The 144,179-nt window shown below is 35.9% G+C and overlaps 9 protein-coding genes across 11 annotated transcripts; 5 read left to right on the forward strand and 4 right to left on the reverse strand.

Annotated features, from left to right (window-relative positions):
• Positions 1-735: 735 nt before the first annotated feature.
• On the forward strand, positions 736-5,060 carry LOC132553389 (tRNA (guanine(26)-N(2))-dimethyltransferase-like). Of its 2 annotated transcripts, none has more exons than XM_060217633.1 (4): positions 736-2,046; positions 2,823-2,913; positions 3,554-3,841; positions 4,402-5,060. In XM_060217633.1, exons 1-4 carry the CDS (start codon positions 782-784, stop codon positions 4,456-4,458), a joined length of 1,701 nt encoding a protein of 566 aa, XP_060073616.1. In that variant the 5' UTR covers positions 736-781; the 3' UTR covers positions 4,459-5,060. The 2 variants fall into 2 exon arrangements, with proteins under 2 accessions (XP_060073616.1, XP_060073617.1); XM_060217634.1 differs by having other exon boundaries at positions 3,554-3,860; positions 4,402-4,465.
• A 9,033-nt stretch (positions 5,061-14,093) lies between these two features.
• Positions 14,094-17,422, forward strand: LOC132553402 (tRNA (guanine(26)-N(2))-dimethyltransferase-like). Its single transcript, XM_060217649.1, has 3 exons — positions 14,094-15,418; positions 16,460-16,550; positions 16,991-17,422. Exons 1-3 carry the CDS (start codon positions 14,094-14,096, stop codon positions 17,243-17,245), a joined length of 1,671 nt encoding a protein of 556 aa, XP_060073632.1. The 3' UTR covers positions 17,246-17,422.
• A 3,228-nt stretch (positions 17,423-20,650) lies between these two features.
• Positions 20,651-53,636, reverse strand: LOC132553406 (IQ domain-containing protein H-like). The gene is made up of 24 exons (XM_060217652.1): positions 53,586-53,636; positions 43,266-43,376; positions 42,144-42,313; positions 40,777-40,864; positions 40,200-40,319; positions 36,931-37,008; positions 36,045-36,213; positions 35,579-35,808; positions 34,059-34,142; positions 31,165-31,298; positions 28,866-28,943; positions 28,312-28,420; positions 26,759-26,986; positions 26,008-26,158; positions 25,251-25,426; positions 24,667-24,939; positions 24,238-24,426; positions 23,900-24,020; positions 23,297-23,571; positions 22,185-22,367; positions 21,889-22,014; positions 21,270-21,331; positions 21,003-21,111; positions 20,651-20,737 (listed from the first exon to the last, which is right to left on the reverse strand). The coding sequence occupies exons 1-24, from the start codon at positions 53,634-53,636 to the stop codon at positions 20,651-20,653; spliced, it is 3,402 nt and encodes a 1,133-aa protein (XP_060073635.1).
• A 200-nt stretch (positions 53,637-53,836) lies between these two features.
• Positions 53,837-64,448, forward strand: LOC132553372 (alpha- and gamma-adaptin-binding protein p34-like). Its single transcript, XM_060217610.1, has 9 exons — positions 53,837-53,900; positions 54,716-54,906; positions 55,513-55,612; positions 56,603-56,692; positions 57,038-57,118; positions 57,811-58,059; positions 59,792-59,899; positions 60,033-60,082; positions 60,527-64,448. The coding sequence occupies exons 1-9, from the start codon at positions 53,837-53,839 to the stop codon at positions 60,593-60,595; spliced, it is 1,002 nt and encodes a 333-aa protein (XP_060073593.1). The 3' UTR covers positions 60,596-64,448.
• A 2,179-nt stretch (positions 64,449-66,627) lies between these two features.
• On the reverse strand, positions 66,628-88,184 carry LOC132553391 (TIMELESS-interacting protein-like). 2 transcript variants are annotated; one of them, XM_060217637.1, is made up of 9 exons: positions 87,730-88,184; positions 79,016-79,171; positions 78,134-78,227; positions 72,713-72,788; positions 71,619-71,741; positions 70,619-70,738; positions 69,624-69,836; positions 68,724-68,817; positions 66,628-68,412 (listed from the first exon to the last, which is right to left on the reverse strand). In XM_060217637.1, the coding sequence occupies exons 2-9, from the start codon at positions 79,152-79,154 to the stop codon at positions 68,015-68,017; spliced, it is 1,257 nt and encodes a 418-aa protein (XP_060073620.1). In that variant the 5' UTR covers positions 79,155-79,171; positions 87,730-88,184; the 3' UTR covers positions 66,628-68,014. The 2 variants fall into 2 exon arrangements, with proteins under 2 accessions (XP_060073620.1, XP_060073621.1); XM_060217638.1 differs by lacking the exons at positions 79,016-79,171; positions 87,730-88,184 and adding an exon at positions 78,629-78,670.
• A 4,494-nt stretch (positions 88,185-92,678) lies between these two features.
• LOC132553381 (ubiquitin-like protein 7) lies at positions 92,679-101,213 on the forward strand. Its single transcript, XM_060217624.1, has 10 exons — positions 92,679-92,868; positions 94,296-94,415; positions 94,872-94,951; positions 95,297-95,381; positions 95,771-95,828; positions 96,045-96,145; positions 97,829-97,893; positions 98,687-98,776; positions 99,628-99,735; positions 100,736-101,213. The coding sequence occupies exons 1-10, from the start codon at positions 92,679-92,681 to the stop codon at positions 100,859-100,861; spliced, it is 1,023 nt and encodes a 340-aa protein (XP_060073607.1). The 3' UTR covers positions 100,862-101,213.
• Positions 101,214-108,705: 7,492 nt separating this feature from the next.
• On the forward strand, positions 108,706-121,305 carry LOC132553418 (mesenchyme-specific cell surface glycoprotein-like). Its single transcript, XM_060217666.1, has 10 exons — positions 108,706-108,901; positions 112,391-112,630; positions 113,685-113,874; positions 115,349-115,487; positions 116,465-116,579; positions 117,006-117,185; positions 117,894-117,965; positions 119,052-119,302; positions 120,699-120,925; positions 121,182-121,305. Exons 1-10 carry the CDS (start codon positions 108,712-108,714, stop codon positions 121,303-121,305), a joined length of 1,728 nt encoding a protein of 575 aa, XP_060073649.1. The 5' UTR covers positions 108,706-108,711.
• A 202-nt stretch (positions 121,306-121,507) lies between these two features.
• On the reverse strand, positions 121,508-124,024 carry LOC132553403 (uncharacterized). Its single transcript, XM_060217650.1, has 4 exons — positions 123,887-124,024; positions 123,140-123,239; positions 122,082-122,264; positions 121,508-121,812 (listed from the first exon to the last, which is right to left on the reverse strand). The coding sequence occupies exons 1-4, from the start codon at positions 124,022-124,024 to the stop codon at positions 121,508-121,510; spliced, it is 726 nt and encodes a 241-aa protein (XP_060073633.1).
• Positions 124,025-126,973: 2,949 nt separating this feature from the next.
• Positions 126,974-139,129, reverse strand: LOC132553405 (uncharacterized). The gene is made up of 9 exons (XM_060217651.1): positions 139,074-139,129; positions 133,780-133,907; positions 131,931-132,066; positions 131,093-131,198; positions 130,159-130,347; positions 129,695-129,804; positions 128,251-128,359; positions 127,728-127,935; positions 126,974-127,125 (listed from the first exon to the last, which is right to left on the reverse strand). Exons 1-9 carry the CDS (start codon positions 139,127-139,129, stop codon positions 126,974-126,976), a joined length of 1,194 nt encoding a protein of 397 aa, XP_060073634.1.
• Positions 139,130-144,179: the final 5,050 nt, after the last annotated feature.

The following is a 144,179-nucleotide window of genomic DNA, read 5'->3' on the forward strand; positions in this document are numbered from 1 at the left end:
AAGCCACAAATTTGTGTATAATATGCAAACTAGCCTATTATATATACGTCCATTGGGATATGGTTTTGTTACTAAAAATAGTCAATATCACTTAAAATTTTGCTTTTTCAATGATTGCCCATGTAACATTTATAAAGTCATGAAACGTCATACAAGTGCTAGAATAAAAGCTGGAAAGTACCAGAAATAGATGCAATACTCGCATCCTATATTGCCTTTGTAACGATGGTATAGCTACAATCACAGCGACCGTTACATCTAGTTTCTAAGTAGCCAGCACTTTCAGTAAGCATCTCTTTGTAAAAAAATTACCTATCTTGTCATAAGTTAATATGAGTGTGAATTATATATTACAAAAGTTACTGTTAAATGATTTTGGTGATTTATAGTAACACATCCATACCTCAGTTGGCATACAGTGTAATGGGCCAGGTTGCTTAGTATATGCAAATTTGTGATTTTCCCTGACCTGTTTATCTTAGAATAATTATTCCCAATGGAATATTCACATACCGGTATATATGTACACTGACCAAAATATTATGAGCTATATGTTGTTCCTAGAAAACAAAATATAATGTTTACGATGTAGTTTGTTAATTGTAGAGTTTTTAATGAGAATGAGCTACCAAAGAATCCCAGTGAATGAATGTATTTTAAGAATGTTCTTGTCTGTATTATCTTTCAGATTGATGTGAAACTGGATGTGCTGAAGTAAGGCTTGTTTTGCTTAAACGGGAGGAAGCTTGTTTCTCCAAATTCAAGCAAGTTAAATACCAAAATGAGTACCAAGCTGGAAGATGAAGAAACCCAGTATAATGTAGTGAGGGAAGGGAAGGCTGACATACTCCAGCCTAAATCTGTGTTCTACAATCCTGTACAGGAGTTCAACAGAGATCTCACTGTAGCCGTTATATCAAACTTTGCTCAATTACTTCGAGAAGAAATAAAAAATGATACTTCAAAAAACAAAAGGCATTTAAAACCCAAAAATGATAAGAAATGGCCAGATACGAGTGGGGAAGTTGTACAAAAAACTGATGTGAAGGAATCAGAAGAGCAGACCTGTGATGGTGATGTAGAAGCTGGCAAGAAGTATGCTGATGGTATATCAATCTTGGAAGGCCTAGCAGCATCTGGGCTGCGGTCCATCAGGTTTGGGTTGGAAATTCCAGGTGTTCAAAGGATTGTCACCAATGATTTTGATAAAACTGCTGTAGAAGTTATACAAAAAAATATAGAGAGAAATAAACTTGAACACCTTGTCACTTCTAGCTTAGGAGATGCTTCTATGGTAATGTACATGAGTAAAGGAACAGATGCTGCATTTGATGTGATTGACCTTGACCCTTATGGAGGTGCATCCCAGTTTCTTGATGCTGCAGTGCAGTCTGTTGGTGAAGGAGGTTTACTGTGTGTCACATGTACAGACATGGCACTTCTTTGTGGAAACACACCAGAAAGTTGTCGGGCAAGATATGGAACTATGTCATACAGATCGGCTTACTGTAAGGAAATGGCACTCCGCATCCTTCTGCAGTCTTTGGAGACGACTGCTAATAGATATTCAAGGTATATTGTGCCAATGATATCTATCAGTGCTGACTTCTACATTCGAGTTTTTGTGAGAGTTTTCACAAGTGCAGCAAAAGTTAAACTCTCATCACTTAAGTTGGCTAACATTTATCACTGCTCAGGTTGTGGGGCTTTTACCATTCAGAAGCTGGCTAGAAAAATACCAACAAAAGGTGACAATTTCAAAATGGCTGCAGCACATGGGCCTCCTGTCACAGAGATATGTGAACATTGTGAACACAAACACTATGTTGTAGGTCCAGTATGGGCGGACAGACTTCATGACACAGATTTTGTGAAAAAGGTCATCAGTTATGTACAAAAGAAGTCATCTGACTTTCAGACCCACAAGAGAATAGTCGGCATGCTTAGTCTGGTCAGTGAGGAGCTCAAAGATTGTCCCATGTACTATGTCATTGATGATGTGTGTCAACAGGTTCACCTTTCCTCCTTCAACCAGGAAATATTCATGTAAGGATGATATGATCTTCTGTTTATATTCTTATACAAGGGAGGTTATTTCACACTAATAATTTTCAGTTTCACAACTGCATAGAATGGGATGTGGTTGCAATTTAAATAGAGAATTTTTCTGTCATGTTTACCTAAACCATAAAAAATGGATTTATCCTAATCACCTTGAAGATACAGGGTTGACTGTTGTATGAAAGCTGTAAAAAAAGTTCTTTAATCACATGAAAAAAATCTTAAATGTTCACAAATTTTTCATTGGTAGTAAGCAATTTTCAAAGTACAGACAGAAACATCGTCAGAGTTCATTTCTGATATCTTGTTAACTTGGTAGGCCATGCCACAACGACAGTTTTTTTTTCTGAGCAGCAATTTGATTCAACATTTTTTAAAAGAGATATTTCATGTTGTTTTTTCAGAACTTGTATAGAATCTCCTCCATCGGTTTTTAATCAATTTGTTTAAACTTGGTAGGGTTTATGCATTATAATTAAAGTTTTATGAATAGCATTTTCAATGATAATTGGAAGAGTGATTGCCCTTTGCATTTTCAGCATTTTAATCTTTAATCATGTCCATTTTCTCTGTTTTCAACCTGTGTCTTTAAAACTTGTTATAATTAATCACAAAGAAATGCAGCATTGTTGTTCTTCCCATTGTTATATTCATTTTAATGCAATGTATTTCTCTGTGACATGGAGCAGGTGTATATTGTTCCGACCCGTGGTATTTCTGTCTAAATCATACTATAAATTTGATAATATTTTAATTTCTAGGTCTGCTTTGTTGAATGCTGGTTTTGAAGTTTCTATGTCTCATGCTGAACAGAATTCCATCAAGACAAATGCATCAAACAGGGATATTTGGGTAAGATAACATACGTGCAGTTCGGTCATGCAATGAAAAAATAGAACGTCAGAACATTTTGAACTAGGAGTGGTTGTACATAAACTTGAACTCTGAAGTTGGAATTGTTCTTCTTTCAAAGTTGTGAGATAGTGGCCAGCTTATTGTCACCATCTAACAAATTTGAGGCGTGTCTGAAAGTGTGTATACTATCAAAAAGGAACAACTACATAATGATTTTAAAAGTTTCATCAAGTAGAAGCTTCATATGATGGGTACAACATATAAATAAATCTTTATTTTCATATCAAATTATGGAATAGGTAATGTGTACATTCATTCCATTTTTTAATGTGTTATAAACTCATTAAAACTCGTTAAAATACCTAATCTGCAATATGACATGTTAAGTGTTATCAAAAATTCTGTATAATGCTGCTGTATGTTTGTCAGAGGTAATGTAGTCAGGGCTCTTGATCTGCCAGATTTGGGGCCGATATTTGGCCCAATTCCCAATGCAAAATAGTATCTTTTTTTCCCAATTTAGACCCCAAGTGTTGAAAGACACAAGTGTTTACGAGTTTACAAAAGTTAGACCCTGATGACAGGGTCCTATCTGTTCACCATCATCATCTTTATCACTGTCTTTTTAACTTTATAGGATATTGTCAGGTCATGGGAGAAAACACATCCTGTAACTGAAAAGCGACGTGTACCAGGATCAGTAACAGCCAATATCCTGTCCAAGGAGCCAATCCTGAAAGTGTCATTTGATCTCCACCCTGGAGCAAAGCAAGAGTCCAAGAAACGAGGACTGTCACGATATCCACAGAATCCAGAGAAATTCTGGGGACCTAAACCAAGGGCTAAAAAGTCAGAGGTTGACTCTACAGAATCCATGGTAGACAAAAGGATAAAACTGCAGGGAAAAAGGAAGAAAAATCAGGAAGTCAGTAATAGTCACTCAAGTATGATCTTATTAATTCTAAATATGCTTGTAGTAAGCATGAGAACTCGTATCTCAGCTTTTATCCAAAACTTTGTTTTGTTGTGAGACTTAGTGTTGAATTATAAATGCAGCACAGGTGCTATAGATTGAAGGATTTTTGTTTGTTACAACATTTTGTCTGTAACTCGACAGCAAGTTCACATTTTCACAATGTTTGTAATTCTCATTGATATAAATGTTTCGTAATTGAATGTTCAATATTATCTTAAATTCCCTGCATAGAAAAACCATGTAAGTTTTCAATTCTTTTCACAATTCTAATAAAGATCATTGCAACAGTGATGTTATAACTAAAATTGATAAGTAATGAGTTTATCACTGAAATGATTACTTAATTTACTGCTGAAGTCATCAAAGTCAGTTTACGGCTGACTTCCTTTATCAGTTTACCACCAAAGTCATTAAAATTCATTAAAATTAGTTGAATGCTGACTTCCTTAATTAGTTTACTGCTTAAAACATTAATCAGTTTTACCACTGAAGTAATACCTTTTTTGCAGACTGATGAGACTGCTGCTGGAAATGCCAAGAGGAAACTAGATTCATTGCCTTCCTAGAGAGACCACACCAGTGAATGGTGTGGCATTGCTGGGGATTATACAACAACTCTTTCAGAACTTGCACAGTGCGGTTGGTGAAGGACTTGTTTAAAAGAAGGCTCCCTGGAGAGACAAATGTGAATTGTGAATGGTGAGGAGCTTGTTACAATAAAGGTTTCCCATGGAGATAAATGTGAAGTGTGACTGATGAGGGCCTTGTAACAAAAATGTTCCTTAGAGAGAGATATGTGAACTGTGGCTTGTTTCGCTGAAGGTGGCTTACAGAGATAGATATGAAGTGTGGCTGTTGAGGGACTTGTAACAAAGAAAGCTTCCTAGACAGGTCATTGTAAATGTTACTGTTGAGGGTCTTGTAACAAAGAAAGCTTACAATACAGGTCATTGTAAATGTGACTGATGAGGGACTTGTAAGACTGAATGTTCCTTAGAGAGAGATATGTGAACTGTGGTTTGTTTCAGTGAAGGTGGCTTACAGAGATAAACATGAAGTGTGACTAATGAAAGTCTTGTAACAATAAATGGTCCTTAGAGAGAGATATGTGATCTGTGGGCTTGTTTCAATGAAGGTGCCTTACAGAGATAAATATGAAATGTGACTGGTGAGGGTCTTTTAACACAGAAAGCTTACAATGCAGGTCATTGTATATGTGGTTGATGAGGGTCTTGCATCAATCCAGATGCCCTTGACAGTTCATTGCAAATGTGGCTGGTGAGGGTCTAACAATGAAAGCTCCCTAGACAGGTCATTGTAAATGTCATTGTTGTGAGGCTTGTTTAAATGACAATTACCGAAAGAAGTCACTAAGAAGTTTGACTGGTGAGGAGCTTGTAAAGGGCCCCTAGATATGTAGCTTTTTTTATCACTGGTGAGGTACTTGTACCAAAGGAGGCAAAATGTAATTGGTAAGGGGCTTATAGCAGTCATCTTAGGAGAGAGTTGCTACTTGTCTTCCTAGAAAGGACACGGTCATGATTACAAAAAAATCATGTTAACAATTTTCAAAGCTGTCAAAAGTGAAAAGGATGCGTGTTTCAGTTTGATATTTTAAGAGAGCCCCCTAGCAGCAAGCTATGAACTTGGCTTATGCTCAAATTTCATCAAAATAATTCTTTTTTAAAACTTAAGCCTTATGAGCACATTGAAGTGGAAGAGGCCATTTTTGTAATGTGAAAATATGAAAACTAGTTATAGTCATGGCTTACTTTTAGCAGTATTCATGTCTTTTTGAAGCAACATCACAGTAAAATGATATTTTTGCTCTTTTGCCAATATTCTGCTTTGACAGAAAAAAACTTTTAAGAATTACATACTGGTATGTACATGGAAAGAATTCTAGCTCCATGTTGATCTGAATTATGGAAAAAAAACATTAAAATGGCACTCTTCATGGCATGCTATAACAAATCTTTAACAAGGTGTGGAGTGTGCTATTTTTCTACTTTTTATACATTTCATTTCAATTATCTTAACCATCTGACACATCTTTCCAGAGTATGATTTAGATGTGTGAAAACTACAAATAGCCTTGTATCTGTGCCATTTCATTTAAACAGAATTGATTCCACCAAAACTGCCACATAGTTATAATATTCACATGTCTAGCATAATTACCATACACAAACATTTATTTCATCCTATTCATTCCTAATTTCATTGAAGTGTACTCGATCATTGAAAAAATGAAAAAAGTTGGATTATAAAATCCTGAAAATTACCCAACTTTGAGGAACATGACTATTTGTGCGAGTTGACTTAAATAATTAATCGGTTTTACTTGCAGACACTAACGCACAAGTTCAGACATGAAATAGCAGCAGAGATTAGTAACCTTCATTATGCTGTTATATGTAAAACTCTTTAATACCTAAGGAGGCCTTATGATGTCCCAAATATTTCCTCATTATAACACCCTGTTAAGCCCTGGGAGAAAAACCATGGAAATTTCAGTTGAACAGTTTGGACCTACACCAAATTAAACTATCTAGGTTTCTGGAATAAGACTTAAATTTGAACTTTAATCAACGTCTAGTTCAATATGTCATGCGCTTACCCAAATGAATTTATATTCTGCATCCACCACTGCCACTAATACTATCGAATGGAATCCCTTATGATTATAATACAAGGACCTACCATTATTCGGACACCTCATGGCAATGTGTTTTCCATCCGGAGCTCCAACATCATGATGAAGATTCCAGCGGCTTTCGAACTGATCAGCTATCTCTCGCCATCCATCTGGTGTAGAAGGAATGGCTATAACTTCATCCGAGTATTCTGCCAGAAAAGCTTCGCACACTTCACGGGTCACCATGGATATGGTGTTGTGGGCAACACGGAAACTGTACATCAGGCTTTTGTAACTGTCCCTGGTTGCAAAATGTCAGAGAGTGATGGTCAGTTTACATCCAGGTTCAATTGCCTTTCAAAACCAGGTGACAGTTTTGGTTATTCTTGGAGTCAGTCTAAACGGAAGTTCATTAAACATTGCTGGTTCCAGTCTTAGGAAGTTCCTGAAAGCAGATTTATCTGAGGGCAAAACATCTGCAATATGAATCCAGAATAAAGATAGAAGGGATAGGATTTTAAGCAAAGTCGAAATGCTAGAGTCAATGCCGAGCAAAGAGTTTTTCTCGACCTTCACGACAAACATTGCTCATTTCTGTAGAGAAATTTGAGTCGCTGGTTTACTTTTTTAACAATTGAATCTACTATTTCTTCACCTGATAGCAAGTCATTAATGCTATACAAAGATATTTTATACACTTCATAACTTTAATGTCATGATTATTGCACAATATTTTAAAATTCATATTTGTAGGTTTATCCAATTTTCTTTTAGAGCCAAAAATAATATTTTCTGTTTTACATAAATGAGAGAAAGCTTGTTATCCACTAACCATTCATGACAGAACTCTAACACCAAAGACATTTTTTGCGATATTACTGCTGGGTTTAGATGGGGAAAAAAGTGTAGCAGAATCGTCTGCATACAACATAACATGCAGTTAGAATCAATGCTGACTTGCATATCATTGACATTTATCAAGAACAGAAGAGGACCTAACAAATTCCCCTGAGGTACCCCACATTTTATGTTACATGACTCGGATGTTACTTCATTGATATTTACGATTTGTTTCCGTCCCGAGATAGGATCTAAACCATTTTAGTGATTCCACTCCAAGAACAGAGAGCTTCTCACATAAAATATTGTGGTCAGCTATATCAAATGCTTTTTGCAAGTCGAGCAATACCATACCTGTAAACAAGCCTTTGGAAGACTGAGATTTGATATTTAATAGGATTTAATAGGATAATAGTGAACGCAGGCATTTCTGCCTCTGTATTCACATCAATACAATGTATTATTAATATAAACATAATATTAGACTAGATACAAGATGCTGTATGATCGTACTTCAGTTCAAGATCTTTCCAGAAATCGTCTAGGTGTTTTTCAAAATCATGAACGTTAAGTGATGATATTGCCCATTGAGGGAGGCTATTCCAAGTATCAATTATTCTTTGAGTAAAATAATGTTTTCTGACATTCAAATGACAATGTTTTTTAAATAATTTTTTACTATGTCCACGAGTTTTTCCTGCAGGGTCGAACATTCCCTCCACCAGCTTTGGATCAAATATCCCATTCATGAACTTAAACACGTTTATCATATCTCCACGTAGACGACTGTATATCAAGGTTGGGAGATTCAAACGGCGTAGCCTCTCATTGTAGCTTAAAGTTTTTACTACCGATGAAGGGAAGGTGTGAACGACACACTTACTATAGTATTAAACACACCTTCCCTTCATCGGTAGTAAACCGAAATATTTTGAGCCAACCCTCCCCCCCCCTTTCAAAAAAATAAATAAATAAATAAAACTAGTACAGAAGGACTATATGACTATATTCACTGTTAAGATGTTATGAATTCTCCGGTCCCAGTGATCTAACCTGTTGATATATATTTTGTACGTAAATTAGTTTAGTACTGAGTAACTTTCGTTTTCTCGTTGTACCATCGATGGAAAAGCAAGGTATCATTGGGTGTAGAACGAAACAAATGGGACAACCCAATTAGGTCTGATCTGAAGCCACCTGTGACTTGGACTCTTCCAATTAACCTCTCGCGACAGTCGAGTGTTTGTAAAATGCCGATGTCTGCACAGTATTTTTTCACCTGGCTCCACCCACAATCGATCTAGACTTGGCTCTGCCAATCAGAGAGCTTGTTGCATAAATTTAAGGAATTCGATTGGTGAAGTACTTCAGTACAATACTATCAATACTTTGTTCAGTAATACAGTACTTGAAACGTTCACACCTTCCCTTCATCGGTAGTAAATCCCGGTAGTAGTTTTGTCGATCTCCTCTGGACATTTTCTATCCGTTCGATGTCCTTAATTCTGTGTGGGGACCAAAAACTTGCCGCGTACTCTAGGTGCGGTCGTACTAGAGCTTTAAACAAATTCCTGAACATATTTTCGTCCAAATAAACAAATGATCTTGTTACCATTCTATTAGCTTTATTTATTGCTTGTTGGATATGTGTTGTAAAACTTAAATCTTGATCTACCACAACTCCCAGGTCTTTTTCCAATGCAATGGTTTCCAATGTTATGATTTTACCTTCATTGTTTGTTATATGATATTGCGATTCTCTTTTTTTATGTTTTGTTGACACAGTCATAACTTTACATTTATTTGGATGGAATCGTAATAGCCACTTATCCGACCACTTCATCAAATTACAGAGATCTTCTTGGAGTAAGTGCTCATAGTTACCATCCGATATTGTTCTATAAAATTTAGTGTCATCCGCAAACATGTAGGTTGGTGAAGATGTGCATTCCGGTAGATCGTTAATATGTATGACGAAAAGTATCGGACCTAGTACGCTCCCTTGGGGTATTCAGCTAATAACTTTGTGCTGTGCTGATGGTGTACCGTTAACAATAACTCTTTGTTTCCGATCTGTTAAAAAACTTTCAATCTATTCAACTAACTGAGTGCTAAAACCATAACCTCGGAGTTTGTTTAGAAGGCGTTTATGTGGAACTTTATCAAACGCCTTCATAAAGTCCATATACACTATATCCAATTCTCCGCCATTATCTAAAGTTGTAGTTCATCCATCCATGACTTTCAGTAGTTGTAGCACTGTTGACCTCCCAGACAAAAATCCAAATTGTTTATCACTTAATAATTTGTTTTCCTCCATATGTATAGTCTAACATATGTATTAAACATGTGTCAGTAGAATATTTGCTTCTGAAATCGGACTGAAGTTCATAAAGTAAGTTATTTCTTATCAAAAAAGTTTCTAACTGGCTATACGTAGTGCATTCAAGAATTTTTGATTCTACACTTAGAATACTAACAGGTCTGTAGTTTTCGGCGTTAGGTCTATCTTTTTTCTTTAAAAGTGGTTTGACTTTGGCTAATTTTAATTCATCTGGAACAATACCATCTGAAATTGACATATTTATAAGAAAAGTGAGGTGAATTTTAATAACTGGGGCAGCGTCTCTGTGAAATCTAGCTAGCAAACAATCAAGTACCACAGATTTAGATGTATTCAATTTACACAGCTCTTTATAAACAAAGTTTTCGCCCACGTGTTTTAAATTAAATTCGTTTCAACTTTTCGATCTATAGAAGTTTATTTACTGTATCTGACGAAGCAACATATTTTCCCTTTCCTTGGGGAAACTCCTTAACTAAATTGGCAGCTACATTATTGGTTTCTTTTGCTGATCATGGCAAATTAGCTAAGGTATAAACAACCAAGCTGAGCTATATATGTATAGTGTCATTTTAATCTGTAATCATCCAGTTTTTTTATCATCAGATACAGCTTCAGTTTGAAGTAGCTGATCAATTTCACTAGTGTTTTTCCTCTCAGACTGTTGATGAGATAATGAAAGATGTCTCCTTGTTTTAGAAGAATGAATCCAAGTGTAGACTGCTTCTTTCAGCTCGAAAAGTAGACAAAGTGTCTGGCATCAATTTGATCCTCATGAAATTGTGCAGGGTAACCTGATTCATCCGAGATCTATATGTAGTTTTGAGCTTATTCATGGCACTAAAGGCTCTTTCACAGAGTGCTGTGCAAGCGGAGAGTGTCATCATAATTTTCACAAGGACTAGAATGGACTTCAAATTGTCTGGATTTAGTGTCAACAAGTTAGCACAAGCAATTTGAGGACATGTTGTTCGCTGTCTGCTCACTTAAACATGAAGCAAAGTGCACCAATATATCAGAAACTTGTTCATTGCCAAATGATCTCAAATCAGTCTCAGAGACTTACCATAAAGCCAACACCAACTTCCTAACAACATCTGTCACAAATAAGTCATCACTCTGGTAGCTTTCACCGAGATTTTTCAAAACTGAGGTTACATCAAGCATGAAATGTAAAAAATTCACAAACTGTTTTCAATTCTGTTAACAGACCTAGATTTTGCTGCATCTTCTCTAGATCTTTGACGAACATGTTCTAAGTGGTAGACAGCAGCAGCATAGTGCTTCTCAAGAGCAATCAAAGACCTGTGTCTACTGACTAACGGATTTGCAGTACTCCACTGAAATATGCCTGATTCTTTGAGTTCCCGCCGGGTTTTTTTTTTTTTTGTAATTTTAGAATAAAAGTAATATTTTAAGATACTTTTAACAGTATTTTGAAATTGCTGCAAATATGGAGCTGTCTTTACAGCATCCACAACTCCTAGTTCCCTGTTATGTGCAACACAGTGGATTGCTAACTGATGAGGAACTTTCTCTGTTAACTTTGTAGCAACACCTGATTGTTTGCCCATCATTACGGCAGCACCGTCAAAATTGCAGCCAACTAGTTTGTTTTCAATATCAGCCTGAGATAACCCAACAGCCTGCAAACCCTTCTCAATGCCTAATAATACCCCCTCAGCAGTAGCATTTTCAAGTGTAACTACGTCACATAAATGTGTTTTGGGATAGCCTGAATGAGATCTAACCGACACTGCCTCTTGTTCTACTATTCCAGCATATGCACTATCATCAGAGAAAATTCAAATAACCAAGTTTCCTTCAACTCATCCACAACAGATTTGACTTTAGTTTCAGCTATTGATTTTATGAAGGTCGTACATACCTTATCATTTTTATATTTTGGACCAAGATCTACCACATTTTCCCCCTGTAAATTACAAAGACCTTGAAATGAATTAAATGACTTATACTGCTTTGCAACATAAAATGCAGTGTCGAACAGAAAGCGAATTTGGTTTTGTATGTTATCACTTAGAGTAAGGGATATTTTTTAAAGGCCCAACATAATCTGGTCGACTACCAAGTTTCTTTTCACACTTTAAATGTTGTTTGGACTTGTGATGAGTAAGAGTGTCTTTCCTAAATTTTCCTGCACCCCCGGTTCCCTTAAAAAGCCACTATAATTGTCTGTTATGCTAGGAAATTAACGACAAGCGGTACAATACATTTGATCTTTTTCCTCGTCATATTTAACGCATGAAAATTCCTTCGTCTACTAAGATTTGAAATTCCGTTTTTTCTCCTTTATGGTTTCTGATTGTGTCGCTTTAGAGTCCCCCTTACTCTCACTGCTAGTACCAACTTTAGTAAAGAAGGCATCGATAGTTCGTTTTGCCAATTTGTCGGTAGGCTTGAACACAACTTATTGCTGACATTAACTACGAGAAAAAAAAAGATAGATGATAAAATACGAAACGGTAGCCGCTATGCACATGCGATCCGGAATTCAATCAGCCAGATGAACACGTGTTGTCGATCTGATATATAATGACAGTTATCATTTGAATTTGTTTTCTTTATTTGAATTGTTTTCACTTACGTCTGTAATAAAATCATTCTAAATATGGATGCATAATTCTTTTAATTCCGGAACATGGTGCTATGTCCGGAGATATGTTACCCTATTATATCAATCTACCTCAATGAAATGCTTGTATGAATTGATTCAGGTGCGTACTCACCATGCTGTACTCCGTTATTTGCGTGGTTCGCATACGTTGTACCGCGTTTTAATACGGAGAGTAAACAATGGAAATTAAGACTGGTTGATCTTTTTACGTGACTTTAATTAATTTAGTGTCTATATTTATGGGGAAATACATTTTATAAAACTAATTGCACTCGTCCCAAGTGACGAGCCCAGTTGAAGAACCGCTCGACCTGGACCGTTTTTCACCCGTCCAGGACGGATGGACGAGTGCATTTTTCGCACTCTGACTCCATTGTTCTCCACATATATGATATGACAACATCATATGATTAGAGGTCATGTTCTGGTGACACTTGCAACCCTCTGTACTTAACTCGGGGAGAATGGTCAAATTCACTATCTCGTCTGATACAAGTCATTTTGTTACAACATTGTAAGACCAATGTGATTGAAACTCGGATCCTAAGATGCTCTCCACAAAAGAGTGAAAAAAGACCCAGCATTTTAAAAGGACATAATGTAACGAAATGCATTAATGCACGTAAAATTGCCACAAATAGGACCATGCAAGATATTTCACCCACCTTCATTTACTTTCAAGATTCAGTAGACTGAAAATTATTGAGCTGATTAAATGCATGTCAGATTCTTTGTGGAAAATAACAGTGAGAACTAGGATTTGCATTTTAATTAGATTGTGTTGTCTTTCCACAAATACTACTTGAATGCTGACCCTGGCAGGGGTCACTGATTTACCTAAGTTATGGTAAGGCTGGCATTCTAATGTTCATTGTGAACTTATTTTCAAGTTCAAGCAATGGGATTAACCGGTGCAGCTGACATTTTGCATGGAATGGTTCTAATAGCCACAACCAGTGTTATATGGCTACCAACTTGAAGACCTCATTTTAAACTTCTTCTCTACTTGCTTTGATGCCATTGAGCAGAAACTGGTTAGGATATTCAGGAAAGGGTGCTGATAATATCTTTTTCTGTATGGCTGCCACAGCAACCATTTTTGTAATATGATTGCACAGTTGTGGCCTTCCTGCACAAAATTAATTGTGAACTTCTCTGAGATTTAGCAGGAACTTTGAAAGATTCTTTGATGGTCCCTATCACGTTTAGCTGTCCTCAGCTGTAGGTGGCCACTATGGCTGCTGTTTTAATGAAAAAAATAATATCTACCCCAGGTCCAAATGATGCCATTGTTTTGAAAATTTATGGGGATGTTAAGGAAATATGCCAATTTAGAATATAGAGAACTGATAGATAATAAATGATTATTAATGTTGATTGTAGAGTAGAAGTGTTCTACCAGACTTTAAATAAGCATTTATGACATGATGTATTTGTGTTAGCCAATAAGCATTACTAAACAATTTCAGCATGAGAAAATAAGGGAAGGACAAAGAAGTATGAGAGGAAAAAAGACTGTAAATTTTGCTAAAATGAAAGTTACTTTAGTTGAAATATTTTCATGGGTACAACTTCTGTATAAAAATCAACCTTCAGTATACATACCACTATATATCTGGTGCATTCCTTAAAATGATATAACATGGGAATATGATTTTCCTAATTCATGACAGAAATTTTAATTTTGATTCAGAGAATATGTTTGTTTTTATTAGCACACAGCAGATTCTACCAGATGTGAACAATGCTGTATCGGGTGATGTTCAGATGGATGTGTAAGTCGTTACCCAAGAGGAGAGTGCAATGTCTTTGTTTTCACACCAGTTCTAGTGTGAACATAAAAGAATTCAGTGAGGATTCTCGGTACAGTAAAGTCAACGAGGGAAAGGCAGAAATACTCCACCCAGCTAATGTGTTCTACAATCGAGTTCAGGAGTTTAACAGGGACCTCACTGTGGCTGTAATTTCAAACTTTGTTCAAATACGTCAACAGGAGATTAGGCGTAGTAAAGCGCGGAGAAGTGATTGTGTAACTGAGAAACATGTCATAGCAGACGATGATATTGAGGTACCAACTGGAAGTACATATGATCATGAGGTTATGGAAGCTGGGAGGAAGTATGCTGATGGTATATCAATTTTGGAAGGCCTAGCAGCATCTGGGCTGCGGTCAATCAGGTTTGGGTTAGAGATTCCAGGTGTGAAGCGAATTGTCACCAATGATTATGATAAAACTGCTGTAGAAGTTATACAAAAAAACATAGAGAGAAATAAACTTGAACACCTCGTCACTTCCAGCTTAGGAGATGCTTCTATGGTAATGTACATGAGTAAAGGAACAGATGCTGCATTTGACGTGATTGACCTTGACCCTTATGGAGGTGCAACCCCGTTTCTTGATGCTGCAGTGCAGTCTGTTGGAGAAGGAGGTTTACTGTGTGTCACATGTACAGACATGGCACTTCTTTGTGGAAACACACCAGAAAGTTGTCGGGCAAGATATGGAACTATGTCATACAGATCGGTTTACTGTAAGGAAATGGCACTCCGCATCCTTCTGCAGTCTCTGGAGACGACTGCTAACAGATATTCAAGGTATATTGTGCCAATGATATCTATCAGTGCTGACTTCTACATTCGAGTTTTTGTGAGAGTTTTCACAAGTGCAGCAAAAGTTAAACTCTCATCACTTAAGTTGGCTAACATTTATCACTGCTCAGGTTGTGGGGCTTTTACCATTCAGAAGCTGGCTAGAAAATTACAAACAAAAGGTGACAATTTGCAAATGGCTGCAGCACATGGGCCTCCTGTCACAGAGATATGTGAACATTGTGAACACAAACACTATGTTGTAGGTCCAGTATGGGCGGACAGACTTCATGACACAGATTTTGTGAAAAAGGTCATCAGTTATGTACAAAAGAAGTCATCTGACTTTCAGACCCACAAGAGAATAGTCGGCATGCTTAGCCTGGTCAGTGAGGAGCTCAAAGATTGTCCCATGTATTATGTCATTGATGATTTGTGCAAGAAAATTCACGTCAGAGAAATGAAGCAGGAATTATTTATGTAAGTATTACTAAAAACACCTATAATTTGATGATATTGACTCTTGATGTGTTTTTGATGTGGAATTTGTTATTAATTAACCTCTGCTCCAAAAAAGGTAACATTTATACTTTTAATGTACCTGTATGGAAGTTAAGTACATTGCCAATAGTACATTCACAAACAAAATTTGATAAGTTGTGTTGTTCTTTATTTTTTTTTCAAAATTGAACAAAATGCCCATTTCTGTAACTTTTAACTTGAAATACAAAGATGCAGTTGCATAACAACGTATTATATTCATTAGCGCATATGCACCACTTTTCAGAAATACAAAGTTTAGGTCAGGTGGTGATAAAATCTACATCCCATGTGTCTGAGCAGGTCTTAATCCATGATTCTTAACAATAAAAATCAGTTCTTTTCATATATTTCTTGTTCAATCAGCTATGGATTCTGTATAAAAATCACTGTTAAATAAATTTTTCCATTAAATCCATCTCAAGCTTAACATTCATAAAACTTAATAATTTTAGTTAAAATGACTTTATAATATGGAATAATGTTAGTCCAGAATGGGATTGCCTCTGACCTGGGAACAGTTGTGCTAAAGTTTTCAATGGTATTATACTTTGGATGCCTTAATTAACTCAGAAATGTTTTTTGAAAATTTTGTTTCAATGGAAATAATCATAAAAAGCTGATAATGTGTCATTATTTCAAGGGAGACAATTAAGATGTCATGATGACATGACTTGTGAAAAAAAATGTAAAGATTATTGTTATTAATAATATTTCTGTAAAACCAAGCTTTAATTTGTTGCGATATCAATTCTGTTACATGCAGTTGATTTGTGTTGCATCCTATAAGTAGGTCATAGGATATATGTTTGGGATAATTTTTAAAACTTAGAAGTGTTTTTTTATAGAAAAGGTTCAGTCCAGTTGTTTCTGTATGGCTCTGATTATCTAACAGTTATGTCAGTATTTAATTGTAAGAAACTCTATCTGGTGTCAAGTTTCTTTTGTTATGTATGCTCACAGAACCTTCCTTATTTCTAGGTCTGCTTTGTTGAATGCTGGTTTTGAAGTTTCCTTGTCTCATGCTGAACAGAATTCCATCAAGACAAATGCATCAAACAGGGATATTTGGGTAAGATAACATTGTAGATGTAAATCTATGGAGGGCCACTGAGGCTCACTAGATGTATCTATAGTACTATCATTACTTTGACTGGATTTCTGATCAGATCCAAAAGTCAAGTCTGGAAATTTGGGTTTAAGTCAGAGCCAGCAGAGATATTTAGGACTGTATTGTTGCATAACAATGGTAACCACAAATATAGAGAGGACATAACTTGAAGTTTGAGGTGGAAATGTCCATTTTCTACTGCATCTACCGGGGTACTTACAAAATTGATCATGTGATAAAAAGAATATTAAACTTGTCTCCATTTGATATATGATTTATGGAGCATCATGCATTTTTTATGTACCTCACCAATGACTTACTAAAATGGAAAATTCATGAGAATTACTTAGCAACAGATACATGACCGTTGGGTTACTTGTTAATTTTGTTCTTATCTTCAGGACATTATTAGATCATGGGAGAAGATACATCCAGTGCACGAGAAGAGGCTTGTAACAGGTTCAGTCACAGTCAATATTCTATCTAAAGAGCCAGTCCTCAAGGTGTCCTTTAAGCACCACTCAGGAGCCTCACAGGATTCTAAGAAAAAGGGACTGGCAGGATACCATAATAATCAGGAAAAAAATTGGGGACCAAAGCCAAAGACTAAACGATCAAAGGTTGGTTGTTTAGGATCTGTGAGAAACAAGTGGTAGTTTGCAGGGATAGAGTCTGGAAGTCTGTAATAATCACACATTTATCACAAGTAGGACATTACCTATGCCCTCAAAAGCTTGGAGTTTGGTGGCTACAAGGTAGGTTCCATGGACAGTCTGTCTCAGACTGGTTCAGTGTAGGGACAATGGAGGCTTTCGCCATGGACTGCCACAAAGTTAGAGATGAGGGGTAGTGAATATGACTACAATGAAAGTTGTCTGGAAAGTGTTTCACAATGACTTTTTCAGTGTAGGGACAAAGGAAGCTCCCTCAATAGACTGCCACAAAGTCTGACTAGTGGAGTGGTGGATATAATGAAGATTTCCTCAAAAGGCTATCTTGGAATGACTGGTTGTGTCATAGGTTGACACTTGTATCAAAACACTTCACAAGGTGTAGGAGGCATTTGAAGCTTCATTATAGAATGGAGTAATTTGAAAGCTCGAATCACTTGTTTTGCTAAAGTATCCCATCTTTCTGTCCCAGCTGGCCAATGATTTATACAGCACTGAATCCATTTAACATCAAGATGATCTACTGGTATATGAAATTTAGTTAAAATTCCTCCATCTGTACAGGAGAAAACTTGACCACAGTTTTCACTCTTTGATCCGATTTCTTTATTTTTAGGGGGCTATATCTTTCTGTTTAACATTCGCTGACTAATGCATCAGACCTGCTTTAGAAGTCACCTGCAGCTATTCTAGACTTTTAGAGTTCGAAATGGACAGACAGGTAATGGACAGACAGGTAATGGACAGTTAATGGACAGACAGTTAATGGACAGTTAATGGACAGACAGGTAATGGACAGAAAGGTACCAGTACAATACTCTTAGTTTAAAATTTTACAAGGAATAAATTAAATAAAAAAGATAACATAGAAACCATGTAACATTTCATAATGATAAATTTATTTCAATGATATAATTAAGCGTACTTTTCATATAATAATAACATTCACAGAACATGAAAATCCTTCACTATATAGTTATCACTGAATGAACAATATACATGTATAAAAAATCACAACCCAAAGTAATAAATGTACTATAGTAGCACCAGCAATGCTGATGTGACTGACTAAAACACTTAAAACATGTTGTTTAGATAATACAAATCTTTACAATACCCAGTCTTTGTTTTCGCTGAAGGAACACAGCCCTTTTTGTCAACTTTTATTTAATGGTTGTTATTTCGTCAATGAGATGACTTGTTTCACATACATGGTATCATCTTTGGAATGAGATTCATGAGTTTAGTATAGATTTAGTATAGAGTCTAGGTCACAATGCAATATTGGACGGGCAGGTTTGTAGGTCACATACAATATTGGACAGTCAGGTCTGTAGGTCACATACAATATTGGACAGTCAGGTCTGTAGGTCACATACAATATTGGACAGTCAGGTCTGTAGGTCACATACAATATTGGACAGTCAGGTCTGTAGGTCACATACAATATTGGACGGTCAGGTTTGTACGTCACATTTTGCTGGAAACAACAATAGATATAGAAATGGATTTAAAGACATGACTGTAATCAAGTAAAACTTTACATAACATTTTACTTTTGGATCTTGTGGAAGGTATCAGTGTTGGACGGAAGGGACTAACTTGGCATACATATCGTCAGCAATTTGACTTTGATAGATAGAATTGGAGAATCAGTATTTGTTCTGTGTGTCCATTCATATTTATTTGTTTTCAAAAACGATGTGGAAGGAAAAAAATAGAAATCCTAATTCTTCATTGATTTTGAACATCTCTTACTTTCAACTGTTCTACTGAAATATCACAGTAAATTAATTCAGCATCTGGAATCAAACTCTCCCAGACTATGACCTCTGATGTATGTCAGGAATCAAACTCTCCCAGACAATCAGCTCTGATGTATGTCAGGAATCAAACTCTCCCAGACAATCAGCTTTTGATTAGAAAAGTCTACTTTCATAAAGTACACTAATTTTGAAGTTGTCTTAATGTTCAAGGAATGGAAATAACACCTATTTTCTGACACTACATGTACAATATATCCTAGCCACAGACGATGACTTAACCACTTGTACTAATTCAAAAACAGGAAAATTTGAAAGGAACATGAAAATATTTTATCTGATGCAAGATATATTTTGACACTTCAAAACAAAAATATTAGAATAAATATGTCTTATGCATTGGCTTAATAAAAGATAAGAAAAAATGTTAAATCAGTTTTCTTTGATGTTGTGATTTTTTTTCTTTCCAGCAGTAAGAAAGATACTAGAACCTAGGACATCTTTGTCATATATTCTTTTGAATTAATGTGGTAAACCCATTTAGAACTGTAAAAGCAGATTTTTTTCTGACTGATGACCGATTTTGTGAACAGAGAAGATCCATTTTCTATATGAAAGTGAAAATAATCTAACACATCATGCTTCACTCCATTCAGTGTCTAATACCAAAGCTAGTGATGGTTGTTTGAGAGCATTTAGTACTAACATTGGAAGCAGATATAACCAATAATCACCTTCATTTAGTATGACATACATACATATTCATAAACCATATTTATAACAAATTTCTCCTGTGCATGCAGTATAACACAAAATTTAACCCTTTTGAAATTTTCTGCCTTTAAGTTTTTATTTCCCATGTGTAGAAAAATTGAGCTTTTGGATAGCATTGTGATATCTGAGTTTATTATCTCTGCATTGTCAGAATTACGGCAAGATTTGGTATTTCTAAGTAAAAATTAAATCTTAACTTATGTAGTCTGTAGCCAAATCATATGTATGGACATGGTACATTAATCTTGTATACCTCACAATTCCAAATACCTAGTAAATTGTAGTTGCTTTTCAGCTAATGCTGATCCAAAAGGATAGTAAACAGATAATTTTAATTGTACATGTATTTATCACAGTACATTGTAAGTAAAACAATAAATATACAATACCCCCACAAAAGTGAAGACAACAGAAAAACAGTTAACAATATCACAGTCATGTACATATATATACTTTATCTTTTCTTGGAGAAACTTGTGTTATAAGTTTATCATATCAAGTGATTTGGCCCCACATGTTTAATGCTGAACACAACAGCACCAGTAGATATTGGTTTTGTTGAAACTTTTTATTTTGTGAATGGTATCTAAAACAGAAACCATTCATTGTCATATAACCTGACATTTAGAATGGCGGTATATTCACTATTGAGAATATTTTGAAATGCCTTTTCTGGGTAAAAATTCCCAGATTTTTCATATATCGTCAATTTCACATTTTTCTTTATACAAAAAGTTTCCTGACAATGCCAAGCATATTTAACAAATGAAAAATAAATGAGACACTAAACTTATGTCAAATTCAAGAAATCACATGTGAATTTTTGCTAATTATCTCCCTTGTATGGGAATTTTCATGACTGGTCATTTGTTTCTTCATCTGGCTCATCTGCATTCTCAATTGTTGTACCCAGAATTCCCTCTACATCTTCTATTGCACTCTGTAATAGATATACATGGTTGTATCATTTACAAACAAACAGTTAAAGCTTTAGTTTGTTGTTAATTCTCCAAACCGTAATATAATTTGTATTGTTTGTTAGTGAGGTATATTTCATCTTGTGTGGATCATGGTTCTCATGTGACCTAAAGAAAGTTTACAGAACTTTAGTAATTTGATGAAAAAATCTTACTAATAGTCAATACTTTTTGGGAAAAGAACTGGATTTTTTTCCCGTGGAGAGTACAATATTATTAAATAATTACCTTAAAGTTGGTCTCGCCCTGCATGTTAGGTGCAGAGATTTCCTGGTGGATGACTGACATGTTCCTAGCAAAGGTAGCCAAGGCTCCTTGTAGATTGTCTCCAATAGTCCTGTCAATGTGATGTAAACAGAATCATCAACAGACAGATCTACTACTATAAGACATAGTTGTTTCTGGTCTTGAAAAAATCAGATCATATTGATGTTGGCAATGAATAATCTAGTTATAGACACTACACAAGACTGATCAATGATAAAATATACTTACAACATTCCCAACCGTTCTCTGTTAAAACTGTCTATCAGTGTAAATACTGTTCCTTGTTTCTCCTGAAAATAGAAAATAATGCCTTGATTAATAGTAATCTCTCAGCAAATATTGATTAAATCATAAATCAGATGTAAACGAGAGAGAAACTGCAATCAAATCCTGACGCAATGATAAATCTAGGGTTTACTGTTAGCGATTCAGATATCGACAGTTCATTTTAAGAGTTGACAATTTAACTTGTCAAATCTGAAGTTTGCATCACTCAAAGCACACAACGTGTCAATAGAAGTGATAACTGTTAAATTTCACTACAAGAAAATGTACTTATGGAAATCAAGGAACCACAAAATTTTATTTGAAAAGTTTTGTAATGTTCAATGTACAAAAAAAACCCCAACTAAAACTGATCATGTGTACAATACAGCTGGTACATGTACACAAATATATGACATAGTGGTACATACTGGTAATCAAAACAAATCAGATGGAAACTGAGAGACCAGTTGTTCATTTTATATTGCTAGATGAAGACTTATCATTCAAATATGATTAAAACTGAGTAAGTCCAGCTACACTATCAACTGAAGTTATTATAATATGATACTACTGTGTGTACCTTGATATCATAACCAATGCCATGGGCCCTACACATCTGGAAGAACACGCTGTAGTGGACGACAGCCAGGTTCGTGTGCAGGAGACGGGTACTCATCACTCCAAAGCGACCTGTGTTTGGCTCCTGCTGTAAAACACAGATAGTGTTAGATAAAGCTGTATATACCAGACGAAAGTGAAATACTAGTATCATTATTATTGGTACATTATCATCTTTTATCACTGGGTAATTGGATCAGAAAGTAACAGAAAAGCACCGCACAGGAAGTACATTTTTGTACATTAATCAACAGTTACCTCTTCTTCCTGACCCGCAAGTCTTCGTCTCCTCTGACGTTTCTCTTGCTTGTTCATTGGAACATTGAAGACATGCTTGACTGGGTCGAGAGCACCGTTACTAACATAAGACATAAGCTGGAACATGGCCAGACTGTCACTATAATGTAGACTCAGATCTAGTGCCCAGAGTCGCTGCTCCATCTGTGGGACAAAAAAGACACATTACAGAGCTGGCATCACAATTACTATCAATCTGAGGGATGCAGAAGGACATTACAGAGCTGGCATCACATTTACTATCAATCTGAGGGATACAGAAGGACAACATTACAAAATGGCATCACAATTACTATCAATCTGAGGGATACAGAAGGACAACATTACAAAATGGCATCACAATTACTATCAATCTGAGGGATACAGAAGGACAACATTACAGAGCTGGCATCACAATTACTATCAATCTGAGGGATACAGAAGGACAACATTACAGAGCTGGCATCACAATTACTATCAATCTGAGGGATACAGAAGGACAACATTACAGAGCTGGCATCACAATTACTATCAATCTGAGGGATACAGAAGGACAACATTACAGAGCTGGCATCACAATTACTATCAATCTGAGGGATACAGAAGGACAACATTACAAAATGGCATCACAATTACTATCAATCTGAGGGATACAGAAGGACAACATTACAAAATGGCATCACAATTACTATCAATCTGAGGGATACAGAAGGACAACATTACAAAATGGCATCACAATTACTATCAATCTGAGGGATGTAGAAGGACAACATTACAAAATGGCATCACAATTACAATCTAATCCAAGGGACACAGATCAACAGGTCATATGTCTGCTGATACTGATTTTGGCACATTTTTTCAACATTTACATCAATATAAACATTTTTTTATACTAATACCCGGTAGGTAACCTTTTCGGAATAGACAATAAATAAAAGGAAATGTGCTGCAACATTTTGATATTGATAGGTGGTACAGCCATGCAGTGAACAAAAACAGAATTGTTTTCCAATAGAATACAACAACCATCTAAGACTGACTAGACTTTTAACTGTATCATTCAATAGTAAAATAAAACAAGTTAAACTTACAGATTTAGGGTCAATAAACGTCACAAAGTCGACAGAGAAGTATCCCAGAATACCCCTGGTTTTGCAGGCCTCTGCAATTTTTTTACAAGCGACACTGAGGACATCTGGTTCAACAGAGGACTGGGGTACTGACACACCCCAGCAACTGAACGGTGTCTCTGCATGGATCTGGTCACCACAACACACAATGTTGTATTTGCCGTTTGGTTCGATCATCATATCCACAGTGAGTGTCGTGATGCTTTCCGACGGTGGACATGCCTCAATCACTCCACCTGAATTAGAGTGAAGTTTTGTTGATTAAGAATACACAAGTTATCCCCTGTAACCCAACTGATACAGAAAGACTGATGTTTATCAAATCATAGTTACTTCCAAGGTAAGATTATCTGTTAAAAACTCATTTCATGTTAACAATACGATTGGTTCACTGTGCTATTTCATGAAAAGGAATGATTCAAAATTATTAAAATGAAATTCAATTATTTAAAATATTTGAAACTAATTTGGCATTCTGAAAAGAGTACACTGCCCTACCAGTATACCTAACAGTATTTGGATAGAGACAGTCTACTGTGCTAAACTTGTTCCAAGACAGCCTACCTTGACTGAGGAAAGCCTCTAGGAATTTCTCCCAGGTCGTATAAATACTTGTATGGACTGGTTTTGCGTTAGCATGTAATACATCTGCTATTTCTGCATGGATTTTTATATATGCAGCTTCCTAAGAAAGAATATCAGGACATATTTTAACAAGAGAGTTGTTTGAAGCATTCAGTGGTATACAACTGATAAAAAAACAAACAAAACAAAAAGAAATTAAAAATCTTTAAAATTTTGAAATATAACAACAGATTCAAAAGTTAAGCAAACTTTCAAATATTTACCAGTAAAGGTTAAACTCTGGTTTCTTTAAACATATAATGAACAACTCTATATACCTGTGCCCATTTTTTGCTCCACTTCTCGCCGTACCGTCTTGACTCCTTTAGGGCCCATGAGTAACACTGCAGATATTCTGTCACATCACAATAGGCAATGCCACGCCCATCAAACTCGTCATCAAGCTTAAACAGCCAGCGCTTCACCATTAGGTTTTCTGTAACTAGCTGTGCCAGACATTCATGTAGCTGGAAGAAGGAAGTAAAGAGAAACTCTGTAAAGCAGCTGTCCACAGCTTACCTCAACAAAAATGACTTTTTTCATATAGTATCCATCTTTCCTAATATATCAACTTTTAAAAATCAGGTAAAGTCTAGGGTTCCTTTTTCTTAAATATCTGAGAGCAAAAGGTGTGAAAAAATGATCCTGATTATCAAGGTTTAAAAAGAGTATCATTCAGGTTAACAACTCAACATAAAGCTGTTCACCTGTCCAAGACTGTATACGTCATATTCACTAGGAGGCAGGTCCACATTAGCACTAGCGAAGATCCTCTTGCAGCCAGACTTGGTGGAGTATAGGTGTGCTACTTCTGGCTCCGGTGACAAGATTGGTACATCAAGCTCGTCAGCCACAGCCAAGTCATCACTGTGGGGGACTCCAGATACAATATATGCCTCCCGCCCCTTGATTAAGTGTTTTATACGTTTGATGGTGCGTGGACTGTATTTTAGAAGCGTGGACAGACACATCCTATGGGTCTGAGAAATAGAACAAAGGAAATAATAAACTTGTGAACTATGAGTCATTGACTAATCTTTCAATGCAATTAATGAAAACTTCAGGTTAGAACATGTGATACAAATATTTGTCCAAGTGATGTATAATCTATTGGAGGTATTCATTAAAAGTTTATATTGCCATAGGTTTTCTTAGCCAAAGTTTTGGTGACAGACTGAAATGCTTTTCAATGATGATCCACAGTATGATGGCAGGCCACTTATATACTGACTGACAAATCACACATAAAGTTTAGCCCATGAAACTATAAATTATAAAGTGTAATAATTACAGGGAAACTCTTGATAGCATCAGGGGTAATGATGCGATACCGCTCCGACATGACACACTGATCCTCCACATTGCCTGAGTCAATGGCAGCCTTGAGACCTAGCAGCTTGCTGTAGTACTGGAGCGTCTCCTCACTCAGTGGAACCGGGGAGATAAATATCACATCCACATTGGGATCTGTAAGAAATCAACCAATCATGTCGAGAATTCTTACAGAAACAAGTTAGTAATCAAAACATCTGTATTGTTATTAGTGTAGGGATATAGTCAGGTACTATAGACCTTTAGGAAAGTAGCAATCATATCTGGTTCAGTGCGGTCAGCAAGAGGTCAGGAAATTATTGCTACCAGTAAAACAGATATCTAAAACCCTCATATGGCTAAGAAGAAAACTGACACATGATATCTCTAGTCTGATTTACCATGAGAACTAAAATCATTCCCAGAAAATTGATAACTGAGCCTAAGCAAGCACTGCTGAAAATATTGCTACCCCAGACATCACATTGAAACATCTAAAATTTCTAACTTAAAAATATACATAACCCAGGAGTCGGAACAAGATCCTCCTGAGGAAACTAAAGCTTAAAATCTCATATACAGAGTCCAAGATAAGGAGTTATACCTAGGAACCATAACAGTAACTAATATAGCTTGATCCTGGCTGATTGTCATGTAACAAGATATAAATCTGTGTCAGTGAGATTTCATTATTCTGTACAGGACAAATGTTAATAGACCAATAATGAAGTACTTACCCCGGATATCACAGAGCCGGGCCATCTGTGTGTTCTGTCGGATCCCAAACTCATGGATGGTGTCCCTTATATTCTGAGATAGACCCAGAGAGGACATGTGGATGATCACTCTCTTAGACTGTTTGATTCTGTCCCAGGACATTGCAAACTTCTGTAAGGTAAAGAATTCATAGTTAGATACATTGGTATTGATAACTGATGATGTCAGCATCTTAATGAATTCAGTATCATATCATACTTATTTGGTAATAAGCCCATCTTTTTACCTACGTTAATTGCTGTTCAATGGCACTGTGGGATTATTGTAGGCTCACTACTGTCTAGAGCCAGTTTGCTGTCTCTTACCCTCTTTATGAATGATGACCTTGACCCTCAAACTTTAACAGTCAGTAAGATACTTGAAAACCAGTCTTCCATGAAATCAGATATATTCTAACAAGCCCTGATTCTTTAATAAGAAAACTTCTATCTCTTCCAGATAAACAGACAGCCTTGTTCTAATGACTTACCTGAATTACGATTTAAAATTTATATTACATTTAATGATTAACCGAATGACACAAAATGTTGGTGCTTTCTTCAGTGGTTTAGATTTGACATTATTTCAAGGGTAAAACCTTTGTTGATAACACATAATTACTGACATGATTCTTTCATCTGAAGTCTAACTTGTTGTATTCAGTATTAAAGTAAATTTATCTCACATAAATGATGTTTTACAGTGATTAATGACTGTGACGACATATCTGACCTTTGCCCTGCGTCTGAATGCCTCCAGCTGATCTTCTCGACTCTGTTTGAGTTTTTGTTTGACTTGTGACATCTTTATATTCATGATCCAGGAAATGGCAATAACACCTGCTGCCCACTTCTTCTTACGATATTCTAGGTATTCAGAACGATCCCGGAACATCCGCCAAGACGACTGGATACGAGTTGCCGCCACATTTTTTCCATTTGGACCCTTGAATCGTCTTCCCTTAAAAACCAAACAAGAATTGGTATGGGATTGTACTAATGAATAATTATGACTTTATGTATTTTGAACGATTGAACTGTTTAACCTGTATAAGTCAACAAACACTTGTACAGTGTTAGAATAATATCTACACATGTGAATGTATACTTGTGTGGTATACATTGTACTTGTTGATCAGGAAGTGTTAGGTTGTTTGAGTGACTCAATGCTTGGGTGGAGGTACTTACTGGTACAGAAAAGTTGTTGAGTGACTCAATGCTTGGGTGGAGGTACTTACTGGTACAGAAAAGTTGTCCAGTGACTCAATGCTTGGGTGAAGGTACTTACTGGTACAGAGAGGGTTTTGAGTGATTCAATGCTTGGGTGGAGGTACTTACTGGTACAGAGAGGGTTTTGAGTGACTCAATGCTTGGGTGGAGGTACTTACTGGTACAGAGAGGTTTTTGGGTGACTCAGTGTTTGGGTGGAGGTACTTACTGGTGCAGAGAGGTTTTTGGGTGACTCAATGCTTGGGTGGAGGTACTTACTGGTACAGAAAAGTTGTTGAGTGACTCAATGCTTGGGTGAAGGTACTTACTGGTACAGAAAAGTTGTTCAGTGACTCAATGCTTGGGTGAAGGTACTTACTGGTACAGAGAGGGTTTTGGGTGACTCAGTGTTTGGGTGGAGGTACTTACTGGTACAGAGAGGTTTTTGGGTGACTCAATGCTTGGGTGGAGGTACTTACTGGTACAGAAAAGTTGTTCAGTGATTCAATGCTTGGGTGGAGGTACTTACTGGTACAGAGAGGGTTTTGAGTGACTCAATGCTTGGGTGGAGGTACTTACTGGTACAGAGAGGTTTTTGGGTGACTCAGTGTTTGGGTGGAGGTACTTACTGGTACAGAGAGGTTTTTGGGTGACTCAATGCTTGGGTGGAGGTACTTACTGGTACAGAAAAGTTGTTCAGTGATTCAATGCTTGGGTGGAGGTACTTACTGGTACAGAGAGGGTTTTGAGTGACTCAATGCTTGGGGGAAGGTACTTACTGGTACAGAGAGGGTTTTGAGTGACTCAATGCTTGGGTGGAGGTACTTACTGGTACAGAAAGGTTGTTAGGTGACTCTGTGATTTGGTGGAGGTACTTACTGGTACAGAAAGGTTGTTAGGTGACTCTGTGATTTGGTGGAGGTACTTACTGGTACAGAGAGGTTTTTGAGTGACTCTGTGCTTGGGTGTTGGTACTTACTGGTACAGAAAGGTTGTTGGGTGACTCTGTGATTTGGTGGAGTTACTTACTGATAAAGAGGTTTTTGAGTGAGTCAGTACTTGAATGGATGTACTTACAGGTCTGTTCATGATGACCTCTACATCCTCTCGGTTGACAATGACAGCTAGTAAGTCATCCGTACTTGGAGCCCTCTCCAACTCAAACTCCAAGGACAAGTCAGCAAGTCTGTCAATCACAATGTCAGTGGTAAGACAAAGAGTTGACAAACATTACAGATCTCCAGACTTTAAACCAGTCATATTCACTTGAGGCCATAAACCAGTCACGTTCATAGGAAAATTACATCACAAAAAACACCTCATCTCAAGAGATAATAGATTATCATGTATTTTAGGGTATCAAAGACAATACATAATAATATGCACTTTTTTTTTTTTTTTTTTTTTAAAAAAAAAAAATTAAAAAAATAGTTTTTAATTGTCACTTCACAAGTCATTAACAAAGAGAGTTATGTGTTGATTATACATTTAAATGAGAAATCAGAAGTAGTTCTTAAGTTCTAATATAAAGGATGATAAAGAGTCTATTATACCCAGATTAAAGCATCACTGTACCCTGAAAAACGAAAAAAAAAAAAAAAAAATATGCACTGAATACATTCTAGACTTACTTGTCTCCATTGATGAAGGCAATTGGAACAGTGAATTCCTGTGTCATCTTTTCTAGATGTCTAATCATTGATACAATGCTGTAATAACAGAGATGATAAGAGGTTGATGGTTCCAAACAAAAATAATTTATGAGATATCTGACACTACAACAAATACCTGTGTGTTGTTCCATTACACTGAAGGGTTGTTATGATCTTAAATTCAACCAAACATTTGTATCCTTGTACACTCCACCAATCATTTGTATCACCTTATACTCAACAAATCATTTGTATCCTCGTACACTCCACCAATCATTTGTATCCTTGTACACTCAACCAAACTTTTGTATACTTTACTAAAACAATATTGACTCCCCTCTCCCCCTCTAAGGTAGTTTAGATTGTATGTCATCTAAAATTTATGTAAAGCTGAAAGTTGAATTTTTCAAATAAATTAAGAATTAGATACATACAAAAATTTGTTTAATGTAACTTATAAATGTTTCAGAAGAAGTTATTGGTCTTAACTTTGTTAATCTAAATATTAATTACTGAGTGACCTAAAATGTTTGTTCTTCAATAAATCAAAAAGTTTTTGAATGGGATTTATTATTCCGCAATATACATTGTATAGACAAGCGGAGGCTGACCATTAATAGCGAGTAATTGGGTCATAGATACATCAATTTGTTGCTATTTATAGGGTCAGAGATATAATGGAGGAACTAGGTTTGTACAATCTACTTATATTCTAATGTTTTTACCAAACATGTACATTTACTTTGGAATTTCAATTTCTTTTCCCACTACCTCCCCTGCAGCCCATCTTTTGCATAGAATATGCTTACTTGGTGGATAAGTTGTACCACAATTTAGTCATGTCTATTGTGTTTTAACAATATTTACAAGAAGGTTTTGTATGTAACATTATAGAAATTTGTTGTATGGAGTTTTTCATATCCCATCTTTGACTTGTCAACTTTTTCTCATAACATTATTTGCAACCAAGTTTTGCATATGTCCATCTATGGAAATTTGTTGTTATTGGGTGTTTTCATACCCCCATCTTAGACTTGTCAACTGTTTCTCAAAATAATATTTACAATAAAGTTTTGTTTATGTACAATTATTGAAATTTGTTGTATATATGTACATCTTTATGTATACATTGTTTGATAAAAACAGCCATTTTCAATACATGTGCAGAGTTTGTTTTCCTGGGGTACTCTGCTTTCCTCCCACATCGCGCACTTTCATTTGGGTCAACAAGAGTGATTAATATAAGTTGGAAAAACTTGTTTTGCAATTGTTGTAAAATAGATAAAGTTTATCATTTATCATTTCATCAAATACTGACGTAAGACCATTCACAATAACTTCCTGCAAATCTAATGCTAACCTATGTACACTACAGAATTATCTTCCCACAGATACTTCTCTATCATAATACAAAAACAGGTGAAATAACATCAAAACTATTTGAGTTAACAAATATATACAAGTATTGATAATAAATGCTAAGTAATATCTACGTGGGAGTGCTGTAACTGATATTGTCTACACGGACATCTTGATTCAGGCTATCATTGTGTTGCTAGGTTTATTGAAAATGGATTGGGTCCAAACTAATTAAACAATGAAGAAGATAACAGTGTGTGGAGAGTACGAGCTAAATAGCAGAAGCTATTACTGTGTATAGAATATCAACCATAGTGACCATAGATATATAACTGAAAATGTTTATAAATCTGAAAATTATAAAATTGTTATGTGTTCCCATAGCAAAGGCATACAGTGTCCATAGATATAAAAATGAAAATGTTCATAATTTCTGTGAATCGTAAAATTGTAATGTGTTCCCATAGCAAAGGCATACAGTGCCCATAGATATAAAACTGAAAACGTTCATAAATTCTGTATATCATAAAATGTATCACAGACAACAATGAATATGTATGAAACAACACGAAAAAAAAAAAAATTATGAATAATATCCACCATGCTTGATTTTTCTTACCAAACATGACACTGCTATCACTACAAGTATATGAAGAATGTTAATGTCTTGTTTCCAACGGTCGGTAGATTCTAGGATTTCAGTGACAAATAAAGAGAATTTTTTTTGTTAGAAGTTATTCAGAGTCTACATTTACTTATAGATTTTCATATTATTGTTTCATAATTATTTCCATGAAACACAGAAATTTTACTTTACATCACATCGTCCTGAAGTAAAACAAAGTAAAGGAAATGTCATGACACCTCTATCAAAATAAGATATAAAACACACTGTCAGACAAAATACCAGTATCTTTACCTTCCCCACGTTAGACAGTAGTGCTGTTTGAAGGACAAGAACTCAGCAGACGTGTCTCGTATCTTTCCATTCTGAATGGCAAATCTGTGGGTAAGGTTTTTGATGTCACCACTTGCGGGGGTGGTAGGTGGTGGCTGTAAAGAGACATGTTAATCACATTAGATTATATAAGTATGATGCTCCAGGTGAATGGTGGTGTTATAACTGATGACAGACATGTATCATAGAAAACGTCACAAAATCAGCACTGATACTTCAGTCTAAACACTGACAAAGAACTAGACTTAAATGTTAAAGAATATCTGTAAAATTATACATGAAATCCAAACAATGACTTTTCAGACAACAAAAACAACTACAGAACTATGATAAACATCAGCAGATAGTAAAGTTGATTTTGATAAAGTCAGATTTTGTAAATATTGTTTTACCTGTTGCTACCTTAATTAAGATCTGTACACATTTTTTTTTACAATTTCAGAAATAAATAAGCCATTCTCTTATCATCTATTTTTTATTCCAAAATTGCATGAATTAATCATCTAGAAGGTGATAAAACGTGTTAAGATCAAGGGACAGTATAGACAGGGTCTACTATATATATACAGTTAAAATAGTAACCAACACCGACAGTCCATAACACCGACACCTTCCTACATGTTATCTTACATCATAGAATATTAAACAGTTCTAATCAGTATGTAAAAGTACATAAATTCAACATTTATAGAAGTTTACACTAGTTAAATACTTGTGGAGCTGTGCTGTGAAAATATGTATAAATAATAATAAAAGTGCTTGGTAAGGTGACACATCAAATTTCTGATGGCGTCCAATTTTGTGTGATGTCCATAAAGTGGTGGAAAGCAAAAGCTATGTGCAGTCTTCTTCTTCATCTCTTTTTCTTTCTTTTTTTTTTAATTACAATATGCATCGAAGGAAAGAATTATAGAAACATGTAAGTACAAGGAATATTTTCCTCAGCAGCCTCAACTCATCCCTTTTGATGACTAAATCAGAGTCTACTAGAAATCAATGATTGGAAAAGAGAGTTTTCGACACATGGTCCAGTTATCAGCTCAAGATCCTTACAGCAGTGAAGCATGCGAAGAAAAAGTTTTGTAGAATGATCATATTTCATGTCTTGAAAAATGAAACAACTTTAACTTAACTGACAAATGAAGACATTAAGAAATGAATACATTGTAGATACCACAGGACATACAAACACTGAAACACTCGATGGAAAGGACAGGACATTTATTGTATTATACCAACCATTGTCTAAGAGGAGAATGTAGTTACCATATTTAAACATTAGAGATATTGTGTACATATATATGTAACCCTGGTAAATACTAGCCGCAAAATACCGCTCGACTAGAGAGAACTTCTCTTTAGCTCGATTGGTTGAGCGTCAGACTAGTAAGCCAGGGGTCTCAGGTTCGATTCCTAGCAGGGGCAATGAAATTAACAATGACCTCTGTTACATTGGCATCCATGTAGGAACCCGGAGATAGTACTTAGCCATTGCCCACCAGCATTACTTTCACAAGTACCGCTGTGAAAATAGTGGTATTTTGCATCTAGTATTTTACCTGTGTTACATATAATTATGGTTCATTATATATGATATATTATATGTATTATATCAATGGAGGAACCTCCCAGAGATAGACACCTGTAATCTGGAGATGACATAAACTGCCGACAAAAAAGTCAACAGAACATTACACAAGAGCCGGAAACAAGTAATAGATACAGGAGAGTGTAGTACGTATAGTTAGCTTACGCAGAACAGAAATAATCTAAAGGCTACAAAATAAGGGTTTTTAGCAGAACTACTGTATCTATGGTGACGCATGCTCTGATTTTAGTGAACCTTAATGTGTGGTAGGTAGGTAACGTCCACAGGTCTGACTGCGCTGGCCGACTGCACTGGTATATGGATGATCTTGTTGAGCTCAGGGGACTGTATCAACTCCTTAAAAATTGAGCAGCAACTTGTCACTGTATGAGTGTGTGAATCTGTTACTTACCTGGTATTCTTACTGAGTCAGCCAAGGGTAGCTGCTTCAGTCAGAGATTTTTTTCTCTTCATAAACAAATTTGTTTGGTTCATGTCTAGGTAATACAGTATTTTCCATTATAGCTCTTACAACAAATTGCATCTGTTTTTGCAAAAATGTTTCAAAAAATTTTTTTTTATTAAATCCTAAAAAAGTCATGTGAATTACATTTAAAATTTTAAACACAGATGCAATTAGCTGATAGAAAAGGAAATGAATCGCTCAGAAGCCAAGTGATTGGTGAGCATTTAAAAGGACGACTTGTAGGCTTGTGTGAGTTTTCATGCCACAGATGCTGTGATCAGTAAAACGATTTCTGCCATTTGACATTTCAGTGACAGTTCCGAACAAAAGTTTGTAAAGGAGGCAGAACTGTTCACTTAAACATCATGAAATGGTCCATAATAACTATAGCTATATAGAACTATGTCTATTGATACCTTCTTGAACAATCGTATTTTAGGCCCCTGAAATAAAGTTGAGAGGTTAGTTGAAAATTAGTGAGCCAGACCAACACAAGCAAACATTAGCATCACAACCCTGTATCCATGTGCTCATTAATGAAAGAATTTCCTGGTAAATAAAGATTTATAAAAGACTAGCAGAGATCAATGTTCAGTTTACAAGATACTACTGCACTGACGACTTGTACCAAGAGACATCCTTCCCTAGAGGAATACTATTGAGAGCTGGGCTTGGTGTTGTAAAATGTAATCTACTAACCATAGCCATATTCTTAAACAGAAATAAATAATTTAGAAAGGTAGAAAAACAAAATACCAAAAAAATAGAACATGTACCGTGTATATATATAACAAATCTTACGCTAAACAGAAATCTATAGCCCTGTTTTGATGATGGTGACCTTATGGGGCCACCATACCGGTCGGGTGAGGATGATGTCATTTGCTGAAATATCAATTTTTGGCATTTTGCTATATTTTCTCCATATCAAAAAACATTCATGTATGATGACTTAAAGCACAGATAACAGTAAGTCTACAAATCAAAAGGCTGCTTTACGGTACTAAAAAAAGATTAAACAAACACATTATTTAAGTTAAAGATGGGGGTTTTCAACTGCAGCTGCAAGCTTCATCCAAAATATATCAAAAATAACTGAACAGTCAGATAATGTCTACTGACAAAGAACGAATCAATGATCAAATTTATTTTTTTGTTTTTGCAAAGAACTCAAGGTGATAGGGCCAAAATGTGGTAATATCTTTTTTATTTTTTTGTAAAAAGTTTAACCTCATACTTTCTGAAATAAAAAGGGTGATTAAAAATTAATAACAACATCACTCTGGGCCTAGCTGTTCAAATTTTAGTCAGCTTGTGTCAAGTCAACACAAATAATCATCAAACATCTAGTAGATACTAAGCTTAAGATTGTTCAACATGACAAGAATTCTCCATCTTTTCTCTGATGAAAATATTGAATAAAATTCATCATTTAAATCAAAATGTAGTAATTAAGAATCTAAGACATTTTTCATATAATTCAAAGTATCCAGATCTGAAAACTTTTCATCGGTGATTTCAGAATGTGATGATACAGTGAAGAACTGGGCCCACCGAGTCTCAGCTTTACTGTTAATTATGTGAAAGCACTGAACAACAAGTCACCGTGACATCATTAATCTCACACATATCAATGTCATCTTTCTAACAGTCTTACCCCATAATATTGATCCTGAAATTAGTCAATGCTTAACTATCATCTCCGAATTCTAAATCATAAACCTTTCAGCTAATCCGGAGTTTATTTTAAACACTGACTGAAATAACATTTCTAAAAATCATAATTCTAATTTCATTGAAATGAAAACATCAGTAGGTTACCATTCTTTCTGAAAGATCTTGTTTTACGGAAAAAGTCTGTTATTTTGTGTGTAATTCCCTCTTGCTCCATAATTAAGGTGATGCGTTTTAAATCATATATGATTTCTATATTTAGAAATAACACTAATTTTTTTTGAGGAGTTACATACAGTTATCTTACAACAAAATGATTTTTTGAAAATTCATTAAAGATTTATGTAAATAATTGATTACTGTTTATTCTGATTTACTTTTGTGTTTATTTAAAAGAATTTGAACACCTGTAATATTTTAAGAATAATCTATCTTATTCCTACCAACGATATTTATATCATATCTCACATTACAGCATGCAGTTAATAAAGATGGCTACACCAATATCAGACTGAGTTTCAAAATTTTAAATATTTACTAGTTAAACCACGCAGTTATATCAATAAAAATGCATGCTATGAGAACATGATTTTAAAATGAGAAATGAAATTTTGAAAAGTAAATCTCAATATGTACGATATACATACCATTGGCTGTAGTGGTAGATCAAAGGTTTTAAGGGTGGCTGGTGTTTTTATCTGTGGCATAGATGCTGATGTAGCGCGAGTCTTTGCTGAGGGGGTTCTCGTTTCTGTACTATGGGCAGACAATGGGTGTGGAGGGACTATGGGTATCCGCGTCACATTATCATCTATTTCTGCTTTCTTTGATGATGTTGTGATGTCTAGTTTGACTCCAGCCAGATGATGGGACATCTCTGTAACAAATATGTTGTATCTTGGTTAATGAATGATAAAGTCTTCAAACAGAATTAGTGGGCAAAACCATTTTAAAAATTCAGGTGAAATATAGAGTAATTCAAGTTTTAAAGTCTCAATTTACAGCTAATGTGATATCATAAATGACTTACTTAAAGTTGAACTTTAACCTGAAAAGTTTGCCAGTATTTAATAGTCTTTTGGTAGATATTGTACCAATGATGTCCTTACTCACCTGGCTGTGCTGGCTTTGTTTTAACATGTGGGTCATGGAGAGGTGCAGTCTTGTGTCTGACTGGTGAAGGGTCTAAGGTTAGCTCGGCGGCTGGTGGAATCAAACCCCTCTCTAGTAAACTCAGAATCCCCTTCCTAGCATCATCTTCTGATATAGGTGGAGGAGCAATCTAAAAGTAGATTTCTCTTTTCAAGACTAAACAAATCAATCTTGGTCCAGGTTGTATCACAATATATATGAGTGACCACAAAATTTATAAAAACATTTAGTCCTAGCACAATTTTTCCTGTAGCAAAATATTTACTCAGGCCCAGAGCCAGTATGTATAAAAAATATTAAGTCATCTGAGCCAGTATGTATAAAAAAATTAAGTCATCTGAGCCAGTATGTAGCACAATATTTAGTCATCTGAGCCAGTATGTAGCACAATATTTAGTCATCTGAGTCAGTATGTAGCAAAATATTTAGTCATCTGAGTCAGTATGTAGCAAAATATTTAGTCATCTGAGTCAGTATGTAGCACAATATTTAGTCATCTGAGTCAGTATGTAGCACAATATTTAGTCATCTGAGCCAGTATGTAGCACAATATTTAGTCATCTGAGTCAGTATGTAGCACAATATTTAGTCATCTGAGTCAGTATGTAGCACAATATTTAGTCATCTGAGTCAGTATGTAGAACAATATTTATTTACCCTAGGCAAAATGTAGTACAACATGTATTTCTTTATCCTGGTCTAGACATGGCATATATTTACCATGGTCAAGATTTATTACAATATTTAATTATCCTGGCCAAAATGCGGTATGATGTTTCACTGTGTTAATTGGAATCTATGTCTAGACAATGATACTTCACTATAACTGTATGCTCATTATAAATACCTGAGGGTCGACTCTGTTAGCCCGTGGAAGGACAGCTAGCGGTTCCACTGTGGTTCCTATGATTGGTCGTGGAATATTCTGTCATAGAAAACATTGTTATAATTATGATTTATAAGTAATGCATGAAATTCTCCATCCAAGAAGGAGACATCCTATTTCTCACAATGTTTTTTGGTAATACATCTGGAAAGTAAGGCTGGCTCACTATACATACAGTATGTTGCGTAGTTTAATTGAATAGAATCAACTCAAAAAGGCAATACAAATAACGCAACAAAAACTAATTAACTTGTACTTCACAATTTTCATTGTAAAATAAATTCTTATTGATTATGTAAATCATATTCTTTGGAAAAAAAAAATGTAGTACAACATGAATTTCTAATATAACAAGAGAATTTCTAGACAATAAGCATATATTTGACAAGAGAATTTCTAGTATGACAAGATAATTTCTAGTATGAAGAATTTCTATATGACAAGAGAATTTCTAATATGACAATGAGGTATGATGTTTCACTGTGACAAGGAATTTCTATGTATGACAAGAGAATTTCTACTATGACAAGAGAACTGTATGACAAGAGAATTATAAATGACAAGAGAATTTCTAGTACAATAAGAGAATTTCTAGTATGACAAGAGAATTTCTAGTAATATGAGAATTTCTAGTACAATAAGAGAATTTCTAGTATGACAAGAGAATTTCTAGTATGACAAGAGAATTCTAGTATAGAAAACATTATTATAAGTATGATTTATAAGTAATGCATGAAATTCTCCATCCAAGAAGGAGACATCCTATTTCTCACAATGTTTTTTGGTAATACATCTGGAAAGTAAGGCTGGCTCACTATACATACAGTATGTTGTGTAGTTTAATTGAATAGAATCAACTCAAAAAGGCAGTACAAATAACAAAAACTATATTTACTTGTGCTTCACAATTTTCATTATAAAATAAATTCTTATTGATTATGTAAATCATATTCTTTGGAAAAAAAAAACAAGAAAGTAACAGAATTTCTAATATAACAAGAGAATTTCTAGTACAATAAGAGAATTTCTAGTATGACAAGAGAATTTCTAGTATATTAAGATTTGTATATTATCAGTGAAATGCTGTAATAACAAATCTGGTAAAAAGTACAAATATATTACAATGTAATTACAACTAATAATTGTTTACACAGAAAATTGCAACACACACAAAATTCTGCTTAGCAAAACCATCTGTCATTGTTCCAAATTAAAGTCACACTGCCATTAAAAAAATAAAAAAATTCTATATATATCACAAACAGTCACAACAAACTAAACTCAGCACAGTCACCACATACTTTTGTTAATACTGCTTCTTTCCTGTTATAATATTCAAACCATCCACCAAAAACAAATCTCACATGTTTTATGGAGACACAAAACTTATTTTTAATTTTCTTATTTTCTTTCTTTTCCTTTATTCTTCTTTTTAACAATAAAAGTTAAAATTTCAATGTGTTATCAATATACCAGTTAAAACAAACATAAAGTTTAAGTGAATACATCAGCCAAGTCTATTTTTTATAGTAAAAAACCTTGCGTTAAACACACAATATACAATCATGAGTAAGCATGTTGTGGTCAGCGGTTAGAGACTTTACTCACATTGGTCACTTTTATGACCACTCCACTATTATCCTTTTGTATAAGTCTGACCTTTCTCTGAAAATATCGGCAAGTACAGTTTAACAGGGAGAGAAACTTCAAATAGCATTTCCATAAAGATAAAGCAATGTCTATTACACATCAATCAATGTAAACACACCAATATATTTTATCTGCAGTGGTGCATTCTACGTACTAGATTTTGTATAACGGTAGAAAAGTACATCTGATGAGAAAATCTCCATTGACCTCTGTTAAATACCTGTGCACGATCCTAGAATGGTATCCGTCTCATCTTCATTCAGCAAATTATTAATTTTAATCATAATTGTTGATGACACAAAAATTCCCACTAACTTTTTGACATTCAAATCATGACTCGCTGAAGTATTTCAAAATCAAATATAAAATCCTAGTTTGTTTGTTACAGTTTTTACTATATGTAACAGTAATTCTAAACACTAAAATCAATGATCCACAAGACTCCTCCTTGTCTTAACCCACATTTTCATTAAAACAGAAAATCTTATGAATAAAACATGTTTCTTGACTACAACTCCAAAACAAGCTCTGGTAGATGTGAGTATCGTGTCTGCCAGTACTAAGTTTTCTAAAGACAAAAATCACAGGGCACTAAATCTTACCTGTTTTCTAGCTGTTGAATATGTTTATAAGGAGCAGATCTTGACTTTGTTTTCAGGTGCTTTTTAGGGTTATAAGCCTTGAACTGTTACCTTGTTTTAAGTTGCTAAAAGGAGGGACTTATATATATATATATACATATATTGTTTTCATTAATTAGGGATCACTAACCAATCACCTGGCCCAATAGACCTGAGAGGCAGGGCCTATTTGAGGAAATTTGAGCAAATTCTTTAAAATCTTCTTCAGGAAAGATTAAATTTTGGACAAACTTACTGTGACACGTCCTTGGATAAAGGGACCTGAGTTTTGTTAAACTGTTACATCTGAAGCCCTGGAGGTAGACAGGAGTGGGTTGATAGAGGAAATAGCTAAAAATCTTTAAAATTCTTTAGTTTAGATAAAGCAATCTCAGCAAACTGAGGAAGGTGATCAATACAGGCCCTATGGGCCTCTTGTTTGTTGTAATAACAAGCAGACCTGTCTTGTTTTCTATTGTTTTAAGGAACAGACCTTCCATACAGCTGGTAATTTTGTTATTTTCTCAGTTTTCTTTTACAATGGCAGAATGATATTTCAACAAATTAAAATTTTGCAATCGGGATGTTAAAGGACATCTTATATATGTCTTATCATATCATGGATTAAATTTTCACATTCATGTTAACATATATCATCTTCTCAAAAATAACTGGTTAAAGAATACCTCATTTTTCTTGTTGTTATAAGGAGCAAACCTCCCTGGTTTTCAATCTAGTTTTGTGTGTGTGTTATAAGAATGGCCTTGTTTTCAGACCTACTTTGTTTTTTCTTCTTACCTATATTGCTTTTTGTTGTTTTTTTTGTATTATAAGATGCAGAACTGCCTTGTATTTTGTTCTTCAAAGAAACTTTTGTATAAGGGTCAGACTTACCTTGTTTTTTATTGTTAAAACATCCAGACCTACTTTGTATTTTGTTGTTATTATGGTCAGACATACCTTGTTTTCTGTTCGCTGTGGTATAAGTGGAAGCTGGATACCAAAATTGTCATTGAGAGATTGTCTGTTCTGTCCATGCATTGGGTTCAACACTGCTCTCAGCGTTAACATGTGTTTTGTCTGACAAAATATGAATTATATGTCTTTAGTTATTCAATTTCTTAAGATGCATTTAAGTCTATAATTTGACACCAATTAATTCAGACAATGAATTTGGAACATGAATTTGAACACTGACAGCTTATTTGAAAAAGGACCCAGCAGCCTATTATTCTTCAAGCCCAACAGCTTTGGTTAGCAAGTTTTATTTTAAATCTCGAAAAAAAAGTTTGGTAACTATAAGGAAAGTTCCAATAAGATTACCAAAATAAACAAAGGTGTGAGTCTTCTTTGAGGTACCTTTTTTCTATGTAGGAAGTGTTTAGACAAAGACTGAACATACTTAACACAGTTACAAAGTCATAATTGATTTTCCTACGTACTACAATATAAAGAATGATACATTGTTTAGCAAATACATTGTAATGTAGGTAATGTTAGTGACCTTTACAAGTGACCTTGACCTTGCTGCAATTACCTGTTGTCCTGGTGATGGCCCTGCAACCTGGACCTGCTGTCGTTTTGGTAACAATGCCCCTGGAGGCTGTGGCTGTCTTAGCTTCTCTCTGGTAAGTACATCATCAATCATAGAAACACACACTGACTTATTAAAGAACAGATATCATTTAAGCAGTTTTTTTAGGATAATATGAAAAAAATTAACAACTGAGAACTGAGAAACAACCTTGTGATGACAGATAATGGAGAGATATAAAATCAGTTGCAAAAATAGTACACATGAAGGAAACAAGAGGCCAAAGGAGCCTGCATTGCTCACCTGGTTAATTTAGCTTATCAGCCATTTAACAAAGTATTTCAAATATGACAAACAATTTCTGATATAATCTTCCTTCGGCCTTGTGGTCAAACAGAAGTCAGATTCACTATTCATAACCAGGTCCAACCATTTATATAAAATTTATTCCTTTTTACCAATGATGCTTAAGACAAAATTTGAGCAAATCTAATATTTTCTATAGGAAGAGTAGGACTTCAAAATAATTGCTCAATTTCCCCTATTGGGCCCCATCCCTCCCATCAGGGGGGCTGAGACCAACCATTTATACAAAAATTGATTTCCTTCACACAACAATGCTTCGGACTATTTAGGCAAAACCCTATCATTCCTACAAGAGGAGTAAGACTTCAAAGTATTTGATCTATTATCCCCATTGGGCCCCGCCCCTTCTGCCCAAGGGGACCGAGACTGACCATTTATACAAAACTGATGTCCTTTTATCCAACAATGCATCTGACTGAATTTATGCAAAACTGAATCATTTCTACATGAGGAGTAAGATTTTAAAGAACTAGTTCTATTTCTTCTATGAGGCCCTGCCCCTCCAGCCCCAGGGAGCCAAGACCAACCATTTATACAAAATTGGTTTCCGTTTATCCAATGATGCTTCAGACAAAATTTGGACAAAATCAGATCAATCCTACAGAAGGAATAGGATTTTAAAGACTTTGCTCTTTTACCCCTATTGGGTATAATGAGTAAATGATCTGAATTATTTCAAAGTATACTGTATTATTGTACTATTGAATATAATTAGCCTGGACTTTCAATGATGCCAACCTCATATTAGTTGTAAATGTCTCTGCTCCTAATATGTTATCCTCAATATATACTTACTTTTGTATTTCAGTATTAACTGATCTGTGATAGTTTTGAATATATGGTACATGTGAAATACAGTTAATATAAAATTTGTTAATGTCATTTAAATATATTATCTTCTTGAGCCCCTGCTTTTCCCTTTATTATAATCTTTGTAATGCAATTTCTGTCACTTGATACTTGTGACCTTACATTATCATGTGACACTGATCTAACATACACACCGTGCGAGATACTGTTGGTCTTGTACTTTCTTCATTTCTGATTTGGTCTTTGTTTTAAGATCCCACGTCTGTTCCAGGGCCACCATACCAGGGTCGAACCTGGTACTGAGGGCTGTGGGTAGAGTCTGTACCTTGTTGTTGTAGTGATTTATCACCTGTTCAGTCTTCATCTGCAAAATAATATGTTTTAATCAATATCTTCTACAAAGCATGGTCAAGTGACAGGACAACTTTTAATTATATCATTTCATCCATGATTTACCTATTTATAGTTGTTTTTCAATAATCTTTTTGCACCCTTGCACTTGTGTCATCCAGTAAATGTTCTATGTATTTAGAGTGTGCTAAATTGCTTCATATTTTCATATTACTTAACAAGTTCAACACCAAGCTACAAATGAACTAGTATGAATGTCATCAAACATTCCGTCTTATCATGTTCTTGTGACTTCCCACATCCGAATTTACAATTTGACAAAGATATTGACATAAAAATTCTGAAGCATGAGACTACATCAAGTAAAAAAGCACTAGATAAGTTCAGATAGGCAGGTAGTTGTGATTGGCAGCACAGAGACTGTCACTTATGTATCTATAATCTGAATGATTGGCAGCACTGAGGCTGTCACTTATCTACCTTCAATCTTACTGGTAGTACAAGGACAGTTACTTTCATCCCTTTTTATCTGACTGATTGGAAGAACTGAGACTTAAATTTCTCCATTTTCAAATTAATTGCTCCAAGGGAGGCTGGCAGAGCTGCGTCTGTAAACTCCACCAATCAGACTAGTTAATAGCACCAGTGCTGTAACTTGTTTTTAAATATGTCCTTTCATGTTTTAAGGTTAACTTTAACATCAACACATTTTCACTTAATCACTTGGCTATATGATGTCCTCAAAGACTCCATGAAATATATATAAACAATACAAATGTGATCTATAACATTGATGACACAAGTCGAAAGTTTTCTATTGCAAAATCAATATTTGATATTTGCCCCACTTGACTTATTTGTTTAAGTAATTGCTAAAACAAACGATAACTAATTATTTCCTAGATGAAAAAATGTTTGACGGTATGACGATGACTAAGACGTGTTTTTAATACTAGTTTACTTACCTGTAGTCCCTCTTCAGTTTTGGCCAGGGCACTTTCCAGGTCCTTGATGTTAATACTGCTCCCCTCCCCATGGTTAATTTTCTCTCGTAACTGGCGGATATCATCCTGTACCTGTCGAGTGAGGAAAACCATTTAAAAATCAGTAAAATCTTCCTATCTACCTTCATTGTAATGATATCTCATTCACCCTAAAGAGAACTGATAAAACTGCTATACCTGTATATCTCAAACATGACCAATAATTTCAGGAAAAATGCAAATTAAGTGTTTCCTGCTACCCAGGACCAAGGGCAGCCGAGCAAAATATTTGAGAATGATCCCTCTAATACTGTTCACGAAATAGTTATCTAGCAAATGTAAATGATCGAAGTTCAAGATGGACATCTTTCTGTTTTATTTGTTTTCAAATCAGTCCCAAAAAGAACACTAAAACACTTGCTACCTGAGGGGGGACCAACTGATGGCATTTGAGATGTGATAATTTGGTGTGTTAAAAACGAAAGATTCACTGAAAAGTTTTCTACCCTGTCTTACCTAAAACCTAGGTCATACCAACATCATCCTTAACACACAAGGGCAGAAAATCCTTGGTCATACCAACATCATCCTAAACACACACGGGCAGAAAATCCTTGGTCATACCAACATCATCCTAAACACACAAGGGCAGAAAACCCTTGGTCATACCAACATCATCCTTAACACACAAGGGCAGAAAATCCTTGGTCATACCAACATCATCCTAAACACACACGGGCAGAAAATCCTTGGTCATACCAACATCATCCTTAACACACAAGGGCAGAAAATCCTTGGTCATACCAACATCATCCTTAACACACAAGGGCAGAAAATCCTTGGTCATACCAACATCATCCTAAACACACACGGGCAGAAAATCCTTGGTCATACCAACATCATCCTAAACACACAAGGGCAGAAAATCCTTGGTCTTACCAACATCATCCTAAACACACAAGGGCACAAAAACCTTGGTCTTACCAACATCATCCTAAACACACAAGGGCAGAAAAACCCAGGTCTTACCAACATCATTCTAAACACACAAGGGCACAAAAACCTTGGTCTTACCAACATCATTCTAAACACATGAGGGCAGAAAAACCTTGGTTTTATTGATGTCATCCCACACACACAATGAAGACAAAAACTGTCAAGTAATACTGTGCTTTGAATTATATCAATGTATTAACTCTTAATTGGAATGTTAATAAAGGGTATGTGATGCTTTTTTGATTTTGTTCTCAGGAGAGTGAAAATTATTGACAAATGTATAGACTTATTTGGAATTTAAATACAATCTATTGCATAATATTATATACCCTTTTATGGGTATTTGATATAAGCCAATCTGAATATGATTCCTAGCTGTATTCCATTTCCACCTGTGTACACACACTCGGTAATGTGGGCCATCCCCATTGATTTTCCTAATCGGGTATAGGATTTTAAAAGTAAAGTGATTTGTAACCTGGGGCTTGTTATTTGTAGATTGCTGAAATAAGTCTGACAGTTAAGGCCACTGTATGGGTTCCTAGTGGTATGATACTTAAAAGCTGATCATACCAGTACTTTGTTATATGGCTAAGTACTATATATTGTACACACTTATACCTTTTGTATACTGCCTACTTTATGAAAAGCTCTTTTGCTTCATGTATACTGTGTGAAACATATGCCTACTATGTGGTACCTTATGTATACTGTTTGACACTTTATGTATACTGTGTGGTACATACCTTATGTATACTGTGTGATACTATATGTGTATTGTGTGGTACATACCTTATGTATACTGTGTGGTACATACCTTATGTATACTATGTGGTACATACCTTATGTATACTGTGTGGTACATACCTTATGTATTCTGTGTGATACATACCTTATGTATACTATGTGGTACATACCTTATGTATACTGTGTGGTACATACCTTATGTATACTATGTGGTACATACCTTATGTATACTGTGTGGTACATACCTTATGTATTCTGTGTGATACTATATGTGTACTGTGTGGTACTTTATGTATACTGTGTGGTACTTTATGTATACCATCTGGATCGATGTCTACATTAACATTTCTTTGAGAATAAAGAGACACGTGTATTATAGTTATTTATAAACAAACCTATTCACCTATTCAATAATCAGGACATTAATTCAAAGTTCTATTATAAAAGATTATATTAGATCAACCAATAAATGATTTAATTTCGAGGTTTTAGTACAAACTTATTACAAAATGTTCTCTCTCGAGTATTAATGCATTTCATCCAGTGCTATAGCAGTAGTTTTATGGATAGCTTTGAACTTTTATCTTGGTTGAACAGGTCTAAGTTTATCTCCTTGTACATTAATATGCTAAAACCTGATAACTTCAAATGCACTTTACTACAACTAGCTAACACTTCCCCATTTCTGTGGAACTGAATCTGTAAGTGTGCAGTAATGGTGTCCTGCTTGTCTTAAACAAGAACAAAGAGGCATTACATTAGTGGTAGTAAGAACAATTATAAAAAGTGTAAAACATTTTTGAATATTTTAGCATTAAACATCACAAAACCACTCATCACTTCACTCTCACAACATTTACTCAAAATTTCAGCTCAAATGCAGCAGAAGTTTAAATCTTTTTTTCAAGATGGCAGTCAGGGCAGCCTCAAAACAGCCACCAAAAAACGACAAGACTCGATCAGCACCATCTTAGGACTATTTCAGGCAAGTTTGAGCTGAATCCCAAGGGTGGATCTTAGGAAGTTTATTGTAGGTGTTGTTCAGGAAAACCATTATTGTGTAACCATATTACAAAATGGATACCATTGCTGATATGTCAAAGTTTTGGCAAGGCTGAAACATAACAACACTTTGCCAGTTTCCTTTCCCAAATCCAAACCAATTTTTAGCTCAATGGTACCAATCACACTAGAAAATAAGTTTAAAGTGTGATTTTTAAGATGGCAGCAAGTCATGCTGGCCCACATTAAATTTGGCAAAGACAAAAAGTAACACATCCCTACCAACTTTTAGCTCAATGGCACCAGTTAAACTGGACAAGAAGAGCATTCACTTTGTACAGCTGGGTGAATTATCGGACATCCCTCATCTAAGGGATGAGTCTGTGTTAGGCTTGAGAGGTTGAGCAATAATTGAGCAATTACTGTGGTGTTCAAATAAGTGGCGTAAACATGGAATGTGCTGATAAATTCATGAACGCCATCTTTTATACCTTAATATACCTACCATGTAACTATTGTTACCAGTGTTATAATACTGGTATATATACACTCATATCCAAGTGCTTAATCAGACTAAGACAATTTTTGTAGGTTCCAATTAAGACGGCATCAAACACTTTTTAGGAATTTAATCAATGAAAGGGTAACCATATATCATAATGAATGAACTTCGTAAATGGTGACATATTAATAATCAACTTTTCACAAAAAAATCATATTGTTACCTAAGGAGTTGTTTCACATAATCCCTACAATACACAACTTAAGTGTCATCCTCCGCATATGTTAACTTGGTTTTGAGCAACTGTGGAATCATTTCTAAAATGGAGCAATCTTCATAGATGGCATTCATGGAAAGCAAATTATAATGTAGGTTTACATTCAAAGATATTCACAAGTGAAATTTCACACAATCTCAATATAAAATACAGCCAAAGGTCATTACTATATTGGCAAAACCTTACAACTACATGCTATATCTTGTATAAGGTCAAACTATCACAGTTTCTACTTGAGTGAATGTGAATGGCCTCAACTGAATTTTTATAATAAGGGAAGACTAAAAACTTTAATCTATTTCTGAACAATAAAAGTAATTCTACCAGCCAAAACAGGCCTATTATACACATCCAAAAGATTAATGGTATTCTGCTAGACTCCTTTTACTGTTTAACATAGGTTTTAATGTACATAATGATAAAGTAAATTCTATTTTATAAATGTCTGAACGTTTAAGTAATCCAGGTGTCCAATTCAAGTCATTTCGTTTATGAATATGCCTTTTAGAAATTTACTTAAGATCTGTTAAGGATATGGAAAAAGGTTCAGCACGAATTTAATTAAAACATGAAATATATATTGACAGGTGAAATACACTCAATATCTGCTGAAATAAAACTGTCATCTCCCAGAAAATCATGGAACATATCGGATGATTGTACAAAAGACACACAAATGAATTACACATTTCTAAAGCTTAGAATTAGATATAGTATAGCGAAACAATGAATTAAACATCTTACTGCTCTAACACTCATTGGTGATGCTAGTAGTTATTGTAAATGCTTAAATTCTTGGAAACTAATTAGGAATCAACTTTGGATAATTAAAATTAGTTGAAATATATGTTAAAAAGTCAGAGGGGAAGGTGCACTTATCCAAAAAGATTCAATAAATTACAAAATATTAACATTGGAAGATTTCAAAAGAATGTAAAGTATTGTATGTGTATATTCAAAGTCACAACATGACTATGTGTAAAACAAAGTTTCTACCATTATGCCTTGATGAAAATTGAAATAAAATGCAATGTTGTTAAATAATTTTTTATTTTTATTTCATGAATCAATCCATGTAACAGCTAATGAACAACTGGATAATATGTATATTTGAGCAGCCTTCAGTTGTCGATGATTGTACTGAGGGATTCCACCCTATGTCTAATGTACACTGGGTGGTACTTCATAAATTGTATAATGCTATACTCACAGGGTCTGCTTGAGTGACTATCCAAAAAATCAATCAAAAGACCCTGTCACAACAATCAATGGAAACATTGCCAGATTAAGTAAGACTTTGTAATCTTCTTCAAATCTGTTAAGAGTTCAACAATCTTAGACAGATCAACAGTTTGGTTTAAGAACACTAAGTCTGTCAATCTGATAAAGCTGAAATTTACTTTGATAAGAACTTCGGTACTATTTTGTTGTGTCACAAATGGTTTCCATTTTAAAGAGCTCAAATACATTTTTGTTCAAATTCTTAAAAAAGGTATGCTGTAAGAGATCCAAGAGGACGGTTACTAACTTAACTATCCTGATGTAACCAACTCCTACATACATCAGGTATAATACCACTTGACTAGCTGGAATTGTTCAGATATGAAATAGGAATAGACATGCATGTGTTTTCTTGATTTATTTCCAGACTTATTTAGAAATGCCTTATAAATTACTGAACAGTTCTTTCATGCTATCTGAACACTTCTCTGAGGTCATATTTCCATAGCTGGGACTAGCCTTTTGTATGACCTTGATTCCTGAATGAATATCTACAGTATTTAATAGTGCAGCAATCAAGAAATACATACACCATAGAATGAACGCAGATATCTATAATATCACAAGGACAGATTCTTGTCAAGAAATTGTTACTTAATAGTTTTTGTCATGCTCTCCTCAAAGTTTTACACCTGTATTACCTTACCTCTTTGACAACTTGTGAATAGTCTATATCCTTACAGACAGAACCTTTTCTTTTCACTTTCTGAGTCTGGATTGGATTAGACAGTGTGGGTAGACTAATGCTACCAGTTGATTCAAACACTGATCTCCTCTCTGTCATTATGAATTCACTTTTAAACCGAATTGTCCTTTGCACCTTCTTAACACATTCTGATTGCACATGGTGGTTTTAGTATTTTTCACCTATGGTTCTGAGACAGACTGCTGGTCTCTGTTGTACCGATGATTGAGTTATACACATAACTTTGTATAGTTTTACTTTAAAACAGAAGTTAATCCTACTAACAGTGTTACCAGTGCAGTCAGTAACACAAACCGTGAGAACAGATTTTGTAATCAGACCATCTCACTATTCTAGCATTTGATTGCACTGTATCTCCAATAGCAGAAAATATTTAAAACTTGACACCACATTATGAGGTACGCAGTCTGTGATCAGATGAGAGGCTCTATCTCCAGATTAAACTTTAAATGTCTGCAGTGTACCTCAGTCCCATTCCAAATCAATATAAGCACACACGCCTACTACAGGAAGAACAATACAACATGAACAGGCCGTAATGGTAATGTAATGTTTAGGTCAAGACTACACAACACAACAAAAAATGATAAGAATCATATAAAATTACCAACGACTTGAAAATATGTTTACAAAATACAGCTTTACCACAAAGAACACAAAAACTTCCTGTGATGTTATTCTGGATAACAGTATTAATTATATTGTGTGTTTGAAGGTTATTTTGGATGTAAGACACATGATATGTTTTCTTAATATTACATGTGATTTCAATATTTTCTGATTTACGTTTTGGACAATAAAATAACTAAGGGTGTACTATTCATCAGTACAGTTATATTGGCATGCCTGTCAATGTGTACTCAGTATAAAGATGACCCCCTAACACATTGGTTTACAGGGTTTAATAAAGTTATAAACTTCTAACTTACAGGTCATACAAGGTCACATGAACCTCTAATTCACAAATTCTGATGAACACAGGTCACATCGGGTTAAAAGATTCTCTAACACACACAGATCATACAGGATCAAATGAACCTTAGCTTTAACTAATACAGGTCATATGAACCTCTCTCTAGTGTAATAGTTTCACATGTCAGAAAACTGTCCAATCTCTACAGGTCACACATATACATGTATTATAACCATTACAGATACAAAGTCAAATGGTATTAATTCATCAGTGTAATCAGAAGTACATCTGGCCTGTCAAATGGTACTGGTTCTAACAGGTAAGCATCTACAAAGACATACTCTAGGGATAAAGAAATGCAGGGTGACACTATTTGCAATATCTTGCGAACGCGTTGTTCAAAACCAATGAAAATCAGTCAAGCAACACTCTAGGTTACAGTGCCGGGGTCCTGTATTGAATGTTGTATTATTGTATTGCTTGACGATGTCTTCCAGGGAAAGCAGGAAATAGGAAAATCTCATGCACAGCAGTGTTGTGACATTGAGAGTTACACTGCTTGTCATACCATTAGGTAGTCTTCACAGAGACACATTATTTTCCGATATTTTGATTAATTTCTGATAGAATTAAACAATGACATGGCTGACGTAAGTTCAGAAGGGTCAGGTCATTGCTATGAGTATGCAAGGTCAAAGGCAAATACAGGTTGCCAGATATTTCGGTGTCCATATTGGCACTTTAGAACGTCTTGTTAGATGTATAAGGGAAACTGTGCGGGTTGCTGACAGACCTACGTCTGGGTAACCATGTGTACCGTCACAACACTCAGGACAGGTTTATTCGTCTCGTGCATTTGTGCAATCAGCACTTTACTGCCACTGAATCTGCCCTTCATACCATTGGTACTCATAACCATGCAGAAACTGTTAGCAGGAAGATGGTCAGCAGGTATGTCACAAGTTTGCAGGTCTGCCCCTTACCATTGCTCATCACCATCATTGTATGGCTTGGGTGGCGGCACATGCCCCCAGAATATTCCCATTCAGGCAATGGAGAGGGGTCTTGTTTACAGATGAGTCATTGTACACCCTCTTTCGAGCAGACGGTCAATGTCGGGTATACCAATGTTGTGGAGAATGTTTTGCTGACTGCTGCATAGTAGAGATGGATAGGTTTGGAAGTGGATCGGTTATGGTGTGGGGAGGAAGCACACATGGAATTAAATCACTACTGGTTGTGGTAGCAAGTAATAGAACAGCCACTAGGTATAGAGATGAGGTCCTCCAACCCCAAGTTGTCCTATTATTGCAGCAAAACAACCTCACATTCCAGCAGGATAATGCTTGTCCCCATGAAGTGAGGATCTGTTGCGACTTTCTCACTAACATCAATATCCACCCACTGGACTGGCCACCATACAGTCACGACCTATCCCCTATTGAGCACTTGTGGGACCAGCTGGATAGACAGGTTCAACTCCCCCGGTTATGCTGGCCCAACTGAGAGCAACCCTCTTGGAAGAATGGGCCAACATCCCAATGTGGAGGATAGACCCACTCATAAACTCCATGCCTAGGAGAATCAGGGCTGTGGAGAGAGCAAAGGGGGGACATACCCAGTATTAACTAGCCAGCTCCCACAAGAAGTCAATTTCGACTTCAGATTACAGAGTTCTCTTTCAATTCCCTTCAATTACTCCTAAATCACTTTTACCCTGCATTTCTTTATCCCTTGAGAATATTTTTATAGCAGATTGATGCAGTATCTGATAATAAAGTATATTGCATCACTCTGAAACAATGCGCCAAACTAAAATTGAAGTAGAGTTGGAATGCAAACATCTTGAGATCTGAAAGACCTTGCAGTTACGTAATGATTTCACCACTGCACCAAATCAATATCAAAGATCTAAGATAAGTGGTAAGAACTTATTTTACTCAGAAGAACAGTTGATCAATACCAACATTATATGATGCAGTGATCAGGATGACTGCTTTAAAGTTTTCAACAATGCAATAGTAAGCATATAAATCTATTTGTATATTTTTTCTTTTTCAAATGCTAGAGGACACTTTGAATAAAAATACAAGGCCCAATCCTTTCCTAATCCCTACTAGAGATTCTTTTTGACAATCTGTGAAAATCTTCAGACCTGATGTCATTTGTTTTAAACTACATGTATGCAAACAATGATTTTCAAAATATGTCCTATTGTATGATACCGTTATTTCCTCTGTAGAAATATAGCTTTAATAACTGATCTGTTAGCATACATGACCCTACCTCAACAGATTGCTGCTGGAGAGTTACATGAAATTATTAGTTTTTATAATGGAGATGTATGGTAAAACCAAAAGTAACTTCTTGCTTACTGTCACGCATGTGCTCGAATGAGATATTAGGCCTAAATGCCTGGACAGTCATCTTACTACATAGGCAAAGAAGCAATGTAAATAATTTTCAATCTTCTTTTCACTCTGAAATGAAATACTGTGTATCAAAATTTGGTACACGATGTCATCATCAAGAAGATAGCAAGAATATGGCTTTGCAGTTTTAAATTAAATAAGTAATCACTTTCTATATACATATAGGTAACATGGAGGTTATTAATAGAATCATGAACCTTAAGAATCATTGGTGCATTTGTTTCGGACCCCTTCAGAATAATTTTTCGCTAGCTATGCTATGTTGATGAAATGCCATCAAACAAATACATAAATGACTTGAAATGTGTTCATACTATAAGATATATTTAAAAACTGACCTGTGAAAGTCCACTATTTTTCTAAAAAAATATCACAGAAATTGTTTCAAATCTGCTCACCTGAAATGATCAACATGTGTATGGCACATGTGATTGCATTAAAATGTATGTCTCTGATGACATCACCGATCACAGAGATGCTTGAGTTAGCTTAGTGTGACCCAGAAATACACATGTACACGAAATCATTATTTGAATAGGAATGACATTTTGATGAAAATAAAAATCAAAATACATTCATGGTGCGAAAGTGGTAGATATCTGTGTTTATGTGTGCACCTTTTCTAAAGAGTTCGATCAAACGTCTTATTTTTTTTTATCTTTTTTCTCCTCAAATGAGCTATATTTCATGGTAAACATCTTTCTTATAACACTATTTATTATAAACTATTTAAATAAAGTTGATTTTTCATCTCTCGGTCTACAACTCCCTAGTTAAATAAAATCTGAAATGAATCATCAAAAGTGATAATTTATACATCATCATGTTTTCAATATATAAGTTTGGACTTCCATAGCAAAAAAATTGTAAGATGGTGCGGTCTATTATTATTCATGGTCGATTTTCATTCATATGATAGACGACAACTAAAAATTGGCATCTGAGGATGAATTCATGGCTTATTTCATCATATCTAAGAGGAAGTTTGACATGTAAAAATCGAGCATTGTTAAAAAAACCAAATTTGCCAATGAAATATATACTCGTAATATTTTATAGTGATTAGTGTAAATAAGTTTTTTTTTTATTATTTTCGGAAGCGTGACATGTTACAGCAACCAAAAGTATCCGGGTGCAAGGTCATGAGGGTCACGAAGGTCAATAGTTCATGTTATACGGCTGGACAAAATGGCAGTTCCGAAATACATAACGGTGCGGAACCGATGTCAACACAATACATTAAACATAATGGTCACCTGCCTATATTTTTCGTTTCGGGAACCTTTTAGTTTCGGGAATTGGAAGTCACGAACCTGTTACACACATACTGAGTATCTGCTATCATAAATATCAAAGCTTCGATAACGCACGACGAATATGTTAGACCTACAATGCTCAGTAGTGTTACTTTCAATTGAACTTTCAGAAAGGTGTACATGTTCTTACCTTCAAAAGGATTTGTCCAACTTCTTCTGGTCTTGTTTCTACCTCTGTCATCTTGAAACAATATTTTGGTTAATACTCTTTAAAATAACCAATGCATTCAATTTCACTTGTAATGCAATATGACAAAATAACACTACATATCTAAATCCACGAACAACTATGAGTCTAAAAACCGCCAGCCATGCGCTGTTTCTCCAGCAACACATCAAACAACACAAAGTTATGACGTAGTACACATTTCCGGTTTAATAATGTCTTCCTATGCGCTTTTCACATCATGCTGCAACGATTTCAAACCTGATGAATTGATTCGACGTACGTTTTTTCACTTAACATAAAACGTTGAATGTAGCGTATAGCCGAAGTTAATTCAATAAGTTCAATTAGTCATCAGAATTATTAAGATGAACGGAAACTGTTAGGACAGTAGCTGTAAGCTGAACAAGACGTTTCGGCCAAGAAATTAGTAATGTACCGAAATGACTTTACTTTGACACGGAAACCCGGACACCGACCTGAAGTTGACTAGAAATTATAGCAGGCATTTAAGAATTGGGCTTTGTCACTGAGTATGTTTGAATGATATATTAATTATATCCTGGTAATGTATATCATATGCATTTCAAGCAATTTGGGCATCTCTGGAAATAAACATGTAACGGATGCATCATGATCAGTGATCATGTTAAAGCTATGATCTCCGGTAAACAACAGTATCCTGTTCAGGTTTTTCGTTGGTTATTTCTAGAACAGTGTCCTTTTAAGATTAAATGAAGTTCTATTGTATAATTTAAATGCATTTCCTGAAAATAAATGGTGTCGTTTCCAATTTCTAATTCTTTAAAATGCTGAGAGATAGCTTAAACTCGGACTTTTCTGTTGCCCAAGTAAACAACAGTAACCTTTTGTATCAGATAAACAACAGATGTCTTGTGTATGAGAATCAAATTATAGATAGCATTATGATCTGTATATTTGTTAACATTTTTTAAACAAAAAATATCTGGCATCCCATGTACGGACCTCATATAAGAGGAACCCTGGGTTTGTTACTGGTATATATTTGCATGTGTAAAAAAATTTTTGCTGGTTATTGGTGAACTTAACACTGGTTTTTCTTTAAATTTCAGAAATATTGAATATTGACAACTTACCATCAGCCAGCCACTTGATTGAGGATATATTGGGATACGACTGGCACATAGATACCAAATACTATACTGCAGATATTCAGTTGTGCTGTACAGCAAGAAGAACTATTGGTGATGAAAGTTTTGCTGAGAATGTCCATGCTTTTGTGGTCTATTTTGATGCGGAGGAGGTAAGACTTATGAAAAATCCTCTGGCCTTTTCTTACTCTATTATCCAGCCTGATACACACAAAAGTATTTTAATATTTGCAACACAGTGTATATGTTGAAGTGATATGTGAATGTATTGTAGTCATAAAAAGAATAACAATGCTCTGAAAATTTGATAAGCAAGTCTTGTCCATACATTGAAATTTGTCAGAACAATCTGGGTAATTTTTAACTATTTGCCAGTCAAAATTTGAGCATGATATGTTTCATGTGCTGTACATACTGTCCATTCACCTGAACTTGTGATACAGGCCCATTGGGTCTCTTGTGATACTATTATTTTGCGATTGGCTCTGATGTAATAGGAATCATGCAGGAATGGATACACTAATCATAAAGAATAAATCTTTAGTATAAATTCACCATTGCATTTAAACCTCATCACTCACTTCCACTGGTTTCAGGGTTTTAACCAAATTTTGGACATTTTAACATATCTTCAGATGAGAATGCTTTATTTCATTGTGTGTTATTGTTGTTATGTCATAGTTTGATATCAAATGCATCACCATGTCATCACAATGTATGATACTCTAGCTTTCTTTTGGATTTCCTCTCTGTTACAGAGCAAGACTTTTGAGCTGGCCAAGTCCTGGCTTCCCTACCTAAAGCAGATAGAACCAGCAATACAAATCCTTGTTTGCCATTCCTGTTCAGAGAGCACCAGTATGTTTTCTCATTCCACACTGAAAATCAGCAAGTTCTAGTTCAACTAACTAGTTCAATCTTGCCTTAGTTCATTATTAAGGAAGAGTTGATGATTTTTCTATGTTCTTTTAATGTTCAGAAAATATTTCTTATAATGTTATAAATATATTTAATCAAGCTATTATTTGTGATGGAATTCATGAACACTGCCCAGAGAATTTCAGCTAGACTTGACAATCCAAAAACTCTTTAGAAACCAGTGCCCGGTTGTTCAAAACTGTCATTAAGCTTATGACGTTGTTAAACTATGGTTAGCATGTTGCTAAAATTTAGCAATGTCGTCAACTGTTGTTCCAAAAAAAAATATCACTTAAGGACTCACTGATTATTGGCTAACTTTAATCATTCATGTACCCATGGTTAAGTATTTAACGGGGTGTTAAATATTACTGCTTTGGTGCTTGCTGTTGTGCGTCCTCAGAGGAAACAGTGTGTCTTCCACCATCAGACAATTCTAGACTGATCGTTAAACGAACCATGAATTGAGGAAGAGGTGTAGATTTGGATGCCATGCTTTTTATTTCATCACACACCTCCTCAAAGAAGATCTAGAGAGAAGAACTCAAAAAAAAACATGCACTCTCAGATAATTATAATGATATGGTCCCACGGATGTAGACAGAGTGAATTACATGTTGTAGTTGTAGAACAGAATTCTTTTATGTATATATGAATGTCCAGTGTATAAAAAATATATATTTGATAGTCAGTGTTTTTGTAACCCTGGTAAAATACTAGCCGCAACATACCAATCGGCTAGAGAGAACATCTCTTTAGCCCGATTGGTTGAGCGTCAGACTAGTAAGCCAGGGGTCCCGGGTTCGATTCCTAGCGGAGGCATTGAGATGAAAAATGACCTCTGTTACATTTTCATTACATGATATATATACAATCAAATATATATGTCATAATATGAAATGTACATTAATTTAGATTAGTTTTCTTCAGGTGTTAAAAAGATCACTGCACAAGAATGGTGCGTCGATAATAATTTTGAGCTGGTGGAGTTATGCCCTCTGGAAGAGAGTGACAGTGAAGGTATACATTTATATTTTGTACCTTTTTATTCTGAAATAAGTTCTAATCAGTCTGGCTTTCACTAAAGTAGAGTTGTGGATTAAGTGATCTTGTAAGATTTGACAATGAAAGTGAGTTTCAGAACAATTTTATAATATATTTGGCAACAATGAATCTATGCATGATAAGTGATATAGTTATCACTCTCAAGTTGTGCCATCGAATCACATTTATTTTAATTTTTTTTATTACTGGTATTACCCATTTAACAAATCTTTCAATAACAATGCCTCATGTTGGTGGTAGAGTGAAATAGATTCCCATTTGATATGCTGGTCAGGTTGATAACTATTTTCTAATTCACAGATGACTTCCAAGAAACAACAGGAACAAAAAGGATAATTCAGGCATTACAGGCCCACACCTGGCCTGATCTTGTGATGAAAGGTTTGTGTTGCTATCCACATCTACACAATATCAGCATTTCTAGAGTCAAGATGAAATAGATGTAGCTACACCTAGGTAGAACCAGGGTAAGAAGCCATTCTAGTGTATCTGTGTCTTGGAAGATTAATGGTACAAGGTTAGTTAGTCTATAGTAACTATACCTGGTAGAACCAGGTTATGAGATCTGTCTAGTTTTTATGAGCTTTACAGTTAAGTCAAATCCATCTGTAAGTATTTCTTAATTACCTCTGATATGTTATTAGCATACGGTTTCCTCAAGGTAGGTTTACACTGTAGGGACAGTGTCTATTCTATCATCATCCATATATTCTGTGAACAAATTGCCACCCTGGGAGACTCTAGGCCACCTATTGCTCTAGTGATGTATTAGTTAGAAATGGTATCTTGGAAGCTGAGAAATCCATGACTTCTTTAACTTTCTGCAGCTTACAAATGATTCAGCTAAACTTTTCATTAGTTTTGTTAAACGAACCTATGCTTACATGATAGGTATCAGTAAGGTAAAATGTTAGGCAAATTATAATGTTTTTATGATCATGCACACTTCAAGTCTTTGCTCTTAAAACCTGTCTCTCCTATGTTTATATCACATCTTCCAATCAACTTTTAGTAGTAACTTATGAAAATGAAGTAATTAATGTTTATATCTTGAAGTCGTATTTTTAATTCAGAACGCCCAAGTATTCGTAGTTCCTACATGACAGAATTGATGAAAGAGGAATCCTCAAAGAAGTTACAAGATGTTGAGAAGCCTCTAGACCAGGATGCTGAAGAGACTACAGAAAATAGTAGAATAGATGGTACAGAAATTAATGGAGAGCCTGAGAGTGGTAGTGGAGTTGGGAATAGTACTGCCTGTTGTGGGTACACTCCAGCTGCTACGACAGGCAAATCAAAGAAAACATCTGATAATGTTATAAGTAAGATTGTAGTAAGGGAATCCCCCTGGTAACTAGAATTGTCTACCCTTAATGTTGTCTTCAAAGTTTCTACTTTATCATCTGAATTCAATTTATATATAAGTAAACAATCAGAGTGCGTAAATTCTTTGTAGCAGTGACATGAGAATTGGTACAGCAGTGGCCAAACACCGTCTTGAGAGTTTTAATGGTAGTGTCAAAACAGTGGCTTGAATTTTGTATAGCGGGGACCAGTGGCTTGGGAATTGGTATAATATTGACCAAACAATGTTGGGATGGAGAGATGTTACATATATTACATATGTAACACTCTTTATTATACTTCTTAGTATCATCTTGTGCAAGAAATAGAGGATGTTACACAAGTTTCCCATTTATATGAGATGTATCAACAAGCCTGATGTATAAAACAAGACTTAGAAGTTTTCATGTTTCTAGGTGTCTTTCAATGTAAAAGGAAAAGTTGTTTCATAACTCTCATGTGAAACAAATGTAAGATTCTGTTTACCTTGAGAAAGTCAGAGTAAACTTGTTTATCAAGAAAGGTCGCAAAAATTATTGGAGTTATGATAAAACAGATCTTTGTGAACATACGGAATGTATGATACTGTTTGGAGTTTTTAACTCACAAGGTTCAAAGGACCGACAAGCTTCTGCCACACTACAGCCATAGTCTGCCAACTTTTTCCCTAAAAATTGCTACCAGTCGTAAAGTACTTACAGGATTTTGACTAAATTTGGTCAGAAACATCCTTACGAGAAGTCAAACAAATATTATATAAATTGTGAGTCTCTGCTCATTGTGACCTGACGGGCAGGGTCCAAAAGGGGGAAATTTACAATCCTATTTCTCCTGTGGGAACGATTGGATTTTGCTCAAGTTTGGTCTAAAGTATTGCTGGTTGAATGGGAATCAATGCTTTCTAAATGGTGGGTCTCAGCACCCTTGGGCGGGAGGAGCAGGGTCTAATTTTGGAAGTAGAAGAAATTCTTTGAAATCCTTCTCCTGTGGTTGGAAGAATTTTATTTTTTGTTGTTAAGATTTGGTCTGAAGCTTTCCTGAGTGAAAAGGAATCAATTTTGTATGAACTATGGATCTCGGCTCCTGGCCTTACAGGGGAAAATGCCAAATTTGGTCTCATGCTTTGTTGGGTGAAGGGAATCTATGTTGTGTAAACAGTAGGTCTTGCCACCGTGGAGCAGAAGAGGAGGGGCCCAATTATGGAAATAGGGGAAATTCTTTTAGGTCCCACTCCTCCTATAGGAATAATTGGATTTTGCCCAAATTTGGTTTGAAGCTTTCTAGGGTGAAGGGGAATCACTTTTGTATAAATTTTTGGTCTTGCAACCTTGGGGTAGGCAAGGTGAGGCCCAATATGGGATATGGAGGTAGATCTTTAAAAACTTTCTTCTTCTGTAGGAATATCAGGATTCTGTCCTGATTTTATCTGAAGCATTCTTGGGTATGAGATTTTGTATAAATGGTGTTGCTGCCCTTCTGGGAGCAGAGGGGTGGGGCTTAAGGAAAGAATCAATATAAATATTTTCCTTAGATTGGATGAAGCAATTTCAGCCAAACAAAGCCAGGTGAGCAATCCAGGCCCAATTGGCCTCTTGTGTTGTTTTAGTTCTAAAGAGCTTTGGTAGGACACAATCTTCTAGAATTATTTTTCATCAGTTTTTGAACTCCTATCAAATGCATGTGTTGAAGCATGTCTGTGTTCTGTTATAGATTCCATGTTAGGGATGGAAGACCTTGCTCTCTTTGAAGCTGTTGGAGCAGATGATCCTGGTGGAGAATCTTTTGAGAAGCTGTTTGCAAATTTCCGTCTTATGAAAGGTAAGGTATATATTCATTGTTAGGTAATTTTTTGTGTAAAGATTTAGCTTTTAAAATGTATAGAAGTAGTGTTATCAAATTATCTTTGGATAATTGCACAGTATTTAGAATTTGGTTTTTCCAACTTTTTCAGAGAAAGCTGAATCCTTACCACCAGAAGAAAGAAAGATATATGCTGAACAGGTAAGAATGAGCATAAATTGTCCGTTTTATTTCATATGGAAAATTTTATACATTGTGTTTGAAAGTAAAATTGATTTGTCTGCTGTTTAAAAGCCTATTTAAACATTTCATTTTTTCAATTGAAATGTTGTATTGATAAAGTTATCAAAGGGATTAAACAACAGGCTGAAAGCCTATATTAGTCAATGAAACACTAAAACATTTAACAATAAGTTGGTTGTAATGATATTCTTGTATAGCTACAGCAAACCATAGCCTATCATATAAAAATTAATACATATGCCTGTTTCCATTGTACTGTCATCTTATCATTAATGAAACACTTCTAATAGTCATACAATAGGAATTACCTCACAACATTATATTAAATATAAAATGGACTTGACAAGTAAATGTGAAATGACACACCTCATAAATCTGTAAGAAAACACCCTTTTTTGTCAGGTTGCTACATCATTTTGGCATGCTATAGGGGGGGACGATAGCGAAGAGGAACTTGACCTACAGCAGTAGCCTCCTGGCAAGAAAAATGGCTCCTTTCTAACTTCATTGTCAGGCATAAATATTTCCATAATTATTCAGAGGTTGCAAATATATCCAGTTTATTTTCTGAAAACTTGTATGTGAGTTGGTGCTTTACATTTGAAATGTACATCCTTAGAACTGTTTTTGTAATGTTTTGATTAATTTATGGACATATGATATCTTGGAATCAAGAATAGAAAGGCTGATGGATCAAACGAAAACAATATCATGATAATATAAGATTAGGAAGGTTGTGACTGATTGGGTATGAAATGGCTGCAAGTTGCTAAATAGCTTCATTTGTAGTTTCAAAATAACTCCTTCTGTATTTTATGAAGTATCTTTCTGCAGTGCTCTATAGAAATTCTATTGCAGAAATACATTGTCGAAGGCCTGTAAGGGAGCTTCTGTCTGAGATGGTTTAGTGCTGTCAGGGAGAGGCTATCTGATGCAGTGTTGAAGGGACTGTGATGCAGTGTAGATATGATCTGATCTTGGAGATGGTGTAGAAGGGAGCTACTCCCTGAGACAGTGTAGAACAGATGGTGTAGACATGCTGTCCTGGAGTTACTCTCTGATATGGTGTAGAAGGGTGCTGTTGGCCTAGATGGTGTAGACATGTTGTCCTTGAGTTACTCTCTGATATGGTATAGAAGGGACTGTTCTCCTAGGTAGTGTAGGCATACTGTCCTGGAGTTACTCTCTGATATGGTGTAGAAGGGAGCTGTTCTCCTAGATGGTGTAGACATGCTGTCCTTGAGTCACTCTGATATGGTGTAGAAGGGAGCTGTTTTCCTAGATGGTGTAGACATGCTGTCCTTGAGTCACTCTCTGATATGGTGTAGAAGGGAGCTGTTGGCCTAGATGGTGTAGACATGCTGTCCTGGAGTTACTCTCTGATATGGTGTAGAAGGGAGCTGTTGGCCTAGATGGTGTAGACATGTTGTCCTTGAGTTACTCTCTGATATGGTATAGAAGGGACTGTTCTCCTAGGTAGTGTAGGCATACTGTCCTGGAGTTACTCTCTGATATGGTGTAGAAGGGAGCTGTTCTCCTAGATGGTGTAGACATGCTGTCCTTGAGTCACTCTGATATGGTGTAGAAGGGAGCTGTTTTCCTAGATGGTGTAGACATGCTGTCCTTGAGTCACTCTCTGATATGGTGTAGAAGGGAGCTGTTGGCCTAGATGGTGTAGACATGCTGTCCTGGAGTTACTCTCTAAGATGGTATAGAAGGGAGCTGTTGGCCTAGATGGTGTAGACATGCTGTCCTGGAGTTACTCTCTAAGATGGTATAGAAGGGACTGTTTTCCTAGATGGTGTAGACATGCTGTCTTGAAGTTGATCTCTGATATGGTATAGAAGGGACTGCTTTCCTAGATGGTGTAGACATGCTGTCCTTGAGTTACTCTCTGATATGGTGTAGAAGGGACTGCTTTCCTAGATGGTGTAGACATGCTGTCCTTGAGTTACTCTCTGATATGGTATAGAAGGGAGCTGTTCTCCTAGATGGTGTAGACATGCTGTCCTTGAGTTACTCTCTGATATGGTGTAGAAGGGAGCTGTTCTCCTAGATGGTGTAGACATGCTGTCCTTGAGTTACTCTCTGATATGGTATAGAAGGGACTGTTTTCCTAGATGGTGTAGACATGCTGTCTTGAAGTTGATCTCTGATATGGTGTAGAAGGGAGCTGTTTTCCTAGATGGTGTAGACATGCTGTCCTTGAGTTACTCTCTGATATGGTGTAGAAGGGAGCTGTTCTCCTAGATGGTGTAGACATGCTGTCCTTGAGTTACTCTCTGATATGGTATAGAAGGGACTGTTTTCCTAGATGGTGTAGACATGCTGTCCTTGAGTTAGTCTCTAAGATGATGTAGAAGGGAGCTGTTCTCCTAGATGGTGTAGACATGCTGTCCTTGAGTTACTCTCTGATATGGTGTAGAAGGGAGCTGTTCTCCTAGATGGTGTAGACATGCTGTCCTTGAGTTACTCTCTGATATGGTATAGAAGGGACTGTTTTCCTAGATGGTGTAGACATGCTGTCCTTGAGTTACTCTCTGATATGGTGTAGAAGGGAGCTGTTCTCCTAGATGGTGTAGACATGCTGTCCTGGAGTTACTCTCTGAGATGGTATAGAAGGGAGCTGTTCTTCTAGATGGTGTAGACATGCTGTCCTTGAGTTACTCTCTAAGATGATGTAGAGGGGAGCTGTTCTAGATGGTGTAGACATGCTGTCCTGGAGTTACTCTCTGATATGGTATAGAAGGGAGCTGTTCTCCTAGATGGTGTAGACATGCTGTCCTGGAGTTACTCTCTGAGATGGTATAGAAGGGAGCTGTTCTCCTAGATGGTGTAGACATGCTGTCCTTGAGTTAGTCTCTAAGATGATGTAGAAGGGAGCTGTTCTCCTAGATGGTGTAGACATGCTGTCCTGGAGTTACTCTCTGATATGGTGTAGAAGGGAGCTGTTCTCCTAGATGGTGTAGACATGCTGTCCTTGAGTTACTCTCTGATATGGTATAGAAGGGAGCTGTTGGCCTAGATGGTGTAGACATGCTGTCCTTGAGTTACTCTCTAAGATGATGTAGAGGGGAGCTTCTTCCTTAGTTAGTGTAGAAGTGCTAATAGAGTATTGCTCTATGATACAGTGTTCAGAATGCTACTCTCTTACTCTCTTGTGGAAGTGCAATAGGTGTTACATTTTGTTTTACAATGTATGTGATATATGTAAACTAGATGAATATTGCAGATTGTCCTTTTTACAACTGTAAGCCATTCCAACTCAGAAAAGGAGAGAAACAATGTCGTATTATAAAAAAAACAATCAGGTATTAATGTGTGTAGGTATTAATAGTATGTATAATGTAATACATATGTAGTTACAGTTATAAGTATACACATCCAGGAATGTATATCTATAATCGGTATGGAATTTTGACACTTTGGTCAATAACACACATCATAATCAGTATTCAGTTATGTTGAACATACAAGCTAGACTTGTTTATTTCAAAACCTCTTTTCAAGTCTGTGAATCGTTAATAACTAAACTATTGATCAAGCTGTAAATCGTCAGTATTCATGTAATGGTTGATATTGTTGAAGATTGTGGTGATTGTTACTCCGGCATATCACTGCATTCACATACACACATAAAATAATACAGTATTTTGTATGTATTGTAAAAGTATAAAATTCTGTATGTTTATTTTAGTTAGTGATTTATGTTTAAATTGATATTTTTGTGTGAATGTATGAACCTAATATTGTAAGGCTGGTTATTCTCTTGTGTAGATATATTTGAATCAAGCTCTCACTATGAACTACTGTATATGTTTTATTTGGTGCTTATTTCCGATCGTTTATTTGTCCCTCCTCCACATCCTTCATCTTGTCAATGAACATTCCAACTCTAACTGTTACACGACATTTGACAGTTCAGACTTCTTGTGTTTGTGAAATTTAGTCATCTTTTTGATTCAGTCAATATTTTGGTATTTTTAGTCAATCTGAATATGTACACATAAGCTTTGTGACAATGTGTGATATTGGACCTTCAAAATGAAACACATATACTGCAATAATGTCGGTAGATTTATAGAATATTTTTCAGTTTAGATTTTTTTGTTGTTACTTATTGATTTTAAAAATAGATAAAAATATTGGTACTGTTAATCTACGGAATGCACTGAAGACAGACAACATATCGCCCAACCCTCAAAACAATTACTGTGATAACATGCTATCTTTCAGTTAAATATAATGGTTGTCAGCTAGTAAATAGGAATAATATTGTATGTTTTTGGTGAGCTTGATAAGAATAAAAAATCAAAACAGATAACATGTTCAGACTTACTTTCCTCGATCATTGCAACACATCCGATCTACATCATCAACCCAGTCTAAATAACAATGTACAAGTTATAAAGAGACATCACATGATCTTGAGAGTACTTCATAAAGGTTTGCATTGTAAGGTCATTGTTACTCTGTGGAAATTTGTCAAATATGACTAACGACATGGGAATGATGGCTGTTGTGTCTCAGATGTGTTCTAGTTATGTGAAAACTATGATATATACAGTATCAGCAAACATACCCAAGTGAACGTACTAACAAAAACCTGTATACATACACATCCATACTAACTCTGAAGTCAAATAGAACAGTTTTTCTACAACATTTTAATTTTGTCAAGTCACTTCATAACAAGAGGCCTAATGGGCTGTCAGCGCTCACCAGATATATATATATCAGTGAAATATCATGCCCCAAGGCTTATTAGTTCATGGGAAGAAGTCGTTATTAGGATTTAGAAAATTTGACCCTTGTGACCTTGAATATAGGTCAAGGTCAGGCTTCATGCTAGGAACATACAAGACAAATATTATTCCTCTAGGCCTAATAGCTCATGAGAAGTCGTTTAAAGGTTTGAACAAATCTGACCCCTGTGACCTTGAATATTGGTCAAGTCATTTCTTTTCGCATCTTTGTCAAGCTTCATCCTAGGAACATACCAGCCAAATATCAAAACATTTGGTCCATTGGTTACCGAGAAGAAGTTGTATTAAGGAAAAAGTTGATGCCAGATGATGGACACCAGACATCGCCCCACGGCATAAGCTCACTTGTGAAAATACACAAGTGCTAGGTGAGCAAATAAGGTAACTATGAAGTTGAACATTGATGGGCAATGCAACATATTTTTTAACTGTGTAACGTTTTTTTAATCAGTGAAATAAAAGTTCTACAAGAAATTTTGATCAATGAAATTTCTTCTCTTTCCCTGATATACAGTACAAAGCAGAGCACAAATCATACTGACTGTTTATTGCATAATAAATCATATACATTAACATTGCTGAGTTTTACCACTCAAAACATCAAACATGTTTGTTACAGAGTAAACATAATGTTGATAAACATATACAGCCTCATGCTCGAGATTCCATTTCATGTCAATTTAATCTGAAGTGAACACCTTCTGACAAGTTTTTTTAAACCAAAACCAAATGGGGACAAATGCAAGACCTTTTCTATCACATTAGGTTTTGGAAATGTTGAAGAAAAAAATTCTGTTACATGGCTCACCTGATGTTCTTTTCTTGGTGATGTCTATGTATGTGTACACCAATTCAGTATCTGTTATAACTTCACAATAGTCATTACCAGTAGTTGATAGGCATAAATATTTAATACAAGTATTCTTTAAACAAAATAATTATCATGTCATACATTGTATACAATGTGTTTTTCTGACACAAATTTTAGTCAATCTGATAAAAATCAAGTGTTACATTGTATAGTTATATTCTAGTACCACACAACTACATTGATGTTCAGGTGTATTGAGAAGTAGACCAAGCCATCTAACAGCTGATTTTTTTATCAGATTACTAACTAGTTATTTAGATTATCATCATTTACAAATATTCTTCACTTTATTCATTATTCATGTGACCCCGGAGCCCTGGTTCATACATATACTGGAGGCCTTGATATTACATGAAATTGTTATATATAATTACAAAGATAACTTAAAGAGAAAATCATGTAAACTCAAGGTAAAAATGAGACTTTTGTCATAGATAATTTTTCTGTCAATTTGTAAAGAATATAAATATCTACTTTAACATGAAATACCAAATAAAAAGTTTCAGTGCTCTGAGTGTAGGTGAGAGAGTCTGGTCAAACATTTTCTTTGTTTTAAGTTAAATGTAAAAATGTAGGTCACAACAGTGTTGGAAATAGAGCCCATACAAGACAAAGCACCAAAGGACAGAAAGGAAAAATCAAACCTATAGTCCCCACTTCCCCAATTTCCAGTGGGAGAAGATACAAGGTCACCAAATGTAAGTCTGGTGTTGAAATGTTCACAAGACTCATTTAACATGCACATAAAAAATCAGATAGGAATGATAAAACCTGTCACAAAATAATGTGAGAAATGAAACTTACAGAAGTTAAGGAAGTGATAAGTGATCAGTCACAAGATAGACGAAATTCATTACCATTGTGGAAAATGATCAGTCACACGATTGATGAAACATTTAACGGTCACAGGAGTGACAAGGAAATAAGTCACAGGTAGGACGAATTCTTTAACAGTCATGAGTGACTAGAGTGATCAGTTATAGGAGGGATGAAACCTTTAACAGTCACAGGAGTGACATGTCAGCAGTCACGAGGGATGAAATCAGAGCAGTTCCACAAAAATCAAACCAATAGATCAATTCAGACATATATAACCAGATACCAAACATTAAACATTTATTATGAAACTAATTACCTCCATACCTACAAGTATTGAGTAATGTAAGAACTCTTGGTTCCTTGAATATAAAGACCAAGGGTATCAATAGCATAATATGTACTATATCTTTAGTCGTGATCTTAGCTCCCATAGAGAAGGGCCAGAGTTTAACAATCCTTGTGACAATGTTGTGTTCATTTTCAGCAAGCAATGTAATTTATTGGATGTATTTTATGCCATCAGAAGCTAGAAAAAATCACTGTTATATGACTGATTTTATCTCTTCATTATCAGCCATTGCATGCATGTGGAGAAGCTATTCCTATGGTAGGACCCCAACACATGGCTAGCCCTTGCAGCATGAGCTTGTCAAATAGTTCATGTCCAGCAACTGTAAATGGTTTTAGGTTGAGGGACTAAGGGGCAGGCACAGATTCTTTTCTAAGGTTCTAAGCACATTAATTCCACTGCATAATTTTCTTAATTATATGTTTAGCTACTTCATGAGAAGGGAATTCTGTTCTCTCGAAACACCATCAAAACCAAATCATACCAGCTACTAATTTCATACATTCAATCCATATATATGTTTATTTAACAAAGTATACATTTACTTTCCTACCTTTGAAACAAAAACCGGGTAAGTACAGCACCAGGTGATCAGTTCCAATGAACAATACACAATAATAGAGAAATTATGGTTTCCTTAAAAACAAAATGTAATAACCTTGTAACCATTAAACCCTATATTAATGAAATATTTCTATGGTGAAATAACATCAGTTTCACTGTACATGAGTTGTGTTAAGGCAGAACAAGGTATATAGTGATCAGGTCATCATCACAGCCAAAATGTGCATTCAGAAAATAGGATGACGATGACGACAAGGACAATAGATTCGATGGATCAAGCCACAATGTTGTCTTAAATGGGACACTTTTCATGATTTTCTTAAATATCATTATCACCAGAAACAAATAGTGACATCATACGAGCCTAAGTAAAATGACTGACCTTTGAGACTTTCCAAATTCTGAAAGGTCTTTTATGGAGTTTCCAATTACAAAGAATCTCCAGCTGCATCTTGTAGAGGGCAAACATAAGATAAAACAATAAATATATATTAAATTCCATACATACTAATACAATACTTTTATATGTCATCAGTCTTTCTCATTTTAGATGGACTGCAGTCACCAGAATAATTATCTCCCCCTATATTGCTCACAAGTGGGATAACTTCACTCATTTCATGACTAGAGTTGTAAGTGCTGCTGTTGACTTCACTCTGGTTCACTTTGAAATTGTCAATAACTGAGAAAACATTGCTCATATCAGTGTCATTACCCACTGATCCATCAGTGGCTGGAGTGACATTACTGTTTTTGTGTGAGTTTACATGGTCTTGCTGAGTAATGATCTTGCTCATCACATCACTGCCTGCAGAGGTTGATGATATTCCGTTTTCCTGTGTGAGGTCCGAGTTTGATATTGTGGCAGGTGTGGTCTTGGTTTTTCTGATAGGGGATCCATTGACAGATGTTGGTGTGGCTGCAAAATAACAGTTACGTTTTATACTTATAAAAGACAAAGACTGTTATCCCCTTTTAGCAGAATGGAAATTCATTATTCTAACTTTGTAACATTAACGAAATTACCGAATCAATGCTAAATTCAATTATCAATACATGTTATTGTTCAAATCTCGAGAAATAGCTACCTGCACACTTTTTTTTTACACTTTGATTAAAGTTATCCCAATATGAATCTATTTCATGTAAATGTAACAATACTGTTGAGAGTTTTTTTCTATCATAGGCCTAAATTCATCTTAAACCCAGTAAATAAAGATGATTGATTACCAGGAATTTTAAACACAGCATTTCCTTTGTTACGTTTTTCCATAGCTAGTCTTTTATTCCTCTCCATTCTCTCCACCTGTTCAGGAGTCAGGCCCTGTAATCAAAAACAATCAGCACAAATATTTACATCCCATATTTCAGATAAATTTGCTTTGACAATCGCTGATAGCATTCTACTTTGTGATAGATATTATTATTCAACACAATTCTTCCAACTGCATTATGAAATTACTTATTTCTGTATACAGAACACAAAAAGAGGCAAAACAGACCTTACTCCATAGCTTCAGAATCTCTTTTGAATTAAGTTCATTTTATTTATATAACCTTAAAAGTTGTGTAGATAATTGAATTTATTTTAAAGATATAAAGTGGTCAGCCCTTCATTCAAGAATGTTACTTAAGAATCTGAAGATTAACACCCTGTAAAAGGTAATTTCGAGTAACTGTGCAAGCGAGTAAACCTCATTCATTTTGTAATACCATCAAGTGAGTACACGTACATTTACTGTTCAATCCTGTGTCTTGTGTAATGTGAAAGTACCATGTGAGTACAAAGCTGATATGTTTCATAAAATGAAGCCAACAGACTTTAATAGTCAAAACCTATTGCTTTTGTTGTTGTAACATATGTAACAGAAGTAATGTTATTAACAAAGTGTTAGTAACTCAAACTACATCCTACATGTAATGCAAATCCTCCAATTAAGCTACCATCCCATAAGATGATCAAGTTTGATTTTTCACAGTGGAAAGTAAACAAATTATGCTTGAAAACATGATTTTTTATAAAAGTAAATTGTACCGCACCTTATTGGGAAAAGTAAGACTCTAGGGGTCATGAAATTCATGTGTGCTACAGATTGTGCGCGTCTTTGACAGTCCTATAGAAATACACACCATTGCCAGACTGCAGCTGCCATTGCTACTGGGTGTGTGAGGGGTGGAGGGGGTGTGGCTGTTGTCTGTGTTGTGGGATGAGGGCGTGTCTGACTGGGACAAAGCTGTCATGAGATGTGACGTTTTCACAGGTGTAGGTCTGTTCTTCATTGCCTCTTCTTCCTCGCGGATCATTTCATCCCAAACATCTTCAGCATCTCGATCTAAGCCAGGCTTAAACACAAAAATATAGTCATATTTACAAGATTTCATTGGAAAATTCTTATTGAAGGTTCTTAGTACAGTAACATTATCATTTTTTTCCATTTCATAAACATTTCAAAATCTTAAGCATAAAGTAAAAATGATAATGTTCCAAAACGTTCACCTTTATGTCTCCCAGAACTCAATGTCACAGACATCAAACTAATGAATGGTTGACAGGGACTGTATTCTATCTACATAAAAGATCACATACTTGTGTACCACCATCCTGACCAATGATTGACAGGGATATCCTCTTTATAAATAAGATCACATCCTTGTGTATCACCATTCTGACCAATAATTGACAGGGATATCCTCTTTATAAATAAGATCACATCCTTGTGTATCACAATTCTGACCAATGATTGACAGGGATATCCTCTTTATAAATAAGATCACATCCTTGTGTATCACAATTCTGACCAATGATTGACAGGGATATCCTCTTTATAAATAAGATCACATCCTTGTGTATCACCATTCTGACCAATGATTGACAGGGATGTACTCTTTATAAATAAGATCACATCCTTGTGTATCACCATTCTGACCAATGATTGACAGGGATATACTCTTTATAAATAAGATCATATCCTTGTGTATCACCATTCTGACCAATGATTGACAGGGATGTACTCTTTATAAATAAGATCACATCCTACTATTTATAAATAAGATCACATCCTTGTGTACCACTATTCTGACCAATGATTGACAGGGATGTACTATTTATAAATGAGATCACATACTTGTGTACCACTATTCTGGTTTGTTCCACTGGTCATTCCATCCTCATCTTCTTCGTCAGCCTCCTGGACAAAGTCACTGGACAGAATTGGCATGTCAAGTCTCATTTTCTTTATACATGACTGGAAATACAAAGATATCATTAATGTCTTGAATTTATAACAAAGCTATAACTTAACAAATTTATGTATATAACACAAAAGTTTCCCTACATCTTCTCTATCGTGTACTTTTCTGCCTTACATCATTACATCAACAAGGACATAGTCATCAAGATCCTCTGCCCATGGTCATTTGTAAAATATATACATTCAAAGTGAGCAACATGGAAAACTAAAGTATTGAAACCGTTTATTCTTTACATTGTTTACTGTGTACATCCTGTATGTTTTAACTGTGTAGATCCTGTATGTTTTAACTGTGTAGATTCTGTAAGTTTTAACTTTGTACATCCTGTAAGTTTTAACTGTGTACATCCGGTATGTTTTAACTGTGTAAATCCTGTATGTTTTAACTGCATACATCCTGTATGTTTTAACTGTGTACATCCTGTAAGTTTTAGCTGTGAACATCCTGTAAGTTTTAACTGTGTACATCCTGTAAGTTTTAACTGTGTACATCCTGTAAGTTTTAACTGTGTACATCCTGTATGTTTTAACTGTGTACATCCTGTATGTTTTAACTGTGTACATCCTGTATGTTTTAACTGTGTTCATCCTGTATGTTTTAACCGTGTACATCCTGTAAGTTTTAACTGTGTACATCCTGTATGTTTTAACTGTGTACATCCTGTAAGTTTTAACTGTGTACATCCTGTATGTTTTAACTGTATACATCCTGTAAGTTTTAACTGTGTACATCCTGTATGTTTTAACTGTGTAAATCCTGTAAGTTTTAACCGTGTACATCCTGTATGTTTTAACTATGTACATCCTGTATGTTTTAACTGTATACATCCTGTATGATTTAACTATGTACTAACACAATTAACTGTTACATTACCTGTACTTCCTTTTTGGTACCCAGTCTTTCTATCCTTTCCAAAACTTCATCAAATGGCATTTTAGGAAAGAGTCTGTGAGCCCAATGTTCTAGGTACTTCATAATTACTCCTAAGTCTTTAGCCTGTGCAGAATGAGGTATGTTTTTGATTACACTTTGCTGTGTTGCAGTTCCATAAAGAGCAGCCATCTTACATAATAACACATCATACATCCCTTTGGTTCAACACTTAATGTTGCTGGTAATGAGACAATCCTTTTTTCCCTTTCAAATTGCTGCTTCCACTAATACCATGTTCTGGATCACAAATACCAGCCTTAACATCTTTAGAAATACTTACCAAAGAAATGTATCTTTAGATTAAACTGAAACCTTAATATAGGAATATTCACCTTGTCCTACTAATACTAAATCTATATTGTCATTCTATTGGTGGTATCACCATGCTTTTTGTCCCCAAATAACCAGTCAAGCGGTATCAATTTATTCTTATGAATCCACTGGTTAATCCAGAACATGGAGGATACTAACCATTGTGGAAATGAGGAAATTTTTCACCAATTTTGGGAAATTAGATAATTCAGCTAGTCCTTCTTGCCAGAATTCAAAAGAGGGATATAGTTAAAATCTATGACACATGAAGTTTATATAAATAAAATATGACACATGAAGTTTATATAAATAAAATCTGATTTCATAATGTGAAAATATATTACGCAAAAATATACTTATTAACTCTGTTGGGAAAATATCCCCATGTCTTCAGTATATTTTTTGAATGGGGAATCTGTTTATATTCAGTGGGGAAAACACAATAAGGGGAATATTACCCTTTCTTGGTAGTAACATTTGTCTAGATTAATCCCTGAAATCCAATATCATGGACATTACCCTGCCAAATATTTTTGATTCAATTTACCAAATCTCATGACTTTGTTTTATAATACTAACTTTTACATTACATTAAATCTTGTAAATGAACTTTTGATTTTTGTTACTAACTCTATGATCATTGTTTTATCATACAATGTACAAACCTCATGACAATTTTATTACTGAAACCAACATTATGAACTTTGTTTACTGATACTAACCTCATGACCTTTGCCCTTAAACTTGACTCCCTGGAATGTTTTGGGAAGAATAGGAATTCCTCTTTCACCACACAATCTGCAAAGGTAAAGCAAAACTGTGACTACAAAGCAAGTGTGTATTGTACTGATGAAGTACTTGACTGTCAAGGTTTGTACTCGAATGAAAGTTACATACCATACTTACTCAAGTGTTTATCCAACCAACCCAGGTGCAAATTGTACTGACCAAGGTATGTATTGGACATGCACAGTTGTGTTGACTGAGGTGTGTATTGTACTGACTGAGGTGTGTATTGTACTGACAGGTGTGTATTGTACTGACTGAGGTGTGTGTTGTACTGACTGAGGTGTGTTATGTACTGACTGAGGTGTGTATTGTACTGACTGAGTTGTGTATTGTACTGACTGAGTAGTGTATGGTTATGACTGAGTTGTGTATTGTACTGACTGAGGTGTGTATTGTACCGACTGAGGTGTGTATTGTACCGACTGAGGTGTGCATTGTACATACTGAGGTGTGTATTGTACTGACTGAGGTGTGTATTGTACCGACTGAGGTGTGTGTTGTACTGACTGAGGTGTGTATTGTACTGTACTGACTGAGGTGTGTATTGTACTGACTGAGGTGTGTATTGTACTGACTGAGGTGTGTATTGTACCGACTGAGGTGTGTGTTGTACTGACTGAGGTGTGTATTGTACTGTACTGACTGAGGTGTGTATTGTACTGACTGAGGTGTGTATTGTACTGACTGAGGTGTGTATTGTACCGACTGAGGTGTGTGTTGTACTGACTGAGGTGTGTATTGTACTGTACTGACTGAGGTGTGTATTGTACTGACTGAGGTGTGTATTGTACTGACTGAGGTGTGTATTGTACCGACTGAGGTGTGTGTTGTACTGACTGAGGTGTGTATTGTACTGACTGAGGTGTGTATTGTACTGACTGAGGTGTGTATTGTACCGACTGAGGTGTGCATTGTACATACTGAGGTGTGTATTGTACTGACTGAGGTGTGTATTGTACTGACTGAGGTGTGTATTGTACCGACTGAGGTGTGTATTGTACTGACTGAGGTGTGTATTGTACTGTACTGACTGAGGTGTGTGTTGTACCGACTGAGGTGTGTATTGTACTGACTGAGGTGTGTATTGTACTGACTGAGGTGTGTATTGTACTGACTGAGGTGTGTATTGTACCGACTGAGGTGTGCATTGTACATACTGAGGTGTGTATTGTACTGACTGAGGTGTGTATTGTACTGACTGAGGTGTGTATTGTACCGACTGAGGTGTGTATTGTACTGACTGAGGTGTGTATTGTACTGTACTGACTGAGGTGTGTATTGTACCGACTGAGGTGTGTATTGTACTGACTGAGGTGTGTATTGTACTGACTGAGGTGTCTATTGTACTGACTGAGGTGTCTATTGTACTGACTGAGGTGTGTATTGTACTGTACTGAGGTGTGTATTGTACTGACTGAGGTGTGTATTGTACTGTACTGAGGTGTGTATTGTACTGACTGAGGTGTGTATTGTACTGACTGAGGTGTGTATTGTACCGACTGAGGTGTGTGTTGTACCGACTGAGGTGTGTATTGTACCGACTGAGGTGTGTATTGTACTGACTGAGGTGTCTATTGTACTGACTGAGGTGTCTATTGTACTGACTGAGGTGTGTATTGTACTGACTGAGTAGTGTATGGTTATGACTGAGGTGTGTATTGAACTAAGGTAAGTAAAATTCTGACTCAGTATTGTGTTTGGCTAAGGTGTGTATTGTACCCACTGGGATACTTTCCAATATTCCTAGATGCCATTTCCTGCATTTTAGGCTATTCTGAGCTAAAAAGATTGAACCTTGAAACATTATGTCTTTTTTTTGTTTAGTTTTTCCCTGCTTTTTTCCCCATCAATGCTAATATTAGGCTACAGCCATTGCACCCTAAGAATAAACAGACACATGGAAATTAATTCATTTATACCCCTCCCCATCATCAATATCAGCACTCTTGGGCTTTTGGATTTTGAGAAGAATTCATTTAAAATTTTTAACATATTTGACCCCTGTGGCATTGAAAGCGGGTCAAGGTCATTTATATTAACAAACTTGGAAGCCTTTCATCTCATCATGCTACAGGCCCAATATTAGCACCCTGGGTTTTTTGTTTATTGAGAAGAAGTTGTTCAAACATTTTAACATACCTCAGGCATTTAGTTCTTCATCCCGTTCACCTACATACTCAATATCAGTACCCTGAGCCTTTTTGTTTATTTAGGAGAAGTCATTTGAATGGATAGTTTACGCACAGCGGACAGTACATGATGATGGACAAAATATGATGGCTATGAGTCATCTTGACCATTCGGGTCAGATCACCTAATAAATATCAACTATATATCAATTTCACTTGCTCGCTTATGAAATTCTGCTAAGTACCCCATATGTAAACATTTTTTAAGTTACAGTAATATTTTGTCATTATATGAAGTAAAGAGAAAATTAATATACTCTGCTGTAGCTACTGGTCAATGGTCCCTGTGTATACTTGTGAGTCACTGTACCCTAACACTTCAAAATAGCCAGCGGTCAACATAACTGTACACTATATATACACCTTCACCTTAAGGCATTTGATCAGCCTACTTTCTAGACTTATGTAGTAGATATTAAAAAGTACATGCTTACTCAGTTTCTACATTTACAATATCAGGATCTTTCATCACAGATCAAAGAGGTTACATGTACATCATTACTATTTCCCGATGATATTACAATATCAGAAAGACTGAGGTCAGTAGAACTGGCCGTCAATTCTTAAACTTGTGGTGATCAATCTAATTAATTCCAAGGCTGAAGTAAAACATTGTATACGTAGAATGTCTTTGCTCAGTTTCCACACATACAAAATCAATGTAAAGATATGCTTCTTACTGCCTCAGAAAGATATGTCCAGTTTCCAAACAGAATGTGAAAAATGGCCCAGTTTCCATAAAAACTCTGACAAATGACTTGGCTCTCCTACAGACTCGAAAAAAATCCCACTTTCTACAGAGTGAGGAGAGAAGTCCAGTTACCTGATAGGGTGTGAAGATATATTTAGCTTTTATACATTGTGACGATAGACCAATTTTTTATATAGACAGTGATGAATAACCAAGTTTTGATACAGACTGTGATGATAAACCCATTTTCTGTGCACAGTGCGAAGACAAAGTTTTTATACAGAATGTAAGAACCAGATAACTGCTTTTGGAACATTGAGCTTGGAGTAACTTTGGAACATGAAAATTGTTTCAGTATTTGTAAAGTTTCTCAATGCTGTTAGAGTTTCTATCATTGCCTGATCTATGTCCCGCTAACACAAGGAAATCCTGTACTAAACACATAATCCTAGTCAGAGCAGTCATGTGGATAACTCGCTGTATCTTGTGGAAATCCATCCAACCCTTCTGGAAAAGTAGCAATTTTGAAGAAAAGTCGAGAGCTGGAAAGATGACAGACACTGCATATATATATAAGTTCACTGATCTGTTGGACTAATGATACACTAATCTGTTGGACTATGATACACTGATCTGTTGGACTAATGATACACTGATCTGTTGGACTAATGATACACTGATCTGTTGGACTAATGATACACTGATCTGTTGGACTAATGATACACTGATCTGTTGGACTAATGATATACTGATCTGTTGGACTAATGATACACTGATCTGTTGGACTAATGATACACTGATCTGTTGGACTAATGATACACTGATCTGTTGGACTAATGATACACTGATCTGTTGGACTAATGATACACTGATCTGTTGGACTAATGATACACTGATCTGTTGGACTATGATACACTGATCTGTTGGACTAATGATACACTGATCTGTTGGACTAATGATATACTGATCTGTTGGACTAATGATATACTGATCTGTTGGACTAATGATATACTGATCTGTTGGACTATGATACACTGATCTGTTGGACTAATGATACACTGATCTGTTGGACTATGATACACTGATCTGTTGGACTATGATACACTGATCTGTTGGACTAATGATACACTGATCTGTTGGACTATGATACACTGATCTGTTGGACTAATGATACACTAATCTGTTGGACTAATGATACACTGATCTGTTGGACTAATGATACACTGATCTGTTGGACTATGATACACTGATCTGTTGGACTATGATACACTGATCTGTTGGACTATGATACACTGATCTGTTGGACTAATGATACACTGATCTGTTGGACTATGATACACTGATCTGTTGGACTATGATACACTGATCTGTTGGACTAATGATACACTGATCTGTTGGACTATGATACACTGATCTGTTGGACTATGATACACTGATCTGTTGGACTAATGATACACTGATCTGTTGGACTATGATACACTGATCTGTTGGATTAATGATATACTGATCTGTTGGACTAATGATACACTGATCTGTTGGACTATGATACACTGATCTGTTGGACTAATGATACACTGATCTGTTGGACTATGATACACTGATCTGTTGGATTAATGATACACTAATCTGTTGGACTAATGATACACTGATCTGTTGGACTATGATACACTGATCTGTTGGACTATGATACACTGATCTGTTGGACTATGATACACTGATCTGTTGGACTAATGATACACTGATCTGTTGGACTAATGATACACTGATCTGTTGGACTATGATACACTGATCTGTTGGACTAATGATACACTAATCTGTTGGACTATGATACACTGATCTGTTGGACTAATGATACACTGATCTGTTGGACTAATGATACACTGATCTGTTGGACTAATGATATACTGATCTGTTGGACTATGATACACTGATCTGTTGGACTATGATACACTGATCTGTTGGACTAATGATAAACTGATCTGTTGGACTATGATACACTGATCTGTTGGACTAATGATACACTAATCTGTTGGACTAATGATACACTGATCTGTTGGACTATGATACACTGATCTGTTGGACTAATGATACACTGATCTGTTGGACTATGATACACTAATCTGTTGGACTATGATACACTGATCTGTTGGACTAATGATACACTGATCTGTTGGACTAATGATACACTGATCTGTTGGACTAATGATACACTGATCTGTTGGACTATGATACACTGATCTGTTGGACTATGATACACTGATCTGTTGGACTATGATACACTGATCTGTTGGACTAATGATACACTGATCTGTTGGACTAATGATACACTGATCTGTTGGACTATGATACACTAATCTGTTGGACTATGATACACTGATCTGTTGGACTTATGATACACTGATCTGTTGGACTATGATACACTGATCTGTTGGACTAATGATATACTTGTTAAGTACAACTATCAGAGAACCAACCTTGTAGCGTCCAGTTTTGGCATCGGTTTTCTAACTACTTTTTTAGCTGCTCCTTTGGATAAATCTTTCAGCTTTGAAAGAACTTCACTATTTTCTGCAAAACAAAGAGAAAACAACTTAAAGAAAAATTATCACAAATACACTATTGAGAATCAGAACAGAGTTCATTTAATGAAAATGAATGTCACTGAATATCAATGAACTCAATGGATTTTTCTCAACACTTATTTCTAATTCAATTCATTAATGAATTCTTCTCAACATTTATTTTCTAACTCTATCTATTGAAGTTACAAAATTCCCGATCTCCGTGATCCATCTTTAGGCCAGTGACTCATCAAATCATTCGATGACTTAGATAAATCTACAACTTGTCCTGACAACATACAAATTGAAGATTCTATGGCAAAGAAAGTGATCATTGGCAACCAACACAATCTCACTCAAGTAGGGAAGTGGGTAGGATGATTAGGACAATGGAACCATAATGCTTACTGGAATTTCCACAGAATTACAATGAGACAGATGGACGTGTATATATTTTTTTCATTTCAGCGAGTTTCTGGAAAGTTGAAATGAAAAATTTGTGATACATTTCATAAACTGCATATGAAACAAAAACAAATTGAAGATCCATTTTATCACAGGAACTCGTTAACTTTGCAAATATCACAGAAAACATGGTTTCCTATGTCTCTTGAAGACATCTTCATTCCTATTACTGGTCTCCATTATTAATGAAATATCAATGAAATCGGAGGGTGTGATTTAATCATCTGCAGATATTACAATAGTTAGTGTGTAAAATATTACAGGTACATTCACTAAATACCACACCAATCTTCTGTAGTAAATATAATCCACTGATGTAACATGTTATACCTGCATCGTCCCCATTCTCATCATCATGCTGAGCCATACTCCCATCTTCCTCTGGTAGGTCTTGCAATGGACCCACAGATGGAAAATCCTCATCATGGTCTTCAAAAATGTCCTCCATATTCAAGTCGACTGTCTCCATGTTTGACGTTCTGTAATCTGAAATGAGAAATCACTGATGTTTATTCTCCAGTGGTTATCTGACTTTTCAATCTCTTAATCTCTTTTGGATTCCAAAATAGGAATAAAATAAAACACATTTCTGTAATTCAATATTCCAACACAAGTGCAACAAGTCACCCATTTTGGGTATCACAAATCAACACAACAAGTTCCACACAATCATTCCCTATGGTAAAAATGAAATTCTGTGGTGCTAAAACAAAAGAATATGGAACTGCTGGAAAATCTTTATATATATAAAAGAATAAATATCTGAACACTCTGGAATCTGAGAAAATCTCCATGTAAACAAGCCTTAACAAGATTTTCAAGATGACTGCCACAACGACAAATGTGAATGGAACATGGACACAATTGCCAGGACCATTTGTAAACCATAGACACCTTAATAATCAAAACCAGGATTTTATACATCTGTCCACTCAGGTGTTGGGATAACTAGACATTTAACAATGCCAAATACCAAGAATTTTGTTAGTACATTATGAAATATGACCATGCATTGTCCTACTCAGTTACAAAGGACCTGTCATTTGCCAATCAGAAACTTTCCTCTGAATAAAAAAAAAAAACAAAATTTATTTTCAGCAAGACTGCCACAATGAACAGCAAGAATACAGCACAGGTCTCTAAGGGTCATCTGTGGACGTGATTGTACAACTAATTACCTGGTTGTGAAAATTCTTATCTTGATATCAGACATTTTGTCAAGATGACAAAGCATGGTGGATATCCTAGATGTTACAAGGAGTAGATAATTATTTCAGTTTGTTTTGTTCGCACTTCAAATATGGAATGAATTTCTATGTCCATGTGCGATATGGTAGGTTTGTTTGTGAAATTCTGCCATTTATATCTAATAATCAAAAGTGCCATACCAAGATAATTAAATGTTTCATGTCCTTCAGTACATCCATACTTTAGATCACACTCAAGCTCTTTCTGAATCTATTGTCATGTAAAATAAATAATTCATATAAATTTTCACCAATGTATGCAGATCATGTAGATCCCCTGGGTTGCTTGGCCATATATTCTTCCAGTCATACCAAATCACTTTAACAAGCATACCTGATTATTTTACAATATAATTGGCTGTTTATGTGGTCAAGATTTTGTTATAAATCAGATTGTAGGGACTGTTTCTTACTCTGCCTCACATCAAAAGACATACTAGAATTACAAAGCCTTTTAATGAATCTTCTTTTGATGTCAACAAAAGGTCTAGGCCAAACTGACTGGACATTGATGATACACAGTCATTAAACAGTACGATAGTTTTAGTAATGAGGCAACAATTTTGCATCTCCTGAATCTATAAAAAAAATTCATTATTCTGTATGGGTTAACTAACGGAAACAAAATGAAGACCATTTTGGTAACATTTCCAATTGCACACCATACAACATAGTTTTCAGTGAAAAACCATGACATTTCTAGAGGTTATCTCTTATTTAAAGGATTGATATTAATTATTTCAACAATCGTGAGGTCATCACACTGGGTTTCTGGATATATTTAAAATGTTCTAGATAGGATTAAAAAACATGTAGGGCATTGTCCCATAAAAGGACATTTTTATGAATGAAATAATTATTCAAGGGAATTTCTAAATGGAGTCAATGATATACAATATATCTTGGAAAAATCAATGTTTTCTGAAGAGAACAGGCTTTGTATAGGAAAGTTCACAGCGTTTAGTACCCATGCTGACAACCATGACTACAAACACCCATCTACAACAGGGCTTCAGATACAAGGAATTAGTACACAGGATAATCCACACCATATCTATTATTATGCTGAAGTTGGAAAATTTTCCTGTAGGATGTCTCAAACATAACTTAAGCAAGTTCAGGATACACGACCACCGTGTCTCACCTATATATATAGAGGTATATCAGAACTAATTCCTAATATATATATATACAACGTACAAGAAAATTCTAGAGCAACAGAATGGTGATCTACTGCACCTATCAGATCAAAAGGCAGATATATATATATATACAGTGCTTCTATAATTATCCTTCAGTAAGCCCCTGACCCAACACACAACAGCTATATATTTACGTAGGCCAGGCATATGACTACATAAATCAGGTTTAAATTTACTTTCACTTTTGCTTTATATGTATATTAAGCATCATTAAAAACTTGGGCCTCAATGATCATCTGTGTTAACGTATGAACAAGTAACCTTAGGCCTTATTGATCATATGTTTGTTTATGAACAAGAAACCTTAGGCCTTAATGATCATATGTTGATGTATGAACAAGTAACCATAGGCAATAAAAATCATATGTTTATGTATGAACAAGTAACCTTAGGCCTGAATGATCATCTGTTTGTATATGAACAAGAAACTTTAGGCCTTAATGATCATCAAACACCACATGGAATATCCATTTGAAACAAATTGACAGAACCATTTGGGCAAGACATGTCCCTTAACATTTCTACAACAGGAGATGAACCAAATTCATTTATTAAAGAAATAATTGCCTGTCCCTAATGGTGCTTCAGACTAAATTTGCCTGAAATCTTTTCATGCATTAAAAAGGAGGAGTATTTAAAAGCAGATTTTAGCTAATTTTTCTTCAGGGGCCAAATCAACTTCATCAAATGCCTTCTTCCACTTGTGTTTCAGACACCTGCACTCCGACATTTAAGAAGAGCATTTTAAAGCAAAATTTCAGTTAACTTCTCCTTTAGGGCCCTGGCTTCGTATCCCCAGGGGTTGAATAATTTTCATTTACGCAAGAAATGATTGCTCCTTCTGAATGAGAAAATTTGCTTAAAACTGAATCTTAATCAGTAAAGAAGGAGCAGGAGAGGACAATGACAAAGCATGATGGCACTAGGTCTTGACCCTAATAAATCACCTATATGTCTATTTCACATGATGATTGTTTACAGGGATTGCTATCTGTACAGCATGGCTATGTGTATCTTTACTTTCAGTAATATATGGTAATGGGATTGCGACCTTAATATCCAGGAATTCAGTCCCAAGAGGCATAAGCAATATTCACTCAGAACATCAACAGCTATACAAGTCTATGCTTATTAATTATAAATCATAATATTCTTATGACCCTGAAAGCCATTATGAGAGTTTTATAGAAAGTTTATAGCAATATTCTAGAAAACAAGGCTTTGCCAGTAACAGCCTTTATTAGCATTTGATTCTGCAGTCAGGTCGACTTTGTCCAAATGATCTGATTTGCACTGCTGTTATACATAAAATTTCAAAGTCAAGATATCCAGATTTGGCAGATGATATTGTTTGAATGTTTTTATTTGTCTGGTACCTGTTGGCAGTAGGTCAAGGTTATTATTATGAAGAAAACTAGGACACCCAATCCATGATATCTAGACATCAAAATATGATTACATGTGATTTTCTTGAGCCTGAAGAAGAAGATGTTCATGCCAATGTATCTGTCTTAGACACTATTCACATGGACATGGATTTACAAGATGTATCTGTCTTTGACACTATTCACACGAACATGGATTTACAAGATGAAATGTTACAGAGGTAAAGATATATCTAACAACAAATACTCAGGCCTCTGAGTAACATAAAAACTGACAGTTAACAAAAACAAAACTTCCAAATACATTGCCATGATAGATGGTTTAAACATCAACAGCTGAAATTGTATTTAAAACTAGTTTTGTAAGACTTAATTTGAATTGAAATGTTTGATCTAAATTTAAGAACCTCAACATCAGCGCAGAATACAACATAATAACATACAGTAGCTAGTTTCCTGTATAGAAATTATATGAGGCCTGTATTAGGACATGGTGGGTCAGCTTGACCCGTGGTCAGCTGTACCCAATACACCTAGGTAGAGTGTGTTTATCTATTTTCCTATCAACATGTTCACAAAGCCAGTTTGTAGAAGCAGGATGGCAAAGCTTCCTGTTTATATAAAATGTATGCCAAGCCAAGGCAATTTAGGTCAACAACAAGACTGCTGTATTATCTAATGCAATGGTATGTATATATACACTGGGCCACAGGGGATTCCTTAGTAGATATTTGCTACTATGACTGATAGTATACCTTCAGTTATTTAACACATACTTACTTATCACCTCCACTCACTCAACACCTCCACTAACTCAACACCTACACTCACTCAACACCTACACTCACTCAACACCTACACTCACTACAAACCTACATTTACACTACAATACACTTACACAACACCTACACTTACTCAATGCCTACCAATGCACTTGCACAACACCTACACTCACTCAACACCTGCCAATACACTTACTCAACAATTGAACTCACTCAAAATATACACTTACTCAACAATTACTTTCACTCAACAACTTCACTTATTGAACACCTACACTTACTCAATGCCTGCCAATACACTTATTGAACACCAACACTTAATCAATGCCTGCCAATACTTACACAACACCTACACTTACTCAATGCCTGCCAATGCACTCATCAACAACACTCACTCAACACCTACAACATCTACATCTTATGACGATCTAAGGGTCAATTTCTCAGCTGATGGTCCATTTGACAAGAATTTTAATAATGCTTCTTAAATCTCCCACTCTGACTTGGGGTCTGACTTATGAAGCACTATTGCAATCCTAATGTGGAAGACTGTCAGAGTATCCACAGAAAACAGACAGGGTCTGAGTATCCACAGAAAACATACAGGGTCAGAGTATTCACAAAAAACATACAAGGTCGGCTTATCCACAAGAAACATACAGGGTCAGAGTATTCACAGAATACCTACAGGGTCAGAGTATTCACAGAAAACATACAGGGTCTGAGTATTCACAGAAAACAGACAGGGTCTGAGTATTCACAGAAAACAGACAGGGTCTGAGTATTCACAGAAAACATACAGGGTCAGAGTATTCACAGAAAACATACAGGGTTGGCTTATCCACAAGAAACATACAGGGTCAGAGTATTCACAGAATACCTACAGGGTGAGAGTATCCACAGAAAACATACAGGGTCAGAGTATCCACAGAAAACATACAGGGTCAGAGTATCCACAGAAAACATACAGAGTCAGAGTATTCACAGAAAACATACAGAGTCAGAGTATTCACAGAAAACATACAGGGTCTGAGTATTCACAGAAAACATACAGGGTCTGAGTATCCACAGAAAACATACAGGGTCAGAGTATCCACAGAAAACATACAGGGTCTGAGTATCCACAGAAAACATACAGGGTCAGAGTATCCACAGAAAACATACAGGGTCAGAGTATCCACAGAAAACATACAGAGTCAGAGTATTCACAGAAAACATACAGGGTCTGAGTATTCACAGAAAACATACAGAGTCAGAGTATTCACAGAAAACATAGAGTCAGAGTGTCCACAGAAAACATACAGGGTCAGAGTATTCACAGAATACCTACAGGATCAGAGTATCCACAGAAAACCTACAGGGTCAGAGTATCCACAGAAAACCTACAGGATCAGAGTATCCACAGAAAACATACAGAGTCAGAGTATTCACAGAAAACATACAGAGTCAGAGTATCCACAGAAAACATACAGGGTCTGAGTATCCACAGAAAACATACAGAGTCAGAGTATTCACAGAAAACATACAGGGTCTGAGTATCCACAGAAAACATACAGGGTCAGAGTATTCACAGAAAACATACAGGGTCTGAGTATCCACAGAAAACATACAGAGTCAGAGTATTCACAGAAAACATACAGGGTCTGAGTATCCACAGAAAACATACAGGGTCAGAGTATTCACAGAAAACATACAGGGTCTGAGTATTCACAGAAAACATACAGGGTCAGAGTATTCACAGAAAACATACAGGGTCTGAGTATCCACAGAAAACATACAGAGTCAGAGTATTCACAGAAAACATACAGGGTCAGAGTATTCACAGAAAACATACAGGGTCAGAGTATCCACAGAAAACATACAGAGTCAGAGTATTCACAGAAAACATACAGGGTCTGAGTATTCACAGAAAACATACAGAGTCAGAGTATTCACAGAAAACATACAGGGTCTGAGTATCCACAGAAAACATACAGGGTCAGAGTATCCACAGAAAACATACAGAGTCAGAGTATTCACAGAAAACATACAGGGTCTGAGTATTCACAGAAAACATACAGAGTCAGAGTATTCACAGAAAACATAGAGTCAGAGTGTCCACAGAATACCTACAGGATCAGAGTATCCACAGAAAACCTACAGGGTCAGAGTATCCACAGAAAACCTACAGGGTCAGAGTATTCACAGAAAACATACAGGGTCAAATAAGTGACCTCATACTTTTTCAAGTCCAGTTCGGAATTCAAATCTTTGTAAATTTTGTAGTACACAAAAGGCAAGTATATTATGCACTATTTGGCTAAATATCTGTATAGCAATCAGCTTCAGAGATGTATGTCTGTGGCTAGACTTTCTACTCATGCAATAAATAAAAGTTTCTTGGGTAACAAATTCAACTTTATATCTAATGAACTGTTTAAAACATTCAGTCATTGCAATGTCATTGTTGTGGTTCATTTTATCATAAAATTTATCGTTGTCAGTATATACCATGTGAATGATGTGTATTAACCATGCACAGAAAATTAGGACCAAATGGTATCTGGAGAGACATAATGATCCAATGATTCTGACTAATTGTTTGCATCAATCACTTGTTCCTTACAATTCACAGCCATGTATATGTAGGTAAGGAGTGCAAACTTTGATTTGGAAAACTAAGGAAAGAACGCACTTTATCAACATAATATTTATATTTATGAACATTATCTACATAGCATTAATCTGAGTAATATTACAAAATTACTTTCTCACAAAAATGATCAGATGTCAAATTCCATTTAATACTGTTACATGGTATCTGGTTCTCTACAAGATATTGCCAGTGTTTGATGATATACATCTAGACGTCTACTACAGCATATTTGTGGATTGTGAATTTGGAGACAATCCCTCCATCCTTGAAATCAGTTTCCAAGTCAGTATGTGATGTGGGTGATGTAAGAAATGTCTAATAGGAGCATACCATCTGATGTGAATTTTATTCAATAGAAGTATACCATCTGATGTGAATTTTATTCAATAGAAGTATACCATCTGATGTGAATTTTATTCAATAATAGGAGCATACCATCTGATGTGAATTTTATTCAATAGAAGTATACCATCTGATGTGAATTTTATTCAATAGAAGTATACCATCTGATGTGAATTTTATTCAATAATAGGAGCATACCATCTGATGTGAATTTTATTCAATAGAAGTATACCATCTGATGTGAATTTTATTCAATAGAAGTATACCATCTGATGTGAATTTTATTCAATAATAGGAGCATACCATCTGATGTGAATTTTATTCAATAGAAGTATACCATCTGATGTGAATTTTATTCAATAGGAGCATACCATCTGATGTGAATTTTATTCAATAGAAGTATACCATCTGATGTGAATTTTATTCAATAGAAGTATACCACCTGATGTGAATTTTCTTCAATAATAGGAGCATACCATCTATCTAGATAAGTTTAGGGATCCCCAGACACATTACAGTTGACACCAGGCTTATATCATAGAATTACATAATATTAAACAGAACCAGTAATAGCACACTCTTACAGTATCTTATAAATATTTTCCACTTAATATATTTTACAATGAAAATCAATTACAGTCAATTTTTTAATACATTTTCAAGCCTCTGTTTTTATAAACTTTGTTGCTATTTTTACAACTATTGCCCTGAGGAATCTAATTCACCATCGCTTGAATAGTACACTTATTACATAATTATCTGTTATTACACATGTGCAATATGATGGTATGATGGTGGAGCTATGATTAGCTAGAGGTTCTCATTGTTGCCACGGAGATGTCATTATTTTGTGGCATCATATTCTGAGTAAGAATACTTCTCAATTTTGACTTTCAGTAAAAAAAAAAGCTGTTTTCATGAATGTAAGGAAAAGTTAAAAAGAATCTTGTATTTATTTCCTTTTCATAAAAGATCTACTAAATCTGTTACATGTTTTTCAAACATTTTACCTTCCCAGAGGCTCTGAAAAATAAGAAATTCTCAAGACTTGTTTATTATCATACATTAGTGGAAAGGCAAGAAAATCTTGTATAAAATGTAAAACAAAACAACATTCAGTGTTGATAGCGAAAAACTACAATAGAATTTGTAATACTGATATAAGAACATAGGATCATAGTGTACACTGAACAGCCTTCACTACTATGCTAAAGTATACACAAGCGAGATGTCCAGTGTGTGTTACCGATACATGTCATTTCATCTGCAAACAAAGTGACATGTCAAACATTCTGTACCTAAAGTGACCTGTACACATATCACCAAACAACAGACAATATATGTTAATTAACTTTGTAGCCTGTGTTAGTGACAACCTCTATAGCTATAGTACAGACATCAGCACAGAATCAGTAATTAAGGCAGATGTAGATAATTACCAAAGAACTTACCTGTACAGTCTAGTTTGTCAGAATGGCATGAACAGCACTAACAGGTCAACGTGATCTGCTAACTCTATATAGGTGTGTACACATTTGAAGAAATTAATTAAATACACACCACAAAATCAATATGAGTCTGACCTCACTACAGGATAAACTGACCACTGTCTGTACTTTACAACAGGAGGTGACCACACCAGGTTAGATCAATAAACACATGCTGGACATTTATCACTGCAGAGGATATTAACAAAGAATCATACTAGGCATACACATTGGACAGGGTACTGCACACAGGGCCATATATCAGTGCAGGGGATACCAGGCAAAGGATCAAACTGGACGCTAACACTGGTGGGGATACTGCACACAGGGCTATACATAACCGCAGGGGATACTAGACTAAGGATCAAACTGGACGCTAACACTGGTGGGGATACTGGACACAGGGCTATACATCACTGCAGGGGATACCAGGCAAAGGATCAAACTGGCCGCTAACACTGGTGGGGATACTAGACACAGGGCTATACATCACTGCAGGGGATACTAGACTAAGGATCAAACTGGACGCTAACACTGGTGGGGATATTGGACATATGGTCAATCATCAGTGCAGGGGATAGCAGGCAAAGGATCAAACTGGACGCTAACACTGGTGGGGATACTGGACACAGGGCTATACATCACTGCAGGGGATACTAGACAAAGGATCAATCTGGATACCCAACACTTAAGGGGATAATGTAGATAGGAATGAACTGGACGCAAAACACTTGAGGTGATAATGTAGATAGGAATGAACTGGACACTAAACACTTGAGGGGATAATGTGGATAGGAATGAACTGGACACCAAACACTTGAGGGGATAATGTAGATAGGAATGAACTTGACACTAAACACTTTAGGGGATAATGTAGATAGGAATGAACTGGACACCAAACACTTGAGGGGTTAATGTAGATAGGAATGAACTGGACACTAAACACTTGAGGGGATAATGTAGATAGGAATGAATTGGACACTAAACACTTGAGGGGATAATGTAGATAGTAATGAATTGGACACTAAACACTTGAGAGGATATTTGATGCCATAATTCAACAGCAAAAAGTAAAATGCAAGGAGGTGTGGTTTATGGTCAATTTTTATTCACCTGACAAACAACAAGATAATGCCAAATGAAGTTGGATGAATGGATTACTTTATTATATCTGGGAGGATGTTTAATATACAAGTAAATTTTAAAATGTGCTTTCAGTAAAATGCACAAATTTGTCAATGAAACTTATATTCTTTGCACTAAAGTTTCAAACCCTAAGATTTGTATATCAAAAGCTATGCTATGTGGATGATTGCATACCAAAGATACATACATTTACTTAAATGTGTTCATACTCTGATATCCACGTAACATTACAAAATCACAGAGATGCTCAAGTTAGTTGGCAATGACACAAAATTGCCCAAATAGTACACAACACAACCATTTCAATGTAGAAATTTTCAAAATAAAATCATGTGAAAAGATGTTTATTTGTGTTGGTGCGAGCACCTTTTTATAGGGTTGGTTTAAATTTTTTTCTTTGATATTTTTTCTCCAATGAGCCAAATAATTTCTAATTAAATGTTTTTATATCAAAACAGTTCAAAAATATGTTTTTTTTTCATTTATCTATCTACAACTCACTAATTCATGAAAGTAGAAAAGAGTTATAAGAAATTATTATTTCTGAAATTGATGTTTTCAAATGACATATAAGATTTGCATGTTTGGAATTAGAAAAAGAGCTAAGGAAGAAAAAAGTACACAAGGATGCTGATTACCAGTGAAATATATTCCCAGCTTTCAAAACATTTTATGGGAATGGATTTCATCAAAAGTTTTTTTTTCTGCAAGTGTTATGTTACAGCAACGAAAACCTTTGGGGTACAATATCACACAGGTCAATAGTTCACATGACACATTTCAACAAAATGTCCACTCCAAACAGCAATCAGGAACTGTTGTCTGAACCTCATTTCACAGAATCTTCAGTCTATTATAACTATAAGTATAATACTTTAAGACCTCTTCAACTTCAACAGGAGCCATTGGTATCTCAGCGAGTTGTACATGCCTGATAAGTAAGTTCTCCTTTTGGTCTTGCTGGTTTAATCTTAAAACTTTCAAAACTGAAGATGAAACACTTATCTTCATAATGTTCCTTATGTCTTGATGCACATGCTGTTATTTTGCAGAACTTTTTTATTGGTACAGCTAGCAGTCTGGACTAAACTTCAGTGGATAATCTTTCCAGATTTGATTTGAACATGTTTATATACTTCAGAGTTTAAAACATATGTTGATTATACATTCACAACTCTAGCTGCCAAGGAATCTGTATCTCAGTTTTGTTTGAACTTTCCTTAACTTTTTGTACCTCACAATATAACAAATAGCAAAATGTCAGAGCTACAACAATGTAGTTGGCACATGCAATAACCCTCCCAACACTTGACTGGGATTATCAGTGCTGTATATAATTGTGTGAAAGAACATATACAGAGAAAAACATACAACTGTCAAGTGCCCTGGCCAGGATTCAAACCCTTGTCTCTGACGTGATAAATGACCAATTGAGCCAAAGAAGCAGCAGTTGAGGGAACCGCTGCATCCTTTACTGCAACTGTCAAATACTGTACAGTGCTGTACTATAGGGCCAATCAAAGTCTATCCATACCAACATATTCTCCATACCACACCAACTGCCAAAAGGTACCAACCCCCAAAATGGACATAATGAACCTATCACCAACTGAATCCAGCTCAAGAAATCCAACAATTTCAGATTCTGCTACCACTACCTACATTTTCACCAGAATATCAGATGAGGATGTGGCTCATTTTCAAGCATGCAGAACTTATAATCTTTGTCAATGTAACTTAACTAATTATATTGCTAATGTATTGCCATTAGCACATGACAATTGTTATAACATGTACATCACCATAGAACTATAATTTAAATCTCTGCTATGTAAATAACTATACCTTTGTCCTGATGACAGATAGCCTTGCTAGCCAAAACATATACCTACCATACATATTTTCCATACATTACTAGAGCTGGGTACCACGAAAAATAAAGTACCGTGGTATACCACGGTATTTAGTCCAGTACCGCGGTACGTATCACGATATACCACAGATATACAATGTATCACAAACTGAAGGAATTATTAACACTTACCCTGTTCATACTTCATCAAATGTTTTAAACACATTGAAACAAGACTCTGACAAGCCAGATCAAATTAAAGAGTTATTTAATATAACAGTTTTTTTCAGCATGAAACATTAAAGTAATAAACAAATTAATATCAGACTAGAGAACGCCATCTTGTCTCTATTCACTGTGAGACTGCGGAGCTTGTTTCCATAGTGACTAGACTTGAAGTCTTACCGGTCGCCGACCTGTGATTTTCATCACGCTCGTTTCATGTCAAATTTTTATGTACCAGATTGACCAGTAAAACTGATTGCTGTGTGTCCGCATTTATTGAAAAGCATCTCGGACCTGAACTTGTATCTAGACAAGCTACATGTCATGACATAAGCGACGACTCAGACTGAGAAGACCTATCCTAGATAGTAGATCTTTGTCCCGTCCGTCAGCAAAACTGATGTTAACTCAAATCAGAAAAGACTTCAATTTAATCGTGTCACACACACACATCCCATTGATTATCTAGGTCTATGGAGTGTATTACAGAACCCTTGATTACTAGAAATAGATCAATGACATTGTTACTATTTTTAGAATACTGGTATCGACCTCCTGTACCGCAGTACGTGCCGTCAATTTTTTTTACCACGGTATACTGGTATACCGGTAATACCGCTCACCTCTATACATTACCAATTGCCGGCACAGACCAACCCGTGAAAAAGGCAAAAATGAACAATCACACATTGTATCCAACTCCAAAGATCCAACCATTACAGATATTATTACTACCAACACTATCACCTCAATCTCAGACGATAATGTGGCTCATTTCCGAGCATGCAGAATTTATATGTAAACTCTGTCAACACAATGTACCTATAATGTTGCCATTGTATTGTAAATACCATGTGATATGGACAATTGTAATTATGTCATGGCTGAGCTGTCATTTTAATCTTTGCTATTCAAATATTGGAATATTAATCATTTACTCATTTGACATATTCCAATCCTTGGTACCCCTTTTTTTAATGTAACCAAAAAAGTAAAATATTTCACATGCCATATCTCTGTCAAGTGTTAGCTGTTCATTATCATATAATTTCATGCAAATTTCTTTTCAATATTCATTATAAGGAACATAAACAGCTCAAAGTATTGAAACTGTCAACTTTTCATTTAAAAAAACGGTCGAATATGGCAACTAAAAATCCGGATGCAAGATAAGACCACACTAAACAAGTTATAAGGTCAGCGAGCCTTTCTTAAACACAGCAGTCCGGTACAGTAGCGATTTCGAAAATACATTACAGTTTGTGTTAGCATGTATCATACATGCTTTGCAGATATTGATCATTCTGTCTAAAACGCCCCAACTTAAAGCAAAGAAACTGATCGATTGAAACTAATGAAAGGATAGTTTTAAATACTTACACTCAATGCAGTGATGTGGCTTAAATTCGTAGGTTTCAACTACAATTGTAACGTCAATCTTGATTTTCGCGGTAACTTCGCCGGAAGTTATGGAGTCGGAAGTGGAAATTGATAAAATGAAAGTGAAACTAGGCATACACCAGATCTTATAAACTAATAGTTTATGCCATCGACGATCTTTAACCATTTGTGACTTTTATAGTTTAAAAAAGAAAAAGATAAATTATTGAAGGATTATTTATAAGCGATAAAATCACAGAAATAATCTTTCTCTACAGAATTGAGTATATTTCCCACAATTCAAAAGGTGATGGGGACCGGAAGCAGTCTAGATACACATCGACCTAAAACTGCAGCCATGGCATCTGTCTCTGTATGCAACAGGACCATCCATGGAAAGTCGGAGCGAATGAAACTAAATCTCATGAATCTAAAAGGGAAAGTTTCAATAATGAAAAATGAAATCTCCAGGATTATCAACTTACCTTCTCAGGACTTCGGTAACATTCTTCTGTCCATTGTTTACAAAATTATAAGTAACTGTTCACTAAGGACGCTACTAGTGTATTCTAACATCGAGCAGGCCTGATTTTACTGTTTATAATGTGAATAGCTGTTAGTCTTTAAGTGGTTAAAAGATAACTATTTCGTGTGTATAATAAGTATCTCTTTGTTATTTTCCCGTAGTTGTTTTGAGAAAATAACAATGACCATTTTGAGGTATCAAAATGAAGTTCAGTCACATGTACTGTACACATTGACCGGTCTCATGCAGATACCCGTGGTAAAAGTGTTTAAATAAACTGCTGCTGAATCTGTAATGGAGAGTATCAGTGGATGATTAAAACAGGTAGAATGAGTGTTGGTATATTTAACTCTCGATGGTGGCCAGATGTATGTCAATGGTTATTTCATCTAGTCATTGCTGATATTGTTGCTGTTTGAAGATGTAATTCTGAGTTTTGTGCTCAAGGAGGCAGTATCAGCCAATTTTTGGAGTATCATACATAGAAAAAATATCTCAGTAACACCGTTAGATAGCATTTTAAGTGTGAGTTCTGTGTCAGTAGCATCACCAAAAAGCCATTTATCGTCTCTGTGACCAGAGGTGCATCCTAAAAGTAACATCAACATTAAGGTCACTGGTGTATCCTCATCTGGAGTATGGCAACCTAGTAGGGGACATATATAAAGTCACTGTAAAGTGTTAAAACATCATCAGTGGTGCTGCTTTAAAGATTACAGACAAAATGCCAGACTACTGTGCTCTAAAAGACCCATCATGAGGAAATAGTTACAATTGCATACAAGTATCCTGTCCCTACCATACCACAATTTAAGCAAAAATATTTAAATTAACTCATGTAAGACATCTCACACATAAGAATAATTGTTTTCACACACAAACAAAGTTTACTCCTGAAATATAAAGGTCTAAATCCCTGTCCTCTGTCAGAACATACATCTTTTCATCTTTACTAATCTATGTGTCTTACCTTTTATATTGCCACGCACAACCTAAATTTCAATCAGCTGAAGTGCATGTAGGTCTTTACTCTTTAGAAGTGGGAAGCATTCACTTCTTCTTTTAGGGACACATCATGTGCTTGTTAAAGCTTTCCTGTGGTCAGAGTCAAGTCAGGAGTTAACTTCTCATATTGTTTATATTGTTAGGTCATAGGAACATTAGAACAGAAGTCAAACTCTTTTCCATTCCACTTCTTCCCCTGTTTACCTCCCATTGCTTTACTCTTCTCACTTTCCTTTCTTTTCTCATCTGCTGAAAGGCTGTAATAGCCAACTAAAACCAGTTAAAAGTTACCCAAGACAGAAACTCATTCTCACCAGCCAGAACCAGTTAGGCAGCCTATACTTGCCATTTCATCCCTCACCCCTGTAAATATATAGTGTGATTTCCACATTCCAGATCTGGTGTACTGTGGACAGAGATTGGATGATGACAAACAGATGGAACAGTATGGCCTAAAAAATGGTTCAACAGTGTTTGCTCTGAAGAGACACATTCAGTATTCTGTCAATGACGCAGGTAATAATGTACCTTATAAGACAATTATGTATCAAATTTCAATAATATTGTACAAAGGAAACAATGGCCAAGGTTTATTTTTTCTTTTTGCTTTTTCATAGACTACTTAGCCTGGTGTTAAATTTATATATAACACATATGTTAGCTTTTTTATCTTTAACTTCCCTATACATTAGCAAAAAGGCGAGATGAGCAAAAGTGGGACAGTGATAAGTTTGCGTTTATACAGTAACACAAAAATGTTCTGGCATCATATTTACTTTAAAGGATGTATTTTACACAACCAAACATAACACTGAACTGTAATATTTGTCTGCTGGTGATAGTAGAATAGTAACCCAAAATATAAGAAACCAAAGTTTACAATAACAGCAAACATACAATCATGGGAAAAGATTACTTGTTAAACTATCCTTTTGTAGAGTACTAGTTAAACTAACCATTTATGTTTTGCAGAGCAAATGTCTCCAGTAGCTGTGAAGAATTTGGTAGCAACATTGAGGTCGGCTCTGCTTAATCCAGCTTATAGAACAACAGTATGTTGAAATTATTTCAGTAAAGGGCAGATTTTCATGAATATTCAAGAATATTTTGTGGTTCATTTTTAGCATTATGCACTAGAAACTAATCGTTTTGGGATGGAAGCAGAATATGCTAAATGAAATTACCATTTTACCACAGCAGCTGCCTGCATGGAAAACACTAGTAAGCACTAGAATTGTTATGTAAAAATATGATGACGCTATTAGCAGTTTTATGTATGTTGTTTACATACCAAATATTGTGGATGAGCAATTTGTCATTGTGCTTATTTGCCTTAATAGATAACACACTGAAACTAAGTCATTTACAGATTATATATCAACTGTTTTACTTTTCAGGTTGAAAGAATATTGAATGAACCTGATGCCATGGAGAATGTAATTGCGGCCACCCCTGGATTAGACAAGGATCCTGTTGCTTTAGGTAAATCATGTTACAAGAAGATGCTTCCAATAACATATATGTATGTTTAACTGATGACTGCTTGATAGACCCGAAATACCCCTTTAGGTATACTGTGCTCCAGTCCATTTCAGGATAAAGGATAACCCCCTCATGTCTGCTGAACACTGATTTCTTCAGTGAAAGCAGATATAAACACATAACCAACAAAGAACCTTCCAATGTTTTGATGTGTAACCTTTCTGTGTGCTATAACCTGCCTGGTTCTACTTTTCCTCTAGATTATAGCATTGAAATCTGTAAATCACTAGAAATATTTAAAGAATCAACATTAAGAAAAATGAGATCAGTTTATGTAGATTCAAGGAGATTTGGAACAAGGTTGATGTTGACTGTTTGTTTCCTTACAGCAATGTTACAAGACCAGGAACTCTTAGCTATACTAGCTCATCCTGATAACATACAAAAGTAAGTAAGATGTGTGCCACTGGACTACTATAGCCCTACTAACATAGAACAGTAATTAGCTGTGTGATCAAAATAAACAAGAAGCAGATACTTTTCATTATTGTGAAATTTGACTCACTGATCAGATTTAGCTTCTACATACAATATTGATGATGATTTAATATGTATGTTCAAAGATTTTGAAGTACAATATACATGAAGTATTTTGTTAAACAGAATTGTAGAGAAGCACCCTTCCTTTGGTCAAGCTGCCACACTTATAGCTGCAGAAGTCAGCAAGGAAGGAAGGTTGGAAGACTCTGACCACACAGCAACAGGTAAGTCTTAATGTCACAGAGATAGCACTTCAATTATTACTAAGTATCCTTCTTTGAACCAATCTTTGAATTTAATGCCAACTTGAATTTTGTCAATAGGTGCTAGTCATGTTTGCTTTGTCATGGTCCCACTGCCTTTGATGAAATATCTAAAGTCAGTCAAAACAACTTTTATGTTAAAAAAGATAACTGCTAAATATACCAGCAAACCAAATGAAACAACTTTAAAGCAGTGGTCCTTACATGGTTTCTACCCTGAGCATTTCTTTTTAGCCAGCTATCATCAGGTGGTGGGTTAGTCAAATCGTTCTGTGTCCATGGTCCATCATCCGTTCGTCTGTAAACAAATTTTGTTATCTCTATTTCTTGAGAAGTACTGGATGGATCTTTCTCAAATTGCATATGTAGGTTCCCCTTGTCTCTAGTTGTACCCATGTAATTTTAGGACTGATAAAAAAAAGAGTGTGACAGGCAGCCATCTTGGGTTTTTTCATTGAAGTTTGTTATCAATGTTTCTTTAAAAGTAAGAGATGGATCTCTCTCAAATTTCATCTGTAGGTTCCCCTTGGTCTTTATTTGTGCCAATCTAATTTTGGGATTGATCAGAAATACAAAATGGCCGACAGATGGTCATCTTGGATCTTAACTTAAAGAAGTTTGTTATTGCTTTTTCTTGAAGTACTGAAGGGATTTTTCTTTAATGTCATATGTAGGTTCCCCTTTGTCATTAGTTTTGCACATTTGATTTTTGGTCTGATCAGAAAAATGAATTGGCAAAAAGGCAGCCATCTTTGATTTTGACTTTGACTATTTCGACTATTTCCTTGAGAACTACTCTATAGATCTTCCTCAAATTACATGTATAGGTTCCTTTAGGTCCTTTGTTGTGCCTGTTAGAGTTTGAGATCAGAAGAACAAAATGATGGATAGGATGCCATCTTGGATTTTGCCTAGTAAAGATTGTTATATCTATTTCTTAAGAATACTGAATGGATGTCTCTCAAATTTCATACATATGTTCCCTTTGGTCTCTCCTTGTTTGATTTTGGGACTGATCAGAAGAAATAAAATGGCTTCCAGATGGCCATTATGTGTTTGGCAGTTAAAGATTATTGTTGCTATTTTCGCAAAGGAATGTTCAAATGTCTTAATATTAAAAGCAAAATCGGAGAAAAGAAGGGAAAAGATCCAGCTTTCAAAGATCAAACAATGTTGGATGCCAAGATCCTTCTGGGATTTCTTGTTTTCTGTTGAGATCGCTTTACATATTGCTGTCGTAGCTCATGATAGGCTGATTTTATTCTCTCAATACTTACAGCTTATTGATGGAATAAATATTTATCAGTTGTGAAGAATATTGATTTTTGATATCCAGTAATGATTTCTTTCATGAGCTTTCTTTTCTTTCTGCACCCAACTAGATAAAGAAAATAAAACAGAAAATTCAGGCAACACTTTCTTTATATCGTTAAGATCTGAACAATAGAGAAAAGATATGTCCTGAATTATAAGGTGTTATTGTTAGGCAAAAGAATTATTTTCAAAATACAACAAAATATCAATAATTGTAATGTCAGTAATTGATGTATATCAGTTGCCTTAGTGTCACAATGTGTCAATATCAATGACAGCCCTATCTACAATACCATGCTTGTATCATCATAACATATCTGTATTGTACAGGAACCTATTCCCTAGATCAGATGTCAGATGATGAAGACATGCCAAACAATCGACCAGAACCATCTGTAAGTAGGCATGAGTTTTATTGGCTGAACAAATAAATTGTAGGAGCTGTCTCTCTGTAATGAGTATTATCATTGTTCTCAAATTCTCTTTCATGTGATTGATAATGAAGGGCTCTCCTTTTCCACAGGTAGGATGGTAACAATGCATGAGTGGCAGAATTGTAGACGTCGTGTTTTTTTGTTCAAAGTTTTCTGAATAATAAATGACTGGATAGGAAGATATGTATTCCCTACCTAATTGTATCCAGATAAAAGCATTTATATTGGTATGGCACAGAAAACTGAGTAAAATCCTGACAGCAGATAAAGGGGAGATAACATCAACCAAATTATCTAATACAAATAAAAGGCTAGAAAGAAATCATTGATTAAAATCTTTAGTCATTACATTGACATTCTAGTCAGCAGGCACTGTTACACATTTTGTAAACTTGTGCAACCATACGTAATCTATGAGGAACAAAAAATTGAATTGATGATTGATTGAGTAAAATGTGATAGGCATACATGATCAATTACTGTTTTGCTTAATTTCAATGACTTGCATTGTATTTGAAAACAAACAATGATTTATCACTTATACTATTGTATGCTTGCCACAGATACACGGTATATTATCATTATTGATGATATAGATCAAATGAAAAGCAATTGTTTGCTTGTTAGTACCTTTATATAGATATACTACAGACACAGGTACACAAAATAAATACCAAGAATGTAGTATAGGTCAGTAGTATATAGAAATATCTCTGCTGATCATGTGTCAGGTGATTTACCTTGTGTATTGTAGATGATAGGAGGACAAGCCATCACAGCTTCCCAACTATCTGCTGCTCTGGCAGCTGCTACTGGTAGCCCTTCTCAGCCACCTCCAAACCAGGTAGGTTTCTTAGACATTTAAAGTAAAATCCTTCTGATTTCATCATATTTCATTGAAGCATTGGTTGTACATTTGTGTATATATATATACCGTAAATATTCGCGTATAGTGCGCACTTTTTTAAGCTGAAACTGTCGTGTCAAAAAGGGGGTGCGCACTATACGCAGGTACATGCCATTCCGGGGGTTATCATTCCCGAGTTCTGCATCCGCCATATTGGCTTACCTCCCTTCACATAGTTATATGTAAAAGTCGTCGGTACATTATATATACACAAGTGTATAAACATAAAAATTACATCTGTTCTAACTTCTCAGTACATGTTTCATACATAGATTTATGGTGTACAAGTATCTATACGTGCTTACAAAAGCCTCTAGATACCTGTATGCTGTAGCTAGTTTGACACCATCATTTGCTATTCTTTGATGTGGTCACCTCTTCAGAATTCTATTCAACAGATTTTGAAACTATGATCTTTCTATTGATGTGTTCACCTCTTTAGAATTTGTATCAACCTATTATGATATTCTGATACAGTCAAACCTGTCTATAAAGCCACTCAAGAGAATAGAGAAAACTGGCCTTTACACACAGGTGGTCTTTATATAGAGGTTCAATAACTATGACTTGCATTACATAGGGAACTGAAAAGTGGTTTTTACCAAGAGATGGCCTTTGTATAAAGGTGGCCTTCAAAGGCAGGTTTGACGGTATTTCAATATTTCTCTTAAATTTTCTGATGTCTTTAAGATTTGCTATTCAACTTTTTGAATTTATTCAACCAACCTATTATTTGATATGTTCACCTTTTTGGAGTTTGATATCAAATAAAAATGTATTATTTCAAGGCCATCCCCCCTCCAGCCTACAACTCCGCACAAAGACCTGCAGGTTCATCAGGCATCACACAGGATTTTTTCCAGCAGGCAATTCAGCAGGCTACCACAGCTACTCAGGTAAATATCACATCACCCACCACCTACCCTGTCCTAGTCTATTTGTCCTTCACCATCATTTACACACTTACTGGAAAAATTGATTATCATATATCCAGTTGTTTTCATGACAATATTGTCGCTATTTCACAGGGAATAAACATGTTAGCAAGAATTTGATATGTAAAATAATAAGACACACATCAAACATGTAAATATTACCTGTGATATTATAAAACTGTATCTAAAGACTATTATTGGTACTGTCACTAGCCAGCTCAGTTTTGTCTATATATTCAGGGATATTTCAGAAAATACTCTTCTTTGATACAGATTAAATGCTATGTTGGTACAGATTACTTATATAGGCATCAGTCTTTACTATTTGTATGAATCATACTGGTGATCAACTGGTAAATCAGCAATCATGTATCGGAAACTCAAACTCTACATTGGATATTTGCAAAAATTGAATGCACTCTTACATCCAGACCACAAACTTTTAATTCCTTGAATTTGATTCTCTGGTTTTAAATAAAAATTACGCAAATTTTGACCCAAGAAAGTAACTACTTATGTGATAAAGTAACAAGAGTGTTAATGCTTTACTCCATTATAATGATTCTTGTGCATTTATACAATGTTCATTGTTATTTTTAGATCTTATTTCATCCTCACAAATACAATGAAAAGGTCTTTAAAGACAAAATAACATGGTACTTGACTGGATGTAGGCTAAACTCAGTACATGTTATTGTAAATTAATTATTTACATCGCTCACGAGTCAGTGTCTGAGCAGATAGAAGGTTACGTATTAACAGATCTTTAGTTGGATTGACTGACCACTCTTAATAGGGTTACACCTTCTGGTTACCCCCAAGTTATCTTTCCTTGGGTATTCATGTCAGTAAGAAAAAGGATGAGAGGTTAAGATATGTTCAGATGTCTTTGAATCTTTGACTTATTTAGTACATCTGATATTCAATGAGAAGTATGACATATGTCAAATGTTGTTTCCAGAGTCAGATCCAGCAGCTAAGGGACATGGGAATCATGGATGAGGCCTTGGCAAGACGTGCTCTACAAGCAACAGGAGGGGACATTCATGCTGCACTCGACCTCATCTTTGGAGATGGACATTTCTGAACTTTTTAATGAAACTCAGCAATATCTAGAAGAGCCATCACTGGAAATCATTCTAGATTATTTTTCGCATAGACTTAAATATGGTATTTTTCATTTTGAATATCCTGTATAGATCAAATTCTATGAAAGAAAAACCACGTTGTTGAAGAGTTTTATTCTGTGTAATACATGGACTTCAGTTCAGAGCTACAACAGCTTGGTTTGTGTGATATAAAGTGGTGATTTAAAATTTCCTGGTATGTATTTTTATTGATTTAATATCAATTTTGTACCTTTGTGGTATCAAATAGTATTAGTGAGATTGAACAAAAGACATGACAATGTTTGTGCAATAAAATGTTGTAAAAGTTATAACAAATGATTTGCTTTGTCCTAAGGAAAAATGTTATTCATGCTCTATACAAGAATACTAGAAACCTTATGCCACATCATTTAACAAGTTTTGCTGACTTCACATTATTGATCTTTCAGCAGACAAAATACTAGTTTATCTTGCTTCAGTTGTGGTTGATGAGGATACAGGTCTCCTCGTTTATACCCCTAAACATTAAAATTTTTGTTGCCGACATAACTAGCTACTCAAGCAGAACTTTTATCTAACTTGAATATCATGATCACATCCCAACATCAAAATTTGATATTGCAAATGATTTAGGATCCATTTTTTTCCAAATTATGTTTTCAAATGATTATTTTAAAAAAAAATTCAAAGATTTAGGACCTCTTGAGGAAAAACTTACATAAAAAGAAACTTGCAATCAACCTTTCTCGATGTTATATCTTTGAGAATCGTTGAAAAAAATCACATGACTCTGCAACAGGACCTGATGATATTCACTGTCAGTTCCTAAAACATCTACCAGAGTCATCATTAGAAAAACTTCTTGATATTTTTTATTATATTTTTAGATCAGGTAATGTCCCAAAGTTATGGAAAATGGCAACTGTGATTCCTATCCCAGAACAGGGTAAAGACAGGACAAATCCCTCCAGTTATCACTCAGGAGTTGCATTTGTAAAATTCTAGAGCGGATGATGAATTCGAGATTAATTTGGTATCTGGAATCCATTCACATAATATCAGCCCTACAAAGCAGTTTAAGATGTAAGTGAGGTACCAACGATCATTTAGGTAGACATGAAACCTTTGTGCATGAGGCTATTTTAAAGAAGGAGCACTTGATTGCTGTTTTCTTCGATTTGGAAAAGGCTTAGGACACAAATTGGAAATATGGCAAAATGAAAGATCTGCATGATATAGGTATTAGAGGTAATCTACCAAATTTTCTATCAGATAGTGTATTTCTAGTCAGGAAATGGGTGTATCACGAGGTAGCATTCTCTTGGTTACACTTTTTGGACTTAAAGTTAACAGTATTGTCAAAACATCTCCTTCAATGGAGGGCACTCTTTATGTCATTGACTTCATTATATGCTATAAGCATATGGATACCATCAAAAGACAGCTACAACAATGTTTGAATCAACTCTATATTTGGAAAAATGAAAATGGATTTTGATTTTCACAATCAAAAACAGTTTGTATGCATTTTTGTCAAATTCGGAAACAACAGGACAATCCAAATCTATCTCTTGGTAGTGTACCTGTTCCGGTTGTTAGACAATCCGAATCTATCTCTTGGTAGTGTACCTGTTCCGGTTGTTAAGCAATCCAAATTCTTGGGTGTAATGTTCAACAGGAAATTGTCCTTAATCTATCGTTATTCTTTACCTGAGTACCTGATTGTGTTCGAACTACAATTCCTTTCAACAACTAAATACAAGGAGGAGGTGTACAACACGAGCTTTGTATGTTTAGAATACTTTGTATATACGTAAATCATGCATCTGCTCCTACTCCACGCAACCTAAACTGTTCATCAAACCTGTTATGACACAATTTGGGCTGCTCGAACGTTTGTGTTACTGATCATTTACTTAAAAAGAATTATTTTAGGTCTGTGATGATGATGGTTTTACATTTCTTGGTCAAAAGTGTTAAATATCTGTAATAAAATCTACCGAGAAATTATATGTAATAAACACTTCTTTGCTTCTAACATCATAACACAGAACCTCTTGACATTTATTGACATAAACTGCTATTCAAACCAAATCTTTCAAAAGAATTTAGGTAAACGTGTACCAGTTTTCTATCATAGATTTTCCAAAAGGTCATCAATATTGAATGTACATTTGTATGTCGTATTCTTGACTCCCGTAATCATCTTGTGATAATTTATCTGCCCTTTATGAATTACAAAGTCTAAATATCCAAGCCATTTTTGCATGTACTACATGTGTGTATTACATCTCCACGTAAAGTACACAGCGAAAGTGAAAGTCACTTCCTGAAGTCCACGACCTATTGAAAATATCCTAATCGTGATAATTAAGAACTTTACCTATTTAATTCTTAACAAGGTAAAATAATATAAAAATGATGGTTGAAATCCTAAGTTTAGAGCTGGTTGGAATTTGTCTATTACAGATAGTGCTTAATTCGTGGCAAGATAATTGAGAATAAACTGTATGCTTTAGTTTGTTTGGATGTGAGCTGTGGAATGATACGAACACAGAAAAACTAATGTTAGAAAGGGCGCAGTGTTTCATTGTTAAATTCATTCAGGGATTCAGTACCCGAACCAGAACTGATATGTGTACCGACCTCCTTGGTTGGACGAGTATAGAAAGGTATAGAGATACTAGAAAGTTGTTATTTTTCGGTAAATTTTGTAGATTGGATAAGAGGACACTATCGTCACGTATACTATTTACAAGATTTTAACTGCAAATCTAGATGAAGAAAATAATTTTAGGCATGTTCGGTGTATGATCTCTATAGTATAGTTATTCCTTATCTACCGCTACTGACCTCTATAGAATAGTTATTCCTTATCTACCGCTACTGATCTCTATAGTATAGTTTTCCTTATCTACCGCTACTGACCTCTATAGTATAGTTTTCCTTATCTACCGCTACTGACCTCTATAGAATAGTTATTCCTTATCTACCGCTACTGATCTCTATAGTATAGTTATTCCTTATCTACCGCTACTGATCTCTATAGAATAGTTATTCCTTATCTACCGCTACTGATCTCTATAGTATAGTTATTCCTTATCTACCGCTACTGACCTCTATAGAATAGTTATTCCTTATCTACCGCTACTGATCTCTATAGTATAGTTATTCCTTATCTACCGCTACTGACCTCTATAGTATAGTTATTCCTTATCTACTGCTACTGACCTTATCTACCGCTATATCTCTATATAGTTATTCCTTATCTACCGCTACTGATCTCTATAGTATAGTTATTCCTTATCTACCGCTACTGACCTCTATAGTATAGTTATTCCTTATCTACTGCTACTGATCTCTATAGTATAGTTATTCCTTATCTACCGCTACTGATCTCTATAGTATAGTTTTCCTTATCTACCGCTACTGACATCTATAGTATAGTTTTCCTTATCTACCGCTACTGATCTCTATAGAATAGTTATTCCTTATCTACCGCTACTGACCTCTATAGTATAGTTATTCCTTATCTACCGCTACTGATCTCTATAGTATAGTTTTCCTTATCTACCGCTCCTGATCTCTATAGTATAGTTTTCCTTATCTACCGCTACTGATCTCTATAGTATAGTTTTCCTTATCTACCGCTACTGATCTCTATAGAATAGTTTTCCTTATCTACCGCTACTGACCTCTATAGTATAGTTTTCCTTATCTACCGCTACTGATCTCTATAGAATAGTTATTCCTTATCTACCGCTACTGACCTCTATAGTATAGTTTTCCTTATCTACCGCTACTGACCTCTATAGTATAGTTTTCCTTATCTACCGCTACTGACCTCTATAGAATAGTTATTCCTTATCTACCGCTACTGACCTCTATAGTATAGTTATTCCTTATCTACCGCTACTGATCTCTATAGTATAGTTTTCCTTATCTACCGCTACTGACCTCTATAGTATAGTTTTCCTTATCTACCCGATCTCTAGAATAGTTATTCCTTATCTACCGACTGACCTCTATAGTATAGTTATTCCTTATCTACCGCTACTGATCTCTATAGTATAGTTTTCCTTATCTACCGCTACTGACTATAGTATAGTTTTCCTATAGTATAGTTTTCCTTATCTACCGCTACTGACCTCTATAGAATAGTTATTCCTTATCTACCGCTACTGATCTCTATAGTATAGTTATTCCTTATCTACCGCTACTGATCTCTATAGAATAGTTATTCCTTATCTACCGCTACTGATCTCTATAGTATAGTTATTCCTTATCTACCGCTACTGACCTCTATAGTATAGTTATTCCTTATCTACCGCTACTGATCTCTATAGAATAGTTATTCCTTATCTACCGCTACTGATCTCTAAAGAATAGTTATTCCTTATCTACCGCTACTGACCTCTAAAGGATCGTTATTCCTTATCTACCGCTACTGATCTCTATGGAATAGTTATTCCTTATCTACCGCTACTGATCTCTATAGTATAGTTATTCCTTATCTACCGCTACTGACCTCTATAGTATAGTTATTCCTTATCTACCGCTACTGATCTCTATAGTATAGTTTTCCTTATCTACCGCTACTGATCTCTATAGTATAGTTTTCCTTATCTACCGCTACTGACCTCTATAGTATAGTTTTCCTTATCTACCGCTACTGACCACCTCTAAAGGATCGTTATTCCTTATCTACCGCTACTGATCTCTATAGTATAGTTATTCCTTATCTACCGCTACTGACCTCTATAGTATAGTTATTCCTTATCTACCGCTACTGACCTCTATAGTATAGTTATTCCTTATCTACCGCTACTGATCTCTATAGTAATTCCTTATCTACCGCTACTGACCTCTATATAGTTATTCCTTATCTACCGCTACTGATCTCTATAGTATAGTTATTCCTTATTACCGCTACTGATCTCTATAGTATAGTTATTCCTTATCTACCGCTACTGACCTCTATAGTATAGTTATTCCTTATCTACCGCTACTGACCTCTATAGTATAGTTATTCCTTATCTACCGCTACTGATCTCTATAGAATAGTTATTCCTTATCTACCGCTACTGACCTCTATAGAATAGTTATTCCTTATCTACCGCTACTGATCTCTAAAGGATCGTTATTCCTTATCTACCGCTACTGACCTCTATAGTATAGTTATTCCTTATCTACCGCTACTGATCTCTATAGAATAGTTATTCCTTATCTACCGCTACTGATCTCTATAGTATAGTTATTCCTTATCTACCGCTACTGATCTCTATAGTATAGTTATTCCTTATCTACCGCTACTGATCTCTATAGTATAGTTATTCCTTATCTACCGCTACTGATCTCTATAGTATAGTTTTCCTTATCTACCGCTACTGACCTCTATAGTATAGTTTTCCTTATCTACCGCTACTGATCTCTATAGAATAGTTATTCCTTATCTACCGCTACTGATCTCTATAGAATAGTTATTCCTTATCTACCGCTACTGACCTCTATAGTATAGTTTTCCTTATCTACCGCTACTGATCTCTATAGAATAGTTTTCCTTATCTACCGCTACTGACCTCTATAGTATAGTTTTCCTTATCTACCGCTACTGACCTCTATAGAATAGTTTTCCTTATCTACCGCTACTGATCTCTATAGTATAGTTATTCCTTAGAATAGTTATTCCTTATCTACCGCTAGATCTCTATAGTATAGTTTTCCTTATCTACCGCTACTGATCTCTATAGAATAGTTTTCCTTATCTACCGCTACTGATCTCTATAGTATAGTTTTCCTTATCTACCGCTACTGACCTCTATAGTATAGTTTTCCTTATCTACCGCTACTGATCTCTATAGTATAGTTTTCCTTATCTACCGCTACTGATCTCTATAGTATAGTTTTCCTTATCTACCGCTACTGATCTCTATAGTATTCCTTATCTACCGCTACTGATCTCTATAGTATAGTTTTCCTTATCTACCGCTACTGATCTCTATAGAATAGTTTTCCTTATCTACCGCTACTGATCTCTATAGTATAGTATAGTTTTCCTTATCTACCGCTACTGATCTCTATAGTATAGTTTTCCTTATCTACCGCTACTGATCTCTATAGTATAGTTTTCCTTATCTACCGCTACTGATCTCTATAGAATAGTTTTCCTTATCTACCGCTACTGACCTCTATAGTATAGTTTTCCTTATCTACCGCTACTGATCTCTATAGTATAGTTATTCCATATCTACTGCTACTGACCTCTATAGTATAGTTATTCCTTATCTACCGCTACTGATCTCTATAGTATAGTTATTCCTTATCTACCGCTACTGATCTCTATAGAATAGTTATTCCTTATCTACCGCTACTGATCTCTATATAATAGTTATTCCTTATCTACCGCTACTGATCTCTATATAATAGTTATTCCTTATCTACCGCTACTGATCTCTATAGTATAGTTATTCCTTATCTACCGCTACTGATCTCTATAGTATAGTTATTCCTTATCTACCGCTACTGACCTCTATAGTATAGTTATTCCTTATCTACCGCTACTGATCTCTATAGTATAGTTTTCCTTATCTACCACTGCTGATCTCTATACGATAGTTGTCCCTTGGTTCATAAAGGCATGGCTTTCCAAAAGGTTGGTGAGTTACGGGATATGAAATTATGAAATTTCTGTTTTGGTAATTTCATAAAGGATTATTTCAAAACATCTCACTAGGCATTACAGCTGGCGTGACATGACGTGACATCATTGAGAGATAATTCTTGATATTTAGTCATTCAAAATTTCATTCATGTGTGGGCTCGTCACTTCCCAAACGGAAGTATGAAATAACATGTTTTCCGTTAATAAATCCTCTATTCATTCGTTGTTTATTGTCTGTATACATTGAAAGATATATGAATATTTTATGATGTGTTTACATTATTGAATGAAAACAATCCACACACCAGTTGAAACTCGTTGTCTCGAAATCGCTTGAGTCTAAATACCGTTTGAGTCGAAGTCCCGAATTTTTTCCTTCAATGTCTTTGTAATTTTGGTTGGGATGACTCGAAATTCGATGTATGTCATTCATTCAAAAACAAAGTTCCAACAGAAACGTTGCAAGATGTCTTGTTGGCATCGACTCCTCCAAAAATTATCAAGTGGGCAAGGTTGGATTTTCTGTTTTGTTTTAATCATCGGGAAATGAAAAGAAAAAAAATGACGAATCAGAAAGCTACATATTGCGTATAAACAACAGAAAATTAATTGTACCACCATGAAACTAAAAAAACATTTCTAGCAAAGGTTAAGTAAAATAAATAAATAAATAAATACCCCGGATGTTATCATCTTACAACTGATATCCTTGCTCAACTCTAGGCAAGAGCGCTGGCTTTATATTTGAGAGTTTCTTGAAAGCCGTAGATCGATCCCAGTCACATGTTTGTCATGATAACTTATATAACATACCGCTCTTCTTCCATTGTCTTATCGGGATCACCTTATCAGCACTGAGATTAGAACACACCAATAGGTCAACATTTTCTCCCTATGATCCTGTAGACGTGTGAAAGGTGAGGGATTTCTACTTTTATTTTCAGCTTTTGTACTTTTTCATGAAATGGTTTATGTAATGTTCAGCTAAGTTTTACGTCCAAGTTATATACATCTGAGTGTCGTTATATTTATAACAATTGACTTCTTACAACGCAGGCTTGTTGTAACGAAAGATATGTGCCAGGTGAATATAACATCTTGTTCTGTAGATTAACTGTAAATATATCAAAACATTTCAACTATTTATTTTTTCACTTCAGGATAAAAATGGCAGTCACTTCTGTGACTTCAGTTTTGGTGTGTGTATTTAGTGTGACTTTGGCCAATTACTACCTCAAACCTCTGTCCTATACCAAACTACCGACCAAGTCAACCCCTACAGAAACCTTTCAGTTATTTGGTGGCACGGCTGAGGAGGGAGCATACGATCCAGTGAAGAAAATGTTGTATGTTGTGGGTAAGTGTAGTATTAATCAAAGTACTGTAAGAACTGGGGTCACAAACGACAGAGAGTTTTTAACTGTGATTGATGTGAATGCTGTATATGCAGTAAATGTTACACAAAATCAAAAATGTGAAGTTACAAGGATAAAATTGAAATCATGTACATGTAACTGGATTTCTGGAATATGCATAAAATATTCATTATATCACAAAGATTAGATATTGTTAATTCGTTGGCTCTTGCTCAGACCATTGCGATTAGATGATGATGATGATGATGATGATGATGATGATGATGATGATGATAAAATGATTGAACCAATTGCTTTGTTATCAGTAGACTGGGCAGAACTTTTTATGAAAGTTTCCACAATCTATGAATGACTATGTGGAAAATCTGTTTCTGTAGTTTTCCTATGACATAGAGAAAGTTTTATGGTTCTGTTTTCTGATTCTTATCACTTGATCTTAGTCCTGATACAACACCAAGGTGTAGGTTAACTGAGTCTTTGTTAGTCACGCGTCGTCCGTTAACTTTGATATTTTTACATTCTTCTCAAGAACCGCCGAGCTGATTCGAATCAAACATGGTCATTGGCATCAATATCCGAATGGACAAAATTCATCCTCCATATTCTCTGGGGTTTACGGCGAGGTTAAAATACTGTGAAAATCTAAGTTAAGTACTTATGGTTATGATGGGAATGAGTAGCTCAAGCAATCGCCAAAATTGTGGTCTGTTGATGTACCATTTAGTCTCCAGGGAAGGAGGATTTGTGGTCTGTTGATGTACCATTTAGTCTCCAGGGAAGGAGGATTTGTGGTCTGTTGATTTACCATTTAGTCTCCAGGGATGTTGTCTGTTGATGTACCATTTAGTCTCCAGGGAAGGAGGATTTGTGGTCTGTTGATGTACCATTTAGTCTCCAGGGATGGAGGATTTGTGGTCTGTTGATGTACCATTTAGTCTCGAGGGATGGAGGATTTGTGGTATGTTGATGTACCATTTAGTCTCCAGGGAAGGAGGATTTGTGGTCTGTTGATGTACCATTTAGTCTCCAGGGAAGGAGGATTTGTGGTCTGTTGATGTACCATTTAGTCACCAGGGATGTTGTCTGTTGATGTACCATTTAGTCTCCAGGGAAGGAGGATTTGTGGTCTGTTGATGTACCATTTAGTCTCCAAGGATGTTGTCTGTTGATGTACCATTTAGTCTCCAGGGAAGGAGGATTTGTGGTCTGTTGATGTACCATTTAGTCTCCAGGGATGGAGGATTTGTGGTATGTTGATGTACCATTTAGTCTCCAGGGAAGGAGGATTTGTGGTCTGTTGATGTATCATTTAGTCTCCAGGGATGGAGGATTTGTGGTATGTTGATGTACCATTTAGTCTCGAGGGAAGGAGGATTTGTGGTCTGTTGATGTACCATTTAGTCTCCAGGGAAGGAGGATTTGTGGTCTGTTGATGTACCATTTAGTCTCCAGGGAAGGAGGATTTGTGGTCTGTTGATGTACCATTTAGTCTCCAGGGATGTTGTCTGTTGATGTACCATTTAGTCTCCAGGGAAGGAGGATTTGTGGTCTGTTGGTGTACCATTTAGTCTCCAGGGATGGAGGATTTGTGGTATGTTGATGTACCATTTAGTCTCCAGGGAAGGAGGATTTGTGGTCTGTTGATGTACCATTTAGTCTCCAGGGAAGGAGGATTTGTGGTCTGTTGATGTACCATTTAGTCTCCAGGGATGTTGTCTGTTGATGTACCATTTAGTCTCCAGGGATGGAGGATTTGTGGTCTGTTGATGTACCATTTAGTCTCCAAGGATGTTGTCTGTTGATGTACCATTTAGTCTCCAGGGAAGGAGGATTTGTGGTCTGTTGATGTACCATTTAGTATCCAAGGATGGAGGATTTGTGGTCTGTTGATGTACCATTTAGTCTCCAGGGATGGAGGATTTGTGGTCTGTTGATGTACCATTTAGTCTCCAGGGATGTTGTCTGTTGATGTACCATTTAGTCTCCAGGGAAGGAGGATTTGTGGTCTGTTGATGTACCATTTAGTCCCCAAGGATGTTGTCTGTTGATGTACCATTTAGCCTCCAGGGAAGGAGGATTTGTGGTCTGTTGATGTACCATTTAGTCTCCAGGGATGGAGGATTTGTGGTCTGTTGATGTACCATTTAGTCTCCAGGGAAGGAGGATTTGTGGTCTGTTGATGTATCATTTAGTCTCCAGGGATGGAGGATTTGTGGTATGTTGATGTACCATTTAGTCTCCAGGGAAGGAGGATTTGTGGTCTGTTGATGTACCATTTAGTCTCCAGGGAAGGAGGATTTGTGGTCTGTTGATGTACCATTTAGTCTCCAGGGGTGGAGGATTTGTGGTCTGTTGATGTACCATTTAGTCTCCAGGGATGTTGTCTGTTGATGTACCATTTAGTCTCCAGGGAAGGAGGATTTGTGGTCTGTTGGTGTACCATTTAGTCTCCAGGGATGGAGGATTTGTGGTATGTTGATGTACCATTTAGTCTCCAGGGAAGGAGGATTTGTGGTCTGTTGATGTACCATTTAGTCTCCAGGGAAGGAGGATTTGTGGTCTGTTGATGTACCATTTAGTCTCCAGGGATGTTGTCTGTTGATGTACCATTTAGTCTCCAGGGATGGAGGATTTGTGGTCTGTTGATGTACCATTTAGTCCCCAAGGATGTTGTCTGTTGATGTACCATTTAGTCTCCAGGGAAGGAGGATTTGTGGTCTGTTGATGTACCATTTAGTATCCAAGGATGGAGGATTTGTGGTCTGTTGATGTACCATTTAGTCTCCAGGGATGGAGGATTTGTGGTCTGTTGATGTACCATTTAGTCTCCAGGGATGGAGGATTCGTGGTCTGTTGATGTACCATTTAGCCTCCAGAAACCAAAATACTGAAACAGATATAACATTCCAATTTGTTCGAAAACAGTCAACGTCTCGATAGGTATATGTATTTGAAAAATTAATGCAAATATATTGTTCGCCGAGTTTTAAGATCGTCTTGTCAAAGGCAATCAAAACTTTTCTCTAAAATCTTTATTTTTTGTAACAGTATAGAGAATGATGTAAATTTTGTAGTTTCAAGTCACTGAACCAAAAGTTCGGCGACACATAGCAGTAAACGGTCGTATTTTGATTTCGAATTTTCCCGATAAGTCGACTTGTCGAATAAGACTTCGTAAAACGATATTGTCATGACAACTCGTGTTAAAATGACAATTTGCCGCGATAAATATTCATGGCAGCACAACAAGTCGATGACCGTTACATGCCAATTGGAAACCACAAAAATATGGACGCCAATATTAATATGTTTCCTATTTCTATCGTAATGATGAACACGAACAAAGTCAGCAGTATTTACCTTTAACATATTCCTAAATCTTATAAAATGTGTCGAAGACAAAAGTCCGCCACAGCAATATATTCCTGTTGACTAACCCTACTTAACCTGAGTCGTCTGCTCTGATTCAGGAGAAACATCAAGATTGTTACATATCCTTGACGTATCCGACCCTGTTAACCCCGTACGGGTTTTCACGCATCAGTTTACTACCATAGAGGGCAGACCACGTGACATCGCAATATGCGGCGATGACATGGCAGTTGCCCTTACTTCCGATATCAGAGATGTGTACGAGGGACACGTGCAATTCTTCAAAACGTTCACCAAAGGTGATAGCTTCTTGCATTACAACGGAAGTCGTCTCCCAGGTAAAATCCTTTTGATATATCATTATTCCATTTCTACGTCCTCTCACTGATATGAAAGATGAAATTTGGTTGCGGGATATTCAGTTTAATTCACTATGCTTTTTTTTTTTTTTTTAATTGTTCAATATTTAAATGGAGGTTGTCGTCGATGAAGCAAAAGCGGCTAACATTTCCGGAAAACTTGTTTTATTCTGCTTTTTCATTGATCCCTTCGTAAATCCATTTTGTCCTGTTCATGGTCTGCCCTCGTCGTTTGAATTTTCTTGTTGTTTATATACATATTCTATAATGGAGATATCAAACTAAGTTTAATTAGATGAAAACAACAATATGTCTTCATGTGATTTTATACCAGCCGAATTTTACTTTGCTTTTAATGTTATAAAATGTTGGTTGCAATTATTTGGAGAAAATCCTTTGAAGAACGAAATTATAAGAAACATAGCAAGAAAAAAGATTTATTTTATTAGTGTCAATTATATTGATCTTATAATATAATCATTACCAGTCCCAGCTTTATTCTATTTCAAAACTTTAGAACTGTTGATTTAGGTCATCTAACCCTAGGTCATACTGACCTATAGAGATCGTTGCTTGTCCGGCGTCATGCGCCGTTCGTCGACGTTCTCCAGCGAACACGATACAGTAACTTGAGTAACCATGAACCGATGTTGATTAAACTTCTTATGCAGCCATGTATCAATAACATTTTAGATGATTTCTACAATGGGGATCAATTCGATGATTATTTACAGAGTTATGGCCCATTAAAGCGTAAATACCATTTGTCTTAGTGCACACCATCATTGACAGATGTTGATGAAACTTCGTATGCAGCCTTATATCAATAAGATCACAGAGGAGTTCCACAATAAGACTGATTCATCTTATCGATCTCTGATGGTTAAGTACGGTTGAGAGTATTCAGGGGACCGTTTAGGCACTTGGGGATCTTTTTATTTGTTTTAACTATTTGTGGTTTTATCTTACTTTATCTATACGAATCGAACGAAGCATAAAATTATGGACAAATTACGATATATATCACACCAAGTGGGATCGTTTCCTGACATGTTAACCTATACTCCGGATTGTGCCGCGGTCCTTGTGGCCAATGAGGGAAAACCTGGCCGTGACATCACCAACACGTTTCAAGATCCCCCTGGCACTGTCCAGATTATCCGCAAACCAAGGACTGGCAGCCCATCAGAACAGAATGTAAACTTCGACAAATTCAACTCTCGGTAAACAACTTATATATTTCTGGGGTATTTTTTCCGGGCTTACTCTCTAGATGTACGTCCGATTATAACAAAAAACAATGGATATAAATGTGTTTTTCACTTCTTGATCTGTAACTTCCGCAAACTGAATCTGAATGAGAGAGGTATCAGTGAAATTCGATGTACGTCCGATTATAACAAAAAACAATGGATGTAAATGTGTTTTTCACTTCTTGATCTGTAACTTCCGCAAACTGAATCTGAATGAGAGAGGTATCAGTGAAATTCGATGTACGTCCGATTATAACAAAAAACAATGGATGTAAATGTGTTTTTCACTTCTTGATCTGTAACTTCCGCAAACTGAATCTGAATGAGAGAGGTATCAGTGAAATTTGATGTACGTCCGATTATAACAAAAAAAATGGATATAAATGTGTTTTTTTAACTTCCGCAAACTGAATCTGAATTTACATAACAAAGAATACCAACTCATGAATATCATAATCCAGACTTAAATTCGATAAAGCTAAAACAATATCAACATTGGATATCGATTCAACTGTGATATGTAAACACCAAATGTTGGGGATGCAGGATTGTTTCTATCCAGAAATGGAAAATTCACAATAGGGCAATTCAAATGGAGGAAAGCTGTCCTTACTGGTTTCGTTGTAGGAAATTATCGAAATAATCGGCTGATATAGAAGAGTCTGTGGTGACCTTAGCTTCCGCTTCTGATGGGTATATACGATGGACGTGGTCAACAATACTCTTGGTATTTAAGACGCCATCGATATATCTGTGAAAATGAGGTTTATGGATATGACAGCTGAAATAATCACTGAAGGCGCTCGTATTTCAGTATTATAAGTGTTAACTTTTGAAAATGTTACTGATAGGAACTCCTGCTGTTCACACAGGGAAACATCAGAATCGTAAAATGTTTAACATCCGTGTGGTTAACTATGGAATTTTCGAAATAATATATTGTCCAGTGTTACCATATAATTGCTTTATTTCGCGGAGCTCATTTTTCACGTTGGCTCCAGTCAGTTTGGGCTCGTTCTCGGGCAGTTAATTTTTCGTATGAACTGGTACCTATGTATAAGGCGCAACCAATATTTCATAGACATTCATTTACTGCAGAAAAGTTTGCCGGGTTTTTAATTTCTTAATCGACCGCGAATGTAGCGAAATGAAATCCCGCGAATATAACTTACTATACAGTATTAATTTTACTCTTAGGAGTACAAAATTATGGTAAGGTACATTAGCAAACACACTTTTTGTTCCATGGGCACTACAATAATTGGATTTCTAAGAAACCTGACAGAAACTAAACGCATTTGCAACAACATGACTTTTCAGTCGATTATTGCTAGAAAGTATGCATTTAATGGTGGATAAGGATTGGAATGTTCGACTTCTGAAATGTCACATTTTCTCTAGTGGTGGAGAAAATGACATTGAAGATGAAAGTTATTATTCAAAGGTACGACGTCCGCATTCCGGCGCGTTATATACCTACCAGCACGTGGCCCCTTCCTAACGCAGTCACAGTCTCGCAAGGGCTGGAACCCGAGTATATTGCAGTGACCCCTGACTCCAGATACGCCTTCATCACACTACAGGTAATGTATGTCTATCCAGCTTCATCATTGTCACTGTACCATGAACATTCTCTCTGTCGCGAAGTAGTATTATTTTTCAATACTTCTTTGTCCCCAATATCTTAGTCAGACCCAAACTGAGTTACAATGAAACAAAACTGACTTTTGTATTTTTTGTTTGTTCATTTTATCGTGCATATTCCAAAGTAATATATAGTTTTAACTGAGTATATCCCAAAATGATATATATATACATTTACCATGTATAACCTAAATAATATATATGTATACTTTAACCACAGTTATCCCAAATTTATCTGTATACTTTAACCACAGATATCCCAAAATGATATGTATACTTTAACCACAGATATCCCAAATTTATATGTATACTTCAAACTGTAGATATGTTTTTACTGTAGGCTTCACACTGATGTATATATTTTTACGAACTAGGGAGAATACAAAACAAGTCCATATATTACAATATCAACATTGATCTTCCGTGACATCAAACAGTTCCTGCTTTTCTATAGTTCCATTCCCTTGAATTAGCTTTTGTTTACTTGCTGCCACGGTTGGCACCGTTGTATTAGTGTTTTAAGGAATTATCAATTCATTGGATTTGCTGACATTTGTTTGTAAACATTGACACTTGATTTGGGGAGAGAAGCTCGTCAACATTTACATATTCATACGCGGTGAACTTTGTCATGTTCTACGCTAAGTTACTGAAGTAAAAATACTTACTCGCGCTTAACATATCGAATTCGAAATACTCGCAATTGTAAACAATGATATATATATATATATAGATATATCGTCGTTTAATAAAACAATAGAAAATGCAAATTGGTATAGAATACTTACTTCCCCCTAATAAAGGTTTTCTATAAAAAGAGGAGAATAATCATCGACTTCATTAACTATGACCTCATGAAAACGTGCAAGATTGTTGTTCCGAGCAACATATTCTCTCTTTTATTTAATTCCAACAGGAAAACAATGCCATTGCTAAATTATCACTGAGTGATGGGATAATGACAGATTTATGGCCTTTGACCCCGAAAGAATGGAGGGACATTGGAATTGATTCCACAGACAGAGATGGAGGTACATTGAACAGAAATATTTACATTTCATCAAGTTTTGATGTTGTAAAATATCATTTGGATCTGCTTTCAAATCTTCATGAAGATTAAACAGAAAGACATGATGATATTGACAATATGCATGTATCCATATGAGGTTCATTGAAGACCTAGGAGAATAATGCATATCATAGATACCGGAAAACCATACAAGGAAAAAATATCACAAGGGTACACGAGATCATTTGTTTGTCATGAATGTCAATAAAATCTGTTCAGAAATAAGTTTACTAGTTTATTGCTGTGACGCCAAAGCATCACCTCTAACGTCATCACGATAAAATAAAAACGCAAATTTATGGCAAGTTGTTATCGTTCTATGAGGTCTTTATCACGTGGTCAATTTGAAATTTTAACAATGCTACTTCTCCGTCAATTCGTTCTCCAGGTATTCACCTCCGGCAATACCCATGGGTTAGTTTACAACAGCCGGATGCGGCCAAGGTATTCACAATCGGCAGAAAGACCTTTCTCTTTACTCTCGACGAGGGTGCACCAACAACATATACAAGCAGTGTCCACGGCTTCAATTGGGCAGACCATGCCAAGTCAGACGCTCTGATAAGAGGTATTTTCGCCTAGCTTACGGATAGAAAGGAAACGGGGAGTATAAATGTAATACAAAAGCTGAGACAATTTTATTAGATAAACATCTCCCGCTAATCACTTCACGATATGATGTCACGATACAGCTCTGTGATAGTATATACCGAATGTCATATCATTCCGTGTTCGAGCAACATTATTGGTAAATTCTTCTAAGCCACACAATCTCCCTCGACACAATATATCACGATATGAAATATCTCACGTTTAATATATCACGCCTCAAAATCTCTCGCACCGCAAAATACTCCTCAATATCTCGCCCACGTGATGTCTCACGCCACAAAATCTTCCACGACACAAGATCTCTCGCCACAAATTCCCTTATATTAGTAAATACAATATGCACGTGACGTCATCACAAGGTGTTGTTATAACTTAGATAGTGTTACCCTTATGTCGATCCGGATATCTTTAGCGGTATTTCTCTACCAGTTACTGTCAACCTGATATTTAATTAATTTTTGATAGATAGGAAATTGATGGATTTCATCGGGCCTTCTATATATAATGCTGATGATCCAAAGTTTGTCATTACACCTCTATGTATGATTATGGTTAGAGAAAACACCGTAACTGCCTACCAAATGTTTGGGAAGCTGGTAGGGATCAGTTGACGGTCCAGTGGACACAACCGATTACTTAATGCAGCTTCTTATACTTTTTACAGCACAGAAATACGACTCTTCGAGTATCAACAACTCGACCTTTTATGAAGATCTGACAAAGGAAAACATGGCGGGTAAGTGATTATTCTGGTAAGCAATACATTACGTATTTTATTAATATACTGAAACTTCAAATATCATCTTCATCGCTTTGTTTAGTAATACTTGAAATAACATACCAGTTAGAAAAGAAAAATCCAGCAAACCATCAAATAGCAAGAGCCATTTCATGACAGCCTCCCGATGTATGCAAGGTGTAAGATATATAGTGCTACCACACTGATGCAAACTGCTGAAAACACTCGACAGGACATATTATACTGTCAAGGATCGTTAATCAAGGAGTAAAAACTACCATTTTAGTGACTCTCATTCAAAAGCAAGGGCGAAGGCTCAATTTAAAATTCAAAAATAAGTCTTAATTAGAAGATCGATTGTTAAGAAAAAAAAGGTCTCGTGTGAATCATGCCATAGTGACAACAAGCACAATTAATGCGCCCTACCTGCAGGAAAGCAATAGTAATGTAAACGTTCTCAATTTGGTGCAATGAAATTTGAATTTGATATTTTCGCTGCAAATACTGTAATCTGATTGGTCAGATAGTGGAACCGTTAAAAATGTTACTTTCACTAAAGAACATATTCTTTCACCGTAAAACCGCCCGTCTTATAATTAACTTGTTATCCAATGAATTCGTACATGTAATATTTTTGCATATGTCACGAGCGTGATAAGAAACGTTTTTCATTGGTTGCGCCAGTCATAAATCAAGTGTGACGTCATAATATGAACAATGACATTAACTAATGAATTAAAAATCCTACAATAAAATAGCTACACCCGTTTGATTTTGTCCGGCAAATTTTTATTTTCAAACCCATGGAAATGTGACTTTTTTAATTTTTAAGATAAGAAGTATCTTTAATTTTTTTCATTTGAGGTTTTATGCCACTCGGAGTTTAAATTTTGTCCAAGGCGCACAAAATAATAACTTCAAAGATTCGCCTGATACAACCTTATATGAAATGAAAATTCGATTAAGATCCTATATAATTCACCGAAAAAATGTTATCTTAGCCACATTTTCTTTTCCTGGCGCCACATTATGTTTCTACTGATCGTTACTCCTTGTTTTTCTGTACTTGTCTGGTTCCCGCAGGCTATCTTACCGTCAGCAACATCGATAGTCTTAACCTGTTCTCCGATAAGTTGGGAAAAGTAACGCATTTCGGAGGGCGTGGCTTCTCTATCTGGGATACCCAGGATATGAGCCTCGTTTGGGACAGTAGGGACGAGATCGAGAAAAGTATGGAGCTGCTAATGTACAACGTTTTCAATACCGATATTGTGTCGTCCACTATCACATATACATCGCCCGAAAATCTACGAGATACGACGTCTGATCTCCAGGTAATTGTCATGAGTGTCATAAGGGTATCTTATCTATAGACAATACGTCTGATATCCAGGTAAGTATCATAAGGATATCCTATCTACAGACACTACGTCTAATCTCCAGGTAAAAAACACTAGAATATTCTGTCTAAAGACAGTCTAACGTCTGATCTCCAGGTAAAACACTTTCGTCATATGACTTCGACTTTTTTTCTTCCAATTTCCTCAGTGGACACTTTCGTCATGTGACACTGTCTTCTGTTTCTTCCGATTTCCTCAGTGGACACTTTCGTCATGTGACACTGTCTCCTGTTTCTTCCAATTTCCTCAGTGGACACTTTCGTCATATGACACTGTCATCTGTTTCTTCCAATTTCCTCTGTGGACACTTTCGTCATGTGACACTGTCTTCTGTTTCTTCCAATTTCCTATGTTGGCACTTTCGTCATATGACGCCGACTTCTCTTTTATCCAATGTCCTCTGTTTACACTTTCGTCATATCACATTGTCTTCTGTTTCTTCCAATTTGCTCAATGAGCAGCTATTCACAGTGCCATTTAATATAATCATTATTATTACATTCTTAACGGTCCTTCAACACATATTATGTCATTAGGACCACCCAACGGTAAAACACACTGCGATCATAAACGGAAATAATATCAAACTAAAAGGTGAAAGACAAATGCTAAAAATCTGAGATAGTTATATCATCACACAAGATTAAAATGGTATGTCATAGTCTATAATATAGAACAACGTCTTTCAGATATCCTAGAATTTTATTAATCTAAACAGTTTCAGAGGGTCTTTAGGCGTGTAATGTTACGATAAAAAATTCTCGAGTTGACAGAAGGTCAGTGCAGTACAATAAAAAATGTTTAATGGTGAATGGCTCGTCACATTCTATGCACCGAGGATTGTTTTCACCTTTCAACATATATTGATGCGTAAGGTATGTATGGTCCATCCGAAGACAAGGGCAGCTTCGTCAGTACCATTTAAATCTTTCATGTATGACACTATACTTGTCAGTATCATTTTTGGCGATGATGACCGACACAAAATGATTCAGTCCCTGCAATATATTTCCACCAAAGTTTTACGAACATTGAATCCAGTTTTCTGTCAGATTGCAACTTTATGGTTCCAGGAGTCTTGATTTGCCCCACCATGGCATTGGGCGGCTTATCCAAAGAACCTTTTCTTAGCGACAGTCGCTGAAAAAACTGAATGAGCCGCTTCCTCGTAGACAACGAATTACTAAATACATGAACTAGAAATAATTTCACTTATATCACTATCATAGCTCAGCTAAACAGATGTATCCGAACAAACTAAATTATCAATATCATGTAGTCGTTGCGACCTTGTTTTAATGTAAAGATGTGATTTTATTGTGCTTCACAGGGTGCAAAACTGAATGGGATGGATATTCTGGTACAGAAAAATGGTTCTGACTTCCTGCTGGTTGGAAGCGAGACTGTAGGCGCCCTCTTCCTCTACACAATCAATTCAACTAGTGGCAAACCTGTTCCGAGATTTGAGAGCGCTCATCGCGCGGGTCGAACCGATTTTGTGTGGAAGGAATTATATGATATGGATGAGGCTGGGGACGCCTATATATCTGCAATAGGGTATGATTGACATTGATCATGACTGAGTTTCAGGTAGATTAAATGTTTCCATAATATCGTTGGAACTCCTGCAATATTTCGCGATATTTTTATCAAAACTACAGAAATTTTCAAAGAAGATGAAAAATCATTGCCAATAAAACTGTGTTTGTGTCTTTGATGACCGCCACAGAACATCAAATACATTTTAATATGATTTAAAAATAGTTTTGATATTAATAACATTGTAAAATGTCTTTTTCCTTGTGTTTAATAGATTGATTTCCGCTGAGGACAGCCCAAACAACAACGTAATGGCATACGTGATCAGTGACGTTTCCGGAAGTGTGTCGCTCTACAGCGTGGAGAAACACCCAAATCCTGACTTCATTTTCGGATAACGACTGGAAATAGCAACCGTTACAAATAAATAACGTTATTCTTCTTGTTCGTTTCATATACGTTAATTTATTCAAATAAATACTTACATCCGGTCACGTGTTTAGCGTCACAGTACCTTCATTGATTTCTGCTGTAAAAAAGGAAAAGGTGCAGAAAATGCTTTCGTTTATCGGTTAATTGTCGTATATCTGTTACAAGTATTTAACTATGAAATTTTGATACTAAATATAAACGGGGCATACCTTTACAAAGAGGACAGTTTGTAGCGAGTTTCTGTAGCTCTATGTCCGGTATTATGGCGCTGACATGCATGTGACCTTTATTTGCGTGACAGTTTCGGTCGATACTTTGCTCTGGTACTTTTCTTGACATCACTTCCTGTTCCTTGTCCGTGGTTGACGAATTAGATTCTGTTTCGCAAGATGACGATACAGAAAGACTGTCCTTGCTCGAGCTGTCCGTGTCGGATTCTAGTTTACGATAACTTTGTTGTGAAGTATACCCCACTGTAAAATAAAAGTAAAATGCAACTTTACTTATGAAAACAAAGAGGAAAACAACAAAAAATATATAAATAGGTTAATAAAGGATTGAGCGATAACAACACCTTTAATGATACAGGTCTGTTGACCTTAACTTCCACACATTAGAAACTCGACTACCGGAAATGACTTAGAAAGTTCAGCTGCAGCTGTAGTGATAATAGGCTTGAAGATACGCATCCGGTCGCGATTTAGACAGAAGATTGAAACAAACAAATGGACGAAGTCCTCACCAAACATTTTCATTCCGTTTTTCCTCCGAAATGGTGGAAATGTACAACGCTTCTGAGCTGCTGATAAGCAATCGTCTATATCCTCATCCTTGTCTACTTGTAACGGGTCAAAAAGGTTCGTCATACTCAACGACGACCGTCGGCAGTAAACCACACGTCGATGCTTGAAGCACAAATCTTCGTCTGACATTGGGGAACGGAAATGGAGAAGTTAAGTAATACATCTATTCTGACAATAGGGGATGGGAATCGAAAAGATAACCAGTTAAACATCTATTCTAATACGGGGGTGTGTGTGTGTGTGTGTGTGTGTGTGTGTGTGTGCGTGTGCGTGTGCGTGTGTGTGCTTTCATCGTCCACTTAGGGAAAACTCCGGCATTTTACACTTGTCTAGATCCGCACATAGTAGTATTAAAATGTGTTAAAACTGTATTTACATTAAGCTAAATATCTCTAGATTTCTTTCAGCTGTTCCCAGTTATCCCCTCTGAAAGGCAATACTTTACAAAATCACTCATTACGATAAAGATTAAATTCGTAGGAAACCGTACCTCAACGTAAGTCCTGTGTATATAAGACTACTTTGTAGCCCGTATTGTCTTATTGAGAATTATCCCCTTTTAAACTAGCAATAAACTCCTGTGATAAATAAATATGTAATTACAAACAGATTCGCTTTTCCAAGTAAAGGACGAGGTTTCATCGCAGGCCATTGATTTTTCACATAATTGAATTCTATACGAGTCATAATAATCAATTGTATAAATCACTTGATACGTAATGGTGACATCGATTTCCATGGCGAACTGGGAATGCTTTACATAGAACAATTTATATTGATGAAGTTGGTTTGTGATAGTCAAACGTTGTGAATTAATCTGTGAGCAAAATACATGTCAATTGAAATGTGCATGTGAAAGTGTATAAACATGCTGAAAACCTGGTATTTCATATCGAATTCCCTCAATATCTTATCCAACTGCACTTCGTTCAATCAGTTGTAACGGACTTGATGAATCAATCAAACTGGTGACAATACATAAACCATCCGTTCGTACCTCGCCATGTCAGACCGTCCTCCTTGTTCGTTCGTCCGTCTTTCTGTCTATGGCTGGATTTTAGTCCATGGTTCTCATGTCGTAATGTTGAAAGCTCAATCTACAGGAAATACCATTACAATCGATCAGTAATCAGAGTGGGGCGTATACTATGGCGACTCGTATTTAGACACCAAAACAGGCTATGTTATCATATCATGCTGACCCTGTGGAAACTTGTCAGCGGTACTTATTTCTGAACAAATACTAGTATACCAAAGGAAACGTTTTTCTATAGCCACGTGATGGTAGAGAGACAGACTAACAGTCCTGGAGATTTTGTAAAGAACTGCTCCTCTAAATTCTCACATTATCTTATGTCCCCCTAGTTTGAACCAAGAGGTCAAAATTATAATCCTCGATTTCATTTATAATTATAACATTCTATAGACAGGGGCCAGTTTAGATAGAAATGTATAACTCGTGGACATATTCAGCATTTCAAAGTGATCTGGCCCGGGTAGCAGATACCCTTACAATACATTTTTTGATTGAATAGAAACTTTTTTTTTTAGAAATTTAGCGAATACATTTTTTTAAAGTTACAGATATTTTGTGAGTATGAACTAGAATCCTTTGAAAAGGAAATCAAAACTAAACAACATCACACCGTTTCCCCCACCACGGGAGTGGGTATCTAAATTACAATGCCTCAAATTGGTAGATGTGTTTTGGGATTGAGACGAAGCTGTATGTGTTTCTGTTTACCGTCTCGGTGTCTTTCCTGTTGTGATGGTCGAGCGGCTCGTTGGTAAATGGTTGGTAGTTGACGTAGGGTGGGCTGTAATTATCGTCATTTTCGTCCGTAATACGGCAGCAACACAGCACATACCAACGAACAGACATCTCCAAATAGAAACAGTCGTATCTCAGTTGGCATTAGGACTTAAAAAACATCTTACTTAAACATGCTTGTTGAAATTTAGTGTTGGTTTCGTCGATTTCAGAAAATGAAAAAATAAAAATTCGTTTACAAATGAGGTCTTAACTTCTGTAAATTAGAGAATGTGAGTTTGTATGTTTAGAAAAAGGATATATTATGACATATATTCAACTGAGCTAAATGTTGAAAATATCACTTAAATGGAATTCAAATAAAAATTCAGATGTACTTTAGTTCTGATTGGTTAAAATCTTATCTCTTTCACATTTCATTTAAAGGAAGGTATATGACAGGAATCGGACGTTATATGTGAAGTATAGCTATCATACTACTGTAATAGCACGGACGCCCGATTCCTGCACGTACACAGAAGGGATATGGACGTGTTTTATCCGATAAATCTTTAATGTTCTACTAAAAAATTGTTACAAGATTGTGCTGATACTACAAATATGGACCAAAATGTAACGAACTGCTTTCTATCTTGAATTTAGAATTAAAACGTGGGTAATTTGTGGATCAGTGTCTATAGCACCGGAAGACTTTAGTCGTGTTGTTACAGTCCTACGTCCCCGAAACCTGTCTATTGTGTATAGAATGACAGGTGACAGTAAAAGTCCCACTAAATAGTGTTAGAGACAGTAAAATATCATCCCAATGTTCGGTGTATCTTTATGGTTACAAAATATAACATATTAAGTGGTCATTGGATTAATTACTTTTATCCTTTGTGGAATATTTGCTGGTTTTATCTTAATATCGCCAGCAGCTTACACTGTAAAAAAAGTACATATATTTAGACACGGCGTCTCAAAATGCAGACATATTTTAAGGTCTACCAACGTGATGAATTGGATTAAATATGCCCGATATTAAGCTTAACGCCCTATATCTTTTATTAAAGCTCTACATGTTATCAATTTCATTTTGATAGTCACCATACACTACTAATACAAAATATAATTCCTGCATCAAAGAATGAAAAAATCACTTATGTAGGTTGTGTACCAAGTATGGAATTGGCTATTATTCCGTATGTATAGTTACAGCTTCTACATGCGATATATCATACATGTAAAAAACTTCAGAATTATGCACAAGTCATAAAACGATGTGAGAGTTTGTAGTATAACAACAAACTTCATGAAATACTCACTGGGGTCTACTGCAACAGCAGAAAGCAGAATTCGATGAAACCGGAAATGAATAAACGAAAACAAACCAAACACGTGACAAAACGTCATAATCTATGACGTCATAAGTTGACAACGATGTTATCTCCCTTGATGAGCACGACATATCCACTTCTAGCTAAACTTAAATGCATTTTTGGCAGATACAAACGTTATCTACACCTTCTTGACCGCAATAACTTAAAAGGATCTTTGCAGCATCTTCAAATCAATGTACATGTAGATTGGACGCTAATATCATATCAGTGCAAAAATATTTCACCTCAGATGGGCACCACGATGATCGGGGTTCGATTCTAGTCGCGACGTGCAAATAAATATCGTTAATATAATTTCTAAAATAGAAGATGAAGCTAACTCCAATAACAGATAGATACAAACACTCAAAGTATGTTGATTATCGTGGTTTATGATAAATTGGGTGCACGATTTCTGGCTTGTAACCCATTGTATTAAAGCTATGACACAGAGTCTGCTACCTTTCCCACACATCGGTTACCATAAGTCAGAGTACCAGAGACTGGAACACACAACAAGAACTCAGTTGCCGATCGCAATGGTGTCTTGTAGGATATGACAAGAATGCTTTGTATATATACATCGAAAGTTTGTGCTGTGCAATGATCATAACCCTGAAGTATGTGTTATCTCTTTCGAACTCGGCTAACCAGACGTGTTGCAGTGTTCAGAACCTTTTGCGTACAACAATGTAATACATTTCCATCCGTGGTGGTAAACTGCCTGAGATAAGGCACTTTGGAAAAAGTCGACTTTCTTTTCCAGGTTCAGTATGTTTATAATAGAGTTCATCCCGCTACTGATATCTGGTAATCAGGCTTCTAGAACGTGGTTTGATAACAATGCATGTTTGGGTAATAAGAAAATGAAATATGAAAAGGATTGTTTTTGACATATTTTATTTTGGATTTTTTACTTTAATTACGATTAATAAAACTACACTACAATGTATTACTCATTTATTTCCAAATGTTTGCTAGTCAACAAAGGACGATGAAGTACCTGGTGGGACGACCCATGCCATCATTCTTCATTCTACCATCTTGTACAGCAATGTTGTTTTACTGTAGTCATGTAGTTGTTTCATATGAATGTCAAAAAACCCAAGCCTTCATTGATGATAATAACGTATGCTATATCCGATGTCAGTGTGGTATTATCAACCAAGTACGATATGCGGTGTTAGTGTGGTCCCATCGACCAAGTATAATATCCGGTGTTAGTGTGGCCTTATCAACAAAATACAATAGCCGGTGTTAGATACAATATCCGGTGTTAGTTTGATCCTATCAACCAAGTACAAAATCCGGTGTTAGTGTGGTCTTATCGACCAAGTATAATATCCGGTGTTAGTGTGGCCTTATCAACAAAATACAATATCCGGTGTTAGTTTGATCCCATCGTCCAAGTACAACATCCGGTGTTAGTTTGATCCTATCAACCAAGTAAAATATCCGGTGTTAGTTTGATCCCATCGTCCAAGTACAACATCCGGTGTTAGTTTGGTCCCATCGACCAAGTACAATTTCAAGACATCTTCTACATATAGGCCTATTGTCCTGGATCCGCTTTCTGATTTTTGTTTTTACGTTACAGAGTATATTTTACTAAGGTTCGTTTTACGTGCATTTTCCTGAAATATGTTTAAAGTTTAACTGTAACATCATCATCTTCCGAGATGTTATGAATCCATGACGTCATTCAGTCTCGACCCCGACAGAAGAGTTCCATCAGACTCAATGTAGGGTCCACAAAGTAGAAGCCCCACTGTTTCCCCGCCTTCCTGTTAGGTTTGTAATATCCGAACGCCACATCTTCCTCATCACCGCAAGCGGTCTGCTTAATTTCAATTCCTGAAACATGAGATAAAATGAGAAAATTGTTACGATCAAACGTTTACTGTTTCCAAAAATGCTGGATGGTAATTGTGTGATAGAACCAGCATTCAAAATAAAAAATGGCATGGGAAATGACATAGATTTGTCTGAGGAAAATTTTACGGCCGAATTCGTCTGAAGTCCATATTTTGTGATAAAATCACTAAAAACAACCCGACTTCCGTGTTTTTTCAATAATAATTAGACTTGTGTGTAAAGAGATACAAATTTAAATGTACAATTGACCATAGTGTACATCACTTTAAGGACATACCCACCTCTTTTGATGTTTAAAAATCCGGGTAGCCACCTGTCCGGCTCCGTCTTGACATTTACTCTGACCTTTTTCAGGTCACGTTCCGCGAAACCTGAATATTGAATCGTTAGTTAATTAAATTGCGCGTGTTAATGAACAATATATCGTTACATATGTGTCCTGTGTGTTTGGAATCTTCGACATAAACGTGACCAGTTCATATCCTTTTTTATTCCATTTCATTATCAGTTATTCTAAACTTTTTAAAAACAATCTTAATATCAAGATCACAAAGGAAACGATGTTAATTGTTTAAACCTACCCATCACGTATTTGTTCCAGTCATCGCCAGTACAGTATCCGGTGTCATGGCTGATTTCACCTGAACTAGTTCCGCTACATGCCGGAAGCGTTACATTTATTTCCCCAGTGGATGGGTCAAGTTTAATCTCCTCCACAATAGTCGACTCTCCAACACTTTCGGCACTGCTAGAGATGTCTGTCACACACAGATCGCTATTGACTTTCTCCTGCAAGTATTAGAAACAGTAGTAACAGTTAAAAGAGAAACAAGCCACACACTTGTATTCAATAAAAACGAATCAAAGAAGTAGGACATTTTGTCTTAAACGACCAGCAAATATGGTCGGATTACTTCAATAAAAATACCGAGTTGTATAGACAGAATAAGCTTTTTGGATTTGTGATAGAAATGATCAAATTGTGCTTTGAATCCGTTATATAATAAAAAAAAATGTTTCGTTTGTACACATGATCAAAATAGTCTGTTATTTTGTCTGTAGTTAAACAAAGAAACCTGATATCGTCATGAAAACAGAACTTACCGGGTGAACATTGACCCTCATGACGTAAGTTTCTGAACACTGTCTGACCAGCCGGTCAGCCATGTCATTCTTGTTCATGTGTGCTGTCAGTTTGATCATTCTCTCTTTACTATAAAACAAACAATGTTGTAAATGTGCTACCATATAAAGTAATGACTATTCCAAGAAACTAAAACAGAGAGATGGAAGGCAAATATATATCTCCGTCCAAATAAATAAAACCAGCCATCATTGATCACAATGTTCTCAAGGATATACCGTCAGTGTAACATATTAACGTGATATTGAAAGTCGTAATTTATTCTCAACCTCAGAAAGTAGCATGTATCTTCACAAAACACGAAGTCATAGTGTTATTGTTCTTAAGAAGACAAAATAATTGGTCAGTGTGACGATGCTTGTACAAAGGACACACATGTGAATATCACCTTGTATTTGAGAGTTATAGTAAAGACAAACAATGGACTAATCTGCATCGTACATCTGTTTCGTCCTTTTAGGACTCATCATTAATGCTAAGGGCCTAAGGCTTGAAACCTAGGAGGCTACTGATGAAATTCCAAAGTGATTAAAAGAAAAGTCAATATCGAGATGAAAGTAACCAAAGGTCATTTGATTCCATTAAAATTCATCTAATATTTGACTAATATGACGTTGATAACTGTTCATTTGATATTTTCTGTTTCGATACCCTCACATTATCAGGCTACATTTATCACAAAACTTTAGGCGTTTTCTATCCTCAGAAGAAGACAAGGAAAGAGTGGTATGTTTTTTATAGCTTTTTATCTGCTTCGGTTCGTTTGGGCACTTTGCCAAATTCCGCATTTGTGACATAATACATGATTTTCTATTGTGATACATTGCGATTTAAAACATTCGATACTTCAGACTTATTGTTTCGGCGTCTCAAGAATTTTGAAATCTTTAATATACTTCAGATTATATTTTCATATTTTGCAGCGCTTTGTGCAAAATTTTCCAAAATTGACTTCGATAATGGACAAAAAAGAAATCAAAAGAAAAAAGACAAAAACATTTTTGAGTTATTACGAAACGTTTTAACTTTGTTTTAAGCCGTGAGTTCCTAATCAAGTTGATATTGTTTGTGGTGTCATAAATTGATGTGAATCAAATTGCGTAAATATTTCGGTGTTATAAAAAATAGTTACGTCATAAAAAGCAACACACGGATATTCACAACAAGGATATACAAAAAAAAGGTGTTTGGAGGGAAATATGACAATGCATCCTTGATGTGTATCAATATTTTTGACCGTTAGATTGTTATCGTGCAGGTTAGTAATACTTCAACAGGAAATATCAAAATAAAGACAAATATAACACAAAAAAACAAGAGAAAAAAAGAGATATCGATACATCATAAGTTCACGCACTTATTGACAAATTTAACATGAAGAACTCAGATGATACTACAACTTACACATCCTCTTGTTTTATTTTGTCTATGATGTCATACAGGCAGTGCTCGATGCCGTAGTCAAGTCGATCTACAATCTGATTGGTGATGTATGACACGACGTCATCACTGGTCTGAAATCATTCCAACAATATTTTATTAAGTGTAACAGCATTTTGCAAACGTAATGAATACCTCATATTTATCTTTTTCTTTTTCAATTTCCATTGAGTGAAAGCGTCACTCTATCCCTGAATTAATGCATTGTCCACACGTATACAGAGGAGTGGGGTTGAAAAGCCCCGGTTTAATTGGGTTAGTGACATTTCCTTCTTTAGATCTCATCTGTTCATTGCTCTTGTTTGGAGTTTACGGCTTTTTATTGTTTAAAAGAACAATATTTGCACCGATAAAGTGTAATGGACATGCAGTCGACTGCGCATGTCAGAGAATTAATGAAAATGGTCGATAGCATAAAAAGCACCTACCATTTTGATTTTGTCTTTAACCTTTTTCTCCAGACCGCCGTTGATAAGACGAGCACTCCTGATCCTGGTGAACTCTTTTTGTGTCTGATCACGCTTCCTCTGTATGGACGACATCACTCTGGGCTTGATAGATGGACCATGAAGACGATACATTATGGCCGTCAATTTCTTCTCGTACTTAATGCTTGCCTGTGCAAAATAGATTGTTGTTACACAGAATATTTTCAAAGAGCGGTCATTTCGTAGAATGTTTGTTTACATGCAGAGACAGGATCATTTTGAGGCGGGTCTCCTTGTAGAAGATGGTGGCGACCTCTTTGAACAACATAAGAGAGTAGTTAGATAGCGTGGTTATGTTGTAGCAACTTATTTCCATTGACCTATGAAATATCGTCTCGAACATACCGTATTATCCCCCCAAACGGCCTGCTCCATTACTTTTGTCAAATATATTTCGATGATTCTTTTAACAATATGAATCATTGCCCATATCTTTATATGTCCAAAACAAGGATAGCATGGACGCAAACATTTCATTGGTCGTCCATAACACCATGCCGCAGTGATACAACAGTTTCTCTATGTTTGCACAGTTTGCATAAAAGACGTGAGATCCTTGTAAACCCACTTAATACTTATTATTTCGTATGTATCCAACGCATGCTCTTCAGGAACCTGTTTAATAATGCTTGCGCTTTTAAAGCTGTCTCTTCAAATTCCACCCGATCCAAAGATGAGGTCATGTTGTACGCATGTTCAAAGACTATATATAAAACTGAAACAATAGATGCATTATGTGCAGTTGAATCTTATTCCAGACTGGCAGATAGAAGTAAGTCAGAAACTTTCTGGATTAGCGCTTTATCTAATCGTGAGTATAAATAAACAGAACCCCCAACGTCACGGATAGGTTTTAGTCAGAAACAGATGTTACCTGTCTGTATATCTCATCAGCTGCTAAAATTTGCTTGTGTTTCTTGATCAAATGTTTCAGCAATGTCACCTTGGTCTTCATTTCCTTTACTGTGACTTTGTTGAACCTTGAATTGAGAACAGAACAGTGCGTATAACTCTGAGGCACCAACAAAGACCAACGCCTGGTCGACATCGACTTATGTAACCTCACCAGTGATAACGACTTCGCACAGTCTAATAAGTATCCGAGAAAGTATTCCGAATGGATATCTCATTAAAATAACAAATAATATAAAGTAGAATGAGTGTCCAAAAAAGGAGATATGGTCGGAAATCGGAAGCATGATATTACATTAGAAACGACGTCAAAAATAAATTCTTACACACTAGGACTTAATCGTGCCTGTATAATATGTGGTTCCCTCCTTTACATGTAGAATTCAATGTAAAAAACATTTCATTATGTCTATCCTAATTTAAGTACTGTTAGCAGTGACTAGGAGCCCCTATGGTGTGAGAGGGGTCCGACTCTCCTGTCACGACATTAATCACATAGTATTGATTTCACTGTCAAAATGTACTCTTTATTATGTCATACATATGCTCACTTAAATGTGTTTGTCCAAGAAATGTTTGTAAACATTCGTAAACCTTGTCAATCATAGCGCTTACTGATTATTGGTCCGGGAATTCTTATTACTTGCTTATAGCCGAGTTCAATATTTCCTTTTGAATAGGTAATTATAAAAACTGAGCTGTAAATTACAATTAGGTCCGTGCACAGATTTATAACGTATGGCGATCATTGTATAAATTTAACCTCATGTTTCAGATGATTTGATCAGGTTACAACTCACGTTTCAAACTTCAGAAGATCTTCTTTCTGTAGTCGGGTAAGTTTTGGTAACTCGTCTGTTCGGCAAGGGCATGACAGACCGTCGGATACAAGTGCCAAAGTTACTTTCTCCAATATGTCAAATAGGCCATCAAAATCTATAGAAAGATGAGACAGACCAACAAAATCTAATAAAATGTGAAACAAGCTGTCAAATTCCAAAAGTAATGTGATAGAGATCATTAAAAATCTAAAGAAATTTTAAATAGACCATCAAAATATAGAGAAATATGAAGCCAACCATCAAAATATAGAGAAATGTGAAACCAACCATCAAAAGATAGAGAAACGTGAAACCAACCATAAAAATAAAGAGAATTGTGAAACCAACCATCAAAATTAGAGAAACGTGAAACCAGCCATCAAAATATAGAGAAATGTGAAACCAGCCATCAAAACATAGAGAAATGTGAAACCAACCATCAAAATATAGAGAATTGTGAAACCAATCATCAAAATATAGAGAAATGTGAAACCAATCATCAAAATATAGAGAAATGTGAAACAAGCCATCAAAATATAGAGAAATGTGAAACAAGCCATCAAAATATAGAGAATTGTGAAACCAACCATCAGACTATAGAGAAACGTGAAACCAACCATCAAACTATAGAGAAATGTGAAATCAACCATCAAAATATAGAGAATTGTGAAACCAGCCATCAAAGTATAGAGAAATGTGAAACCAACCATCAAACTATTGAGAAATGTGAAACCAACCATCAAACTATTGAGAAATGTGAAACCAACCATCAAACTATTGAGAAATGTGAAACCAACCATCAAAATATAGGGAAGTGTCAAAATGGGCAAAAATGTGCAGAAAATGTTCAGTATTAAAAGCAAATGTGAAACAGACCTTCAAAATATCTAGAACTGTGAAGGTGGCCGTGAAAGTTTTACACGTCTAAATCAAGAGAAAACGCGTAAAAGATCGTCCAGGTTCACAGGTTTCAAGTTTCTTTCACGGATGGCCGAATCAGTAGATTTGTACATCGTAGATATACATTGATAATACAGTTACATTGTATATATATCATTTAAGAAACTACAATACAGATTGGCTCATCAATAATTGATAATAAATACACATTGATAATACAGTTGCATTGTATATATATCATTAAAGAAACTACAATACAGATTGGCTCATCAATAATTGATACTATATATACTTTGGTAGTAACAATGCAGTTACATTGTATATATATATATATATATATATATATATATCATTAAAGAAATTACAATTTCCCGTTGGCGGACCCCGATATTACATACAAAGAAATCTGATTAGTCTTGAGAGTGTTTGACACAAGATTTTGCATCATAATATAAATTATACATAACATTGAATATTTTCTTATGGTTTTGTTTTACTGTATTTTCCTCCAAAGTCCAATTCTCCAAACAATATCAAAAGCTTGAAAATGTGACTGATATCATCCAAATTATCATTTAAATGTGGATAATACCGTCCAAATCAAAAGCGATGTCAAAAGATCGTCCAAATTTACAAAAAAAAAAAAAAAAGTGCAAAGATTGTTTACAGAAATATAACTAATACCGTCCAAACTTTTTAGAAACGTGATTAAGAACGTGCAGACCAAGTGAAAAGTGAAAATGATCGTTATTATCTATAGTAAATGAGGTAGAATGAACAGAGCCTGATGCAGGATATCTGCAAATATAATCTACAGAATGAACACTTGTATATTGATAACAAAGTTCGATTTTGATTTATTGTAAATGTTTAAAGAACAGTAAAATGGCTAATGTCCACAACATACAATTCATACAAGATGTCTTACCGAGTGTTTTAGTAGCCATCTCCATCATGACAGTACGACAAACAGCCAACATCGAAGTATTTACAAAGCATCTGAAACCCTCATCTGTGTCAGAAATGGCTTCGGTCAAGGAAACGAACCTATCGATGCTGAAAATATCAAAGAAATGCATAATTAAAACTTTAAATGAAACAGAGAACAGGAAACTGGGAAACGCCTGCTGAAGTGAAAAGGCATCAAAGTCTTAAATAAAATTGGCCTCATCTTAATCCTGATTAGGCGTCTCTTTTCGTTTTGGAGTTTAAGTCTACAGCTTGACAAAAATGAGATGTGGAATTCCACAAGGTTACACGGGGAAAAAAGTTGACAAAGAAAAGGACTTGTTTGGTTTTTTTTTCTATTTTCTTATATATTTCTCATTTATACACACACTGGTAACGGGTCATATCTAGAAGAAAATTTCATTAACCATGCGCCAATACAAAGAGCCAACTGAACGAATATACTCGCACACAACAAAAACAACAAAAAAAAAAAAAAAAAAAAACCAAATTAACGTTGTGACGTTCTGTCAAAATCCCTCATCAAGGAATGGAGCAACCTGGGCGCTAACAAGGATTATTTTATCTTTTTTTTTTCAATAATCGTGTAACCTTGACCTTGATCCTATAACTTTGAAATTCCTTCAAATGAATGTACAGGTTGATCAGAATCCTTCAAGGAATGTAGCCGCTTGAGTGCTGACAATGATTTTTCAAAATATTCGAGATATCACGTCCAGGAACCTCCTTATATCCCAACATCTGTCGCGAGGGGATAAGAGCGTCGACATTTATGATATATGACCTTATATAGAAATGAGAACAAAATTGCAAGACATAACGAAAAAGACTTAGAAGTTCCGCATATCAGATTCTGAGGTGATGTGTAGGAATATTGGCAGAAGAAGGATCTAAAGCTGAAGTGTTAGAGACAGAACTTTCAATTTACACGAGTACTTAATCAGAGACAGAACTTTCACAGTTCACTAGAATACTTAATCAGAGACAGAACTTTCACATTTCACTAGAATACTTGATCAGAGGCAGAACTTTCACAGTTCACTAGAGTATTTAATCAGAGACAGAACTTTCCCAGTTCACTAGAATACTTGATCAGAGACAGAACTTTCACAGTTCACTAGAATACTTGATCAGATCAGTTCACTAGAATACTTGATCAGAGACAGAACTTTCACAGTTCACTAGAATACTTAATCAGAGACAGGACTTCCACAGTTCACTAGAATACTTGATCAGAGACAGAACTTTCACAGTTCACTAGAATACTTGATCAGAGACAGGACTTCCACAGTTCACTAGAATACTTGATCAGAGACAGGACTTTCACAGTTCACTAGAATACTTGATCAGAGACAGAATTTTCCCAGTTCACTAGAATACTTGATCAGAGACAGATACTTTCACAGTTCACTAGAATACTTTACTTTCACATCAGAGACAGAACTTTCACAGTTCACTAGAATACTTGATCAGAGACAGACTTCCACAGTTCACTAGAATACTTGATCAGAGACAGAACTTTCACAGTTCACTAGAATACTTGATCAGAGACAGAACTTTCACAGTTCACTAGAATACTTGATCAGAGACAGAACTTTCACAGTTCACTAGAATACTTGATCAGAGACAGAACTTTCACAGTTCACTAGAATACTTAATCAGAGACAGAACTTTCACAGTTCACTAGAATACTTGATCAGAACTTTCACAGACAGAAACTTGATTTCACAGTTCACTAGAATACTTAATCAGAGACAGAACTTTCACAGTTCACTAGAATACTTGATCAGAGACAGAACTTTCACAGTTCACTAGAATACTTGATCAGAGACAGAACTTTCACAGTTCACTAGAATACTTGATCAGAGACAGAACTTTCACAGTTCACTAGAATACTTGATCAGAGACAGAATTTTCCCAGTTCACTAGAATACTTGATCAGAGACAGAACTTCCACAGTTCACTAGAATACTTGATCAGACTTTCACAGACAGAAACTTGATTTCACAGTTCACTAGAATACTTGATCAGAGACAGAACTTTCACAGTTCACTAGAATACTTGATTTCACAGTTCACTAGAATACTTGATCAGAGACAGAACTTTCACAGTTCACTAGAATACTTGATCAGAGACAGAACTTTCACAGTTCACTAGAAGAACTTTCACAGTTCACTAGAATACTTGATCAGAGACAGGACTTCACAGTTCACTAGAATACAGAACTTTCACATTTCACTAGAATTGATCAGAGACAGGACTTAATCAGAGACCAGTTCACTAGAATACTTAATCAGAGACAGAACTTTCACATTTCACTAGAATACTTGATCAGAGACAGAACTTTCACAGTTCACTAGAGTATTTAATCAGAGACAGAACTTTCACAGTTCACTAGAATACTTAATCAGAGACAGGACTTCCACAGTTCACTAGAATACTTGATCAGAGACAGAACTTTCACAGTTCACTAGAATACTTGATCAGAGACAGAACTTTCACAGTTCACTAGAATACTTGATCAGAGACAGAACTTTCACAGTTCACTAGAATACTTGATCAGAGACAGAACTTTCACAGTTCACTAGAATACTTGAATATCACAGACAGAACTTTCACAGTTCACTAGAGTATTTAATCAGAGACAGAACTTTCACAGTTCACTAGAATACTTGATCAGAGGCAGAACTTTCACAGTTCACTAGAATACTTGATCAGTGACAGAACTTTCCCAGTTCACTAGAATACTTAATCAGAGACAGAACTTTCACATTTCACTAGAATACTTGATCAGAGGCAGAACTTTCACAGTTCACTAGAGTATTTAATCAGAGACAGAACTTTCCCAGTTCACTAGAATACTTGATCAGAGACAGAACTTTCACAGTTCACTAGAATACTTGATCAGAGACAGAACTTTCACAGTTCACTAGAATACTTGATCAGAGACAGAACTTTCACAGTTCACTAGAATACTTGATCAGAGACAGAACTTTCACAGTTCACTAGAATACTTGATCAGAGACAGAACTTCCACAGTTCACTAGAATACTTCATCAGAGACAGAACTTCCACAGTTCACTAGAAAACTTAATCAGAGACAGAACTTCCACAGTTCACTAGAATACTTGATCAGAGACAGAATTTTCCCAGTTCACTAGAATACTTGATCAGAGACAGAACTTTCACAGTTCACTAGAATACTTGATCAGAGACAGAACTTTCACAGTTCACTAGAATACTTGATCAGAGACAGAACTTTCACAGTTCACTAGAATACTTGATCAGAGACAGGACTTCCACAGTTCACTAGAATACTTGATCAGAGACAGAACTTTCACAGTTCACTAGAATACTTGATCAGAGACAGGACTTCCACAGTTCACTAGAATACTTGATCAGAGACAGAACTTTCACAGTTCACTAGAATACTTGATCAGAGACAGAACTTTCACATTTCACTAGAATACTTGATCAGAGACAGAACTTTCACAGTTCACTAGAGTATTTAATCAGAGACAGAACTTTCCCAGTTCACTAGAATACTTAATCAGAGACAGGACTTCCACAGTTCACTAGAATACTTGATCAGAGACAGAACTTTCACAGTTCACTAGAATACTTGATCAGAGACAGAACTTTCACAGTTCACTAGAATACTTGATCAGAGACAGAACTTTCACAGTTCACTAGAATACTTGATCAGAGACAGAACTTTCACAGTTCACTAGAATACTTGATCAGAGACAGAACTTTCACAGTTCACTAGAATACTTGATCAGAGACAGGACTTCCACAGTTCACTAGAATACTTGATCAGTGACAGAACTTTCACAGTTCACTAGAATACTTGATCAGAGACAGAACTTTCACAGTTCACTAGAATACTTAATCAGATGGTGTAATAATAATCGACTGGCAAAAGTTAATAAAACCAGCAAGAGAATATCAACATGTCAACTAAATCATAATCCAAAGTCAAATTCAACACCAGAGGAAAATATTGAAAAGATGTACATGGAGACTCGTGGGAAAGTACAAGGACACTAAGACCAGATGTCATCGACGACACCCGCTTTGTAAACCTTGGTCAATCCAAGTAAGTAATGTCACGACAATGGAACCAACAGGCAAACTAACATCAAACACACATTCATCTCCATACCGCACAAAGAAATAAAATATGTCTCAACGAGATCACTATGGCGACCATAAAACTTCCCCAAAAATGTTCATATAATTCCATACTTTGAAACCCTCTGTTGCGAGTTTGTCCGTCACATGACTACTTTTTGCACGAATGTCGTCATAATGGAAACAGGCCCTTAATATCGAATACATGTTAACAACATAGGTTGGTATGAAGGGATGTTACAATCAAGAAATGTAAACTTCACAATAGAGATAATTAAAGCATCACGTTTATCTTAAAACTTGGTAGAAATGACTTCAAAATAGCCAAAGGAAAAACTATTTGGAGTGTAACCAAAAATTTCAGTATTTACTAAAAACCTAAAATCATACCTATGATGAAATGAAAAGAAAATGATTGGAATTAGTCGGGTAAAATGCAAAAAATCCGGAACGACTTGTTAATTTTGCCCAAGAACCGAGCTATACTTCAATCGTGCATATATGTTGCTTGCTACCAGTTGTGAAAGTATATATTTAAAGCAAACGGACAGACACCACATTTCAAAAAATGAAGATATTTAAGTACAGGAATTATATAGCCTCTGCCTTTAGTAGACAGTACATCGGATTCAATGTTCGTTATGACACACAACCATAACAATAATCATGGGGAAATGCAATATCTCTTTAAATGGAAAACACAAAGACTGATAAAGCTTGTTTTACACTCCGATTAGTGATGAAAAACGCAACTCAGTTAATGATGATGTTTTGCAATAACGTAGTGCCATTTCTAATTTTAAACATGGTATTTTCGATGCGACAATGAAAAAGAAAAACGTATAATGGGCCATCATTGTTTGGAATTAGAGAGACGTACCTGATGGTAATTATTGCCATTTCAGGGAAAGTCACGCCGAGTTACCAGTATCAGGGTTATATTCCTGTTGGTAATTGGTGTCATTTCAGTTGAAGACACGCCAAGTTAATTGGCATCAGCGATGGTCCTGTTTATGATTATTGTCATGTCCAAGTTATCACAAGATGATGTGTGTATACATGATCTACATGGGAAACCCTGTCTATTACCTTCCTGATAAGATATGTGACAATACTTACGTTTTTCTGGTGAGGCGCGCGATTCTGGGGATGTTTGGAATCAATATGTCTTCCATTATTATCAACAAATCGTCAAAACATTAGCAGGTCACGGGCGCTAGATCGCAACTTACACTACTAAGTATGTTGTCGCTAGGAAGATACGAAAAGTGACGTAATAGTTATCATGACGTCATAATACGGTTGAGGTAAATTTATAGAACAAAGCAGAGAGGCAGTCAGCATTCCAGGGCGGTGTCCGAAGGTTTCAATTTTCGGTTTTAAATTCCCTGTATATTTTACATATAGGTTATATAATTATATATGATTATTAAATGGTTCACGACTAATCGTCATGGGGGTCACGTGGTAGTTGAAATAAATGTGTTATATCAACTGTAATCTCATCATACCGTTTTTCAAATTAGTTCGTTGCATACTGTTCATTACGATCTGTTCCGGGTACGATTTCTCCTTATCCTTCCGTGGATCGGGCCTCAATCAGAAACTGAACGTCTCTCAACATGAAGGTCGGTAGTTAGACCTAAGAACGTGACTTAAAGAGTTTGACTTAATAAATCAATAACTTGAACTCCTTTATCGCGAGCTTGAATCAATATGCCAGGAACCCGGCCACATTTACCAGGAGCCTGACTTAATTTACCAGGAGCCCGGCCACATTTACCAGGAGCCTGACTTAATTTACCAAGAACTCAGCCACATTTACCAGGAACCTGACTTAATTTACCAGGAACTCGGCCACATTTACCAGGAACCTGACTTAATTTACCAGGAACTCGGCCACATTTACCAGGAGCCTAACTTAATTTACCAGGAACCCGTCCACATTTACCAGGAGCATGACTTAATTTACCAGGAACCCGGCCACATTTACCATGACCTTGATTTTATTTACCAGGAACTCAGCCACATTTACTAGGAACCTGACTTAATTTACCAGGAACTCGGCCACACTTACCAGGAGCCTGACTTAATTTACCAGGAACTCGGCCACATTTACCCGGAACCTGACTTAATTTACCAGGAACCCGGCCACATTTACTATCACATCATACTTAAGAACTTGACTTAAGGAGTTTGACTAAATAAATCCAGAACTTAGACTCCTTTATACTTAGTTTTCCTGGCACCCGGCCACATTTACCAGGAGCCTGACTTTATTTACCAGGAATTCCCCTCATTTTCCAGGAGTTTGACTTATTTTTCCTGGCACCTGGCCACATTTACCAGGAGACTGACTTAATTTACCAGGAACTCGGCCACGTTTACCAGGGACCTGACTTAATTTACCTGGAACTCAACCACATTTACCAGGAACCTGACTTAATTTACCAGGAACCCGGCCACATTTACTATCACATCATACTTAAGAACTTGACTTAAGGAGTTTGACTAAATAAATCCAGAACTTAGACTCCTTTATACTTAGTTTTCCTGGCACCCGGCCACATTTACCAGGAACCTGACTTAATTTACCAGGAACTCGGCCACATTTACCAGGAACCTGACTTAATTTACCAGGAACTCGGCCACATTTACCCGGAACCTGACTTAATTCACCAGGAATTCGGCCACATTTACCCGGAACCTGACTTAATTTACCAGGAACTCGGCCACATTTACCAGGAACCTGACTTAATTTACCAGGAACTCGGCCACATTTACCCGGAACCTGACTTAATTTACCAGGAACTCGGCCACATTTACCCGGAACCTGACTTAATTTACCAGGAATTCGGCCACATTTACCAGGGACCTGACTTAATTTACCAGGAATTCGGCCTAATTTACAAAGAGCTTGGCCATATTTCGTAATAACGGATTATACCTCACTTCTTGTACATTTTTTCCAACTGTATTGAACTCGTTGCCATGTTATGGCTACTACTGTCGTATTTTTCGAAAAATCCAAGTTAATTGGCATCAGCGATGGTCCTGTTTATGATTATTGTCATGTCCAAGTTATCACAAGATGATGTGTGTATACATGATCTTCATGGGAAACCCTGTCTATTACCTTCCTGATAAGATATGTAACAATACTTACGTTTTTCTGGTGAGGCGCGCGATTCTGGGGATGTTTGGAATCAATATGTCTTCCATTATTATCAACAAATCGTCAAAACATTAGCAGGTCACGGGCGCTAGATCGCAACTTACACTACTAAGTATGCTGTCGCTAGGAAGATACGAAAAGTGACGTAATAATTATCATGACGTCATAATACGGTTGAGGTAAATTTATAGAACAAAGCAGAGAGGCAGTCAGCATTCCGGGGCGGTGTCCGAGGGTTTCAATTTTCGGTTTTAAATTCCCTGTATATTTTACATATAGGTTATATAATTATATATGATTATTAAATGGTTCACGACTAATCGTCATGGTGATCACGTGGTAGTTGAAATAAATGTGTTATATAAACTGTAATCTCATCATACCGTTTTTCAAATTAGTTCGTTGCATACTGTTCATTACGATCTGTTCCGGGTACGATTTCTCCTTATCCTTCCGTGGATTGGGCCTCAATCAGAAACTAAACGTCTCTCAACATGAAGGTCGGTAGTTAGACCTAAGAAATTGACTTAAGGAGTTTGACTTAATAAATCAATAACTTGAACTCCTTTACCGCGAGCTTGAATCAATATGCCAGGAACCCGGCCACATTTACCAGGAGCCTGACTGAATTTACCAGGAACCCGGCCACATTTACCAGGAGCCTGACTTAATTTACCAGGATACCGGCCACATTTACCAGGATCCTCACTTAATTTACCAGGAAACCGGCCACATTTACCAGGAGCCTGACTTAATTTACCAGGAAAACCGGCCACATTTACCAGGAGCATGACTTAATTTACCAGGAACTCAGCCATATTTACCAGGAGCCTGACATAATTTACCAGGATCCCGGCCACATTTACCAGGATCCTCACTTAATTTACCAGGAAACCGGCAACATTTACCAGGAGCCTGACTTAATTTACCAGGAAACCGGCCACATTTACCAGGAGCCTGACTTAATTTACCAGGAAACCGGCCACATTTACCAGGAACCTGACTTAATTTACCAGGAACTCAGTCACATTTACCAGGAACCTGACTTAATTTACCAGGAACTCAGCCACATTTACTAGGAACCTGACTTAATTTACCAGGAACTCGGCCACACTTACCAGGAGCCTGACTTAATTTACCAGGAACTCGGCCACACTTACCAGGAGCCTGACTTAATTTACCAGGAACTCGGCCACATTTACCAGGAGCCTGACTTAATTTACCAGGAAGCTGGCCACATTTACCATGACCTTGATTTTTTTTACCACGAACGCAGCCATATTTACTAGGAACCTGACTTAATTTACCAGGAACTCGGCCACATTTAACAGGAACCTGACTTAATTTACCAGGAACTCGGCCACACTTACCAAGACCTTGACTTAATTTACCAGGAACTCAGCCACATTTACCAGGACCTTGACTTAATTTACCAGGAACTCAGCCACATTTACTAGGAACCTGACTTAATTTACAAGGAATTCAGCCACATTTACCAGGAACCTGACTTAATTTACCAGGAACTCGGCCACATTTAATTTACCAGGAATTCGGCCACATTTACCAGGGACCTGACTTAATTTACCAGGAACTAATTTACAAAGAGCTTGGCCATATTTCGTAATAACGGATTATACCCACTTCTTGTACATTTTTTCCAACTGTATTGAACTCGTTGCCATGTTATGGCTACTACCGTATTTTTGAAAAATCCAAGTTAATTGGCATCAGCGATGGTCCTGATTATGATTATTGTCATGTCCAAGTTATCACAAGATGATGTGTGTATACATGATCTTCATGGGAAACCCTCTATTACCTTCCAGATATGTAACAATACTTACGTTTTTTGGTGACTGGAATCAATATGCATTATTATCAACAAATTTACGGGCGCTAGATCGCAACTTACACTACTAAGTATGCTGTCGCTAGGAAGATACCGTAATAATTATCATGTCATAATACGGTTGAGGTAAATTTTACAAAGCAGAGAGGACCTCAATTTTCGGCCATATTTTACAGGAACCTGACATGAAGGTCGGTAGTTAGACCTAAGAAATTGACTTAAGGAGTTTGACTTAATAAATCAATAACTTGAACTCCTTTACCGCGAGCTTGAATCAATATGCCAGGAACCCGGCCACATTTACCAGGAGCCTGACTGAATTTACCAGGAACCCGGCCACATTTACCCTACCGGCCACATTTACCAGGATCCTCACTTAATTTACCAGGAAACCGGCCACATTTACCAGGAGCCTGACTTAATTTACCAGGAAAACCGGCCAATTTGACATTTACCAGGCCACATTTACCAGGAGCCTGACTTAATTTAACTCGGCCACATTTCGGCCACATTTACCAGGAGCCTGACTTAATTTACCAGGAACTCAGCCACATTTACCAGGACCTTGACTTAATTTACCAGGAACTCAGCCACATTTACTAGGAACCTGACTTAATTTACAAGGAATTCAGCCACATTTACCAGGAACGTGACTTAATTTACCAGGAACTCAGCCATATTTACCAGGATCCTCACTTAATTTACCAGGAACTCGGCCACATTTACCCGGAACCTGACTTAATTTACCAGGAACCCGGCCACATTTACCAGGAGCCTGACTTAATTTACCAGGAACTCGGCCACATTTACCCGGAACCTGACTTAATTTACCAGGAACTCGGCCACATTTACCAAGACCTTGACTTAATTTACCAGGAACTCAGCCATATTTACCAGGAGCCTTACTTAATTTACCAGGAACTCGGCCACATTTACCAGGAGCCTGACTTAATTTACCAGGAAGCTGGCCACATTTACCATGACCTTGATTTTTTTACCAGGAACTCAGCCATATTTACTAGGAACCTGACTTAATTTACCAGGAACTCGGCCACATTTAACAGGAACCTGACTTAATTTACCAGGAACTCGGCCACATTTACCAGGATCCTCACTTAATTTACCAGGAACTCGGCCATATTTACCCGGAACCTGACTTAATTTACCAGGAACTCGGCCACATTTACCAGGAGCCTGACTT

This window comes from Ylistrum balloti, unplaced genomic scaffold, assembly GCF_031769215.1.
Source record: "Ylistrum balloti isolate Yb309-2 unplaced genomic scaffold, AGI_CSIRO_Ybal_v1 Utg370324, whole genome shotgun sequence".
Lineage (NCBI taxonomy): Eukaryota > Metazoa > Mollusca > Bivalvia > Pectinida > Pectinidae > Ylistrum > Ylistrum balloti.

Bases quoted from the DNA above. Each gene is read 5' to 3' on its own strand.
- LOC132553389 (XM_060217633.1), top strand. From the start codon at position 782: ATGAGTACCAAGCTGGAAGATGAAGAAACCCAGTATAATGTAGTGAGG. The intron at 2,914-3,553 runs GTAAGATAACAT...TTAACTTTATAG, and splicing joins CATCAAACAGGGATATTTGG to GATATTGTCAGGTCATGGGA. The intron at 3,842-4,401 runs GTCAGTAATAGT...CCTTTTTTGCAG, and splicing joins AAAGGAAGAAAAATCAGGAA to ACTGATGAGACTGCTGCTGG.
- LOC132553402 (XM_060217649.1), top strand. From the start codon at position 14,094: ATGCTGTATCGGGTGATGTTCAGATGGATGTGTAAGTCGTTACCCAAG. The intron at 15,419-16,459 runs GTAAGTATTACT...CCTTATTTCTAG, and splicing joins ATGAAGCAGGAATTATTTAT to GTCTGCTTTGTTGAATGCTG. The intron at 16,551-16,990 runs GTAAGATAACAT...TCTTATCTTCAG, and splicing joins CATCAAACAGGGATATTTGG to GACATTATTAGATCATGGGA.
- LOC132553406 (XM_060217652.1), bottom strand. From the start codon at position 53,636: ATGACAGAGGTAGAAACAAGACCAGAAGAAGTTGGACAAATCCTTTTG. The intron at 40,865-42,143 runs GTGTGTATGTTA...TGTACTTACCAG, and splicing joins GACCAACAGTATCTCGCACG to AGAGAAGCTAAGACAGCCAC. The intron at 21,112-21,269 runs GTAAGTATATTT...TCACATTGACAG, and splicing joins AGAGAACGGTTGGGAATGTT to GACTATTGGAGACAATCTAC.
- LOC132553372 (XM_060217610.1), top strand. From the start codon at position 53,837: ATGTCTTCCTATGCGCTTTTCACATCATGCTGCAACGATTTCAAACCT. The intron at 55,613-56,602 runs GTATGTTTTCTC...AGTTTTCTTCAG, and splicing joins TTCCTGTTCAGAGAGCACCA to GTGTTAAAAAGATCACTGCA. The intron at 60,083-60,526 runs GTAAGAATGAGC...CTTTTTTGTCAG, and splicing joins GAAAGATATATGCTGAACAG to GTTGCTACATCATTTTGGCA.
- LOC132553391 (XM_060217637.1), bottom strand. From the start codon at position 79,154: ATGGAGACAGTCGACTTGAATATGGAGGACATTTTTGAAGACCATGAT. The intron at 71,742-72,712 runs GTTAGTATCAGT...CATTCTGCACAG, and splicing joins TTAAGGGCAAAGGTCATGAG to GCTAAAGACTTAGGAGTAAT. The intron at 68,413-68,723 runs GTAATCAATCAT...GTTATTTTGCAG, and splicing joins TGCTGTGTTTAAAATTCCTG to CCACACCAACATCTGTCAAT.
- LOC132553381 (XM_060217624.1), top strand. From the start codon at position 92,679: ATGGGGACCGGAAGCAGTCTAGATACACATCGACCTAAAACTGCAGCC. The intron at 94,416-94,871 runs GTAATAATGTAC...TATGTTTTGCAG, and splicing joins GTATTCTGTCAATGACGCAG to AGCAAATGTCTCCAGTAGCT. The intron at 94,952-95,296 runs GTATGTTGAAAT...TTTACTTTTCAG, and splicing joins ATCCAGCTTATAGAACAACA to GTTGAAAGAATATTGAATGA.
- LOC132553418 (XM_060217666.1), top strand. From the start codon at position 108,712: ATGGCAGTCACTTCTGTGACTTCAGTTTTGGTGTGTGTATTTAGTGTG. The intron at 116,580-117,005 runs GTACATTGAACA...TTCGTTCTCCAG, and splicing joins TTCCACAGACAGAGATGGAG to GTATTCACCTCCGGCAATAC. The intron at 120,926-121,181 runs GTATGATTGACA...TGTGTTTAATAG, and splicing joins GCCTATATATCTGCAATAGG to ATTGATTTCCGCTGAGGACA.
- LOC132553403 (XM_060217650.1), bottom strand. From the start codon at position 124,024: ATGTCTGTTCGTTGGTATGTGCTGTGTTGCTGCCGTATTACGGACGAA. The intron at 122,265-123,139 runs GTACGAACGGAT...CCCCAATGTCAG, and splicing joins GGACGGTCTGACATGGCGAG to ACGAAGATTTGTGCTTCAAG. The intron at 121,813-122,081 runs GTGAGGACTTCG...TTTATTTTACAG, and splicing joins AAACGGAATGAAAATGTTTG to TGGGGTATACTTCACAACAA.
- LOC132553405 (XM_060217651.1), bottom strand. From the start codon at position 139,129: ATGGAAGACATATTGATTCCAAACATCCCCAGAATCGCGCGCCTCACC. The intron at 132,067-133,779 runs GTAAGACATCTT...ATCTTTCTATAG, and splicing joins GATGGCTACTAAAACACTCG to ATTTTGATGGCCTATTTGAC. The intron at 129,805-130,158 runs GTAGGTGCTTTT...GAATGATTTCAG, and splicing joins TTAAAGACAAAATCAAAATG to ACCAGTGATGACGTCGTGTC.